The 144,179-nt window shown below is 45.5% G+C and overlaps 6 protein-coding genes across 7 annotated transcripts in view; 3 read left to right on the forward strand and 3 right to left on the reverse strand.

Moving 5' to 3' along the window:
• Nucleotides 1-608: 608 nt before the first annotated feature.
• Nucleotides 609-7,286, forward strand: LOC146189553 (uncharacterized). The gene is made up of 4 exons (XM_084604327.1): nt 609-746; nt 2,922-3,237; nt 5,217-5,336; nt 6,188-7,286. The coding sequence occupies exons 2-4, from the start codon at nt 2,986-2,988 to the stop codon at nt 6,335-6,337; spliced, it is 522 nt and encodes a 173-aa protein (XP_084460453.1). The 5' UTR covers nt 609-746; nt 2,922-2,985; the 3' UTR covers nt 6,338-7,286.
• A 5,575-nt stretch (nt 7,287-12,861) lies between these two features.
• On the forward strand, nt 12,862-24,073 carry LOC146189554 (uncharacterized). The gene is made up of 4 exons (XM_084603290.1): nt 12,862-12,994; nt 14,533-14,846; nt 19,652-19,771; nt 23,869-24,073. Exons 2-4 carry the CDS (start codon nt 14,595-14,597, stop codon nt 24,010-24,012), a joined length of 516 nt encoding a protein of 171 aa, XP_084459416.1. The 5' UTR covers nt 12,862-12,994; nt 14,533-14,594; the 3' UTR covers nt 24,013-24,073.
• Nucleotides 24,074-31,006: 6,933 nt separating this feature from the next.
• LOC146189555 (neprilysin-like) lies at nt 31,007-47,400 on the reverse strand. The gene is made up of 8 exons (XM_084605295.1): nt 47,155-47,400; nt 45,281-45,475; nt 43,809-44,030; nt 43,287-43,475; nt 36,350-36,712; nt 34,222-35,387; nt 33,571-33,816; nt 31,007-31,310 (listed from the first exon to the last, which is right to left on the reverse strand). Exons 1-8 carry the CDS (start codon nt 47,398-47,400, stop codon nt 31,007-31,009), a joined length of 2,931 nt encoding a protein of 976 aa, XP_084461421.1.
• A 19,539-nt stretch (nt 47,401-66,939) lies between these two features.
• Nucleotides 66,940-75,468, reverse strand: LOC146189556 (endothelin-converting enzyme 2-like). The gene is made up of 7 exons (XM_084605296.1): nt 75,406-75,468; nt 74,440-74,634; nt 72,297-72,515; nt 71,675-72,019; nt 69,023-70,200; nt 67,948-68,193; nt 66,940-67,243 (listed from the first exon to the last, which is right to left on the reverse strand). Exons 1-7 carry the CDS (start codon nt 75,466-75,468, stop codon nt 66,940-66,942), a joined length of 2,550 nt encoding a protein of 849 aa, XP_084461422.1.
• Nucleotides 75,469-94,196: 18,728 nt separating this feature from the next.
• On the reverse strand, nt 94,197-113,812 carry LOC146189557 (thioredoxin domain-containing protein 11-like). Of its 2 annotated transcripts, XM_084604328.1 has the most exons (9): nt 113,316-113,812; nt 110,665-111,217; nt 106,335-106,400; nt 105,390-105,509; nt 103,060-103,236; nt 100,489-100,686; nt 99,705-99,817; nt 97,769-97,846; nt 94,197-95,522 (listed from the first exon to the last, which is right to left on the reverse strand). In XM_084604328.1, exons 1-9 carry the CDS (start codon nt 113,618-113,620, stop codon nt 95,246-95,248), a joined length of 1,887 nt encoding a protein of 628 aa, XP_084460454.1. In that variant the 5' UTR covers nt 113,621-113,812; the 3' UTR covers nt 94,197-95,245. The 2 variants fall into 2 exon arrangements, with proteins under 2 accessions (XP_084460454.1, XP_084460455.1); XM_084604329.1 differs by lacking the exons at nt 94,197-95,522; nt 97,769-97,846 and adding an exon at nt 99,237-99,379.
• An 8-nt stretch (nt 113,813-113,820) lies between these two features.
• PIG-Q (phosphatidylinositol glycan anchor biosynthesis class Q) overlaps nt 113,821-144,179 on the forward strand; it is a 38,139-nt gene continuing 7,780 nt past the window's right edge. The window contains exons 1-5 of the mRNA XM_084604330.1: nt 113,821-114,711; nt 120,903-121,025; nt 132,161-132,284; nt 133,372-133,498; nt 134,170-134,504. Of these exons, the coding sequence (XP_084460456.1) occupies nt 114,122-114,711; nt 120,903-121,025; nt 132,161-132,284; nt 133,372-133,498; nt 134,170-134,504 (1,299 nt within the window). The 5' untranslated portion in view covers nt 113,821-114,121. The remainder of the gene's footprint in view (nt 114,712-120,902; nt 121,026-132,160; nt 132,285-133,371; nt 133,499-134,169; nt 134,505-144,179) is intronic.

Raw genomic sequence — 144,179 nt, forward strand, 5'->3', positions numbered from 1 at the left:
CTGTCACTTCCTCGTTTCGAATTCACGCAACTTCGTTCGCGCTGCTTTATTCATGTGACACGTGAACACTCTGACACATCGGCTATCACTGCAGTGTAGCTGTTTGTTATTTTATCTACCATCTTTCTTACTTGAATGCTATAGTTTCCCTAATACGAGATCCTAGAATGAGCCTTGTTCGCAGCCACCTTTTGAGAAATGCCAGCTGTACACTCACAAAAGAATGAAATTTTGTCCTATTCAGTAGCTGTACTCCCACCTTCCGTGACAAAACTATAGCACCTGCAAGCCACAAAAACCGAAATCGCAGACTTATGTGGCTACCTTGGACTGCTCTCACGATTACATCGGATTGCCAACCACGTCTAGATAAGCGGATCGAGTGGGTCTCCCAAACAAGGCGTTATTTAGAGATGAACAGTGTACGTACAGGACAAGAACACTTTGATTCGAGGAATAAGCTTCCGGTCACCGTGCGATAACGTACGGCTTGTTCAGCAGAGGATGCTTTGTTAGTGTATATACTGCCAACGCGAGGAATGCGTATCGATACGAGTGTCTTATCTACTTAGTGGTCGCACTTTATCTAATACCTCACTTAGACGATCGGAGGCCAGTGCCCAAATCCACGTGCCGAGGCTGCGTGGATAACACTATAAATAGAAGCCGCATCTTCACCACCCTGCATTCCTTTCGAAGGCATACCACAAGCTTTACGGCACCAAGACAGCCCTCCGGAAACTTCAGTAAGTGTTTCATTTATGGTGTACAAATTTTACTCTACCTGTGGTGGTTGTTCAACAGCCATGCATTCAGCTTATCGAAGTTTCTCCCGCTATTGTTGCACGCGTTATTACTGATTAGGGAATTCAGCCACAGCTGACGCCTTGGAGCGATGACTATTGCCTAAGGTGACGCCCAGTGGTAGCTGCCTATAAAGGTCACTGAGACAACTTCATCCAACAATAAAAAAAGTCCTTATTTATTAAGATTCCTCACTAGGGCTTCACAATGCTTGCTGGTATTTCGACGTCACGCCCGCCTTGCGTCTCTCATAGCCTGTTTCGCCTTGGAACGTTAAACTCCATAAACCAAACTGTCACGCCCACCTCGTCCAAGCGCAATGGCGAAGGCAGGGGAATGTCAGAATGTCAGAGTTGAGAACGTTCTAAGTTGATAGCTGCTTTCGTAATTAGTGCCCCAGTTATACATCACTTACTTTAATGAACTAGGTATGTCTGCATCGCTACTTGCAAACAATTCAATAGGCTAGGTATGGCGGGGTTTCAAGCCTAACCGATCCAGATCACAGCAAGGAAGACATAAAGGTACACTGTTTTGGATCTGTGTCAAGGTAGTGACGACGAAAGCACAGCTACAGGCTTTACGTGACGACATACAGCCCTTCCATGAGGGGTGCGATTAACCGCGCTGTATTTCAAGATCGCATTCAAGTATAGGACTCTGAGTTTTGTTATACAAAGGCAAGCTGAAGTAAAACGCCGTCAATGCAATGTTATACAGTGTGCTTTTTTTTTTAGGTGTTTACAGGTTATTTTAAGCCCTGTCAAAATTACGTCAAAGTGCGGTCTGCGCATTTAGATTATACAGAAAGGTGGACATTATGGACGTAATAGAGCTCAGTAATTAATCAAATAAAAAAATTTATAAGTAATCTTTTTATTCTTGATTTTAGGGTCTAAAATTATATTGCGAAAATAAAGCCGTCAACAAAAAAGCTAGGTCCAGTTTCTAAATTTTCGTTATCGGCAGGGCAATTCAAAATATTTAATGCCAGAAAGAAGCATTTTTGGTTTTTAACCTTCGCTTCCCGCATTAAACTTATTTTATTTAACTGCGTCGCTGGACGCTGTATAGTCTCAGAAATAGCGCTCGCTGCATCTGCGGCATAAACAAGACAAAGCGACGTCGTTCTTAAAATGGACATTACGGTAACACTGCTTTACGAGCTATAAAACAGGCTCATTTTTGAAGGTAAATATTTGGAACTGCATTGGCGATAACGAAATATTTAAAAACTGGACTCTGCTTCTGTCTTCCTGGCCTTCGTTTCCTTGCTGAAATATTTGCTCCTAAAACAAGAAATAAAGTTGATTAATTCTATCACTCATGTATATCCGCCTTGCTGTACAGTTCATCAGCACAGACTACATCGATGCATTTCTCGCAGGGTCTTAAAAAAAACGATCCGTAAATAGTGTAAATAGTTAAAAAATATGATCTGCAGTCGCCGCGAACACAACCACAGAATCTGTATTAACGTACCCAATTTAAGAAGACTCCTACTTAGACACTGTCATAGCGAAAAGTAGTAAAACACTAATAGAGAGCACTTACACTTTGTCTTAAGGGTATGGCGCGGTAGTGTAGGCTACTACGCCGACATATAAAGTGCCCAGTATACCAATATATGACAATGCCCGCATGGCCTAGGAGTAACGTGGCTGACTTGGCATCCAAGAGCACTGGTGTGTTGATTGTTGTTCCACCTTCCACTTCAAAAATGAGTAAGCAGAGTTGGCAGTTCCTCCCAACATCGGTTCATATCAGGAGTCTTATATGTAGACTTGACGGCCCAGCTTCGCATAACCCCAATTTTTGTTCCTCCGGCATGTCTAGAGCAGAGCACTCTAATTATATCTTTGGGACACTTTGCTCCACAACACTACCGTTTGGCATCAATTAATTTTTACCATAGACTCATAATCGCATGTCCGGTACTTTCCGTGGACCAATGAAATAGTGCACCTCATGGCAGACATTTTTCTTTTTGCATGGGACCGAGAATAGAATCACCGAAGCCTTGAATAGACGCTGAAATGACTCGATTCCTAGGTGTTTACGTTCAAAAGTAGAAATTTCTGCCTCAACGTTTGCACTGGTAATGTTATGTACTGCAGGTCGAAGGTGCACTGATCAGCGGAGGAGCCCAGTTAAAATACCGGAAATCAAAAAAAAAAAATCATGGCATCCGAGGCCGACAACAACTGCCAGGTGAACCTGCACATGACGCCGCTCCAAGCGAGCCGCGGAGCCCAAAAGCTAGCGGAGGCAGGCGTGAAGCTGCCTAGCTGGATCGAACACTGGGCCATCATATTCCTGTGGAAACAGAGCGACTGTGCCCTGCGGGTCGAAGGCATCGAGGAGGAGGGCAAGTGCGAAGTCAAGGTGCGAGATATGACCTATGAAGAGGGCCTTCAGCAACCTGGCACCAAGGTGAGGGCTGACCTGTCGTTCCTCATCGTGTGTACTTTAAATAGGCTTCATCTTGACTGAACAATATTACCGTCGGTGTTTTAATAAGGCGTAACAAAAACATATTGCGATCTTCGTCTGCCCAGAGATTGTCGACCACCTGTACCCGATCTATAAGAGCAGTGTGAGCCGAAGGTAATTCAAAAGGCCGCCTACCCAATATCGATAAATTTCGTCGACAGTAGCAAGTGAGCGCTTTGGACAACGGGCCATCTGTGCTCTTTCGATTTGAGAAGGCCTTGAACTGAAAGAATCGTGGAACAATGTGGGAGAGGAGCAGAAGGGGGAAATGAAGAGACGGTCGTGTCGTATAGTTGGTCTAGTACTGTTCTTGGTGTCAATTCTTTATTGTTCTTATCGTTGCGCTTATCCTCATTGTTACTCTGCAGCCGCGTTTTGCTCCAGCACCTTTCCTGGCCACTGATTAGATCTTTCCTGGGGGCCTGATTGAACACGAGGTTTTCTTATCTAGTTATGGGCGGAGTGATATATATACGTCTGGGGTAGCTAGATGCACATCGTTTAAAGAAAAAAATTGGCCCAAGACCTCTAGTCTGGGACGGGGATCTCCGTTTATCGCCTGCATTCCAGTGACTTGCTAACGCTTTGAACTGGAGTCGCAGTATATGAAATGCATACGCCCTTGACGCGGCAGCAACTATGCAGAGAAGGTACTCGCGTCACTGCTGTTGAAACTTCGGGTGCCGCAGTGATTACGGCGCACGACTACTGTTCCCAAGGATACGGGATCGAATCCCAGTCTCGGCGGCCGCTTTTCGATGGAGGCGAAAAACTAGGCGTCCGTGTGATGTGCGATGTCAGTGCACGTTGAAGAATCCTAGATGGTCGAAATTTCCGGAGTCCTCCACTACGGCGTCTCTCATAGCCTGAGTTGCTTTGGGACGTTAAACCCCACAAACCAAACCAAACCAATCAATTGCATTTACAGAACAACAGATAATTCTCCTTTCTGTACAAGGGTGAAACGTTTAAGAAAGAAAGACTGAATGCAAAAGCACTCTTTTTCTTTCTCGACAGACCACGTTATTGTTATAAAATAGCGTTGGACCGCTTAGTCAAGCAAACCTCTATGTGGTCGTCTGTCAGCAAGCAAGCGAGAAGAGATAAATAAAATTCATACAGCTAGGCTGATCGGCTTAGAGCGTCAATTAACGAAAGCTGTTATAGCTTTGGGTTTGCGCTGCCCTCAGAGTGGAATCGCCGTCTCGTTCCGCATTCATCCAGCCCTAATTCCTACCATGGTGCTCAGGGTCTTCCCGCCGCACCAAATTCAGTTGAGCATTGTCTCTCGCCCTAACCTACGAAGCCAATGTCAGCCGTTGACTACCTCTCTGTCCGCTCGCTCGCACTTACGCTCTTTTTGTTCTCGTAAAGCTGACAAAAGGTTTTCTCTCTCTCCATTTTGCCGCCTGCCCACTGTGGCGAGTAGCAGTTACATTAATTTACTAAATGCTTAATATAACTGACTGTGCTCGACTACTAGTCCAAGGACAAGGGGTCGAATCCGGGCCGCGGTGGCTGCTTTTCGGTGTAAGCGTATAGCAAGAAGTCTGCGATCTACGCCTGCGTCAGTACACGCATGGATCTCAAAGGGCGGTGGAAGATACTTAAACGCTGTAGCTGACAATAAACCTTCGATGTGTTCTCTACAGAAAGCAAAAACGGTGAGTATCGCATACTTTGCAAACAGACAGGGCAGAGTGAACATGTGTCAGCCATTCAAAAAAATGAGGTCTGCAGAAAAATTAACTGTCTGAATTTACAGCTTGGAGAACGAAGTACCGCCGAAACAGGAACCTCTACAGTTCAATTAGTGTTTCTTTTCATCATTCTGAAGCAACTGATCACATTTGCAGAAGCATTCATTCGTCCATTCCTTTCTACAACACACTGCTAATTGTTTTCCCCACTTCTAACAGGTGGAGTGTGGCACCTACCAGTTGACCATTGAGCAAGTTAAAGCAGTGGCGGCCAAGGAAGGCGCCAGCCCTCCCGACTACAACGAGTTGGCGGCAAGCTGCCAGACCACGGCCAAGAAGGTTTGTTATCTACCACACTGCTAAAAGTAAAAAGTGCAGTATTGTTCGCCTTTACAATAGAACCTCTTGAAAGACTCTCTTCTCTTTGCTGCTTCACATGCACTACTGTGTGAGAACACATGTGTACATGAATTAATTATCTGGGTTAATTATCTACACAAAGAATGAAGAACAAAAAATTTATGAACTCTGGCGTAGCATTTTCTAATGATAACAGATGGTCGGTTGCCTTAGCAGTGTTGATTCCAAATGCTGGTAGACGTAGCAGGGGGTGGCAAAAGGTGACCTATGCATAATTTACCGATATTTGGTTGGATACGGTAGGTGTCGCCGTTAGGGGTTCACTAATCGCGTCATGCGAAAACCAAAGATAGCTGTAGAAAGGTAGCCTTCCGCGCTTCGCTAAATTGCTCTGCACGCACGAAGCGCCAGATGCGCCTCTACAGTGGTCTGGTTTTTTTCTTCACTTCACTCCTCGAGACAGGCACCCTTGTCTGTAAAAAACACGCATGTGCAGCTTGCTCCTTGCGGTATCAGCTCACGGATCCCGCGATGCTAAAAGGCACCAATAATGTGCTGCAAACATCGTTCCTCCTGAAGACCATAACGAACTATGCATACTAAGCTGCGACACCACGAAACCTACCAAATGGGTTGCTCCACCACTCGCCTTGATTTCGATATTTTAGTTTTTTTCAGATAGTCTTTCTGCCCTTCTATTTCACCGCCTACAGCGTAGCGTCTGTTTTAATGACTAAGGAGTTAATTCATTTTGTTTCGCATCCTTCACATCCCTATTTTCTCCTGAAGGAATAATTTAGTGATTTCCTGCGCAATCTGTACTCTTTCAGATTCTTGGAGACTTGGGCATCACCATCGGCACGATGGGCGCCTTGGAAACAGCGCTGACCGTGCTGCTGAAGTTTGGAGGAGAAGAGGCTGCGGAAAAGTTGCAGGCTGTGCTCAATGCTCGAGGGAACGCTACCGTAACCGCATCATAAAGAGACAACCAGAAGTGACGACCTCTTCGGCATTGTTATTCGTATTGAGAATACACACAAATTCCGATGCTTCTCACCCTGGTGCCTACAGCTGCAAAAGTGTTCGTGAATGTTTTGAGGGTTTCGTAGCTTTGCATAACGCAAAGCTTTTTATCTACGCTTTTTTTGGCGCTGCCATATTGCTCGAAACGGGGCTCTACGCACTTGGCGCGAATATGGGAGAGTGTGGTGCCATCTTTCTGCACTGAAGCGCAACAGCGTAGGAAATGGGTTTTGACATCTTTGCAGACCTGACTGGAAAGCCTATACCTTCGAATATATTTCTCACGATCCGGGCATGTGTGCAGCCGATTATTTTCGAACGTTTAGTGAAAACATGGTAATTCGGGCTACAAAGATTGAAATGTCTTCTGTTGCGCTTGGATGTTCCGGCTAATCTCATGTAAATACCTAGCAAAGAGAAAAGCAGAGGCATAGCAGATATGCGCTCAACACCTTTAATGCGAATAGCAACTCCCTGAACAAGCGGGAAGGCAAGACGCACGATATTATCTTTATTATTCATTTCTCCAGCAAAGCACCGATTCTTACCTCCAAAGCCACTCGTACCGCCATGAAGTAAACGTTTCGCTTTCGCTGGGAAACTGATTTCAGCAATTTTGTTAACGTCCTATACCTGCTGATGTTGGTACAATTTCGCTGGCCTCCATATTAAGAAATATTTTCGTGGTTGTCTTTCAGAATGTTTCTCCAGCAATTAATGCTTCGTTCTACGTGCTCGTGCAGGATTTCTTTTTAGGAGTATAGAGAAGGTTCTACTGTTTATCTTGCCGCTGCAAATCAGCATTCATATTGTGTAGTACACGAAAGTGGATCAAAGTTTCAAACTCAAGTTTCTGATGTGTATATTAAATGACTTACATATATTAAAACGACTCTTTTTGTTTGACTTTATGTTCGTGTTCATTGTTTTTTTTTTCTTTACGAATAAGGAGATGGTACTATGGACAACAACTTGACATCACAGCCGCTGTGCCTCTCTGCATACAGCAATGGCTATACTGCCAGTCATACACACTATGTTGCAATATTACAGGCGAAGAATAAGTGAGTGTATCGGAAAGCAAGCAATTACAGACAATTGGCTGTGTGCGTGTTAGGGTTAGTCTGGCTACCGTTTGCGTTAGCTTCTGCTACTAGGCAACCAATTTACATGTTTGAATTTTTCATCACCGTATATTTATGGAGCCAGCTAGCTTCTGGAGGTGTGTTGGTGTTTAGAATTCCCTGGCCCTGAAGTCACTGGTATGCGGTCCAGCACATTATCGTGGGAAGGAGGAAAGCACGGTCCATGCGAACACCCGGGGCGTTTCACCAACAGAGCAACGGAAGAAATAAACAGCTTGCCTTGCAGACCTTAAACGAAGCCGAACTGTTCTCTAAACAAGCGCTCTGTTTTAAACTCCAATCTCCAGCGCTAGGCAAGGAAATTTGTGGTCGATTAATTATCATTGCGCGTTCACAATGCGAAATAATTAAGTATTTTAATTAAGACAATGCACAGTCATAATTATGTAAATTGCAGCTTCAATTCTTCCGCCATTTCATCGTTTACTGCATACATACGAATTGCGCTTCCAAGCAAGTTCCCACTGAAGAAGACGCCTGCTAGACTTTCAAACTTGCGCGTACAGTCTCCCGCGTGTCCTTCCTCTTGCACTTACTTGCACGCGGATGGCAATTGAAGAATACTATTCCTAAAGCACGGTGTGTTATCCTGGTGTTATAACACGGGGAATGTTTGGCTGCGGCGATAGAGCAGTCGTATAATGCAGCTGCCAGCGAAGACTATTAACTACATTTGCCGCGATTTCATAAAGCCTACGCATAGTAGCATGTCAGCAAATTCTTAACGCCGGCTAACTTTTCTTTTTCATTAGTCTCTCTCTCACTATCCCCATCTCTCTCTCTCTCTCTCTCTCTCTCTCTCTCTCTTTCTCTCAAGACCGGGAGATATTTATGAATTGTATGATGGTTAAATATGTACCCTTCTCGCTGCAAGAGACGTGATGCAGTGGCGGTGGCAGAGTGTCTTTAGGGCGCTGTTCCGAACTATTTTCAGTGCAGGGCATGTAACGCTATTGACGCCAGGTGCGCCAGCTAGCGGATAACAATATGCGTGGAAACGAGTAATAACGCCATGGGCAGCTCTGGCTCTAATCGTTTCTTTTGTATTGCATTTGGTTAGTACAGATGTGAGCATCTCTGTCTAGAGGGCTCGAACGGGCATCTCGTGGCTGCAGATGCGACGCCTACTCGAACGCCTGGTTTCAGATAGCCTGGATCTGAGAATGCGCCACCACACTGTTTGCTCTGGCTGCTTTTTATCGTCATGGTGTTTCACAGTCGCGATCACTAACGATTGCCGGTGAAGGTGGTGCGGGCCGCGAGAGCAAAGTCGAGGAAACACGACAAGGAAAAGTTCTGCACGCGGGAATATTCAGAATGAGTAGCATTTTGGAAAGCGCACATGGCGCATATATGCATATTTGCCTATTGCAAATGCACAGTACTGCTTATGCGCATTGCAAAGCGAGCATATCATCGCGCCTGGTCTAATCTAATTCTAATCAGCCTGGCGATGCATGCTCAGATGTAGGCTATCTCAAACCAGGCGTTATCGACAGGCGTCGCGCATGCAGCCAAAACGAGCCCGTTCGAGCAGTCTAGACAGCCATAAGTGCTGACGACGGCACACTGCTTTTGAGCGTTTCTGACAGTTATTCAAATTAGGAGGTCCCCCGGACAGTTTATACTTCGGGACCTCCTTCTGTAATACTGATAATCCGTGCACATGTACCTCACAGTGAAAATAAAGATGAAAGATGAAAGATGAAAATACACTCCTACCAACGCTTTCTTTGTAATATTTGTACTGCGCAAGTAATTGTTCATCGCTTCCTGCAGCTGTGTTGACTTGATATCATTCTGAGACGCCTTAAACCCCAAATGCTCGTTAAGTGCATAAACAAGTTTTTGTCTTTTTTTTTCTCATGTAGAAAACAGTTAGGGCTTTTTACCTTTTAGATTCTATTCTGAGATGGTTTAGAGCCATAGTCGCTGTTTAAAACTCTTTTGAGGCGAGCGAGGACATTGGCGCTCTGCACTACAGAAGGTTCGAAAATTTCTTCAGTCTCTCGTCCCCTAAGTACCCCTTTGGGTTACCTGAGACACCCTTTGAAATGAGATGCAGCTCACACCCCTAGAGTAGATATGTGCGGTAATGAGCCCTGCTAACAATCAAAAGTTATGGTGCACAAGTCAATGAGAAATGTTCTCGTGTTTCTGACTATTAAGGGGCACAATAGCTGTCGAGCACTATAAGCTTTATATTAGAATCCTCAAAAGTGTCCTCATCAACACCAATACGCTAAAAAGACAGAGATAAAGAAAAATAGATGTTCTAAATCAAAGGCATTGGGCGAGAATCGCGGCAAAACTACTTACATGTCCCCATGCCTGTCTCCAAACCTTCCTACAATTGTACTTTCTTGGCGTCACCTCCACAGCCGAAATATATCATCGATCATATCTTACCATTATGACCTCTTTCATCCCCACTGTTTCCTCTTCTTTGTTCCAGGTAAAATATCAAATCAGTTTCGTTCGCTTGCCTGATCGTGCATCTGCTCATGTATCTTCACGTTAGCCCCAGGATACTCTAGCGAATAGCTCACACTTAATTTGTCCTGACTTATTTCACGTATTTTTGTTAACCTCCCAGCTTCCCATAAGCATTTCCTAATGGTGCGAATGTTCTAGCATGAAATACACTTAACAGGACATCCAGCCTAACTCCAATAAACTCCTTCACTGCTTTGCACACAGGGCTTAAGATGGTTTCTAGATTTTTGATTTGACGACCTTGTTTCGATAGCGAACACGGCCAATCAATTCAACAGCTTAGAAAGAACTACAAACAAGATAGTATCAATTGTGTGAAGCACACCAAAATGGCGCACTGAGTCAGCTGTGAATGTTGATATCATCTCTAATGCCATAGCAAAATCGCGCGCTCAAAAGTATTGCTTGGCCTAGCAAGTTACCGAGGCATGGATTGACAGCTTGGTTCGATGGGAAGTAGCCAAACAGGTCCTTCCAAACAACTCATCAAATATGGAAGTAATTAAGGCTCCCTTTCCTTTTTTCACAGCTGCTTGCCAGATTTGCATTGTAGCTTGAATGCATATCGAAACGCAAATCAATTGATGAAGTACTCAGCCGCTGAAATGAATAACTAGAGAATGGGTGTCATAAATATGTTAACTGAACTTATTTATAGTATGAAAGAGCCCTGAACAAGGGTACAAGGGGGGGGGGGGGGGAGGCTCATCTGCAAGTCGAGCCAATGTTTAGACAAGTGGTCTTGCCCAGGCGAAGACAAGTTCACTTGTTCGAGACGTTGGCTGAACGTGCGCATTGGGCTTAATCCTTTTTCCATCACACCTTGCCGTTATCATTATTCAGCTAGAGCATATGATCATATGACACACAAGCGCTATTCAGTACTTGTGTGTCTACCTGCCTTCTTCGTGTCTGGTGTATTCCACTGGTATACATCCTGGAACATCAACTAGCCTGCACTCTAGCCTTACCGATGTATTCTTCTTTAATTGCTAAGGGACAGAAAATACTGTATTAAAAAAATATTGCAGAGACTGATTGCCACTTTCAGCTCGCATAATTTATACATAAAAACACATAGCTATGATAGAACTGCCGAATAAAAAAAAAAACGAATGCATGGCAAACCATTTTTTCGAAAGGGGCAAGAAGGATGAGCGAAAGTTAAGGAAGATACATTTACTCACTCCAGCAGCACTAATAACAACGATCACACACAATTCTCAAATAATAGCCATATTATTTTTATTACTACAAGGTAATTGAAAATTTATACTTACACTGCGCTTCGCAGATGGTTTCACAGTTCAATATTAGGTACATTGATCGTCTAAGTGCACTTACTGCTGCCAAGAAATCATTTTTGTTGTGATAAAAGGTGTTCGATGACGCCAACTTGCAACAGTAACATCTGAAAGCAGGAGCATCACTTTACAGTCCCACAAAAATGCATCCGCAATAACTGACATGAGTACGTATTTTGAGCTTAACACGTCCCCTCTGTCTTTCAGAAGGCGCGGTAGGAGAGTCCGCTGGCTTTCGCAAAGGTGACTCATACGTGGGGGTAACTCACCTAGTCGCAAACAGTAAAGAAACCTCTTGTGAAGATCACTGGTGCCTGGAAGCTTATGCCTGCTTTCAAACTAATTTACAAAAGTGCATAACACGCCTTCCTGTATTTCTTGACTTCTACTGCCCTGCGCAGCTTGGTGAACCCGCCCACTACGTCAGAGTCAATGTCACATCAAGAAGCCTCTGCAGTTTCGGGTTCGTTGCTCCGGCTTAACATTTGAGCATTTCTTCTTCAATAAATTCACCTGTTGTTTTTCTTAACGTTTCCCATTGCACAACCATGGAGATGTTTCATAACCCCAAACGAGCCATTAACTTGGAACGGCTGGAAAACCGCTAGAGCTGTCGTTTGAGTACGTTGCTCCACCCTGAAAATTGAAAATATAGAGAAGTTCTCATCATTCCTGTTTGCAGAGTATTACACTCAAAAATAAAGCAAGATCCCCAGTATTCATAGTCGCGGAGGTTTTGTAAGCAGCTGCATATTACTGTAACATTTAGGGTAGAACAGCGTCCAGCTTTCCATCTTTCCTCTATGTATCATTTAGTTGGTGAAACAGAACACTTTCGCGGTGATGTGACAGATGTCATTATGACATGGAGAGGCACTATATTCCCCAGAGACCGCAAGAAGGCATTTGATGAAGTTCAGATATCAGCAGTCATTAGGCCAATCACTGCCAAAATGTAGAAGAGACACAAGTAGAAGTGCTGAAAATTATATATCACCAAGTGCTTGCATGATCGATTATGAACTTCGTTTTTAATAAGAACCGGAGGAATAACAACGAAAACCAGTGGTGAGCGCAATTCATTTAGCTTCACGGTTAAATCTTGCTGATGTGTATGAAAGCTCTATCCGCATTCAGAGATACGTCATCAGTTCGCACAGCACACCAAGAGCGGTGTACCCTGCGACCTTAATGTATTGAACCCATAATATTTAACTTAGACTGAAGTAACTTTAGCGTCGCAGTTAAATTATAGCTTCCCGATTGTAGTCAATGTGATGCGCATTTTTATCTATTACAGCTCCTCAATGCTTACATGCGCAATAAAAATTATTCCTGTCACCCTTAATCCACTGCATGCCCTATATTTATGCGCACTCGAGTGGCGACAGCGAAGAGGTGCATAGAATTGCCTCACTCTGACCTGTTCGCTACGCAAAGGGGAAAGAGGGTTCGACGAAATAGAAAGAGAGAAGGGAAAGAGTGGAGAGACGGAGATCCGCCCCCGCAGGAACATGTAGAGCAGCCGCAAAAACAAAGATGTCTAGGCGGCGCCACCCGAGGAATCAATAAACCTTCGGTCTGGCACACTCGTCCCGTCGGGCTCCTTGCTGAGACGGCAGACGCGTTGCTCCTCTTCGTGGTACAAGTGCGGCGGGACTCCAAAACGGTCTGTAAACAAAGTGCCCCTTTCAGAAGTATTCGCAAATATGTACTCTATTCGCTGTTACCCTGCTTTTTCCGAAACATTGCTAAGTGTAATGAGTTGTCAGCGTTTCTTGTAGCCGTTGTTATGCATGTTTACGAACACCTAGACACACGACATGGGCTATAGGCCTGGAAAATACACTCATGCCTGTGTTCTAGTGTTTACTCGTGTTTGTGTTTCTCCACGAAATCTCTCGTTCTGTTTCTCGGCATAATCATGCATCATAATTCATGCAGCGTAATATATTTATGCACGATCGGCCTCTGTGCAGCAGTCATTCCGCAGCAGCTGCATATCTGTTAGTTTACTAGTTGTCTTGTTTAGATTTAGATTCTTTTTCTAAGCAAAACGAATTCGTTGTCTTGAAATTCATTAATTCAAGACTGCCTCACCTTGCTGTCACCCTGGCCGCGCGTTGTATCATATAGCGTGCAGCTCTTCACTCCTTTGTCATTTCTCTTCATATGCGTCACCTGTCGTTGATTTTCCGACCTCTTAAATATCTGTTAATCGGTATTACTTTTATAACAAGGCTAAAGTTCTATTATCCAACCGAAAAACGAACCAAATGATGTTTTAATGCCCCATGAGAGAGCCGTCTTCACAGTAATACTGTCTCGGAAGAAAATAGCGGGGCCTCTTCTTATTCTTATTGTGGTGGGTGACGCATGTAACGCAAAACATCATTTTTGCGAGTTTTTCACTTCGTCAGTGACGCATTACTCGCCATGGTTACAAAAAAATGCTACTACCTGAGCGGTGAGCGTTTACCTCGAATGTTAGATGACATTTTCATTTTCGTTTCGTATCTTATTGCGCTGCCTAACACGAAACATTTAATTAAAGCGTCTAGACGATATATTTTGGGAATGACACAAACGGAACTCAAGCACTAAAAGATGACGCGATCGTTCCTCACTGTTTCTTGTTAGGTTCATTCAATAATATCTCTACCCACCGCCACAGTCTAAGTGCCCTAGCTAAAGTGGCTGATTTCGTAAGAGTCAATCATTTGTTTCTACAACACACCTTTGGTGTTTACGAAGATTACTGCGTGGTGCTAATACGTGCGACCCGATTGCTTGGTGTTTGTTTCCTTTGTTTCCCTGTACCTTTAGAAATAAGGATTGATTGATTGATTGATTGATTGATTGATTGATTGATTGATTGATTGATTGATTGATTGATTGATTGATTGATTGATTGATTGATTGGTTGATTGGTAGATTGACTGTTTAATTCAATGATTTATATATTCATTTATTTATTTATCACCCGCAGTAACACTGCGATCAAAGCGTGAAGCCATGTAGCAAGAATGACGAATAACTGTGACCGCCTGCAGTCAACGAAAGCATGCTCTGCGGTATTATAGTATACTGGCCGTTGATTGATGTTTTTGTGCCTTTGAAACTAAGGACTGATGGATGGGGAAACAAAATCAGAACAAGACTTCTACGTTTCCCTCAGTGAGCAAGTTTAATTTTTACATATTGCAGGTGAAGGGTCAAGAGATCAGCGAAGTAGTTCGACGAGCGAGTGGGAAACAGGAAGGCACAAAATGGCGTCCGAAGGCGAAGAACTATGCCAGGTGAAGCTGCATATGACACCGCTCCAGGCCAGCCATGGAGCACAGGAGCTGGTAGAGTCCGGCGTGCAGCTACCCAGCTGGATCCAACACTGGGCCATCATATTCCTGTGGGAGCAGAGCGACTGTGCCCTGCGGGTCGAGGGCATCGAAGAAGAGGGCAAGTGCGAGGTCAAGGTGCGAGAGATGACCTACGAAGAGGGCCTCCAGCAACCTGGCACCAAGGTTTCATTTCTCTTCTTTATTCATTTCAGGGTAGTCTTCGTTGTGAATGGCATTGGAACTGGCATTGTAATATGGTATTACCAGACATTCTTGCGATCACCATCAGCGTTCAAACATTGGTGGCTACGTGTACTAGATCTGTAAGAGACATGTGGGGCGAACGAAACTATGTACCGCGTACGTCAACACAATCTGTCGGCATTGGGCAAGGGGTGCTTCTGAGAATACACCATCGGTGCTCACATGATTCAGGAAGGCCTGGAATTCGCTTGACTCACGGGTGCTCAGGGCGAAATGCACATAGTATGGTAGTTATTGGTGACAGTTATTTGCCTCAGTGTAGGTCTTGTTATTTTTGTATTATTTTTGGAGAAGACTTAGGACGCGTGCACTTCACATAACGTGTGTAAATAGTCAACGGTGGGGCATATATCCGCTTTTCCATGCCCCTGACTAGGGTTTTCCAAGAGCCCTGGTTCAACTTGAGCACTTTGTTTCAGGATTACGCAAGCTGCTGGCCACAATGTGATAGTTTATTGTATGAAAATATCAATTATTTGATAACCACAAGCCATTATATTGGGGAAGGGAACATTTTCGCATCGCGTCAACACGTCAGAGATTCCCAAATACATTCAACGGGAGTTACAGCTCGTGCGGTCAGGTATGGAAGGAGAGTAGTTTCCGGACAACAATCCTAGGAATATTCATGTCTGAAATCAGACTTTCGCGCGGCACGAGCTATTTACGAATGCCGAATTTGAATGCATACTGCACTGCCATATTCGCCGCACGATAGTACGCCAGAAGCATGTAAAGGGACGAATTTCGGATGAAGATAGGTTTCCTAGTTCGTTCGTACCAAGTACAAATTCGATAAGCAGAAAATGATTGTTAAAATGTGAAACTGTGGACCCGTTATAATACGGTTTTCTCGCAGACTCCATCTCACCCGATTAACTAGCATTTCAAGACACCGGGCAATAATCTAAGTTTATCTTTTTTATTGTGCCTAGCACACTAGCTCAGTTATTGTGCCACAAGTTATAAATTGTTTGGATAGCCTTCTGTATCACATAGCTAACAAACATTAACCACTTAGATTAGGTTTGGTTTGGTTTGGGGGGTTTAACGTCCCAAAGCGACTCAGGCTATGAGAGACGCCGTAGTGGAGGACTCCGGAAATTTCGACCACCTGGGGTTCTTTAACGTGAACTGACAACGCACAGCACACGGGCGCCTTGCTTTTCGCCTCCACCGAAAAGCGGCCTAGGCGAAAAGAAAGGCCCCCGTCTGCTGTGCCTGTTAGTACCTGTTGTCGTAATACCTCATGTGAAACACTTGCCACGCGATACTTGAGCCCATGTAAGGCCTAAAACTACTTCATAATTTTTCTCATTCTTTATGTGTTAGCGTGACAAGCTTTCTTTTCATGTTTTATTCCCTGGTGGTAGATTGATTTTTTTATATTTATTCATTTTTCATTCGTACTTTTTGCGGCATTCGAATTAAATTACCTGTGCCTCTTCTCCCTCACGCACTGCTCCAAATTTGAAGCTTCTCTGATATCATGAATGACATACAGGGACTGCAGAAGGGACCTTTCAGATGTAAGCAAAATAATTACACGACTACCCGTACTTGGGACCTCCCTTGTCCGACCTGTCATTTTTTGTAGTTAATTTTGTTTGCAATCAAAATTCTAGCAACAAAATCACGCGATTTCTCTTTCGTGTCACTGTCACAGATGCCGGGCTCATGGCGCGAAGTAATAATGCACTGTGGTAGCGCCGACGAACCTCAAACAACATCCCCGCCCCAGGGATCGGAGTGCTCGACTACTGTGCCCAAGGACGCGGGATCTAATTTCGACCGCAAAGGCCACTTTTCGACGGAGGCGAAAAGCAAGACGCCCGTGTGGTGCGCGACGTCAGGGCACGTTTAAGAACCCCAGATGTTCGAGATTTCCGGATCCTTCCACTACGGCGTACCTCATCGCCTGAGTCGCTTTGGGACTTTAAACACCATAAACCAAACCAAACCAAACCTTACGCGAGAGCTCAGCAATCCCTGTCGATTATTTGGTTTCTCGTTCTTCGCACTGTAGTCGGTCATGAACACTAGGAAGAAAGTGCACGATATATATGATTTTGTTACGCGTAGCGTATTGTTACTATCTGGAAATATTTTGATTATAAACAATATGGACAATGAAAACAATATTCTCTTATCTGAAATTCTAAAGGCAGCACATTAATGGCCCTTAAGACTGTTTTCTTGTATCACACACCTTCGCTTCTGGTGAAACCCGCAAAATTTATAACAGCTAAAAGGCATATAAAACCAGTTTGTAACAAATCCCTTTATTCCAAAGCTAATTTGTGGGAAGTTATTTGAGCAGTTTATGCGGAGGAAGGGATATTTATTCCCTGCTGGCTAGTTTTTAAGGAACTGCAAGCATCTCACTGATGTTGCTCCAACCTTCTGATAAAAGTTGGGGCAAACAATGAAATCTGGAACATTAGCGTCTAAAACAGTAGCAAATAACTGAGCCTGAGCAATAAATATCAGTTATCTGGTACACTCCACACTGCTGCATAGGCGCACTCGTAAGCCTAATGTATTCAGTTAGGCGCAAATAGGCCAGCTCAGATTATCTTATACAACAACTGTATTCATATTCTGCCCACACTTGGCAAACTAAAAGCGTGCCTTTGTGGTTCTTATTAACACTTTGCGGGCAGCAATGCGCAGTTGAACGTATTTGCCTCCACGACAGCACTGGGCCGTATCTGCCACGGATTGAGCGGCTTGAAGATAATGCCGCGCGCAGCATGAAACAGCACGAGATAAGAGTTTTGCAACCCTTTAGAGCATTATCATGACATATAAAAGACAGTGGAAAGGGAAGAGTGGTATGCGTGCCTGTTGCAACGACCGATATTGCAAAGCCTGAATCTATGCCTCTTATTCGCAGGGAAAAAAAAAACTGCATGCTGCAAGCAAGGCAGGGCACGCCGGCTTTCATTCTTAGGGTTTTAGCATCGCATTCAGCCTTTCTCAATGCATTGCACCAATACTGAAAAAATGCAGAATGATTCCCTTGTTTAACTCACGATGATAAGGGCTCGCTTTGAGACAATTATGGTTACGTTTAAAATTCACACGCCTCCCACTACACTAAAGGCTTGCCGCCGTAACCTTTACCAGGAGGGCTAAACGTGATAGCGAGGTACTGCTCTCTCGTGCACGGCTTGTCTCAATCATCAAGAATCCAACATTATTTTTTATGAGCTGAAATGAAAAATTGAGGAGAGGGAGGACATTTAAGCTCCGTCTTTAAGGCTACTGAAACAAAATTTTATTTTGGCTTCAATGTGATCGGCGAGTCGCAAAACTAGTCCAGACGAAGTTTCATACTCCGTAGGAAACTATTTTTGGAGTTAAAAATGTTTCACATCTGTGTAGCGGATGACACGCCCACCTGGCGGCATGTCGTAGAGTTGTGCAATTTACCGGATATGACATAGAACCGAGCGCTTGAGAAGCGTCGTCAACTCGGGTCCATTGGGTGTGTACTGTCTGCGTACGGCGTGCAATCAAGAACTTGATGCTGAAGCGTGGATTGGTAGTGGTAGGTTTGTTACAACGCTGAGGTTTTTATAATTTCCGTCGCGATTACCATGCTGCAACAGTGTGCACAGCCAACGCGCGTGGCATACAAGAAACGCGTGCGTCGCGTGCGTTTCAGAAGTACGGAAAACATAAGGCAAAACAAACTGCGGTCCATGTTGATGGTTGGCTTTCGTTCGCAGTGCTCTAAATTTATACGATCGACGCTCACGTTTCATAAAAGCCAACTAAAATCCCCGCCCACTCGCTAAGGTTTCTGCGAGAAGCAACAATCCGCCAGTATGCTACAACTACGTTAAGCAATGCACCTGCGCAGTTCCCCGTCTTCTTAACGTGCCCTTCTCACATAACAAGGCTATTTAAATTCATTCTCTGAAAATAAAACTTGTTGACAGTTTGCGCTCATTGTTCGGTGTCGTCGTTTCTGTATTCGTTTAAGCGCACCCAAATTTAACCCGTTTTACTTATTTTTCATATATTTGAGTACTTGATGACAGGCAGGATCGATGATTGAAGTTGATGGAGACGACGACGTGCAGTTCACAATGAGGTAGTGTGTCGTGCTAATACAACAAGCGGACATACAAGCGTGTGACGATTTCGCTAGGCTGTAAGCCACCGCATTAGTGCTTCTAAAATAAAAAAAAAACTTCCAATGCGGACCAGGCTGTCCGCTTTGAGAACGTTGAACACATAAGGAGTAGGATGCAGTGCACTGTCGGAGGAGCGAAGTCATTTCCACTTCGTTTTCAAACGCGCCGTTTATCGACACCATCGTGAGTCCTGAAAGCGCTGCGGCCACACACTATCGCCTTTCAACTCCTATTGACGATGTGTGCACTTTCTATTATCTCTATTCATCAGCATACCGGCGCCATCATATCGATGGCGGCGGCGAAAGGCAAGGCGCCGCTGTGGTGTGTGATGTCAGTGCTCAGGTTATATAAATTATCCAGCGCCTTCAACTACAGTGCGCCTCATAGTCTGTGTCACTTCGGGGCGTTATGTGCTATTAAACCAAACAGAACCAAACAATTAAGGGATTGGCGAGTGGCAAAGTGCACGCATGCAAACAACGATCCGCAGAAGGAGACGAGAGCCATTAATCTTATCTCGGCATACCTCTAAAAGCTTTGCCTAAGTGGCCACCAATTTTTTTCTCCTCCTCAAAGGTGGAGTGCGGCTCTTACCCGCTCACCATAGATCAAGTGAAAGACGTGGCAGCCAAGGAAGGAGCCTGCCCTCCCGAATACGACGAGTTGACGGCCAGCTGCCAGACCACGGCCCAAAAGGTTTGTTCATTTCGTTATCGACTATGCTATGTTTATCGTGATGGGTCATTCTGAGAAGGCAATTGAAACCAGCATACCTTAACTCTTTATCGCAGTATAATAAAAAAAAACTTTCCGAGAGTGCTACAGATTCTGCATTGCAGAAATGCGCAAGTCTGAGCATTGCTGCTGCACGCGGTATAACGCGCGCCGCTTGTAGATATTTCACACTGAGGAAATTATGATAGCAATCCGACTCGCAATCAGATGGTGCTGGGTTGGAAGGTGCTGGGCTGGGGTGGGAAGGTCCTGTCCCATCTTAATTAACACCATGTTCTTCTCAGCTTACTCTCCTATGGTTGTGACAACATCCCTGAGAAATCGGACGACAATCCGAATATTTCATAATATAATAATAATAATTGGTTCACAGGAAGGGAAAGGCGCAGTATCTGTCACACTTGCTATGTGGACAAACTGATTGATTGATTTATAGGAAGGGAAAGGCGCGGTAACTGTCTCACTTGTTTTCTGTGGACACCTGAAACAGGTGGGAGTGAAAGTGGAAAGAGAGAAAGAGGAGCCGTAGTGGAGGGCTACGGAGTAATTTCGACCACCTGGGGATCTTTAACGTGCGCTGACATTGCACAGCACACGGACACCTTTTCGTTTCGCCTCCATCGAAACGCAGCCGCCGAGCTCGAGTTCGAACCCGGATACTCCGGCACAGTTGTCGGGCGTCTTACCACTGCACCACCCCAGCGGGGCTTGCTATGTGGACACCTGAACTGCGCCGTGAGGTACGAGTTGAAGGCGGGAGTGACAGTGGAAAGAGAGAAGGGGGAGCCATAGTGGAGGGCTACGGAGCAATTTCGACCACCTGTTAAGTGCTCTCCCCTGATGGGGCTGGTACAGGTGGGTCACCGCCGCTTGCGGCGGGAGCTAGCCTGGCACCGAATTTTTATATCTGTACTAGGCCGTCATTGCACACGCCACCGCTGGTGGTGGACGACGGCTGTTGTTGCGGCGCGCGTCTTTCTTTCCCTCTTCCTTTTCTTTCTTCTCTATATTCTCTTCTATCTGCACGAGGCAGCGGAGGTGGGTCAGCTACAAAGCCAGTAGCAGGCCCGTGCATTTTCTTTTCCTTCTTCCTACAGCCACAACAACAGCGCACCTTGTTAACGTGCGCTAACATCGCACAGCACACGGACACCGCCTCGTTTAACCTACGTCAAAACGCAGCCACCAGCGTTCGATCCTTACCAATGTTAACCCGACCGCGGTGGCTGCGTTTCAACGCGAAGAGGCGTCCGTGTGATGTGCGATGTCAGCGCACGTTAAAGATCCACAGGTGATCGAAACTACTCCGTAGCCCTCCACTACGGCTCCTATTTCTCTCTTTCTACTTTAACTTCCACCTTCTTTCTTTCCCTTAAGGCGCGGTTCAGGTGCCCACAGAAACAAGTGTGACAGATACTGCGCCTTTCCCTTCTTGTCAATGAATATTTATTTCATCGGTTCGTTTACAACATCTGCGGGTAATAAGTCGACCATTGTGACCACTGACTGCCTTACCCGCTACGCCGAAACGAAAGCCCTGCCTAATGGTACCGCGGCAGAAGTCGCAAAGTTCGTCGAGGGCACTCTACTGCGAAGTACTCATTGCGGATAGGAAAACATCATTTATGGCAGAGCTCACGCAAGCCATCTTGACCTGCAGCCATACAAGCCACCAACGTACAACAGTGTACCATCTCCACCAATGAACCTACAGGGCGCCTTAACAAAATGATTGCGGACATGATCACTATGTACGTCGACGTCGAACACGACCTGGGACGCCATCTTGCTGCACGTGATCTTCGCGTATAACACGGCCGTCCAGGAGACAACCAGAGCAACCCCGTTGAACCTTGTGTACGGCAGGGAGCCCACGCTAAAGCTCGGCGCGATGCTGCCGCACCTGAAAGAAAACCGACGTGGCCGCCTACCTGCAGCATGCTAAAAAAGCCCGACGACTCGCCCGGCTGCGCATCAAAGACCAGCAACGCACCGATGCCCGACGATACAACTTGCGACGACGCGACGCAGAGTACAAACCAGGCGATCACGTTTATGTTTGGACCCCGACCCGCTGTCACGGACAGTGAAAAGGTTGGTTGGTTGGTTTGTGGGGTTTAACGTCCCAAAGCGACTCAGGCTATGAGAGACGCCGTAGTGGAGGACTCCGGAAATTTCGACCACCTGGGGTTCTTTAACGTGCACTGACATCGCACAGCACACGGGCGCCTTGCTTTTCGCCTCCACCGAAAAGCGGCCGCCGAGGCCGGGATTCGATCCCGCATCCTTGGGAACAGTAGTCGAGCGCCGTAACCACTGCGCCACCCCGGCGGGGCGGACAGTGAAAAGCTCTTGCGGAGATACTTCGGCGTCGTGGAGTCCTTCGAAGACTAAGCTCTTCGAAGGCCTCCACGGCATTGAGGGAGCCATGACGGCCAAATCATGGGACGTCCCTAACGTGAAACGCAGGGACACCCACTATGCTTCAATGTTGAACACATGATTACACTGAAGTACTTGGTCCCCCGTCTCTCGCTCTGGTATGACCTCAGTAGTCACGTGACCGACCACCGCCGCCGCTGGACCGTGGAGCTTAGCTACGACGCGCCGAAGAGCCGACTTGCAACCCCGTCTCGCTCTGGTATGACGTCAGTAGTCACGTGACCTACCTCCGCCGTCGCTCGACCGTGAAGCGTAACTACGGCGCGCTGAGGAGCCGACTTGCTACCCTGTCTCTCGTTCTGGTATGACGTCAGTTGTCACATGACCGACCAGCGACCGTGAAGGGTAGGCTCAGTAGGCTCCGGTACAGAGAAAAAGCGAAACCTAGTGTAGTATTGCTTTCGCAATAAAAGAGCCCTGAATTATTGAAGACTCATCCAAGCATTGCCGTCGCACGGGTCCTCGAATGACTCCACGGCGTTGAGGGTACCATGCTACCAAATCACGGAACGCCCCTAACGTGAAACACGTAGAGGCGCCCAATACGCTTCAGCTTTTAGCACTCCGCGAACAACTCAGGAGACGCTTAACTGTTGAGTGTTTAGAAAAAGTTTATTAGACTACTCCTAAAGAACAGCATACAAGAAATGCTGTCGCACTCGACTAATACCACGGCTAGGCTCTCAATGCCCTGTCCAAAAACCTGCTTATAAGCCAAGGCCGAGGTGATACTTCCTGCGTTCTACCCAAGCAGTATATATTCTTTAACGTGGGCATTTACCTTACCTTGCATTACGTACCTCAATACGCTATAAGCTGTTAACATATATTTTGATTTAAAAGGCGACTTCCGGAAAACTCCCTCGCTTGAGTGATAAAAGTGTGTAAAGAAGAAAAAACAATGAGTAAAAATTGGGACGAACTTTAGCGACTAAATTAGTGGCTAAAGTAGTGAAAGGCGAAAGCCTGAGTGGTGACGGGTGGCTGTTCCTCGCCCTAAGGGGCTGGGACTGGTAAGTCAACACCGCTTGCGGCGGGGGCTAGCCTGCCACCAAATGTTTATCTGCTGTAGGCCGTCATTGCACTCGCCACCGCTTAGGAGGTGGACGACGGCTATTGTGGCGCGCGTATTTCTCTCCCTCTTCTTTTTCTTTCTTCTCTATTTTCTTTTCTGTTGTTGTTGTGGCCGTAGTAAGGAAAAAAATGCACGGGCGTGCTACTGGCTCTGTAGTTGAGCCATCTCCGCTGCCTCGTGCGGACAGAAGAGAAAACAGAGAAGAAAGAAAAAAGAAGAGGGAGAGAAAGACGCACGCCGCAACAACAGCCGTTGTCCACCACCGAAGCAGTGGCGGGTGCAATGACGGCCTACAATAGATAAAATTTGGTGGCAGGCTAGCCCCCGCCGCAATCGGCGGTGACCTACTTGTCCCAGCCCCATCAGGGCTAGGATCAGGCACCCTTCACTCCTCGTTAAAAAAGGCTATCGCGGCAACACTCACAGCTTTCGCTCTATCAGTAGGTTCAAGCCATGCTTAAACCCCCACAATTTCTATCTTTCAAAATCCTCATGCTTTCTCAATAATATTTTTCTTTCTCTTCGTTTTGTACCGCTGCAGGTGCTCGCAGACCTGGGTGTCACCATTGGTACGCAGGGCACTCTGGAAACAGCTTTCAGCGTTCTGCTGAGGTTGGGAGGGGAAGACGCGGCAGAAAAGTTGCAAGCCGTCCTCAAGGACACCGCGCAACCAGCCCCGTCATGAGCGACGAAACGGACGATCTTCTACCAGTACTTGAGCATATGATATATAAAACCTCATTCATGCCACATGTCATAGAGGCGCTCATTACTACTAACGTTTTTGCGAACCATGTGCATGTCTGTACACCTGCTATCACTTTTCAGATAGAGATGCTTCATTCTACATACTTGTAGAGAAATTGTTAACACATGGACGGATACTTTTTGCATATGCCAAGATTAGCAGCCAGCTTCTTACTCTTCTCGTACTTTAAAAGCGTAATAAAACAGAAAATAAAGTCTGAAACTCTTGCAATAAACATCTCATGGGTTTTAGAAAGACTTTTCATGTGGACCTTCAGGGATTTGCTTACCCGCGTGTTCTGAACAAAGCGTGCAAAAAGCTGCAGAACGGTTATATCTGTCACGGCTGCTATTACTCGTAACGACAACAGCTACTATAAGTAGCACTGAAAGGAGTAGCATGTTAGGACAATGGTGAACGAGGTCATAGAGCTTTGAAGGAAAAAAGCCTAGTCTCCGGAAGCAACTGATTCCAATCAAACCTGAATATTTATGCTGGTTGACTCCAAACGCTAAGCATTATTTTAGGTCACCGATGGCTGTTAAGAAGCAATCAATGCGTTTTTTTTACACCAAGATACTTTGAAATGATAGCGTTTAACATGATAACATGAAATCCTGCCCTGGCACTGTCGCTGTTGAGGGCACAAAATATCGGGCATGGCTCTGGAAGGTGGTACCTGACAATGACAGGCACTTATTGGTCGTACGGTTGGGCGAAGTCACGTGACATATCCAATTTGTTAGAAGATTCCTACATGAGCATCTCAACTCAGAGGAGAGGCTGAGAGGAATCTAAACGTCCAGGACCCGTGAACGCCTAGTCAGGTAGGCTATCCCTAGGCTACAGAGGTTGGTTCGTACAGCTCATTTAACGCGACTTGATATACGTAATATGATCGCTTACGTCTATATCCTAGGGGCTATGTGTGAGATAAGAAAGGCACAAATTAATGGAGTGTGAATTAAGCGAGCAGAAAAGTAGATGCACACGAACAAGGATCCACAAGGTGAGCTAACTGACGGGAGCAACCGTTAACGCTGTTCGGTAATGCTCGAAAGAAGTCTAAAACTAAAAAACGAAGTTGTGTACCTTCAAAAGCTCGGAGGTTCAAAGCCGAGTTTAGTTCCTCAAGGCGACAAAAACGCAAGAGGAATGCGGAAATGGAGAGCGCGCAAGAAAGAGTGAGGGAGAGCGTCTACCTGGTGGTGGTAAAAATATTTTAATGAAAAATTTTAGGAGGTTGTAGCGGCGGTTGGAGTCTTCAGACCGGAACCTCATTGGCGTATAGGCGTCTGTCCGCGCTCTTTCGATTAGTTCTTTTTGACCCCTTGTGTCCGAGCTGGTCACATCTGCCTCCCAACCCTCCTGTGTTGGCTGGTTATAAATAGCGACAGTCTGATTTCGCTGGCAGGCCCACACCATATGGTACAGGTCCGCCTTATCCCCGCAGAATTTGCATTGTGAGTCAAATGACTCTGGATCTATTGCGTGTAGTCTTCGTGGGTTCTTAAAAGTTTTGGTCTGTCGCTTGCGGAGGTGTACCTCCTCCCCTTTGTCTAGTGCCTTTGCCGGTGGAGGATAGACCCGGCGAGATAATCTTAAGTGCTCAAGTATTTCAGTGTAGGTTAGCAATGGGGTGGGAGATTCCACGAGATCCGTATTGGGTGCCCGGGGGAGAAATGCTCGGGCTGAGGCGTGTGCGATCTCGTTCCCTGGGATGCCCTGGTGACCAAATACTCATACTAAGTGTTTATGCCTGGGTTGGTAGCCACGGTGTTGATGCCGACATCGGTGAAACTCGAGCTCTGACTGCATTACTGGATGAGGCTGCAATGCAACGTGTCTCGAGTGTCCGACCGTCACCATCGAGATCTTGACAAGGCCAGCACACCTCAGCAGCCTATGGTATGACTATAGTTCAATGTTGGTATGACTGCCGATGGGCGATAAAATACCAGCAAATAAAGCTGTCGGAAGAGATCTAAGTCAAGTAGTGGCCTCTCGCCACTTTGCCAAGGACTCGGGTTCGATCGCGACAGCCGGCGACTGCGTTTTGATGGAGACGAAACGAAGAGGCGTCCGTATGCTGTGAGATTAAAAGTCCCCAGGTGGTCGAAATTATTCCGGAGCCCTTCATTACGGCACCCCTTCTTTCACTTAAACCTTCCTCCCTCCCTTTACGGCGCGGTAAGGTGTCCACGGAATGTGTATGACAAATTCTGCGCCTTTCCTTCCCTGTGAACCAATAATAATATTAATTTTAACGCCTATTGGCGGTAGCTGAAGATTTTGTTGGCGTATCGAGCGGGGAGCACCAGCCACTATGGATCGGCTGCACCGCAGGAGCATCTTCCCGGACGAGTTCTGCGGCAAGACAGACGCAAACATACGAGCTCAGATGTGTTGTGGCGCGCACATCCCGCCATTTAGCTCTTCATTTTCATTCTACTCTATTTTCTCTTCTGTCTGCACGAAGCAGCGGAGGTGGCTTAGCTACAGAGCCAGTAGCAGGCCCGTGCATTTTCTCTTTCTTCTTCCTACAGCCACAACAACAACAACAGCTTCACGCGTATTATTTGTTCGAGTTTCACGCAGGGGGAGAAAGCATGACCTGTTTGAAAACCTTTTAGTACGGCCTTTTTATAGACCTGGTTTTGTGGCAAAAGCAATGTGGCCGCATAAAAAAGTCAGCCCCATCGAAATAATTATGTTCCCACTGATAACACTTGCCTGTGCACTTTTTCAGGGTTTGCTCGACGCCAGTTGTTCGCCCTCGGCAAGCACTCTTTCCTTCACAGGTGGTTAACATGCCACATGTTAGCTTGCCGGGTGTGAACGAACCTTGTCGTATCCTCGTCCTGTTCCTCACAAAATTTTCCCCTGCAGTGTACAGCTTCTCAGCGTGACTTTTCCCGTGGATTATCCATAATAAATGAAGGGGATGGTCAGATGGAGGAGGGATGCGAGGTACCGGAAGGCTGAGCCAAAGATCCAACCAAGGGAGAATTTCCAGATGATGGATTCTGAGTCACTAAAGATGGTGGTGGCACTGGGTAAAAGACATGGCGAGGGCAAACGCCACCTCCTCGGCCTCCAGACAAGTGTATAGGCAAAAGTAGAATGCGGCTGCAACCACCTGCCGGGAAGTGGAGATAGGAAGGAAGGAAAAACCTTATTTAGCCCTATATAATTTTGGCGGCTTTTGGGTCGTCTTCAGTGGTGCCTCCTTGTTGCATCCACACAGGAGTCTTCTCGGTCGAACTCGTCCACTTCTACCCAATGGTCGGTTGCCCTCAGTCCAGGGCTCCGCTAGCCACTGCCTCCTGTCGAGCTCGCTGTACCAGACCTTGCTGGTCTTCGCAGCGGTCGCTGGACAGCACAGTCTCCCACAGCTCCGCATTCGTGTTTCGAATTTGGTGACCGCGTCTATGTTTTGACAGGCCCATGTGATGTGATAGTGTGGGTTCTGCGTCGCACCACGCACATCTGTCCCCGTATATGGTAGGGTGCATTTCGTTTAGTGTGTGTAGGTTTGCGTATGAATCTGTCTGTAATTGTCTCCAAACAACAGCTTCCTTGTTTAGTATGTGTAGGTTTGCGTATGAATATGTCTGTTTTGTCTCCAAATAACAGCTTCCTTGTTTAGTATGTGTAGGTTTGCGTATGAATATGTCTGTAATTGTCTCCAAATAACAGCTTCCTCTCAGAGAACTGTGCGGTGGGAAATATCTGATTCTTCAGCCTCTATAGGTTTCTAGTATGGCCGAGTATACCTTGAGTGCTGGCAAAAGTTCCGTGGACTCGTCGAATTCACATCACCAACCGCTCGTAAAGCTTGCCAAGGCACGACGTGAGCGAAATAGGTCTGAGATTTTTAATTTGGAGCTTTTTTCCAGGTTGAGGGATCATAATTACTTCGGCAGGTTTCCTGTCTTCTGGAACCGTCCCCGCTTCCCAGTGTTTGTTTAGAAAGCTTACGAGCTCTTGTATGAGGTTGTCATCCAGGTTGCGGAACAGGGCGTTGTCGATTCTGTCCGCTCCTGCTGCCGTGTTTCTGGTCGTGTTGCTTACGGCCGCGTAAACGTCTTCCACAGTTATTGGGCGGTTGATCGTCTCTCTTTTCGTCTCCGCAATAGGTTCCTTGGTATCGTGAGGGGTTGGGACCACCGAAACATTTTTTTCGTGCCTTCTCTAAAAGGTCGATGTCCGAACCCTCGAAGGAGTGGATGAATCTGTGGATGCTTTTATTGTTTTTTATTTGATTTTGGTCGGATCGACTAGTGCTCTTAGGAGATTCCAGGTTCTGGCCGTGCCTAAAGTTCGCTTAAACAAGTCGCTGAATTGTTCTCAAGTTTGCCTCGCGAGTTGTGGTGCGTATTCTTCAGCTCTTGCCGTAACTTCTATCTTTAGTTTTAGTTTCCTGATGTGTTTTTGCTTTGAGGATAGTTCTGAGCGGGAACGCTAGGCCAGAGGAGTATGAGGCAGCGTGTACATAGGCGGTCTCTGGCTGGAAGCGGTAGTGTTTGTGGAGAGCTTCCGCATGTGCCTTGCGGCGAGCGACGGGGTGTTCTTGGAGCATAGTCTTAAGTAGCAGATGCACTGTATGAACGCCGTGTATCGCGGGGGGGGGGAGTGTATGTTGTGTAGAGCAGTGACCGGGAGGTACAAGTTGGATTCGAGCAATGGTATTGTGGCCGGTGACGGTGAAGGATAGTCCCTCCAACTCCGTGAGGTCCACCGGAGAGTTATGGAAGCCCATGTGAAGAAGGCATTCATTGAAGGTGAAAGGGAATAACCTGTGAGCGGTCTTGTATGCCTGTCGGATGACGGCATTGACCTTGTCTTTCTCCGCCGGTGAAAGGAAAAGATAGGGGAGAAAAGATACGATAAGGCTCAGGACGAAGACCTGTACCAAGCGTGAAGTCATGCTCGCGCATGCCGCGATGGCGCTTGGTAATTCAGCGAATGAGGTGGATTGTTTGATACACACTTGCAGGAGCTCCGCAACGAATGCGTAGCAAGGAACACCACGCGACAGGAACGGCAGTGTACCATCCATTCTCACACTTGCAAGACTTCTGCAAAGAACGCGCGCCAATGAAAGAAAATTTCCACCGTGAGGCATGCGTCCTGGGGCCATCACCAAAACGCTGTACAAGGGACGCTATAGAGCGCTTTGTGTGCGTGTGACGCAGTGACGTTCAATAAAAGTGAAAAGGTGAAAGCGAAGATAGAGCTTTCGCATTTCAGTCTTAGGGCAAAGCTTAAGTGACATCTAAGTTGGTTTCTGCATCATGAGGAAGGCCGGTCTGGACGAGTCTTCAGCTGGAATGAAGATTGCTGGAAAACGTATCAACAACCTTAGATATGCGGATGATACCACTTTAATGGCAGAAATTGAAGTGGAACTCAAGAGACTTCTGATGCGCGTACAAGAAGAGAGTGAGAATTTTGGGCTTAAACTGAACATTAAAAAGACAAAGATCATGGCGTCTTGCCCTATCAAGTCCTGGAGCATCAAGAGACAAGAAGTGGAAGCTGTGACAGATTTTCTCTTCTTGGGTCCCAAGATTACCCCGAAAGAAGACTGCAGCCATGAAATTAGGAGACACCTGTTTCTGGGAAAGAGAGCCATGGCTAGCCTTGACCGCCTAGTAAAAAGCAGAGACATTAGACTGCCAACCAAGATCAGTATAACTCGTGCTATGGTATTTCCAGTTGTGATGTATGGATGCGAGAGTTGGACTGCGAAGAAGGCTGACCGCCGAAGAATTGACGCGTTTGAATTGTGGTGCTGGAGGAGACTCTTGAGAGTTCCTTGGACTGCCAGAAGATCAAGTCAGTCGATATTGTCGACCATAAACCCTGACTGCTCATTGGAGGGTCAAATTCTAAAGTTAAAGCTCAGCTACTTTGGTCATCTGATGAGAAGAGAGGAGTCGCTGGAGAAAGATTTGATGTTGGGAAAGGTTGAGGGTCGCCGGAGAAGGGGTAGGCAGCGAACGCGATGATTAGATGGCATCCTCGAGGCGCTGCAGATGAAGTTATGTGATCTTACAAAAATAGTGAGAGACCGTAAAGCGTGGCGTGATATGGTCCATAGAGTCACGAAGAGTCGGACACGACTGAGCGACTGAACTGAACTGAAGTTGGTTTCGCGCGTTTCGCTAAAGCCCCCGCTTCTGCACTTCGCCGATGCCTGTCTGTCAAGATCCTCTTACGGGAATACATCTGGCGAATCGCATGGCCTAGCACAGATTGTTGGGTGGTATTTGTGACGTCACGAGACCACACTTCATGTTCGAAGAATCATTAACTGGCAGCACATTTAGAATGGAAACTGAAACAGGAGTTTGAGCTTTTATTACTTTGTATTTAAGCAACAAATCTCATGATACGCACTTGGGTCGTACAATGGAACGACAAATGGATTACTCTGAGGCTAATGTCGAAGCGCGAGAAGTCTGTGCACGAGACAAATTAGCATACCCAAGTTTACGTGTCATACACAAACAATGCTTGTAGGAGTATTGAATTAATGAATCGCTTACTCAAAAGCTAAACCTAATAAATAAAATTAACGTTTCACGTTTTGGCCTCAGATAGTTCGCTAATGCCATTCGAAGAGCTAGGGTCGTAGCGCAGATAATGTTCGAACGTAAAAGCACCTCAGTAAGTTAAAAATCCAAGTTGAACGATGATGTTCCATCACGATCTTTGTCTATGCATGTGAAAGACAGTTCTTAAGGGTGTTTCTTGCGTTCCCTGGATAGGTATCTATGAAATGCCAAGTAAGCATAATCACAAGCTGTCTACGCACTGAGGGATGAAATGTCAGTGATGAACCTTAGAAAAAACAACGCATGAAACGACAACCTTCACATAATATGTTGAACGAAAACACCGAATATCCCGCTTGTTCTGTGCTCTACACAAAAATACAGGTCGGTGTTGAATTTCCTTGCCAAGCGGGACAATTGAACGCGTCGTGAAACTCCGAAGCATTCATGGCCAGGTTGCACATCAATCGCGCACCAAGCTGGCCACAATGATGACTGCAGTAGCTAACATAGAATGTCTGCGTGGCCGTCAGCACTTCGAGAGACTTGAGCCGCAGCGGAACCCGGAGATGGGTTTGCGCCGAACTCGTCCGCATAGCTTCCAGCGCAATGTCCAGGGCGAACAGGTCACCGAGAATCCCACGCTCCATTCCCGATTTGGCACCGTCCAGTCTGCATGTTTGTTTTAGTTGTTAATTGTCGCACTTCCATGAAATGCTGTCATACTATTCTTCATAAAAAGATGCGGAGTTTTGTGGCGTATGGCGCATGCGAAACTGTGGCTGTAATGCGCCAAACACAAGGTTAGATACTCTGTTAAGTTCCTAGATATTATGATACAGGGTAGAACATCAGAAAGAAGATGACCTCGCAGCATGCAAGAGCACTGAACAAAGATTGAGGGGGAGTTGCTGTTCGGAAGCTGAGCCAACGTTTAGACAAGATGACTTGTAGTCTCTTCAAAGACGATGACAAGTTCTCATGTCGAAACCTTGGCTCACCTTGCGAAAAAGAAGCCTGCGCTGCCTCGACTGCGGAGGACAACGCCGACGCGACAACGACGATGCGAAACGCATGGCCTGGCGCCAAAGAGCTGCGCTCTAAACCTGCAGGGAGAGTGTACCAGAGATGGGGAGTGGCTCGTGGGTCTGAGCATTTAATTCATTATATACAAGTTCTGGCATTGTTCTTCGGAATGCAAGAGCAGTGGCTTTGTCGCCCGGGACGTGTTGATTGTTCTGGATGTGCATTTTGTGACTATGGAATAACATATATAGTTTGGCTTGGAACAAATTTTTAAGGCATATATGTAGTTAATGCTGTTGTTCGATCTTATAACAGGTTCATTTGTTTCCACACGAAGACTGGCTATTGTGGGTGTCCTTTAGGCCCTGAATGACAATCATAGACAGATATTATGGAGGGTATCCAGTCGTTTCAGGTAAGGCGCTCTTGGTTAGCCATAACTATGCATCCATAGTCTAAGAGCGAACGTGAGAATGATAGATGTGTAATAGGCATGCACTGTCAGACCCTGAACATTTTTGCGATAGTAGCTTCCGCACATTGAGATCCTGGGAAGCTTTTTTGTTTAAATTGTTTACATGTGGCAAAAATGTTAATTATATATAAAAATGGTGCTCACAATTTTCATTCTTGTGTGAGTGGTTGTGCGATCTAGTTAAGATATAATGTGCGACGGGCCTGTAGGATTCGTCTCGAGAACAGATCGGTTGCTGTTTTCTGAGGAAGAAACGTAAATCCATTTTTACCTCAAAAGAAAACATTTGACAGTAGTCTGTCTGGTTGGGGAATTTAATTTTAATTTTTAAATACAGGTCAATGACTCCAACTAAGTTCTTTAACAGAAAATCACGACGTTTCGGAGCCGACTCGGCTCCATCATGGTGTGAATATCTTGCTAGGAAGAAGTACGAGCGGTGATGCTCGAGTTCGAGGACAGCAATCGGGTACTTTATCATGGTTCTGAGAGTGGGAAGCCCAGTTCTTAGAAAACATCATCCTCGCCTCTCCATTCCTTTATTTACTGATTTAATGTACTTATTCACAGTTCTGGCAGTGCCGTTAATTAGTGGCGTAGCAATAAATATGTTTTCAGTGAGCCTTAATATACGCCACCGTTTAGAGAATAAAATTAAAGTTATAGTAGGAGAAAAAACAGAGAATGGGGATAAAAAGAAAGGAACATACAAAAAGAAAAAGAGAGCGAGAAATTGTCTAGTTTCAACATGGGAGGTTCGTTGACCCTATTTCTAAGTCACTGACGTAAGATCACACACGCAGGCAAGGCAGGCATAAGATTGAAAGTATATTTAAAGACTGCAACGAAATGGCATCGTAGAACTAAAAAAAAAGGAGGCATTATTATTATGTGCCTGAAAATGCCTTAGAAAAGTCGTGCACCCCAAAACGGAGTGAAGCTGTCAGCCAGGCGGCTGTGAGTCTTGAGGGAATATCAATGCTTGGCGAAACAAGGAAAACATTTTCAGGTAGCTCAGGTGCTTATGCGGAGGCGTTGTTGCTTACTCTTTAGGTTCCAATGCTTACGCGCGCTGAATGCAAGTGTTTCGCGCGAACTTCCACTGTCGCTTCCACCAGATCAGTGCACTCCAACGGAGACGAAAAGATAACTTAAGCTTAATAGCGCCAGCTCTTTTTTTTTTTTTTTTTTGAACATGGACAATTTTTGTCGAGAAGCCGGCCCTTCTATTAATGTTAACATTTAATATATTCATGCGGTGTGTAGAGAGCACGGGCGCGAAAAATAAAATCGGAAGAGCAAAGGGAGGGGGACAAGAGGGAATGCAGCACCTCGAAAATTTCGAGATCTGTTCACACTCAAACCCCCTCCTCCCTTTTCCTTCCCGAAGTTTACGTCTCAATACATTCATAGTAGTGTCTGTGAACAAACCTGCACGTCGGCTGTCCCTGACTGCTGGGCAGCCACCAGGTGGCATTGCGGCCCTCCCTGTCCAAGGTGCGCCCTCGCAAGTCCACGGTCCGCACCAACTGGCTGGCCAGCTGGAAACCGAGCCCCGCGTATGTCATGGCTGCCGATCCTCCGCGCAGGTACGACGGCGGAAACAGGACTGCGAGGCCTAACCGCAGCTCGTTCAGCGAGTACAAGTAGAGGGCGTTGCCCGAACGCCAGCGGTACCTGAAAGAAAGTATACCTGTGCACAATTTCGCCTCAAGTACTTCACATTAAGCAGCGTTAAGTCTGCCAATCAGCTGCACGTAAACGAATTTATTCGAGGTAGCACCGACCTCCGAGATTCACTGCTTCTGGAGGCTGTTTACTGGGGAAAGTATGAATTGCAACAGATTTAGAAAAGCGTCCGTTATTGTCACCGCAAGACCAGATCTAGCACCGCGAAACTACATGGATTCCTCAGCCAGTTTTTGCACCGAGTTCTAGAGCACTTATTCGATAGTTTTGTTAACATTATTTTTCTAATAAGCTATGGCCACTACACTGCACAGAACGTGGCCAGCCACCATGGTGGTTAGCTAAGGGCACCGCTCAATGCACGTGGTTATTCAGTTTTACGTAGAGCCTCACCGAGATGTCATGAGGCTGCCGAAGTACGGTTTCGCCATTGTTGTCTTCAGCGCTTTCCTCGACTGGATCCAGGCCTCGAAGAAACTCTTTGCGTCGTCGGAAAAACTACTGTACAGCTCATCGAGAGGACCCGTGTGTAAGTAGGGTATGGGCGGCCATAACCTCTTCGACACCGGGGCGAAGATCTTTCCGTGGGCTTCGATTTTCGTCGACTCTCTTATTCTGGACGAAGAATTAACTCTTCCGAAGAGTGCCGCTGACAGCCAGTATAGTGTAGAGATCACACTGCTCCTTTCGTTTGCGTCGAACGCAGCTTGAAATTTGGGCGCCCCCTGCACAATGCCGAACGATTCCTGGACAGCGAGGAAGCACTGGACGTGCGTCGCAATACGCCCTGCTGCTGGAGAGAGGAAGTTGAAGTCTGAATTCACGATCCAAGCGTAAGCGTACGCGAATGTCCAGCCAATAACATTTAGGAGCCTCTCGTTCGGAAGCGAATCGACAACTTTGCCAATTCGACCAAACTGCTGCTTCGTCATAATGAGAATTTTAGTTGTGTTAGAAACGTTTATAGCGGCGTTTAAGTACTTGTTCAGGAGCGCCTCCCACCGTTCGGAAGTCACAGCGGATCCAAAGACCAAGGCGACATCGCTGACAATTACAAGGTCATCGAACGCTTCCTCAGTATTATACGCGTCATTAGAAAAGAGGGCCCCTCTGAAGGCTGCTTCGTCCTGGTGCAGTTCCTTCACTTCCGCTTCGTTAGGACTGAGTTTGTTGTCACTCAGAAAGAGTGACAATTTCCGAACGACATCACTGTAGGTGGCGTCGTCGAAAGCAGCCAGTTGTTCCATGCGCAACGCGGGTATATCTCCGATGTCTCCTACGATGATGACAGGAGTGCCATTACGCATGGAAACAGTGACGTCAAACCAGAGAGCCACTCTCCAATTTACGGCGAGGTCGAGGAGGACATCGAGCACATCAGTATGACCGGTGTCATTTCCGTAAGTTGATGCGTGAAGTGGCCACGGAATTCCACGCTCCCGCATGAACGCCTTAAAATATTTCACGTCCGCGTCGCCGCCTCGATCCATGTTGCATCTGGAGAAAGCAGCGAATGCCTTGGCTGCCGCGGACGAGCTGTAGGTAAAGGCCAGGAGCCTCTGTGTGGAAGAAACACAAAACACCGTTCAAGGTGCGAGCACTTTCACACAGAATCATAATCATCATCAGCCTGACTATACCCACTGCAGGGCGAAGGCCTCTCCCATATTTCTCCAGTTAACCCGGTCCTGTGCTAGCTGCATCCACTTGAGCCCTGCGGACTTCTTAACCTCATCCGCCCACCTAACTTTCTGCCGCCACCTGCCACGCTTTCTTTCCCTTGGAATCCAGTTTGTTTCCCTAAACGACCATCGGTTATCCTCTCTTCGCATTACATGTCCTGCCCATGCCCAATTCTTCTTCTTGATTTCCACTAGAATGTCAGTAACTTGAGTTATTTTTCTGACCTACTCTGCACGCTTCCTATCTCTTAACGTTACCCCTACCATTTTTCGTTCCATAGCCCTCTGACTTGTCCTCAACTTAAGTAGAACCCTCTTGGTTAGCCTTCACGTTTTAGCCCCATAGGTGAGTACTAAACACAAAATCTAAACAGTACTAAACAGTACTAAACAGGTGAGTACTAAACACAATTGTACTAAATAAAGGTCAGTACTAAACACACTAAACACAGAATACTAAACACAAAATTATCAAGCCCATGTGCTATCAAAAAGTAGGTGCTTGTCTGCACAAAAGGCAAACACAATTGGGGGTGACCTACGAAAGTCCACCTGTACCGTTATACGACCAACGATTGCCGCGTAAGGTAAAAAAAATGCGTGAGTAAGCTGGCCGTGAGTCGGCAGTAACAGGCTCCCTGTCCTAGAAACACCCAACCCCAATAGCCTACACTGAATTAAAACCCTTTATAAAACATTTAGAGATGTTTGACAGATTATGATCACCTCTGTATATATTTCTATTGCATACAACGCATGAAACTCGTCCTTGTGTACCTGGGCTGTCACTAAAAGGCGCAATACACAAGGCCTCCGACGATCGCTATCCCTAAGCATACTGTCACCTGCGGATCCTGGATCATGTTCACGACCTCGCGATTGTAAACATGTGCGAGAGTGTTGCCCCTCGCGGGCTCGACCTCGCTGTGTCCGCAGACGTAGGCGTGGAAGTCGACGCAGGGGTTGGTGGATTGGTTTAGTGTCACCAGGATGAACCTGGCATGCTCCACGCAGTCGTCACTGTCGCAGACGTCGAAGACGGGGGAGTAGACGGAACGGTACACTCGGAGGACGACCAGCACGGACACGGCGACTACTGCCAGAATGAACGCAACCAGGCCGGAGGCGAACAGTAGTCGTGGCAAGGGTCGGTCCTTGAAGCGGTCGTGGTTCGTAGAAGATAGGGGCGATACTGAGGGCCCCTGTTGATAGGAAAGTGAAATAAAAGATGCGTTATATAAATGCGGTGTAGTCAGCTCTTGTAGTCATTTAATTAAAGAGTGGCAGACATCGTAATTAATCTTAATAAGCGATATAAACTGAAGATAGCACGGGATTACGCGCCTACATGCAGCCATGCTGACCAGGCAGTCGAAAACTTCTACGAAGATGTAGAATAGGCAAAGGGGAAAGTGAAAACCTATTATACGGTTTTCCATAGCAGCCTGGAGACCAGGTAGTGGGGAGCTATGGCATTGGTTCTAGAAATACCAGGGGGCACTACTAGTTAGGTTTGCAGAGCCTAATAACTTAGTAATTACGGATACCTTCTTCGGAATATGGAAGAACCGGAAGTGGGCATGAAAAAGCCCTAAAGGGTCGACTAAAAATGAAATTGGCTACATTTTGCGTTCTTACGTTCTAACCCTGGTATTATGTAGGATATAGAGGTAATCGGAAAGGTGCGATGCAGTGACCACAGGATGGCAAGGTATCAAATTTGTCTTGATTTGAAGAGGGAACGAAACATATTACTAAGGAAGAACACCAACGAAATAGCGGTGGGGGGGAAACAGAAAAATTCAGGTTCTCGCTACTGAAGAGATATTAAGCTTTAACCGAGGATGACTACCTTAGTGTAGACGTGATGAGCGATACGTTCAGAGATATATCATTACTGAGTGCGTGCTATAAGTTCTCGTAATTCCTAAGAAAGGAGACGCTAAGGAATTGAAAAAGTATAGGCTAATCGGCTTACTCTCCGTAACGTACAAGATATTTACTAAGGTAATAAGTAACAGAATCAGTACAATTTCCTTAGACTTCAATTAAGCAAAAGATAGAGCAGGTTTAGGAAAGAGTACTCTACTAATGATAATATCATAGAAAAATGCTCAGAATATAACCAGCCCTTATACATAGCATTCATGGATTGCGAAAAAGCATTTCAATCAGTAGAAAAACCTGCAGCCACGCAGGCATTACGATATTATAGCCATGTGTGAAAGTAGTGGAAGAAATCTATAGTGGCTCCATAACAAGCATAGTTCTGCAATAATTAAAGTAAACAAACTCCCATAAAGAAAGGAGTTAGGCGAGAAGACACGATCTCCCCAGTACTATTCGTAGCTTGCTTAAAGGAAGTACTCGGGCTTACAAAGGGATCAGTTAAGGATAAGGGTGGATGGAGAATACCTCAGTAATCTGTAATTCACTGATAACATCGCCTTCCTAAGTAACCGAGGGGAAGATGGGAAAAATGATTGATAATTTAAACAGGAAAAGCAGAAAGACTAAAAATTATTATACAGAAAGAAGACTAGCATAATGCTCAGTAACCTCGGGAACAGCAGTTTGCAAAGGTAGCGAAGCACTGGAAATTGTAAGCCAATATGTCTATTTATGACCGGTAGTAACCACAGATCCAAATCGTGAAAGGGAAATAGCTAGGACAATTACATTGGGATGGAGCGAATTTGATAAGTACTCGCCGATTATAACAAGCAGCTTACCGGCATCGCTCAACAGGAAAGTATACAACAGTTGCATCTGATCTGTTCTCACCTTTGAGACTGAAATATGCAGGCCAAATATAAGGGGTCTGCTTAAGTTTAGGACAACGCAGAGGGCTATGGAACGCAAAATGGTAGGTGTAAATTTAAGGGATAGGAAGCGTGCAGAGTGGATCAGAAAACGAGTTAATTAAATATTAGTGGAAATCAAGAAGCACTGATGGACATGGGCAGGGCGTTCATTTATTTATTTATTTATTTATTTATTTATTTATTTATTTATTTATTTATTTATTTATTTATTTATTTATTTATTTATTTATTTATTTATTTATTTATTTATTTATTTATTTATTTATTTATTACATACTGCATAACGTTGGGTCCAAGCAGGGGGGCATAGATGCATATGAACAAGAGCAAATGACAACAAAAACTGATACAAATTTACACAATATTAGTCGCACTGCATACCATCTGTAAAATATTGCTCCAGTCTGATATTGTCCTTGGGAAAAAGAAAAACTTAAACGTGTCAGTTCGAACATAATAAGGTGTCAGTAAGTCAGGATGGTGATGTTTGTGTGTCGTGTTATTTCAGGAGATATATAAGGGGGCTGGTTTATTGCAGGTTTGTTACTTACCGGGACATAAAGAAATTCAAGCCTCAGCTGTTTACTGTAGGACTCAAGTGTGGGAATAGAATTTTTTATCACTGCTTGAGAGGGTGAGTCAAACCTAGCGAATTTATTAAATATAAACCGAACTGCCTTCCTTTGTAATTTTTCAAGACGGTTGGTACTTGACTTAGTGTGAGGATCCCATGTTATGCATGCATACTCCAGGTTAGGTCTAATAAATGAGAAGTAAGAGAGTAATTTAACGGAAGAAGGGGCAGGGATAATTGTAGAGATATGAGAGCGGCCTTCGCCTTGCAGTGGGTATAGTCCGGCTGATGATGATGATGAGTCAAATTTTGTGACAACAAAAATAGTTGAGGAAAATATTTGGCTACTTAAGGGAGCCAATCAGAGATTCTCATCGCTACCTGCAAACAAACTGAAGGACTATTGCCATGTTATAACCTGCTATTGAAGATTAAATGTGCGGAGTAAGGTACACCTGACACCTATCTCTCATACGCAAATACGATAGCACTGACACTCTTGGTGCGACGATCAACCACAGCTTGTATTTCTCTGGACCCAGCCGGATCCTTAGAAAGAAAAGGTGAACATGGCAAAAGTGCGCCGACCTAAGGTTCCGAACTCACGTAGGCGCGATCGCATTAGTTCGCTGGCCTCTGCTCAAGGAGCACTATGCAAACACCGCAGCCGAACACCACTCATATTACTGCCGTTCTCTCCCACTGTGCCCAGTATGCAGCTGTTTCCGTGATCTTTCATCTGTGAGAAATGGATCCAGAATCCAACGCTATCACATTGGCCTCTTAATTGCGCTAAGCGGTCTCCATTCACCAACTTCGCCTATGTTTCCCCGAAGCCTGATCTTGGAACTATATGATAGAACCGGTAGCAAAATCAAACACAACGTGTTCGTGCCCCTTCTTCGAATTTGACCAATTTAGCTAACATGGCTTCAGTTTCCCAAGAGTACAGCTGTAGTATACAAGTGAACAACGAAGTGGAGGTGGCGTTCAAAGAGGCTCTCCAGGCCAGTGGCGTGAGCTCATTGCTAGGTGTAGTGAAGGAATCGATTATTTTACACTGTTGACGGCAATTAATGACGGCGTTTGATTAACCAAACATGAAAATAACTATGCCCTAGTACTGTGCTTAGAATGCAAAGCGGCGCAATCAGTACCCCTCGAACGTGCGCCATCTCTTAGGGCAGCTCCGTACATAGAACCGCGAGTAGTGACGGTGGCCACTGCATGCCGGCGCAACAATACAACTATATTCCGTGACTGCTTATCTTGGCAGCGCTGACAAAGCTGCAATACCGAAACACATTAACACCCTGCACAGATGAATACAGCCCCCGTGTTAACATTATGCGCCCTAAAACAAACGGAAATCGTAAACCTCGTTATTTTGGCCACATTTGTAGCATGACTCTGTTTAATACAGCGTTGAACGTAACTGCGAAGAGGTTTTCTTTTTTTTTTTTTTTTTTGTTCAAAGTTTTTCTGGATTAAAGTCCGTCTCGGGTTTTCGGGACACCCACCACCAAGAAAATGACGTCTGCTCTTCGCTGTTCACCGTGTACTTCCGAAACCGTACATCTTCTATCGCCAAAGATCATAACGAGATTAAAGAGCCGACGGTTGTCAAAGTAGGCAAATGATATGTTGTTCAGCCTGCTTGTTGGCGTAAGGAGTAGTCAGCCTTAGCTTTCCATGTCATATGTACGCCTCAAGCCAACGAGCTCACCGGAGTGAGTGAGCGTGCCATTTGCCGTTTGCTCTGAAATCTCCAAAGCTCAACAGGGTGAAGTCGTCATCTGAGCTTCTGGTAAAAAAAGGGACTGCGGGAAGACGCTGCTTCAAAGGTACGAAATCCTCATTCTAGCTGATATGAGGCGAAACGTGTTTCAGTATTATATACGTCACGAAGTGCCGACTGCAGCAAAGCTAAAGAACAACGTAATAAATGCTCGGCATAGATCCTAAACGGTACCGAGTTTCAGATCCGGAAGCATAAGCGGAACTCTATGTCTGGAGAGGGGCGACACCATCGAAGTATGGTAATAACAGTACCATCGGAAAATTCGCTAAATGCGAAAGGGGCACAGGCAACCCCATATTTATCACATGTTTTGGTAGATGTCCCTGCATTCATAATAGGAGAATGCAAAGATTGAACAGGAAAGTATTACTGAACTTAGAAGCCATCATCATCGTCATCATCAGCCTGGCTATACCCACTGCAGGACGAAGGCCTCTCCCATATTTCTCCAATTAACCCGGTCCTGTGCTAGCTGCATCCACTTAACCCCTGCAAACGTCTTAACCTCATCCGCCCACCTAACTTTCTGCCACTCCCTGCTACGCTTTCCTTCCCTTGGAACCCAGTTTGTTACCCTAAGCGACCATCGGTTATCCTCTCTTCGCACTACATATCCTGCCCATGCCCATTTCTTCCTCTTAATTACACTTCTAAGTTCCCTACCGTAGTGGCGAACTTAGAAGTGTAAGACATATGATAAAATAGTGCGATAAAAACCGCCCATGTTGTCCTCCCATGTACACTGCGATCCCTTTCATGTTCGACACCTCATACGTCTCGTTGGTAAGGCACCTTAGTGGGAGTTGCATGTGTGAGTCTACGCTTTTTTAGCATCTGTCCTCTGTAGATAGAAGAGAGCGTCAGAACCACATTGGGCTCATTACTTTTTATTTAGCTCTCTTTCAGTAACGACGGCTACAAAGCCCGCGTCAAAGCGACTCAAGCTATGAGTCGAAGTGGAGGGCTCCAGAAATTTTGACCGCCGGGGTTCTTTAACGTGCACTGACATCGCACAGCACACAGGCGCCTTGCTTTTCGCCTCCATCGAAAAGCGGCCGCCGTGGCCGGGATTCGATCCCACCTCTTTGGACAGTATTTGAGCCCCCTAACGACTGCAACACCATAATGGGGACAATTTCAACACACTCGTCGCAACGTGGTGTGATACAACTTTACATTTATGATCTTATATGCACATATACATACCACTTGTTAGTAACCTGTACAATCGTGTCGTCTTTGGCGTAGTTATTAGCATATTTGGCATTCAACATCAGGTCGGTTTCACAGCTTGGTCATCCGAATTTTTTGTATATTTCATTGATTTCAAAGAGAAGTTCTAAGGAACGTTAAAAATATTTTTTCGAGAATAAAGCATATGCAGTGATCTTCTTGACCTGGGTGAATCTTGACCCGGCAAACACACAACAAAAAAGCCTTCTCACTTCTTTTTGGTAATAAGAAAAGTAGCTTTGCATTGAGTTTCAGCGAGTTAGATTAATTTCCAGGGAGTAACAAAGGGACGTTCGCTGTGACTGACGATACAGACTGCATAAATCGGGCTAACAAGGGCGCTAAACAGTGAAGCTCCTCGAAGGAAAGCAGCGGCAAGCGCTTCTTTCTGCTTTCGGTGCTTCAGGGGCAGGGGAATGGAGGAGGGGGGAAGGGGAAAGGGGAAAGGGGGGTATTGGTGGTGTTGTTTCAAGCTGCGAGATCGGCCTATTAGGGTGAAATAGGGATACATTGCGGGAAAGCGATGAAGGACAAATGATTTTTTTTTTTTAATACACAGTGCAACAAATATAGGACAAGCGAGTAGACGGAAACAGCGCTGTCCTATGCTCGCTTGTCCTTTGTTTATTGCGCGGTGTATTTTAGCAAAATGATGCACCAACTAGCTCGACTCTCAGTTCTATTGCAAGGACAAATTAGGTTGCCAACGCGACCGTCGTCTTAATTGCATTAGGCAGTACGTGATGGTCATGTGACACAAATGAGAATGCATATGGTACCGTGCAATTGGAAGAGTTAAGGGGCGCTTGTTTTAACTGCCACGCTTCGGTATCGGCACTGCTATCCCAACGCTTCGATGAAGAAGTTATTCTATTAGTGATTTTCACGTATGTTCAGGCTAGATCATTAACCAATGGAAGTTGTAGAAGTTGAATAAAGATTAATGGACACTGGACGTATAATAAGTAGGGAGAAAAAGAAGACGACCTTAGCTGCTTAGTTGCTTCCGTTTTACCATTGGTATCCCCTGTTTTCCAGTGAGGGTAGAGCCACTGTCACTGCCGCCGATAAGTGGTGTATCAGAAAAACGTGTGAGGGAAATACGAAGAAAAAATCTGCATGACAAAAACAAGGTTCGCCTAAGTGACGACAAGCAACGTTATTATGAGAGGTATTCAGGTGACTTCATGCACTTTATTTTGATTACATGACGTCACCTGTAAGTCGAAAAAGACAACTATAAGCCCAGTAGATACGCCTGTAGTCTCTCGCCGTGCTACATGCAGCACAATATGGCCGCCATTGTGAGGTAAGTGCATACTTCCTAGAGCGGTACAACTCACAGTTTCGTCAGCAGCGCTGGAAATTCTTCGTACGGGAGAACCGGGCGGTGGCGTGGTTGGGATCACCTTCCCCGTCGACAAGCTTCGATCTATCGAGGCCCGGTGACTCATCGGCTCGCGGAGATCCACAACCAAGGATGAGCCCTCAGCTTCGTGAGCCATGTTGTTCGCGGCTCCCACGTCCCCCTTCTGCATCAATCAGAATGGAATCATTGGATTCAGTGTTCATCATTTTGACTAAACGAATCTCCTCCATTTTCGGCGCTGTGTAAAGCAGGTTGAGTAAATTAAGGACACAGATCGTGGTTATCGCTTCGCTGCTTTCTTCATATCCTTTGGGGCGACAAGGTACAACAGCGACATAAACTCGTAGTTATCGTTGGTCACCATGACGCCTTCATCATTGTGTAATCTACCTCACTATACCGCACTATCAGTGAGAACAGTATTCTGGGTTTGACGGCAAAAAAAAAAAAAAACGTGATGGCGCACGCCCTTTGCTTTTTGTGAGGCAGTTCTCACCAGATTGTCCACAAATGGTGCTGGGTTACTTGAGCTACTTCCCGAGTAGCTGTGTAGAGACTTCACTGACGGTGAAGTGGCGATCACAATGCCTTGTGAAATGCACCGGTCTATGGTGGAACGGCAACTCATGGGCTCGCGTGGGTCGGGTTGAGGCTCTGCAGAGTAACTGTCTTGGCCAGCCGCTTCCATCGCTTCCCTCAAGGCTCCAAGGAGGTCTCTCTGCGGAGAAACGGGTAAGCGTGAATTTACCATTCGTTTGTTCGATCCTTCGTTTATTCATTCATGAATTCATTTTCTTTATTTCGTTCTTTATTCCTTTCTTCTTTACTGCTACTAGTATTAATTGGTTCACAGGAAGGGTGCAGTATCTGTAACACATGTTCCGTGGACACCTGGCCCGCGCCGTAAGGGAAGGTAGGAAGGTGGTAGTGAAAGTAGGAGGAAATAAAGAGGTTCATTCATTAATTTATAAGCCAGCTCTGTTTCGAATTTACACTAGTGTTATTCGCTTCTTGGGGGAATATCAATAGATGTCCGGGTGTGGTTACGAGGGCTGCAAATTAGGGCGATGTAATTATGTGTTCGTAAATAACACGAGAGGGCTTCTTTGCTATATGGAAGATAGCGGGCCGTTTATGGAATCATCGTAATAGCTTGCACTATGAGTTGTCTATCAGAGGACATAATAGCCTAGCAGGAGCAGTGCTTCTGCAATTATAAATTATTAGCGCGGAATACCCTAAGCCATTATAGGAAAGCCGACATTTTCCTGGCCGATGTGTCCTTCGCAAATTAAAGGCAACCAACAGTCGCACACCAGCAGGGTAGGCTGTAACGAAGGAACTATGGGATGGCAGTTTTATGAAGGATGTCTTCTACTCAGACAAACTATATACCGTCCATAAGAACATGTCGCCTTGTGCTCTCATGAACACGTTTTCTGTGCCTTTCGAATGGTGTCTGTAAGGAAATTCAGCAGCGGCAACGAAAGTTGATCCAAATTCATTCACTATTTCGTTGCTGTGATAATAACTGTACGAATGAAGCTTATACAAAAAAAAATGGTAATTGTAGACGACGTTTCTAAATTAGGTTGTCAGCGACAAAGAAATTTAATGTAATAAAGTGACTCGGAACATAGGTGGCTATTTATTTAAGGCAACAACAAAAACATATTAAAGGAAATCAAGTTGAGTATGCGATTCAGACATTCTGAAAACACTTACACAGAATATTACGCGTGTCCAATTTTTGTGACGCCTTACCACAGTGATGCATTACGGACTCGACCAGATCTGCATTCCATTGAAGTGAAGTCGATGCGTATGTTCTGCACTGCGTTTTTCTACACTCTTAATCTCGTTCCACATAGGTTCCAGTTATAAATGGAACTTTAAAAAAGTTCCACTTATAACCAGGACGTATGTGGAACCAGATTAAGAGTGTAGACAATTTCCGGCGAAACTCACGCTGCAGTCAGTGGACACCAAAGCGACATTGGCCGAGAAGTAGTCCGGTGGCAGGGTGGGTATCACTTCGCCCAAGGACAGACGTCGGTCAATCCAGGCCCGCCCAAGGAAGGGCTCACGGGGGTCCGTGCGCGGTTCGTCGACATTGTACTTGTCGCCTTCTTTCAAGTCATCGCAAGACGCCGTAGTGTCCTCCTGCAGCGACGAGAGACGTTGCGCGTTAGTTTATTTGCGTAAAACATTGTTCGTGCTTTCTTTTATTCTGACAGTAATTGTAGAAGCTTTCATTTGACTATTCATGCTGAACTGCTTAATCTTCGAACGTCATTGTACTTGTGACGAAAAACAAGCCGCCACTTGAAGACCGGAGAGTTATTAACCGCTCTATCACGATTCTGGCCAACATTCCGGCTTGTCTGTGCAATGCGTATCGAATACAACACAGGCTCAGGTGGTGTATGTTCCTTCTGGACAGCCTTACCTTTAAATATTCGAATACGATCGAAGTACGCAGCGATACATGCTCATCCAAGGAGGCCATAACGCCGTTCGGTTCCTAGAACATTCCTGTTAACCTTCTACCGTAAAATCGCATATAACTGCCAAGTGCCTCCATGGAATGAAATCAACTGCTATCACATAATAATCGTTTGTCACCTCTTCCCAGTGGGCCTCCGTTGAGGGATATTTGCTGTTGCGATCTTGACGTGTATCCTAACCAGGCGCTGGAATCCCGCCACGAGTAACGGTCGATACGAGTACTGTTCGCTTGCTCAAGCACGTCACATGAACAAAAGCTAGGCTCTCTGCAGTTGAAAATGCATAATTCGAACATCAGGGTCACGTCACATGAACAAAAGCTAGGCTCTCTGCAGTTGAAAATGCATAATTCGAACATCAGGGTTGTACGAATCCCTCCTACATCACTTGCAGGAAGAGGAGACCGATGTGTTCTGCATCGAGTAAATTTTAAGTCTCAATAATTATTATTTATCTATACTTAATTGCGGGCCTATATATATACTCCGTCATGCGACACGTGTCGCCTGAGTATGTCGGCAATCTGGACGTAAAAAATGGCAAAAAAAAATAAGTCTGCCAAACGTGGCGACGTGCCAGAGAACACTAGTGTAAGTGCTTACATAGAGAGCCATATCTTATCCCATAATTATCTAACAATAATTAACGCGAAAAAACACCCTGTGCTTTATTTCCTGTCAGTGGCTGCTGCCTCCATTTGTAAGTATCTGAAAATGTGTCCCTTATTCTCCGTATATTCGTCTGCCGATTCTATTAACAGCGCAGGGACTGCTCATATTGCACAAAGGAGTCCCATGATATGCGTGACAAATATCTCTGATCTCCGCGGTAAGCCTTAATGATAAACCTTTTTTTTTTTTTTTTTTACATCGTGCATTAGGCTTATAAATGTGATGAGTGGGTAAGCCTCTGTTTAGCTGCTCGTAGAGCGAAGCACTCATACAGGCGGTACAAGATGGAGCCACCAGACAAAAGTCGAAAGCCTCTTCCTTTTCTGTTCTTTTGAAGCAATCACAGTTAACGAAAGAGACTCCAGAGACTCCAGTATCAATGGTGTCAGCGTAGATGTCAGCACAAGGGAACAGGGTGAGGGAAGAAATAACGAGTATGAACTAAAAGGGGATGGAGCTTATCGTTAAGGCCACGAGAGGCAAGCAGTGAATCTGTGCACCCAAAGAGGCATTCCGGTGAGGTTTAGCTTCATGGCATTGTACAACATTTACCACTGGATCTCAAAAAATACCAAACAGCGCAGACATCAACAAATGTTTGGTTATTTGTGAGCTTCGAGATGTCCGTTTATTAATAAACTAAATATTACAATATGAGCCCACCTGTGGCTGGGACTCTTCGTGTGGTGGCTGAGGTGACGGTTTTGTCTCAACCACGCTGTGCCCAGACACCGTCGCTTCCTCATGCACAGAAGGGCTGCGAGGATGACTGGAGGCGGTGTCTTCGTTGACGGCAGTGCCTTTCCTCGAAGAGTGAGTAGAGTGCTCCGTCAAGGTTTTGGTTCCCGCAGAGTGCGGCAACACGTCTGTTGGGTCGCTTGGTTTCTGGTCAGGGATGTCTTTCTTCATTTTTTTTTTATTCGGACCAGAAAGCGCTCACTTGGTAGCTTATTAAGAAGCAGCAGGAGAGGTGTCTGGCCCTGACGCTACTGAAAAGCAAAGATTATTCGTCAAGAGCCTGTCCTGCCTCATGGCTACCCGGTCGAAAAAAACTACAGAACCATGTCATAATACGACAGAATACTTTGTATTTCTGTCGTAAACGTCAGAGTTTTCTGTAGTTCTGTAGTACTTTTCTGTAGTTCTGTAGTTTTTCTGTAGTAGCTTTCTGTTGTCTGTATTCTGTCGCACTTTTCTGCTGTAACCACAGAAAGCTCTGATGTTACTATAGAAAGTTCTGTTGTGACAACAGGTTTTTTGTCAAAAACCGCACAGAAATTATGTCGTAACAACAGAAATTTTTCTGTAATTTTTTTCGACTGGGTATAGTATAACGATAAGTGTACCAATCTCATTACTGCAAAACTATACGGCGTGGGTCGTAAGGGTAGGATCAAATCGAAGGAACAGTATATGTTATCTGAGTTTCTAATGCTATTATGCCGGCTACATCATGTCCTTGACAAGATGCACAGTGACGAAATCACCACACTGTGCATTTCTATCAGGGAAACCACTCGAATCGCAGCTCAGCCTTTGAGATGTAGGTTCCGGAGTGACGCGGTTACCTTTTGCTGTGCTTTGCGCCAAAGGCCGCACCGGGTGGTTAGGCGGCTGGCCTGGCAGGAGAAGTTGAAGCAGCTCTGGTGCGGTTCTGTCTTCCCTGCCGTCGGGGGCCCTGAGTATGCGTGTCTTGAAATCGTAGCCTAATACGCCGTGACGAATGGAAAGCTCGTGCTTGTTCTTCTTCGTCGTAGCTGCGCGAGGAGAACAGCTTTTTGGCTCTTCTTATTCTTCTTCCTTGGCTCATGGCAAATACCTACGAGGAAGGATTGGCCAGACTTCAATGAGACTTCAGTAATCCATATACTGCATTATACTGCCGCTCGCCGCTGAGAATTTTGTTTTCTAACTTGAAGCTTTTGTGACATGTGAAGTGAATATCTTTTAAATCACACTGACTCAAGAAAATTACAAAACCGAGGTGTGGTATCGTTAATCTCTTTTATGTGATAGTAAAATAGTGCACGAGAAAGGAAAAGAAAAAGGGACAGAGCAAACGATATATTGCAAGTTTTTTCGTTAGAAAACAGGCAGAATATACAAAAAAAAATGTATGGTCGCAACATTGCGAAAGCAAGCACCTAAATACCTATGTGGCTGCTACGCCACCCTATAGGTATATACAATACCTGTCTCTTGTCTTCGCCCCAGGTTCTACTCTTCCTGCCCAGCTTAACTGTGAACAGCTCATTATCAGTTGCATGTTTTTCACCTTGTGATGCAGAATAGATTACGATATATGTTTAACCGAAACTTCGAAATAATTTATAATTGAGTTTCTTATTAGTACTCATACGATGTTAGCTTCATCAACCGAACGAAGGCAGTAACGTGAAAATGCTGTTTATGTCACGTGAGGTGTCCAAAACAAAACTGCAATAGTACCGCTAATACGCCGTTGTTGTCACTCATACCATTGAGGCACCACTGTAACCAAGAAGTGAGGTAAAACTACGTGTCAGTGAGTATATTTCGTGCTTCACATCGCATAAATATTACATACATATCATAACTATCGTTATATTTATAAAATTTAAACGGAAAGCGGACCAAGGAAAACGTCAGCTATCAATTAGTTAGAACTGTACGTGGGCATTGGAGGGAAATCCATGCACACTGTTCTCTAACGCATCAAGTAATTTGAAGAAAGAAGCAAAATTTAGGTGTCTGTGGTCGTTTACTTGTTTTGACTACTGCTCGTTCCGATGCTAACGGGCCTTTTGCACCGATTACAGTAACAAATAATTCGAAGGGAATTGCTTCACACTTTACCTGCCGAAAAGAAAATGCATGGTTCACTGCCCCAAAAATGTTCCCCTCCGCCCCTACTCCCTCTTTTCCTTCCTGACTCCAAAACCGATCACCTTCGTATTAATTGTCATTACATGTCACGCATGTGCCGGGCAGGCGTCGGCTGACAGGAGTTCTTACCCCGTTCGGGACCGGTACACTCACGGGAGCAGCAGTGTGTGGAATATAAAGCGAGGGATATTTTGCTGTGGTAGTTTTTAGACTCACACCCGAAGCCTCAAAGAGTGATACACGGCTTCACTTATTAGATAGAGGCTTGAAACCAAGAACGCCTTGATGACAGGAGCAAAGCGAGCATCAGAGTGCATTTTAAGGCGAAAGCCTTTAATGGCTCATGCTGTCGTGGGCAAAATGTGACCCGCTTTTGCGGCGTTCTGATTGGCCGAGGCGGTATGACGTCATAGAGGTATTGACCAATCACAGAGCATCACCACAGTATGCGCGAATGCGTGTCTTATATGGCCCTGCGTCAATCAATGGTTAATTACTAATAATCAAATAATTAATCATTATCAATTGATTATTAACTGAGTCAATAATTAAATAAGTAATAATTACTTATTTCCTAAGTAATTGGGTAATTACCTACTAATTGTTAATTCGTTTTGTTAGCAGAATGCGGCATTCAGGATTTCGCCTGTCCCTACTTTAGTCGCTCAAGTCCCTCGTTATTTTTTTGTCTGTGTTTTCTAGCGCCTTCAACCGAACACACGTCAACAAGCCGGCCAAAATGTTCTCCCAATATTTTGACTTTACGCTCTCGCGCCCACTATTTCGCCATTGTACTAGCCAATGCACTGACAGAGTGTGCCCGCCGATGGCCGCCGACAGGACCAACTGAGGAGCGGCAAGGTATTTAGACATTCCCTTGGTGTTAACAGGATGCTTGTTTAATTATTTGTTTTCGCATAATCTTCAACGCTGAGCACTGGAAAGAGGATTGGTTTACACGGAGCAAAGTGCAATATAAAGCTTCAAAATTAAATGTCCAGAGAGTACTACAGCCATGTTCTTGCGCCATCCTCGGTCACTGTCACGCCAATAAAGTGACGCCCAAGTGTTTCGCTCAGGATTCAGTGGTGCGTTCATTTGACCTTCGAGTGCGCTTCGAAGTCATGAAAGTTGTCTCTGGAGTGGGACAGTTCATGTCAATAGCACACTTCAATTTTGAATTGAGTTCAGTTGTGTGAACATTTAGTTGTCCAACAATATAGGAGGCCCCCTACTCCCACTCCCGGCACGTAGGCATAGGATGCAGGGCTGGTGCCTGCGCGACTAGAGACAGCGAATACACATTAGGTCTTCGCGGGTGTTGCCGTCAGGCGGATGACTTCCTGCTGATCCGCGAGAAACTCGCTTCGCAGAAGGTTCCCAGGTGGTTTTATTGTCATTATTCTCCCTCGCGTCCGGGGAGTTAGGGCATTGTCATATGATGTGGTCGAGAGTAGCCTTCTCCTCACAGCCCTCACATTTATCTTCTAGCCTGTTCCCGACATGTGTTAGGTACGGCAGACCGAGTTTGGGTAGTTATCAGCTTGTAAGCGCTGCCAAGCGACTGCCTCTTTAGCAACCTCCTGCTCAATCTGCAGTTTTCAACAATTTCTTTATAACACTTATAACACTTTCAACAATAAGTGTCCAACCTCTCGTCCATCATCATGCACTCGGACTGCACCACAGTTAATCGGAAGTCGAGACCTCGTATACTAACTCGTGCGCCGCCTCGTTGCCCGGGGGCGGACTCGTGTGCAGGGGTCCTAATAATATCGGTCTTTCGATTTCGCTTTGTTTTGGCTAGAATTTTGCTTGCCTCAATTGAGACCCTTCCTGTTCCGAAATTCCAGACAGCTGTCTTGCTGCCACTTATGATTAGGCAAGCTTCGGTTCCCACGCAAGCGAGCGCTATTCCTACTTCTTAGGCTGCGTGGTTGTTTCGACTTCCAATGGATGCCGGTGATGACGGTGACGCCTGCTTATGAGAAAGAGAGCCATGGTTAGCTTTGACCGCCTAGTGAAGAGCAGAGACATTAGACTGCCAACCAAGATCCGTATAACTCGTGCTATGGTCTTTCCAGTTGTGATGTATGGATGCGAGAGTTGGACTGTGAAGAAGGCTGACCGCCGAAGAATTGACGCGTTTGAATTGTGGTGCTCTTGAGAGTTCCTTGGACTGCCAGAAGGTCAAATCAGTCGATATTGTCAACGATAAACCCTGACTGCTCATTGGAGGGTCAAATTCTAAAGTTAAAGCTCAGCTACATTGGTCATCTGATGAGAAGAGCCGCTGGAGAAAGATGTGATGTTGGGAAAGGTTGAGGGTCGCCGGAGAAGGGGTAGGCAGCGAACGCGATTGTTAGATGGCATCCTCGAGACACTGCAGATGAAATTATGTGATGTTAGGAAGATAGTGAGAGACCGGAAAGCGTGGCGGGACATGGTCCATAGGGTCACGAAGAGTCGGACACGACTGAACGACTGAACTGAACTGAACTGAACTGAACTGAACTGAACTGATGACTGTGCTCCGCGGCTGCCGCTGCTCCCATCTTTCTACTAGCTGCGTTTGCGTACGCGACCTCCTCGCATTTCACGTTGTCGGCGCATCTCATCGGCGTTTCTGCTTTTTTCTGTCTTCTTTCCTTCTTATATGCGCGGTGCATATTTTGGGAAGGTGTGGTACGACTACGTTTCCGCCAGTTCCTTGAGGAGATACCTTTCTTTTTCCTCTGTCTGTTTGTAGCCTCACCCAGCCCAGAATGTTTGGCTGACTCAACCTTTCTAGCTGTCTCATACGTACAACTTCTACTAGCTCTAGCTCTACCCACTTGTTGCGCACTCCCATATCGGGTAAGTGTTCCGTCGTGGTCAGGGTGTGTAGACCCAGCGCCCTCTTCACGCATCGCGTGATAATACGTGCATCGATTCTGTTAATTTAGACACTTCTAATGTTCAAGTACGGAGTCGCGTAGCATACTCTGCTGATAACTTAGGCTTGCGTCAACTGCAGGAGGCTACTGCCCTAGAGTGCTACTCTCCTGAATAGGCCTATTACCTGTGCGGTGTAGCTGCCCAGTCCTTTTATCTTATTTTCATTGTATTCATCAGTCTATATGAGCAACCCCAGGATTGTTTTGCGTTCGACGTTTGGTACCGTTTGTCCGTCTACCTTGATGCCGATGTCTATTTGCAGTTTGCATCTTGGTTTTTTTTTTTTTTTCGGATTGTAGACGAAGAGCTACATTTTTTGCGGAGAGCATAAGAGGTCTTTCTGCCCCATAGGACACCACGATGTCCCTTATGCTCACGTCGCTTCCATTGTTGATCCAAAGGTTGACGTCATTTGCGTATTAGCTGAATTTCAAGTTTTCCACATCCCTTAATTTATCCGAGAGGTTCCTCGTGGCTATGCTGAATTGTTAATAGTGACTTTGGAGTTGATAAATGTGGTGACTGTTTTGCAGCTGACCTTTGTCATAGCGATAGTCGCCTCCTCCGCTGTCCCCGAGTTTTGTTTTATCGAATCAGCGGGTAATGTTTCACCAGAATCTTTAACGTCCACGACCAGAGAAGAGTTGCCTCCACCGTACTCCGCCACGTCAACAAAAGCAGTGTATTCCGAGCCGTCTAACATGACTTCAAGGGCCTTTTCTCTTGCCCTGCTCATGCTTTCTTGAAAACCAGGGTGCATGTTTCTCTTTTTTTTTTCTAGCAGTTTAATAGTGATTACATTCCTCAGTTCGATCGACATTTTTACTTTTGCATTCCTTTCCGGGACTCAATCACGGAATCTTAAGTTACCCAGAATCTTCCATCTCGTTGATGTGGTGGCCAACCTCCTTATATGTGCGATTATATGCGCCTCGTACAGTTCAGTAATGTCGTTATAGACCCCCAGTTTAAGAAGTGGTCAGCTTTTGAAAATTATTTATATGTGTCATAAATGTGACGCAATCTGCTCGTTGTACAGAACTCCGGCTGATGACATACAGTTTACCGTAGCATATAGCATATATCTGCTTGTGCACTTGAAGGCTGAAGCAATTCTGAAGCAATCGTTCGTCATGCAGCATTACGGGTGATGTTATAGCATTTCTCGTCGCATGTAGCATCGTTGGAGGCTAAGTCATGAAAGGAATTGGACCCGACTATGTAAGTGCCTTCAAATTCATGCCTTACGGACTTTTTATAGGCTGCTAAAGGTAACTGAAAGACACTTGATCAATATCTTCAGATACCTACAGAGTTCTATAGCCAGATAAACTGCTTATATGACTTGTAGTCTGTAGCTTTACAAGCATTTACATCTGTGTAGCGAGATAAAGATGGCGTATTACTGGTCTATAGCATCTGGAGCACCGTTTCTACAGCTTTGTTCATATGACTTGCGGTATGTAGCAATAGATCTAGTTACATCTTTATAGGCTGATAAATGTAAGTGTATATTACTGGTCTATCGCTTCAGGAACATAGTTTTTTACAGCCAGATAAAACGGTATATATAGATTGCAGTCCACAGCGTTAAAAGCAATTACATCTCCATAGGCCGCCAAATATAACTACATGACTACTTATATATAACCTCAGGAACATAGTTTTCTGCAGACAGCTAGAACTGCTCATATGGCTTGAAGTTTGTAGCTTAGACCCAATTAGTCTCTATAGGCACCTGAAGATAACTGTATGACTGCTTGTCAATGGCCTCAGGAAAATTTTCCATAGATAGCTAAGGCGATTTTATATCGTTATGAAGTGGTATAGAATTTTTTATAGATGCCTACTAATATTTACATGCCACTTAAAGCGTGACCATAAAAGTCTATAGGTCATTTTTGTACGGGATATGCCAGGTGATCTGAAGTAGGAGGTCTTGAACGCTGTCGCGTTAAAAACCGGTGTTAAAACCAGGTTGTAGACGTTGGCGCATAGTGAAACATACCGAGCACGTTACTGGCAGGTGGCAGCTGGTAAGTGACACTGAGCACTGATTGGTCGGTGCATTTCGACTTCTCGAGACCACGTGGCAAGTCATGTGCGGCCAACTAGATTCATTCTCTAGAACCAAGGACCATTGAATTTGTAATCTGACATAATGCCTCTAAACCGCACAGGCTTGTTAGTATAGCATGGTTAAAGCAGTGCATATATATCGAGGCCTTTCACACGATATATTATCTTACGACATTACGGCAGTTTCTTGAGTGTGTGACCTAAAACAAGCCCAACTTAAAGGGTTGGCGATTAGGCGAGTAGCCAATGGCATCTATATGTACGGTGATCAGCATGATTAGTGTCGGTTTTAACGCCACAAGGCGACTAAGGACGCGAGTGATGGCGTATTGGATGACTCTCGAAATGTTTTTTTTTCTGCTGGGGTCCTCTAACGTGCACTGACATCGCACTGTACAAAGACGCCTTGCTTTTCGCCTCCGTCGAAGAGTGGCAGCTGTGGCCGTGATTTCAACCCTCTTTCTTGGATTCATTAGTCGAGCGCCCAAACGGTGCACTAGTCCCCATGGCGGGAAAGGGTCCACAAGGGGATCTACAGACGAGAGTCATGAACGCCATCGTGTCATGCCCTGAAAGGCGGGTTATACCATCCCCCACATTTATCTCTGAATGGGCCCTTAAAGCCCCCCGCCGCGGTGGTGCAGTGATTAAGATGACCGACCTCTGTGTCGGAGTATCCGGGTTCGATCCCGACCGTCGGCGGCTGCGTTTTGATGGAGGCGAAGGGAAGAGGCGGCTATCCGTGTGCTGTGTAATATCACTGCACGTTAAAGATCGTCAAGTGGTCGAAATTGCTCCCGAGCCCCCCATAAAGGCACCCCTTTATTTCAGCTTTCACTCCCACCTTGCTCCCTTCCCCTACGGCGCGATTCAGGGGTCACAGTTCACGTGTGAGAGATGCTGCAACTTTCCCTTCCTGTGAACCAATTATTACTATATTCCTTAATGTTATCGCCCTGAAAAGAGTACCTTCACGTAATGCTGCTGGAATATCGTAATTACTTGTCGTTCATTGTTTTGTGAGAACAATTTAATGAATCAGTCACTAATCGTTCATGTGATCAGTGGGTCGCATACCCTCCCGTCATGCGGCCCCCTCGTCCAATTACAGATGATTCATTCATGACCATTGGGCCACGCGATCAAGTTGTGTGCTAGAGCCCCTGTGTTTCTCAGCGCGATGGGCATAGCGGCTGTTCCAGTTGCGGTTACGAGATGGCGCCTTTTACGTGAAAAGCGTACACGATTGCTTCGATGTCCACCACTGATGTAAAATGAGTCCAACAAATGAACAGAAGTTAATATACACGAATACTTTCGCGCTAGAAAACATCAAACTGAAAACACAAGATCATTCGAGAAAATTCCCCTGTATGTAATGCACTGAACTGCAATTATTTCGCTAGACTGCCATGACGGCGCTTTCATTCGTAGGGCCAATGGAGTCGACCTCCGCGTCGACTTCTATATCTGTCGCCGGCCCATCGCCCTCCTTGTTGGGCAGGAGCAGAGACAGCTTCTCCATCTCCACGGCGTCGTCTGTGCCGATGTCAAGCATCTTCGAATCCTGCGATCGAATGACGACCAACGTACTAAGGGCGAGGCAGTAATCGAAATCAATAAGGTAAGCAATTCCTAAATAAGAAAGCGAGTTCCAGAAGCCCGGAAAAATTAAGACGATAACGCAAGCGCTATTTCACAACTATTTTATTACAGAAAATAACGCTTTCACACACCGTGCCAAACAATCAAATAATACAGAGCAAAGATAAAAAGTACAAGATAAAAAAATCTGTAAAATTATAATCAGATCAGCTGGTGAGCTAAGGGCAAAAAGTGGTAGGTTTTTAAGGTTGTCAAATAGAGAAGGAAGTGCTAAAGGTTTCGCGCACAGATGAAAGTAGATGAGTGCGACGATGTGCAATGCACGACTTGAGATTATATTGGAGACTAACAATCGAGGTGATCGACTGCGGGGATAGTAAAATTTATAATACACATTCGTTATAAAGCTTCAAAGTGTGACGAGATATATTATTCGTAGACTTGCGATATCAAAGGACACAGTATTGTTATAAACATACAGAAGGCGCTCAGTGTTGTGAAGGTATGTGATGCTACAGGGGCACTTGTTGCAATGCTGCAAGTATACTTGGAAAAAGCGTCTGACTGTGTCCCTTACAATATTCTTCTTACCCTGCTAGAGCATGTCATGTTGGGAAGATAATTCACAATGGATTGAAAAGGGACTTACAGTGGTTACACAACGCGCCTTATCATGAACAGAAAGGTTGGAAACCGAATTCGGGTCGAACGGTCAGTGCGCCAAGGGTGCCCTCTTTCACCTCTGTTGTTTTACATCTATATTGCACAGTTCTACTTAAGTATCCTATATAACAATTGTATTACAGGATTTAGATTGCATAGGGAAGATGTTCGTGTGCTGGCATACGCGGATGATGTTGCCGTTTTCTACTCAAATTAGCAAAGCATTTCGGAAGTGGTTAGAAAGGTGAAGCTTTCTGTGAAGCAAATGAAAGTGCAGTCAATTGGGGAAAATGCCTAGGATAACGGCCTCGGACCCCGGCTATCTTCGCCAATTTAAGGTACTTAGGTGCTTAGGTGCCTTTTTTTAGTTTATACAGATAGTGAGCCTTATTGGCGATGTAAGGTTGCAGAACTTAGCGAAAAGCCAACAGGCTTTGGTGGATTGAACCTCTCGATGGTTGGACGTGCCACAGTTTGCAACCTTTATTTGTCAACAAGCTGTGGTACGTGATGTAAGTGCTACACTCTTCCTGTCTAAATGTGTAAAAGTTGCATAGGGTGTTTGCGGTGTTTGTGTGGGGTTCCTCTGGGAAAAGGACCAGTCGAGCAAACATTCTTTATAGGGTGCGCGCTGAAGGCTTTAGTTTGTCATTTATTTGTGTGACAGTTAGCCGTTTTATTTTCTTTTGTGATACTAAGGAGCCCTTTTTACGTTTTGTTATTGAGTTGAGACTGGGCAGATTTTTCCCTGAATTTGCCGTTACAACCCGCTGTATTAAAGGAATTATTCGGGGGTATTTAAGGGAAGTTGTTCAAGCTTGTCATTTTCTTTATACACGGTTTTCATCGGATTACCTTAGTCATGTGACACGGAAGAAACTTAGAAGATATATGTGACGCACTGTTTCCTCCTCTATTGTATAGGACCATGTACAGTGCAGGCCCTGGTCAAGATGTCTTTAAAAGAGTTTAAACAATGGACATTACTCCTGCAGCCAAATCTTTCTTTCTTTTTTTACATAGCGGGACATTGCCGGTTAAAGCGTGGTTGCAAGAAAAATAAATTTTTGTCCCATAAGGAGTTCGCTGTTTGTTATGTAAAGAGGATGAAACCATAGAGCATATTTTTTGGACTGCTCGGAATCAGTTTTCTTCTGGGACGACCTCCAAAGGACTCTTAATAAGGATTTTCTTTTCAAATAACGCTTGAGAGATCGTCTTCCTCCCACTTTGAGTTCGTCTGGCTCGCGTCACTTAACGCTCTGCTGCACGTGTGAGCAACTACAGTAACCGCATCAGATTCGCACCAACACTACACGAAATGCAAAGTATCGCTTACCACGTCGTCCGACCTGTAAGACAATGTAAAGTGAACACCGTCAAGCTTTCAAAAAGCGACCGCTGAATTCCGAATTTTTATTACTGATTGTTTTTGCTGATTAGTTTACTTCAGATAGAAGTAATGGTAATCTGAATGATAAAAATATGGTCGTGAAGTTGATATAAATACGACTGCTCCAATCTGGCTCCAAAGAGCTTTTTGGGGTTATTTTGAAACGGTTGATGTGGTACAGCAGTACTAAACACACACAAAAGAGAAAATCTGCAAACCTATAGCCCTTAATGGTTAGTTTTATACTAGGTAACTATATTTAAAACGACACTGGTTAACAGAGCGTGACACATTTCTGTTGCGCCAGTGTTTGCGCAACATTGCGTCAAGCTAGTTTGTCTGCATACAGTAACACCACGCATGACGTCACTGCAACGGGTCAGGCTAAACGGTCCGAGCACAGTGACATCACGAGTGAAGGAAAGGTGAGGTCATGCGTATACCTACAGAAAAGAAAACACTCGACAACACATAGCATCCCATCTGAAACAGGTGCCATCCTAAAGTCGGTTCACTGTCCCCGAATATTGCGTTACATAGGCGCAAGCGTACGTCCTGATGCAAAATACATGATAAGTGGCATGCTACTAGAATCCCTTTGGTGCATGCACCACGTGTGTATGTGGTCCAGTGTAATGCAAGGTAAAAAATAAGCGGTATACTTACGTGTCTGTGGGGGAGAAATAACAATAACGGTCATTATTTATCAAGGACAATGACGTTAACCGACAGAACACGCATGGATGTACGTATAATAATAGTCTTTCGTTTGGATCAAGATGGCGTCACCGTATTCGATATTTATTTCTTCTCCTTGGGATTCGTTTCCCCAGTGTGTGAAATTTATATGTTAACAAATCACCAATTTGTCGTCGAGTACAAATTAAAAAATCTTCAAATTTGGCCGATCCTAATACTCAAATAGTAAACTGTATATGTGTGCCAACGCCGACAACGCCCTACCTTTGGGACATGCATCTTCCAATATCCCTTTGTGCTCTTTTTCAATTGGGATTGGTCAAATCTAAGTTATCTTCATTATGTCGTCGTTACACCTATTCATTAAAGTTCTCCATCTTGAATGACTTCTAACTTTTTTTATTATATTCTCCTCAATAAAACATAATTCATGCTGCAAGTCTCATTTTCACTCCGCAGCTCCACATGTGGCGTCACTACCCCTCGACCAATTCGGATTTTCTCGACATGTCGCTGGGGTCGCCGCTAAGCGGGATATACTCTCGATGCTGTCGCGTCAAAACAAGTGGCGGGTCTCACCATTAAGGGCTGTATCGAACGGCTTCTGTGTATTCGTTGGCGCGCTTGAGCTGGTAGTTTCATGCGCCGCTGCAAGAGTACCGAGGTAACAGACGGGTAATGAGTTACTGACTCAATCAATCAATCAATCAATCAATCAATCAATCAATCAACTGATACTAACCTCTTCCGAGGTAGTTAAAATTAGTTTAGTTTTCATCACAATATTTTTTCTTGCTTACCGTTAAGATTTGCTTGTCTATACAGTCATTATATCTGCCAATCAATAATAACAGATAAGCGAAAGCTCAATAGCCATTTCGGCAATGGCGTAATCATGTACACACTAGTAATTCGCTTTGTTTTGGTCTCGGTTGCAGCGTAACGCAGCGCAAAATCATCGCAGTAAATTCGCTGTGTTTTGCGATGAGCTGTGCATTTTGGAACAAGGTGTCTGAATGTAACGTCAAAGAATATTTTTAGATATGGACACTTGCGCATTTTGATACATATTAGTGTGGTTTCTCGCTAGTTTCTATACCAAGCGTAAACGCTTTAAAAATTATGAAATATACCTTCTCGTTTGCACAGCGACTTATTCCATACACAGTGCGAGTTCAAATGAACACACTTGTGACCGGAAAGCCATGTTGGATCACAATGTATAAACGCAAGGATGCATCAAGAATTGTACAATTAAACATCTATACTCTGTCGCATTCGCTCCCTGCAGCAGTGTGGAAGCCTGAAAAATCCCCATCCATTGAGGAGAGTACGTTAATTACGCTCCGCCTCTGCCTCTACGTAATGTCGTTGGCTCGAGATAGACCTTGCATACGTAACAAACAATAAAGAAGCAATCGGCGGTTTTAGAAAAACATGTACGCATTCATGTGCGCTAAACACAGGCCTTATGGATCGCATTGCATTGTGCGACGCGCATAGTTAAATCAAAGTCTGCAAATGGAAAGAATGACACAATAACTGAGACGCAGCAATATGATGGTCATGATTATGATTAATTCACTATGACTATTCACTTTATAACAGCAGGGCGTATTGATGGTGCCCCAGCCGAAAAAGTAGAAAAAGAAAACGAACGTGGAAAGGAAATTATGACACACTCAGCGCACCAGCGCACGCAAGTGTAACTTTAGCTTAGTAGCGCCATCAGGTTTTTTAGAATGTAAATCATTTTGTCAGTAAACATCACAGAGTGGTAAAGTCATTCTTCTGAACGCATAAAGTGGCAGAGTGGTCACACTCTATAAAATGACTTTAAATGCACAAATCTATTGCCCCAGTACTTTGTTATATAGGCGATGTGAGAGAAAGCCAAATCTTGATATATTTATGGAAAGTGAACACAATCGAAATCTCCCCCCCCCCCCCCTCCCATTTACAGCGATGGATTCACTTCGAAGCGAAGGATGCTGCTCCGAAGTGCGCCTCTATACTGGAAAGAATATTTTATCGCGCACTTAATGAACCCAAAACTCCGTAGGTCAGCATTTATATATAGAGAAACCCCTGACACGGCCCTGACACGGTGATTCAGTGGTTAGGGCGCTCGACAGAAGAATCCCTGGACCCAGGCTCAAACCTCGACCGCTGAGGCTACTTTTCGACGGAGGAGAAAAGGCAAGGTGCCCGTGTGTTGTGCGACTTCAGTCTACGTTAAACAACCCCAGGTGATCGAACTTTCCTTAGCCCTCTACGGCGTCCCTCACAGTCTGAGCCCCTTTCCAACAATAAATATGTTAACAAAACAACCATACCAATAACCCCCGTTACCATAGTGATGGGCTTCATTGTAAGGGCAAAAGTTTATGCGAAAATGAAAACTTTGAAGCCCTGTGTGGTGTCCGAACCTAGGATGCAGCATCTTTTCGCAGTTGCTATGGGGCCAGGTTAATGATACTCGAGAGTAAATGACATAGATAAGCCGCACATATCTTACGTCAGCAGCAAAAGACAGAGACAGCAGGAATTGGGAGTAGAGTTATTTGGACTTCAGCGGTGCGTTATTCGGACTATAGATATATCTCCAGCGATGCGCCCAATTTGTGCTCACAAAAAGGTTTCAATATAAAGAAGAGGTTCTCGATGTGCAGATGAGCCGACTTCTTTAGTTGTGCGAAAAATTCACAGCATAAATGTAATCGAGCTTACGTTAAGGCCCAATTTGAAATGACGTTTAGTACATGCTCAATTTAAAACTCCCTATCCCGTACTCCCTAATGTCCAAATTATACTGGCGCTTCTTTGCCCAATTCCGGAACATTGGCTCTGCACACACCTCAGATTTCATAGCACTGGGAGCAGATTATACGGAGCATGGCAGGACGGCAGTTTGTTCGGTGCTACCTTGACATATGTTCCTAGCGAAAACCCAAATGTTTCAAAATTCCCCTACTTTGTAGTGGTGGAGTAAATAGCAGATGGTTCGTTCTTGAGAATGGTCTACACGAAAAAAAGTATGGAAGACTAAAATGACTCTAGTGGCTTACACAGTCCCATAGCCACGTAGGCAACCAGGACGACCACGAGGAATGCCGTGAGGCAGATGCCCAGGATCGCCTCCAGCGGATACGGCGCGGGAGCTTCCTCCTTCTCGTTGATGCGCTTGCTGCGCAGGGAGCAGAAAAAACGTCAAAAGAACAGGTCCACTCTAGAGGTAATGGAAGCATTTCTGTGTTAGCAAAAATGCTGATCGATGTGGAAGTGTTCCTTCTGTAGCCCTGTTAGGGAATTCCTACCACTTGGATAATCGGTTGCAGGCCGCTGCTGATTAGCAATCTATGCCATGTGTATTAACTTTCTTTCCTTTCACGGTTGTGACATATGGAGGTGGCTATATTATTTTTTTTTCATTTTCTTCACTAAAACGACAGTTGCAATAAAAGCGCTGGCGATGCCTCCCTCTTTTTGCACCCTTCGGGCCTTTTTGTGTCTCACTGTGTCCTATTTTTCACCGTTAAAACTTTACGCACGCGGTTTGAAGCGCAGCACTCGGGGTGGTGGTGGTTGTAGGAAGAAGGAAAAGAAAATGCACGGGGCTGCTACTGGCTCTGTAGCTGAGCCACCTCCGCTGCCTCGTGCGGAAAGAAGAGAAAATAGAGAAGAAAGGAAAGGAAGAGGGAGAAAAAGACGCGCGCCGCAACAACAGCCGTCATCCCTCACCGAAATGGTGGCGGGTGCAATGACGGCCTACAACAGATAAAAATTCGGACAGGCAAGCCCGCGCCGCAAGCGGCGGTGACCTACCTGTCCCAGCCCCATCAGGGGAGACCTCCTAACGGCTACCCATACAGCACTCGGTCCCGAGCCAACAAGGCAGTGTGCTCTGCCAAGTCACATAAGGCACACACAGAACTCAAAGAATAGCAACTGGCGTTAACGCATGTGATAAGTGGACGCGGCACGCTTCACAAGTATGTATACAAACTCATACTCGATTGTTGTACCAGTTGTAAGGCCAAATCACAGCATGCGAACATAAGCCGATAATTCATATTAAACCTTGCTACCATTGTACAAAATGTTGAGAGAGAGTGTTTTGTGGAAGTGTTTCATGAGTGTGTTATAAAAGCGAGCCTGGAAACACATCACTCTGCGCGAAGAAATTTACCGACTGCTTGCACTCAGCTCGAGGGCGTGTTTTGAGTCGGAGCATTATGAGCACAATAAGAATAGCTCTAAGGCTACTGCACGCTGTCTTGAGTGAGCATATATTATGCACGTTAATGCCTCTTAAGGCTTGTTAATGCTTGTGGCGGCTACAAGTTGTGTGTTATGATAAAAAATACCACTGAACAGCCAATACACGTGGCATTTCTCATAGGAGGAGGAGGCGCTGAGTTCGCTGGGGCCAACGGGGTTAACTGTAAATATCTGCTTCCTGAAGAAACAGAGTGTGTTCACGCTGCCTGCTTGGCTGCGAATGAGCTATTTGTAGACGTGATAGCAGAGTGCTACGAGGTCAAACATCAGCCCGCGAACGGTACCGAACTCATGAGCTCGTACTTAGAAACTGCCATCGGGTAGTCATTGAGTGCTTTTGACAAAACCCAACACCGACATTGCACAATGTCATAGCTACGTTGCGTTAAGTATGCCGAAAGTTTGGCAAGTTGGTTAACGTTCATGATGGAAAAAAGTGCGAAAAAAAAACACGTGTTCTTTTTCGCGCTATTTGCCATCATCATTTACGTTACGTTACTATAAATTCAGTTATGTGCAGATAATCAGGAAAAGAACAGGAGTTGACTTGGAACACCAGCTGCACAATGCAGCATTAGTGTTATCTGCAGAGACAACGCACGTGGGACACTTACCGTATGACATCGAGAGAATCCACCCTCGCCGCTCTTGGACGGCCGACAAAAGCGAGCTGGGAACAAGGATTACGCAAAAGGTAAAAATGTTGATGTCAATGTTTCACACACACTGTCTTGACTGCCGATTTCATGAGTCGTTAAGGGCTGCACGGAAGATGTGCATCTGTTCTGAATGCTCAAGCGCCCTAAATAAAGTTTCATTCTGAGCAGATTCATTAACTCTTACTTTAGGATTGAGAGGAAACAGGATCAATATTACGTATCATCTGATAGTGGACAGTTACCAGCGCCTGCTGTCCCCAATGTGATTCTCCCATCTTCGGAGTAGTTAAAATTTTAACCAAAGTTGCAGCGGTGAGCTACTAGATCGAAGTTTGATCATTCCAGTTACCAAACCGGCACGAGCACCACACAGGCACGAGCTGTATGCGCCCTTTTTCGTGTGTAAGCGTACAGAGGCGCAGCGTACAATCAATGCAGTCTGGTACTGACGGCGCTGTGGAACTTCGTTGCCATATCGACACCGCCGAGGTACTGCTACGAAGTAAGATGCAAAAAGGAAATGTGCGCCGCGGCAAATTTAGGAATATCGAAAATCCTCCACGAAGCCGATGTCGGAGCGGTACGTGGTGCATGCAGGCATACGCAGCTGCGCATTCGCAGAATACCCGAATGCGGTCGAGCGCATGCGCAGTGGCTTCTCGAATCGGAGGAGCAAAGTGCTGTCAATATCTCCTTATCACTGTTATCTGCGCGATCAGATATAATTTTCAACGGATGCTCTAGCTCCATACGTGCACCACATGTATGCGTAATTCGCTAGAGCCGCCTACAGTGGTAACAGTATAAACATATGTGCGGTTCACAGTCATGTTGCAGTAGTGTCCGGTGCACTTGTCACCAGCGGATTGTGCGACTATATGTGCTTATGTGTCATGTCACAAATAGCGCTGATGATTTATAGGTAATGATACAAACAGCAGTGCCGCATTAAAAAAGTTGTATGACGTGCGTGGTCTCAGCGAAAGTAAACAGTCCGAGCAGATTGCCTATAAGTCGCGTAGTGACCTCTCGTTGTGTTTCCAGCAATCCAAACTTTTTAGCGTTCAAGTAGCGTTCGCTCTATTTTCCTTTGTCATTCATCTGTTACATATCTTCAGCTGGCTTTTTCCGAAATCTTACAAGGTGCCATGAACCAGTGAACGTGGGACATGAGAGTGACATTCAACTCTCTTGACGACAGTTGTACACGGTACGTTGAACAGAGCTTAAAATAATTAGAATTACGAGCTAGGTTCGTAGCAGGAATGGGGCTGGCTGTTAGCGACACTAATGAAATAATAGAAACGACAGAAGACAATAAACCTAAAGCGCCGCACAGTATCTGAGACGAGCGAACCTCAGCACCAAATATGGAAGCCGTAGCACATTATTTTCTCGCGAGCACCGCTCCCGCCAGGCACGCATGCGCATACCGGGTTCATGCTGAGCAGCGTGGCGAAGAGGCCAGTGGCTGCCGGTGCCCCCTTCTTCTTGCCCCTTTCATCGCCGGCAATCTGGTCCTGCTCGACATCAGGGCTGTAGGTGTCCGACTTGATCAGCTTCTCGCTCACGTCCACAGGTGGCTTCTTCCCGCCTCCCGGCACGTCGCGCTTCAGACTGTCGGCATGCACCAGACAAACGTTGTCATATTCGCCATCGTGAAACTTGCTGATATGACATCTATTTAAAGAAGGCAGCAGCGAATTCCTCATATAGAACGCCCTCTTTTAAAGACCCAACTTGTCATGAAGTTCTAGCGTTGCAGGTGCAAGGCGCCATAGCTTCTAGCGATTGCCATGGGCTCTCGCGCAAGTCTAACTGCCCATCAGATAAACGCGGACGTTATCAGCAGCGAGGTAAGACAATTTGTGCGACGCCAGCTACTACATATTGCATAAGGCATCAAGAATAGATCTTGATCAGGTCACCTGGGAGCCGCCTCAGGTTCACCGCCATCCGGTGGAGGAGAGGCAGCCGCGCTGGGCTGCTGCTGCTGCTGCTGCGGCGCTGCATTGGGCTTCATGATGAGTCGCTGGACACGTGACAAGACCTGGTGGCTGCGACGTCCACTGCTTGGTATTGCGGGTGGTTTGCAAGGTGCCTGTGGCGGACGAAATACGTTGGCGCACGAGCTACCAGGCAGGTGCTCACGTTCTTCTTCTTCTTCTTCTTGACTTTTTGAAACATGGTCCATGCCCACATGGGGGAAATGGCCAAGGTGTAGTGCCATAGCCAAGAATATTTCCACGGACAATTAGGACAAAAATAATAGCGACAAGCGGGAATTTCGAAAAGTGTGGTGATAAAAAACGGCAGAACAGAATCTAAAGTAGAATAACAAACATAACAATTTGGTAAAAAAAGGAGAGCTCGAAAAAATTTAAGAAGATTTAGCCATTGAACCTAACCATAGAGTTAATACAACCAAGACTAGAGCGAAAGCAGCGGTGGCAATCCTATGCAGACCCTCTCCTCTCATTTGCTAATCGAGTTCACAGCCTAGATGGTACTTCGCGCATGGTAGCCAACAATTTCCACGCGACGTTTGTGCCGCATCTAGCGCAAGTTACAGCGTACCAACCTGGTGATTAGCGTTGGCAAAACTGGGAGTAGTAGTAATAACTTTATTAGAACAAAAGCGTTTGGACCATGCATTTACAGCGGAGCTATCTCTTTACTTTGGCCTTGATTGCGCACCCACAGACGATAGCTTTTTTTGTTTGTTTTTGTCGACCAGTTACTCGACAGACAGTTCGCAGACACCTGGCGAGTTCCAAGAATGCGGGTAGTAATTCTTCCGCATTGAAAGCGTACTTCTGTCTTGATGCAAACATTTGGCGAGTTTCATAATTATAATTTCGGAGCCCAATAGTCTGCGAATGAGAAAACAAGCAAGTGCTGAAATTTATTTGTGATAACGAGGACAAAACACGCTCGCCAACACATATTCAACGCTGAAAGTGCGACCATTTGAGTACCTTATAAAGATTTGTTTGATTTACAGCGGTTTCACCAAGGTTCATAGACGATACCAGTCCATTTGTCCCCGTGAGCAAACGAGGTTCCCTTCAGAGTCCTATTTTACATTATTCGGTGTCGTCTCCGTTAGTTAACACCCAGGTCTGCTAAATCACGAATGCTTTATGTACAAGACGAGATGCCAAAGATGATAAAGTCAAATCATACACGCAATGGAAACTTCAGATGGTAACTAAGGAGTCTAATTTGTACAAAGAGAAATACTAAACATCCTGCTTATTTTGTGTTCTATAGAAAAACACACGTTAAAGACGCATTCGACTGTCTAGCACCACATTTGAACGCAGCGTCGAATTTGGAAGCGTTCATGGCCAGGTTGCACATGAGTGGAGCGCCAGGTTGGCCGCAGTAATGACTGCAGTAGCTGACGTAAAATGTCTGCGCTGCCGTCAGCGTTTCGAGTGACTTGAGCCGCAGCGGCCACTGGTCCGGGTCCCGTGCCCAGCTCATCCCCATGGCGAGAAAGGCCACTTCCAGGGCAAGCAGGTCACCGAGTTGCCGGCGCTCACTGCCAGACTTTACACTGTCCAACCTGTGCACAAAAGAAATGTGGTCGTGCGGCCCCAATTTGCGAAGAATGGCAAGTTATGTTACGCGACATTTATTAAAGGGGATCGGAAGGAATCGGTAACAGTGTTTCGAGCTGAGCGTTGTTGGTGATGGGCACTCTTGTCGAGACGAAGACACTGAAATAAGGAGCGTTAGCTTAGGTGGTTGTTATTATATATAGTCACTATCAAACTCGGTCTTGGAAACCATCTATTCAATCTACTTTGAGATTCGTCACTGGTTCTCTTACAAAAGTCCACAGATGCTATAGTAGCAAAAGACAATTACGAAGGAGTGTTGCGTTGTGGTGCGGAGCGACTCTCAATATAGCTGCAGTGAGGTGCCGCAGCTAGTACAGAATGAAGTTATCTAGAGGAGCCTGGGAGAAGCCTCTGCCTCACAGCGGCTGTTATCAGGTTGATGATGGCACTGATAAGGCAAGGCCCTCAAATCTATAACTTATAAGCAGGCGCAAGAACGCTACGACGTAGGGCTTCAGAGTCAGTAGCAGCTGAGCAAAGACAACTTGCGCGGCCCTAAATAAAGTACTCGTCACTGACATTCGAATTACGAATTAACGGCAAAGAACACAAATCATCTGGGTCCATGAGGCTGTGTATTCAATGTGGCTGTAAATGAACTCTGCCTTAAATACCTGATTATCATGTGTGAGCAAATATAGCTTACCTGCAAGCAGTCTGTCCGTGTTCGTTAGGCTGCCACCAGGTGGTGTTGCGACCCATCCTGTCGAGTTGGCGGCCGTGCAGGTCTACGGAGCGCACTAGCTGCCTGGCGAACTGGAAACCGAGCCCTGCGTAGGTCATGGCAGCCGAACCTCTGCGCAGGTATGACGGCGGAAACAGGGCGGACAGGCTCACCCGGACCTCGTTCAGAGCGTATAGATACAGCATGCCGCCCGAACGCCATCGATACCTGTGAAAGAGTATTCGCATAAAGTATTTGTTCTCTGGCCGCCAGTCACTGCTTTATGTCAAAAAGACTGCTTTTTTATTATGGCGAAAGCCTTTATTACCTCATCGTTGTCATCAGCAAAAGTGTCACGCTTATTAATCACGCTAATTAATGTGTCACGCTAATTAATTAATTATTAATTGTTACATTGTGCACTGGGGCATCACAGTCGAGGGTATCGTACAAAAAGGGTGACAGCGCTAGCAGACACAAAAAAGATGCAGAGGTAGATGCAAACAAATTGACACGACAGTAAACTATGACCGGAAAGATAAATGGATATCTAAATCATATTCCTCGCCAAAAGAAGGATAGGTGTGCAGATGAAAAAAAAATATAATGCAATGCATCAATATAACAACTGATACACTCTTTAATTGAAGTTCCTAGGTTCTTCATCAGCAACACTGGAAAAGGGTCGTGAGCAGCTGAAAGGATGCTTTCTAGTATCGTTCCGTGAGGCAACGTGGAGCAGGAAATTGTTCTGCATTGTTTACTTGCACTGAATACACCAGAAGTGATTACATCAGGAGGCACTACACTTTCCAAGAGAGACGTGATGACGTCTGTACACGTTTTAGTCTAAACGCGCTGCTGAAACTTGGCAAGCCAGGTCATCCTCATTTTGTATTGCGACGTGCCAACCCTTTCGACGAATTCTTTTGTGACGTCAATTTAGTAATACGGCGTCTTCCAAGGCGCCAATAAAGCACTGCCGGTGACTGATCATAGTATCGAAGTCATTAGCATAACTTTGTTTTATACTTAAAATCACGTAGTTAGGTCTTACCTGGATGTCAAGACGCTATCGTAGTAAGAGCTTCCTAGCGCAGCCCTCAAAGCATCCCTTGACTGTAGCGAAATCTCCCAGAAGCTCTTCACCTCGTCGGGGAAGTTGGAGTAGAGCGCGTCTAGTAACTCGAAATGTAAGTACGGTTCTGAGGGCCAGAAAGACTTTGATGCTAGTGAGTTGATCTTGCCCTGGGCTACCCTCTTCGTCGATTTTGCTATCCTGGGCGACTCATTTACCATAGTTACCAGGGCTACCGAAGCCCAGTTCAGCGTAGCGGTTACTTTGTTACTCTCGTTGGCGCTGAATGCGTCTTGAAAAATGGGCGACGCATACGCGATGCCGAACGATTCTTGGACTGCGAAGAAGCATTGGACGCGAGTTTGGATGTCTCGCCTTGTCGAATGCGGATCCAAGGAGTCCCAGTTTGCGTTTATGATCCAGGCGTAAGCGTAGGAGAATGTCCAGCCAACGACGTTCCAGAGTCTCAGCTTCGGAAGGTAGCCCATCACGTTCCCGACTCGTTTAAACTGTTGCTCATTCAAAATCAGCACTTTAGTCATTAGGGTAACGTTGATGGCATCCTGTAAATATTTTCCCAATAGTGTTTCCCACTCATCAGGAGACACTACCGATCCGAATACCTTAGCGAACTCTTTCAGCGACACAAGGCTGTCGAATTCTCCCTCGGTAGTAAAAGTGTCTCTGGCAAATATGGCCGTTCGGAAGGACGTTTCATCCTGACGAAGCTCTGCCAACTCCACGTCACTAATTGCGACTTCACCATCACTCAGAAAGTGTGACACGTTCCGGACGACAGTCGCGTAAGTAAAATGGTCGAGTCCTGCGAGTTGTTCCATGCGCATAGCAGGTACGTCCCCGATGTCCCCGATGACGATGATAGGAGCATCACCGTTCGTCGTGTTCAGAGACACCGTGACGTCGAACCAGAGAGCCACTCTCCAGTTGATGGCGAGGTCTAGGAGAGTGTCGAGCACTGCGGTAAGGCTGTCGCTTTTGCCGGACGTTGAGAGGCGGCGAGGCCAAATGATACCGCGGTCCCGCATGAAAGCCACAAAGTTCCCCAAATCTGTGGTGGCGCCCCGATCCAAGCATCTGGCGAAAGCAGCGAATGCCTTCGCCGCGGCTGCGGAGTAGTAGTTAGTGGCCCGAAACACCTGCACCAAATAATAAAAAGTTACATGTCAGTATTAATCGCTTGTTTTCGGAATAGTCCGTGAAGTTCACTTTAGACAAAACCTTCTTATGTCCTACAGTTTTCCTTATCGTGCTCGGAACGCTACTGTTCTATTAACCTCGCTACTTCAAGGCAGCCTCTGCATCCTTCAAAATATTTCGTTTAATGCGCGTGCATAATTAGACTCATGGTACAAAAAGCGTTAATCTGCAGACAGTGTGCGAGAAAATGTCTGTCCACGCCCTCTAAATTGGCACTCAGCTTATCTGCAGTTTGATTTGTCGATATTTACGTCCAAAGCACCTAATTAGATAGCGGGCAACATAATCGTGACTTCCAAATTAAGATTGGTCACCCTCAAAATTTTTCCTCATGAACCTCCAAAATTTGCCTCCCCGGACTTCCAAAATGTGCCTTTTAAGAATTTGACCAAAATTGACATCTAACCTTATTCGAGTATGGCCATGTGGTAACGTCCAAATTTCGGTGGGATTGGGACACCTCTAAAATTCTGGTCCTGGACACCTAAACTATGACCTCGTCAGAACAGGACCAATATCGATATCTAACCTAATTCGAATATGGCCATTTCAATGGTGGCCTCCAAATTTGGGTGGACCATCTATAAAAGATTGGCTTCATTGAACCCTCAATATTTGACTTCCCCTGAAATTGACCAAAATTGCCGTCGAACCTAAATTACTAAAGGACACATTAAGCAGAAGCTCCGGTGTCGGTATCAGCGTTGTGAGCGAAAATTCACGAACATGGCGCTGGCAAGTGGTAGATGGCAGCTGACATGGCTGGGCACTAATCTTGATGCGCTAGTGAGCTGTATTTAACACACAAAAAAAGACATCAAATGATAAGAAGACGCTCTTTCTTGTGGCATGTTCTTTCCTGTTATTTGGTGGAATTTATTGTGTTAAATACAGCACACTAGCACATTAAGATCGAAAGCTAACCAGACACGTTTGTAGCCTTACTGATTCTTTGATGTGTTTTTCGACTTGAAGAACACACGTGACATTAGAACGTTTGAAGAAACTGCAAACTCGGGTTGTTCATTTGAGGCGAGGAGGTGAAATAAAAATCAACCTTCCAGTCATCTTGGATGCTGAGTAAAGGACGCTACACTTAGCCACGCAGGCAATGACATACGAACTAGTTGTAGGGGAACTTTTTATGGTAGAATATGGCGTCACACCCTTAAAGGCGTAGCGTAAGCGTCCTCTACCATTCTTTGCTTTCGATATGCCTGTGTACGAGACTACATGACCAATTACGTGCATCGCGTAATCCCTAAAATTTCTTTTTCTTCGCCCACTTAATTCAATGGATTTGGTATTTGCATGCCCAACAAGCTTTCTCGATATGAAATCCTAGCTGCCGAGGCCACATTGTGCAAACCGCAGAATTTAAATGATGCCTAAACCACGCTAAGGTTGGATCACCTCCACATCTCCGAGCGTGTCCACGACCTCTCGGCTGTAGGTGCGCAAAAGCGTTTCCCTCGCTGTCTCGGCCGCAAGGCGTCGACCACAGACGTGCGCGTGGAGGTCCGTGCAGGGATCGTCGAATTCGTTCAGCATGGCCAGGATGGACCTGGCGTGCAGCAAGCAGTCATCGGTGTCGCAGACGTCTGCAGGAGGCGAGTGGAAGATCCGGCGCACGGGGTGGACGACCAGAGCGGACACTGCCAGTAGTACTAATCCGACCGCCACGATGGCTGCGCTGAGTAGGTATCGGGACAGCGGACCTCGCTTGGAGCGCCGCTCCGTATGTTTGTGAAGCGAAGTCTGCAGTTGAGGCTGAAGGAAGTGTGAGACACGCGATTCATGCGTTCGTTTATTGATTAATTAAACTACGCTTTTCAGGAGGGTGAACTGCAAATAACAAACACGATGGTATTTAAGTAAATAAGAGCAGATTTTCCTTCTTTCTTCCGGAAAAGGGAATGAAAGCAATAACACTGTGCCAACAGCGATCACAGTTACAGAGAAGGCAGAGCTGCGGCCTATCGGCCTATATAACTTTTTCCCCGTTCATTTCTAGGCAAGAAACCGAAGAACTCACCACATTGAGCATCCGCGGTGTTGTAGCTGTTGAGTCGTAGCATGTGCAGGTGTTTAGAGACTTCACGGACGGCGAAGTCGGGATCACTAAAACCTGCGAAACTCGTTGGTCTATGGTGACACGCCTTCTCGTGGGTATGCGGGTTTCTGGACAAGGCCCATCGATGCTCTCTTTCCTCAAAACCTCCAGTGCATCCTTTATAGTGGCTAAGGCAACCCTCTGTAAGACAAAAGCACGTACAGTAATGTGTTACTGATTAGGTATTATATATATATATATATATATATATATATATATATATATATATATATATATATATATATATATATATATATATAATCTACTGCTAATGTCACTCTCTGGTGTCTTCTTTGCTATCATAATATTACAAGTAACGCTCTGCATTTGATGTTGAACGCTGGTTTAACTTGTCGGTTCAAGCACAGGTTTAAGTCCTAAAAGCCTACTACAGCTGCTTCTATTCATATGTATTAAAACAGGTAGTCTGCACGAAGATAGTTGAGAAGGAAAATTTGAGAACTCATGGCCGCTTGTCGTCGGTGCTGCACAAATGTGACGACCGAGTCATTTCCATAGAAAAGTGAAGCTCTTTCTTCATCACTAATCAGGCCATACAAAATAAAGCTCCGGCGGATGGATCACCAACATGCCCCTCCCTTCGATATCAGCGATTAAACGATCCCAGCATTTTTCTTTGCTGTTTTTCCACCCACCTATTATTGCACGTCTCATGAAAGGCATAACGTGTTCCAAGTTTTAAGGCGAAAGCCTAGGCTAATGAGTGTCCGTCCGAGAGAAGTGTCACACTTCGCGAGAATCCGCGGGATACCGCAAGATTGTGACGTCATTACCTGGTGACGTTGCGTCACATTCGGTCACGTATAATAACCGGACGTGTCGTCATGATGACTTCACATCCTGTCATTACGGCACGTTGTGATCATGACTGGAATTAACGGCGTTTCAAACAAAGGCTTTCGCCTCATTGCTCTTTAGTGGTCCAAAGTGCCCGTAGCGATAGCGAAAGAATTTTTCTTTTTGCTCATTATTTCCTCTCAAATGTCACTAGCGCGGTGTATTAAACCGCAGTGAAGGCAACTCGTGGTTCCTTGACGAGGAACGCCGCCATCTGTATTCGCTGTCCTGCAACTCTGTTTTTTTTTTGTTTTTTTTTTTTGCGCCGTCTTGAATTGATATACACCGCCGCAACTACCTCATAAGGACTGACCTTACCAAGTGTCCGTCGATATTGTGTCAGCCCACCCCTACTGAAAAAATTATATAAGGCAATAACCTCACATTTTCTCACATAATCTCACTCAATTCACATAAGAAATCACATACAGGTCGCATATAATTGCACAAGGTCTCATAGCTTCTTGTTCATTATCATAAATTATGTGCGAGATTTTTATGATAATGATGTGAACCGTATGAGAGTCTATGCGATTAGATGAGATTTATGAGATTATTGCCACGTAGAACTTTTGGTTTTTCAGTAGGGACATCATGCTATTTACTTTTTAACGTCACCCCCAGTACTTACCTGTTCATTGCTCACCGTGATTTAAACGGTTTGGTTTCAAGGTTCTGCTCTAGCCTTCAATTTTCGCCGCTTCAGCTGCGTAGTTCAGGAGATATCAGTCGTGCATACTGTACGCATACAAGGTGTTGCATACTCAATGAGTAGTTGCCAAACTCATTCTCGGTCATTCTCATTATCCCGTTACATGTTTATCATAGTCGTTACTGCAGTCACTACTGGAGTTATATTAAATCATCCTTTGCGTGCACATCGAAAGAAAAATCGGTCATAGACCCGACAAGATGGGTTTGTTTCGCTCTACATCCTGTTGGTTGCCGCACTGCGGCCGATAATGAATAGCTATCAGATCAACTGAAATGTATCCTTAATATATGTGTAATACCACTCATTCTAACTCTGATTTGCCTATATTTAATATCTTGTTTGGTAGTGTTTAGCACGTCGGCGTTCTTTAAACGGTCACATAATTTGCCTTGGGGCATAGTTACCTTCTGTTAAGGAAAACAGGCTTCACTACAGCAACCACAAGGATGTTCCTGCAACTACTGTGGGCTCTTCGAATTTCGAGACACGTACACCGCGGTCGCAGGCCTCGCAGGCGGTTATCAGGTGACAACGCGATGCTGGCTTGGTGGGGACAACCTTCCCCGTCGACACGTTACGGTCTATTGATGCTCGGCTGCTGAGGGGCTCACGGGGGTCCAGTGATGGCTCCTCGGAGATCTCTTCCACGGCCGGGGAAGCTTTCTTCACAGCGCCAAGGGTGTCCGTCTGAAAAGAAGTCATGTGCGAGAGATTTGAAACTAGGTTTTAAATTCATTTTTAACCAGGAATTAAGGTTTAGAGTCATGTCAAAATACAAAAAAAAAAATATTGTTTAGCTCTATTGAAACATCAGATGTTTTTGTAGTTTTGTATTCCTTTTTGCAGTTCTATAGTTTTTTTCTGTAGTCTGTAGTCCAGTAGTACTTTTCTGTTGTAAGTACACAGAATTTTGATGCTATACAACAATGATTTTTACCGTCATGACAGGTTCACTGTCAAAAACACAGGAATTTTGTTGTGACGACACAACATTTTGTTTTTGTTTTCGACTAGGTTAAGATAACATTAACTGGTTAAGCTCGAGAGGCCGATTGGACGGGCTTCGGAGCATTAAAAACGCGGTAATTAGGGGCGCAGACGCCTCCAGAGGCGACCATTTGAAGTAGCACAGAACTACGAATCAATGAAGTGCCTCGTCTGTCTACTTAATTCGCCTCAAGTGATCTTAACCCTGGCCTGTAGGTTGCTTGTGAGGAGCAGGCAGTGGGTGAAGCAACAGCCTATTGCAGCTGTGTTATTCAATCAATACGCTGTATATTTGTTTTTAAAGAAAGAATGGAACGAAGAAATGTGATTTTTCACAGCGTTGTTCTTGGGTGGCAGGCCATTTTCAGCCAGGAAAAGATAAATATACGCTAGAAAAATAGACAATGCCAGGTATTTTCCAATTTTTTACCGCTGCATTGTTGCGGCCTGACAGGCTTCGTGAATACTTACGCTGCGATTTTTAACAGCAGAAGGGATGCGGTCCGGAGGCGGTGAACGGACATCTTCACCCATCGATGTCCGTTCAAGAGTCAGATCTCGTCCAAGCAGAGACTCGTAGGTGTTCGTGTACGACTCGTTAGCACTGCACCTGACCGCCCCGGTCGCGTCGATGCTAGAAGTAGTGGCGTTCTTCTGTGCCACGGGGTAGATGCAGAAGATATTCGATCATTTGTTTGCTAATCGTGGAAACAGATCTCATACCTCCAATTGCATAGGCTGTAAGGAACATATTGGCGCAACCAATTAGCGCCGGAGCCCACGAAAACAAGCGGCTGTGCGTCCAGCGCCTCGTGGCAGTTTTGCATATAGTGTGAATTGAAACGACAACACGCAGACGGGAATGCGATGCGAATCGTCATATAAAGTGACGAGCGCTATTGAGCAGCCGACAGGGAAGGAAACCCCAAAGTGTGCAGCCTTGAGCGCACCAAATTACCCAAGCCGAAAGGACGACGACGATGAGACGTCTGATCCCGCAAGAGCCGCGTCCATACAATCGAGTCTCGTACAGTGCTGGGGAAAGCGGGATGGCGGGCATGGAACAAAAGGGATGAGCTTGTGGCTACAGGAGAGTGCGGTATATAGGGCCGCTTGACTGCTATTTCCTTCGGGCCACGGCTAACCTAGAGGTCAAAAACTTTATAGAGGGAGTGTGTTTAGTAATGTCAAAGTTTAAAGGAGGATTGTACGCAGCCACGAACTAATGACGTTGACGTTCGAGGGGATTGGACGTTATCGAAAAGACGGCTGCACATTGAGGGCTTAAAAGCAAGTCCAAGAGACCAGTCCGCCGTCCTGGGCTAGGTTCAGCAATGCCCTGCATCTTCGGCCATGACGTGGAAGGAAGATTTCCTGTTAGCCAATTTCATCTTGTATCTCTGCTGTAACAATGGTATATTGTCTTTGTATGAAGCTTCGGTTTTGGTGACTTTCTGTAGTCAAGTTAAGCCTATATACATACTCTCTCTAAATATATACGCCAGCCTAACGCCTCCACCAGCAGTTTCCATTTTCCCAGTCGGAAACCCTGATCCAGACTTGGATCGCCCATTCTCAAAGGGAGAACTGCAAGCAGCCCTCGGAAGAGGCCGAGCTCGCGCCACACCCGGGCATGACCGAGTTAGTTGGCAGGAGCTTCGCAATCTCGACTCGGCAGCCCAGGATGCCCTTCTCGACATCATTTATTCTTACTGGGAGACCGGAACGGTACCGGATAACCTCAAGCTTTCTCTTATTCTTCCTATCCCTAAACCTGGCAAAAACCCTCGACTTCCTAGTAATTTGCGTCCAATTGCACTGACTTCACATCTCTGTAAACTCATCGAGCGCCTGCTGCATACCCGGATTAGTCACTACATTGAATACGTCAGTCCTGGATTTCATCCAGCTCAAGCCGGCTTCCGCCCTAACCTTGGAACGCATGACTGCCTTTGGCTTTTGTGAAGAGTTCTGAATAGAGCTCATCGTAAAACGCTACCTGACTATCTCCTGGCTGTCGATATACACAAAGCTTTTGACAATGTTCGCCATGAGGTTATCCTGAAGGAACTCGCCAAACGCTTTCCTAGTAATCGTGCCCAAATCTGGATCCGCAATTTTTTGACATTTATACCCATTCAGCTACATGGCAAAGCTCCGGGATGGGTGCCCAAAACCTATTACTTGGATAGGGGTGTACCTCAGGGCTCCATTCTCGGACCCATATTGTTCAACTTAGCCATGACACGCGTCGCCGAGAATCTGGAAATCAGCACAAGCGCAAGATTCGCTATATATGCCGATGATATTACCGTCTGGACTGAGGCAGCGGATTACGTAGACAAATATTCTATGGAGACTGAACTTCAGGCGGCCCTTCTTTGTCTTGAAGATACACTAACCAAAATTGGCCTCGAACTCGCACCACATAAAACAGAATTGATTAGTATCGACGGAAAACATAAAACCAACCCCAGTATGCAGATCCATCTTCACATCGGAGGCAACACCATCACCTCCTCAAATGGGCAAATCCGCATTCTTGGCCTGCCCATATCAAGCTGCAACAGCCCCCAGAAATGGGTTCATCAGTTACAACGCCTTTGGCCAGCACTGCTACATACTATTCGTCGCCTGTCCAACCGGCACGGCGGTGCGCGGCAGCATGCCTGCCGTGCGATGGCCAGAGCAGCGGCGGTCGGAAAAATCCTCTATGGCACACCGGTCCTCCAACTGTCGAAGACTGACTTCGCTAAGGTCGAACGCCTTCATCGCGCAACACTACGCACTATTACCGGTCTACCTAAGCACACTCCTATAGCCGAACTTGAGCGTTTGGCCGCTCTTCCACCGCTCACTACCATCGTTACCGAGTCACAGACGCGTCATCGAATACGTCTAGAGAACACTGTCCAGGGGCGTCGCCTGCTGGCCTGGGATGAACAGCGTAACGACAAAACACCAGCCCTATATGCATCACTTCCCCCTTGGGAGATGCCAGTAGTCACACGCGTCCATCGCCGACCTATAAACCGCGATTTTGTCATTCCCCGGGAGCTCCTAGCTGCCCATCACCGACAAGAGCGAATCCCCGATACGACTGACATATACACCGACGCATCCATTACAAGCGAATTCGCATCTATGGCCTGGGTATGCGATGACAACCCTTCGCTTTCAGGCGCTTATGCCTGCCATCTACCTCAGGGTACCCCTCTTCACGCTGAACTCCTCGCAATTTGGGGAGCCTTGTCAGGAGTGCCTTGCACCGGAACTGGGTCACTACGTATTCTTACTGATTCCTTTGAAGCTTACAAGGAAATCGCTACTCCGGGTTCACAAGATGCAACAGCTACGGCTATACAGCGCCTCCTTAAACGCCAACTCGCGACCAGAACTGTCGCTATTCACTGGACCCCAGGTCACTCGGACGAATCAGGGGGCAATGCGGCGGCACACGCCGCGGCTGCCTTGGCAGGTGGGATGTCCACATTTACTTCCCCACCCCCCTTGCTTCATCCTTATTCGACCTTGGGCGGGCAACTCACCCCTTCTCTTGCCCTTATGCACTATACTCGGACCAGTCTTCGTAGCCTCAGTCAGCATCGCATGCAGGTGGCCACACCAGACCCACCTTTTACGAGAAGAACCCACCTCACCCGAAGTCAAGAAGTCTTTTTGAATAAGCTCATCGCCCATTCGGCGTACACGCCACGTATTATGGCCCGCTGGCGTCAGTATAAGGAGGAAATGATTACGTGCCCCCACTGTACGACTCTAACCTGCGGCGGCATATCTCATTTACTTTGGGAATGCCCTGCTTTTTCTACTGGACGCCCCGAGATCGAACCCTACCGCCTGAACTACCGTTCCCTTCTAGAAACTGATGCAAACACACAGATGATATTTGCCAAGTATGGCTCGCTTAGTGGCCTGGTTAGAGCAATGTGATTCGAGTGACGACCTAAACAATGAAGATTATGTCTACTCCCCTTTATCCCCATCCATGGCCATGAGCCTTCCCATTCAATAAAGGACATTCAATCAATCAATCAATATATATATATATATATATATATATATATATATATATATATATATATATATATATATATATATATATATATATATATATATATATATATAGAGAGAGAGAGAGAGAGAGAGAGAGATGACCTCCGGCGCAAACAGCCTCCGCTGCATCGCATACCATCTCCGAAAGCGCACCCTGGGCGCAGGTTTAAAAGAGCTTACATCCGACCACCACTTAGGTCACAACTATAGTCACATATTGGCCGTACAGAACTCATCAGGGTAATTGAAGCTCCAGGCTATATTTATTCACTACCTGTTATTTAAAGCTACCTTCAATTCATACATGGAGTTCAGTAATGCGGCTAAGAGGGCGATTTGATACATACTCTGCGGATACTGCCAGTTTGCCAGTAACTTGTATCCCTGAAGGGAGAAGCATGTAGCAGTGTATGGCATCAGTACTCGCTTATGGTATACAGGAACTTGGAGGCCAACAAAAAAGGGTTCAGCAATAGGTTCAACCCGGATGTTGGACGACAAAGAAAGAACGAGTTCATAACTCTGAGACCTGGAAGTGAAAACGTAAGCGCTGGACCCTATGTTCTTTTCGAACGTCGGTCAGATTTTTGCGCTGCTGTTATTTGTCTACATAAAGAATAAGCCTGAAATTCTACGGTTCTCAGCCGAAACATAGTGCACCAAAAATAAATTAATTTCTTCCCGAGATATTTGATGTCACTCATCATGTGTCGTCACAAGGTGGCTAATTCACAGCACGTTGTCAATGGTCTCAAAGGCTATAAAGTAATTATTGATAGAACGACACCGCTGATGTCACTTCATTCAGTACCCACCCCTAAGCGTTTTGCATCTATTCTCTTCAGATTTGTATTGCACGTCCTTCTGCTCTTGATTCACGTCATACATCCTCATAAACCCGTCAATGAATACTTGTTTGACCAAGCATGGATAAAGTGGCATTCATCCTGCCAAGTGTTATTTATTCCAACTTTAACAGCCCACCTTGTCTTCTAGATTGGACTCCTCGCACGAAGACTGCTGTGGCTGGTCTGCCGCAGGCCCGACTTGTTCTCTTGACGAGGCCGGATTCTCGCAGGCAAAAGGGTCGCGTAGGAGACTGGCAGGTGTGTCTTTGTTAGCGGACGTTCCCTTTCTTATAGAATCACTGGAGTAGCGTGTTGAGCTCCTGGACCGTGGAAGACGCGACTCGTCTGTGGAGCAACTCTTTTCCTGGTCAGGAATGCTCTTGCTCGTCTCTTTGCTCATGGGGGTAGGCTGGAGCGACAGTAAACGTGTTTGGCAGAGCTCGTATTGTCTCCCTGCGCACGAGAAGTAAACGAAACTGTTAAGACTTCTTATGTGCGATAATTCGAAAAGATGCAAGTGATCGTGGAGGACACAGGTCACTCTTCACATTGCACCTTAAGCACGCCCGTTCCTCATACGCCATAGACTCCATGGGCTGAGCAGGCATGGTTTGAAGCGGCGCGTCTCTCCCTTTCCACAAGCATGCGCTCTATTCGAACTGCTAACGAAGGACCACGGAAGTGGCACGAAGCACAGGTCTTGCTTTAAATGGGCCTGGTAAAGCTTTCGTTTTAAAACAATTGATATCCAAATATAACTATCAGAGATGGGTTACGATGCATAAGTGTTGTTGGCTAGGAGCGAGAACTTTGGAAACAAATACAGCGCCAGAGTAGAACTACAAGAAAGGAAAGGGGAGAAAGGGGCAAGCTGAATTTTGTCTGACTATACTGCTCCTGTGTCAAGAATTGAAGTGAAAAATGTCCAAATTCACATAAATGCCTACCGAGGACCTGTTACAAGCTCCATTATGAAGGAAATTACCACATTTTCATTGACTAAGAAGCCCTCCTTAAACATCCCTTATCTTTATTTTAGGGATTACCGGTGAAGGGAGTGGATATCCATATTTTGGCTCCATTTGACGTCGTCACATCTTGCGGCGTCCGAACAGGATAATGAAGAAGGAAGCTGTTGCCTTTGATTTCTTGCTCTTTTAGTTTTGTGTGAATGCACAGAGGACGTTGTACATAGTGTGGTACGGCGGAATCTGCTTGGGGGAGGCTCAGTGTTTTATATAGCGAGAGGACTCTGGTATACCTCTGAAAATTATTTTTTTTTTCAACGCAGTCGAATGAAGGATTCTGATTATGTCAAAGCATTACACAGCACAAGCGTTTGTGCACATAATACAATATATAATTGGTTCACAGGAAGGGAAAGACGCAGTATATGTCACACTTGCTCTGCGGACACCTGAACCGCGCCGTAAGGGAAGGGAGAACGGTGGGAGTGAAAGTGGAAAGATAGAAAGGCGAGCCGTAGTGGAGGGCTGCGGAGTAATTTCGACCACCTGGGGATCTTCGTGCGCTGACATCGCACAGCACACGGACACCACTTCTTTCCGCCTACATCGAAACGCAGCCGCCGTGGTCGGGTTCGAACCCGGGAGCTCCGGCACAGTAGTCGGGCGTCTTAGCACTGCACCCCCCCCCCCCCCCCCCCCCGGCGGGGCAACACATCACAGTCACAGTTTCCTCGCATATTAGAAAGGGCGGCCTGAGAGTCTCGTTGAGCAATTTGCTTTATTTTAGAAAGGTTAAAAACTTCGCAGACGCACCGTTGCTGCGGGGTGCATGTAGAAAGTGCCTTCATTTCTGCTTGGGCTACTACACTGATACGGAGTGGGCAATAATTTCTGCCCACAATAATTTATTTACATTGCCCGATACTTTCCTACTGTGGCATTAGGAATTGCGGTAAGGATCCTGCAAATCAGTCAAATTGCAAAGCTCGCCAGAATAACTTCCTTTACGAGCAAAGATAACAGATCGATTGTGTTGTGGGGATTGTGCTCCCGGAGAAATATACGACCACTGCTGCTGTTTTGCTAGCTAGGACCCCCTGTGGGCTCCCTGCGAGGAGGGGGACGGCAGTCGCACTGATAGCCTCCTCCGAGGGCAACTCTTCCGAGAACTGCTGTAGATTACCCTCCCTTGTGTTCTGCCCATGTCGGTCTCGCGTCACCATTGGGCTACCTCCCTGTGACTAATTGGTATCTTGTTTTTCGGCGAGGAGACCGGCACGGAATCGGACAGCAGTAAGTGGATTTTAAATAAGCACATCGCGACCTGTCCAATTCTGTGGCCCTGTTCCTCTGATCGCTTGCTATGAATGATCAACATCGTAAACCAATTCGTCCAAACACTGGCGTTATTGACTTAATATTGAGCAGCGGGTAAAAATAAGTTCGATATACGCGGAATTTCGATAAAAACGTCTCTCCCAGATCGTCTCGCCTTGGTTAAATTCAGGCCTGAAAGGAGATGAACGCCCGCGCACGAGGGCCTGATTTGGCAGTCCTCCGTCACCGCCGGCCAGTGCCGGTGGCGACGCGCGCTGAGGAGTCTACATGCGACCTACGTCGTCGAGATGCGCCCTGCGCATCCCTCACCCTTATTCGTGATGTGTCGCGAGCGCTTTGACCCTTCAGTTGTCCGTGCAGCCTGCGAGCGCCCTTAGCTCGGCCGCAGACACCGAGTAGCTTTTTCCTTGCGCGCGCAGCGCCGCGGCCTCGCTTTCGGGTGCTGCGACTGAGTGAGGTTCTACGGTTGTGAAGAGGTCTGGGGGTTAGTTCAGTGTTTGAGTGTTTGTAATGCAGCGTTCTGTGTAATAAACACGTGTGCTTATAACTTGTGCTCTCGCTTCCTTCGGAGCGAAAGAGCTCAGGTGTGATGCATGGTCACTGCGGCCTCTGCTAGCTCTGGCGAGGTATGCGGGTGAGATGCCACCGCGCCACCGATAACTGCGGACACCTTCCAGATTTAATCCACAGAGTATACCTCGAAATTTAGGTATTCTTAGTCTGAAAAAGTTCATTTTCTTTGAAAGGTCTCAGTGCCCCTAGATAGATAAAAATTAATACGAGTAGCGTGAAACGGAGAGCGGAAATCAGAGAGAGAACGCGTATGGGAATAAGACAAAGTTGTAAAGAAGCACGCTGCAGAAGTGAGGTTCGCTTACGGTGCACGTTTCAATATTTTAGAAACCTTAGTGTTTAAAGCCCGATTTTAACCTGGTATATGAGAGATAAAAACACCCGAAAAAGAATTCATGTTAAACACGAACAGTTGCAGGGTGTTGGAACTGAAAGGGTCGCACTATATGCCTGAAGTACTCCTGTCTTTGCGCCAACTATAGTGGACAGGGTCTGTGTCACAGCCGTTAAATTTTCTGCTTGCTTAGCGCTCCTTTTGGAAAAACAACGGCTATATAAGGCAAATAAAAAAATTATGAAGCAAACTTTCTTTAACGCTATCGCATTAGAAACATATTATCCTTAGTTAATGCTACTCACATTATCCAACTTTACAATGCGATTTCGCACTGTGGCCCTCTGATGGCGGTTGTTCTAGTCTGATTTTGTGCCTTCATCTAATTTTAGTTTATCGCAATCCCGCGAAAAGAGAACTTTTGAGGCACCGCCAGGCCTTTCACAGTCCATTATTCTAAGCAAGTGTACACAACAGGAGGAATATGAGGTGGCTCTTGAACTCCTAGAAAGTTTAGTATCCCAGTGTGTCCTCAAGAAGCTGTGTGCTGCACGATACTCAAGCTTTCCTAGCTTATCAGCTCTAAGCACAACTGACCAGCTGCGTCATCATGTTTTCCCTTATCAGCAGATACCTGTGATTAGCCTTCCGCGTAGTGTCGGTATTTCTAGGTCAGTAGGAAACGTTACAGATACCTCGATGCGCTCTGGCCTTTGGCTCCTTGCGACGTGCGCTGGACACCAGTCCTGTTGCCGTTAACTGGATTCTTCTTCTTCTCCTTCTGAGGTGCGAATCGAGGCGTTCGTCTTACTTCTCCATCTCAATAGCCGGGGTGCTGAGTCTTCTTCGTTTATTGCGCGATGGTCACGTGCGTTCACATTTGTAAAGTCTTGAAGATATTGGAAATACAACCTTTTCACAACCCTCGGAGAAACCTGTTTGACATGGGTTTTTCCTTGTGCAACAAGCACAGCGGCAGGTCCCTCAGACCGCTTTTTGAAAAGTTCTATAAGTTTGTGGAATATGAAAGGGAACAAAGCTCGAGCATGAAGCGAATAATTATTTCATATTATATGCGACAAGCATGTGTTTTCCTTTTTTTATAGTATGCAATACTTCAACGTAATTTTAAGCTCTAGCAAACAAAAAATGTAATATTATGCAAACAGGCCCTGCCATTTAATACTGGAGGGACCAGCATACGTATACGACCTCGTCGTGGCTCCTTCTTCACAAAGCCATGTCAGAGGGGCGAAACAAAAGTTGCCTGGAAAGTGCTTGCCTGAGACTACACGACTTTGCTTCCACATAGTTATGCTTGTTTTGGTGCACTGCAGTTAAACGTTTTAACAGAAGTGACGTACTTTATAAATTCCTCATTGTTCTTACTCTGATGTCCCCCACCAGTCGTCGCTGCATCGCATCGTAGGGAAAAAGCAGGCTGGAGACCAGGCAGTAGGTGACTATGGCATTGTTTCTAGGAATCGCAGGGGGGAGTTACTAGTTGAGTTTGCAGAGCGCGATAACTTAATAATCATGAATACCTTCTTCAGCAAACAGAAAAATCGGAAAAGGACATGGAAAAGTCCTAGCGGGGAGACTAAAAATGAAATTGACTACGTACTGTGTTCAACACCCGCCATTATGCAAGATGTCGAGGTAATCGGGGAAGTGCGATGCAGTGACCACAGGATGGTGAGGTCCCGAATTAGCCTAAATCTGAAGAAGGAACGCAACAGATTAGTAAAAAAAGAAGTCCATCAACGAATTAGCGGTGAGCAGGAGGGCAGAAGAGTTCAGGATCTCGCTCCAGAATAGATATTCAGCTCTAACTGAGGATGACGACATTACCCTAGAAGAAATAAACAATAATTTCAGAGATGATATTACTGAGTGCGCTGTAGAAGTAGGCGGTCTGATAGAGAGGATACCGGTAAGCTGTCTAAGGGGACGGAAGATTTGATTAAGAAACGCCAGAGTATGAAAGCTTCCAATCTAACAGACCGGATAGAATTGGCAGAGATATCAAAGCTAATCAATAAGCGCAAAGTGGCCGATATAAGGAAGTATAACATGGAGAAAATCGAGCATGCTGTTAAGAACGGGGGAAGCCTTAAAGCGGTGAAGACGAAATTCGGCATAGGCAAAAATCAGATGTATGCGCTAAGGGGCAAGGTGGGCAACGTCATCACGAATATGGGAAAGATAGTCAAAGTAGCTGAGGAGTTCTATACTGACCTCTACAGTAGCCAAAGTATTCAGTACCGTAATGAGATTGGCGGTAGGGAAAAACAGTTTATACAAGGTTTATATACAAGGTCTACCTAATCGATTTTGTGTTTTTACCTGGGGCGCTATTTTCGACACACATGGCCACCGTTCGGCGCCATGTTGTTTCTCTGATTGGTTGTCAGAAAAGTCACATGTTTCAAATTTGAGGCGCGAAATCGCGGTCTGTCGAAATGGCTTTCTGCGGTGACGTAAAAATGACGTGAACGTGAAAACTGACTTTTAGAAGCGCTATTCATGAAGTCGGATGGTATTTATAAGTAATTGTGGAGGGAAAACAGAGTTATATATGATAGAAAGGGAAGCACTTATGCTTGTATTACGAATGGGCTGAAATGAACTCGCCACTGTCAAGAGCCGCCTCCTGAAATCTGATTGGCTGACATTGTGGGGCGGAAAATACGCCATGCATAAACGTTTAATGATGGCGTCAAAATGACGTTTCATTACGTAAAGGATGTTCTGCCATTGCTGTAAATGACCAAAGTTGGGCGCCGCATTTCGAACCACGAGGCGGCCGAGTAAAAAACATGGCGAATTCGACGTGCAGTGTATGCGGCTGTTAGCTCATCGCAGTTTGGTAGACAGTTTGGTGGGTGGTAAAGTCAGCTGAGACATCTTGTCGTAATTTCAGAAAGCACTGAAACGTCGTCATAAGAGAACTTTTCAGCTGCGTCATCTTTTAGAGGATTAATAATGAAGACGCAAATTTACAGCCGCACTAGGGTTGTAGCTACCCTCCCATTGCAAATATTTTGCTCTCATATAGAAACCATCATTCCGCACCGTCGTTGCCAAGCGCTGCAATGCGGCCCGCTAACTCAAGCGGTTGGTCTGCGTGAGACGAGGAATTTCAGACAGCAACAAAAGGGAATGTTGGGCGAGTTGTACGTTGTTCATAATGGTTTCGTGGGCGCTCTTTAACACAGAGACATAAACAAAAAAAAAAGCAAATAAAGAAAGGCGTCAGTCCCGTGTTTTCTTCTTTGTCTCTTTGTTAAACAGCGGCAACAAAACCATCATGAATTTCAGAGAGCACCGCGATGCTTTCTGATATATATCTGTCTGGTCGGTTCGTGAGTATACAACCTGAGGGGTCATATGGCGCGATGGCTGTGCAGGAACTTAGCGCGACAGGTAGCGAAGGATCACCAAAGACTGTCTTAAACGTTGGCCCTAAACACTGCCTTTATTGCCTAGCACTATGCACTCACTGCAACGTTAATGAATTGAACAGCCTTCCACGATGGGAAAAGCAAGCAAAAATACAACTTCTATTTTAATAAGGGAATGTATGTTCCACGCACATAGCACATGTCTGCTTGCCACATATGTGACATGTCTCATATATAAAGTTTTGTTTTAATATGCATGCAGGTTCACCATTTGCTCATTAGAAAACAAAAGCACTCCAGAGCACGTTATGACGGTACGCTTTAATCATGTGATATATATTTGTGACATTTTGTGTTGGTTGCTTTTTTTTTTAAGAGCCGGAAAAAAATCTCCCAATATTGATTTGCAATTTACCTTTTCAACAGTAAGGAATATACGCGCGCGCGGCGCCTCCCTAGCTTCATAACACGAATTCCTCTGTTTCTTTGTCTTCCTCGGACATCTTTTGCGTTTCGCAAAGCTTTTCGCACGCCAGCGCATGAAAATTTTACCGACTAGGCGTAAGGCCCAGCGAATGCCTTCCACTTCACGCGCACGCGCGCGCGCGTGTTTTTCACGTGTGCGTGTTGGAAGAAACACACACACGCGGAGTGCAGCGCAGAAAGAGATGGAGGGAGAGAATGTGTGTGTCTTCCCCACACACACTCTCTCTCTCGGCGCTGCTTTCCGCGCTCTACACAACTCAAGCCGACACAATATGTTAGAAACTCTGCACAGGGCAACTCTGGAGGTTTTTTGACATTCGAATTTTCTAGTAAAAATTTTACTGTATGTTCCCCTCTCCGTCCTGACGTAGTCTACAAATTTTGGGCGCCGTATGATAATCCGTTCGCGCGCAACACGACTTTAAGATATGCCGTTTGTGGGCAACACCGAGTTTCTGACGTCACAAACAGTATACCGGCGTTACTGTCCACTTCCCTCGTGATTATGAAATTGTGAGGCTTATATTGAACAACCTCAGACATTTTATGCAGTGCGTCATGGTTTCCATACTTAATTTTCACCATCCAACGCACGTACGAGTGTTTTTCTAATACTGAGTGCGACATCACCATTTCGTCATCTGAAATGTCGTTTCTGGCCGTGAAAGCAGTTTCGGTTTCGATTTGCTGTTTTTCCTTTTTAAAAATACTTATAATTGGAATTTCGGAAAACGCTTTTTTGTGTTGCAGTCAGGACATGCCGAGGAATGTAATTCAACCAAAACATAAAATGATGAAAAAACCACCGGAGTTAACCTTTAAGCAGACTTGGTGACCTGACGGTACCTGGTCAGAACGCAGCTTTTCGAAAAAGGTGTGTCGCACAGCCAGTACCTAACAGTAATTGATTCTTTGAGACTGCAAGCGTTGTCCTCAGACATAAACCATGCCGGCTGCGCCGGCGCCTTTTCGTCAGTGCTGGAGCTACTTTGGAAATCTGTCAACTCCTTCTGTTTACGACGAGGTCCTTGAACGTTTTAGTTCCTGCATTTAAAAGCCGCTGATAAGTGAACGTGAGCGGTTATCGGCGGATGTGAGCAGCAATGCAACTTTCCGCGCCCATTCTGCACCAACCCACTGCGCATATTCCATTGCCTTCTTGCCCTGCAGCTAAAACTCGCGCAGCCTCTCCATGCATAGCTGCTGTCGAATGTCCGACAGCAAGTATGTCATGACACACTAATACCGCAACGCCACAACATACTTCACTCACCCTCACTGCAACCCGAGGCTTCCGAATCGTGGAATGCACTGCAGCGGCTCCGTTCCTGCAGGAGCATCGTCATGTTTCATACTTGGCGCCAATATACAGTAGCAGACGACAGCGTGCTTTCCTGCCTGTTGTGTAGTCTCTGTTGCGCTTATATAAGTTTACAAGCATGAACCAACAAGCACCGAAACGCATATTACTGGTACTTCCTGTTACGCAGTGGGTATCACAAGGGGGTGTTTTGCAGCCATTGTTGTTTATGTAAATAATTTAGTAGACGTGGTTGCTAGAGAATAATCTATTGGGCCATTTGCTGATGATCACATCTTACTACAAAACAGTATTCCTGCAATAGAAAGATGGAGTGATCTAGAGAATGGAGCTGAACAGAGAAAACAGTATGTGTACTACTCAGAAAAAGTCGGTTAGTACTTTCACTTATTCACTCTGTAACAGCCACATTTCAGCAGTTGATGAATTTTTATATTTGATCATCCTAACAAGCTCACCTGGTCCGAAGATACATCCAATATTTGTGTAGCTGCCCTAAGAAAACTCTAGTTCTTTAAACCGATTAGTGCCCTCTGCCGAGGTTAGTATCCAATCAGAGCCAGTAGAGCCAGTAGAGCCAGTGGCAAAATGAAGACGCGAATACCTCCCCCTCTTGTAGGGGAGAGCAGGGAGAGACCAGGAGGAGGCTACCATGGAAAGACGAAAGATTCTGATCAATTTGAAAAATGTGTGTGGTGATGCACTTATGTGCAGCCATGAACAGTGCGCGTGGTAATGCATGGTACGCGTGGTACGCAGGCGTGGCAGCCCCAACGAGGTTATGCTGTTGCATAGTCACAGCTAATAAATAGTAATTAGATGTCCTCCAAGTTCTGGGCATGAACTTCACTATCAAGCTCTTAAATAGTAATTTAAAATTCCTCCCAGGTGACGGGAGGGAAGTACAGCTCAGAACGCAATCAGAACACAAACATTAAATCTATATCTGCAAAACAACAAACGAATGCTCTTTTTGTGAAATATTGCTCAGCACTATTTAAATCTTCCGCTGAAAACCGTTGAGCACTTGCGGTGTCGAAATCACAGATGGTAAGTACTTAGCACAGGAAGAATGTCTATAGGTTTAATTATAGCCATGAGGCAGATATAACCTCATTTAGCATTCACGGAACATATAAACATGCCAGCCGAGAAGCAAGGGCTAATTGTATATAAATTCATAAATTTGTTTCTCACAGCTAACTAGATGCCCTCCAAGTTATGCGCTTAACTTTTTCTTAATTGATTTTATGTTTGGGTCTTTACAATGATATTGCACAAGAAAAATGCACATTAAAGTTATTATTCTAGAGAGCTCAGTGTGCTGCAATAACAATAAATCTAGCGATCATTTCACGGAGCTAGCTTTAAAGCGAGACCTCCACGCAGTAGTAGCCATTGTACAAACATTTCAGCTTGTGCAAGATGGTCACAACTGTGACTACTTGCCGAGAGGATCCCTATAATTACAAGGTTGCTCTGCAACGAGGTTTTATAATTATTGAACAGCAGTTAAATCCTTGGTAATTCAAACAAACAGAGCTATCTGGTCTGTGTATGATGAACATGCATCGTTAAGAGCACTGGCAGTGTCTATGTCCCACAGAACTCAGGATAATTAGAGCAAGTTTGCTTTGTTTTCAAAATATTTGTTTACCATGTATTTTTATGGCCACTAATTCAGCTAAAATCCCCACGAGAAATAACCAGAATCAGACTATGCACTTACTTGAGTTCTAAAGCGGCAAAAGATTGCATCAAGGCAAGTTTTTTTTATTAATAACATTTAAATGATCCATATTAAACGAGCCCATAGAACCTCCCTAAATACAAAAGTGAAGGAGACATAGAAAGGTCCTGAAATGATGCCAAAGTATCATGACTAATGCATAGATAACGTCAGTTAAGAATGCACACGCACTCATCCTTAAAAAATAAAACAAAAAGATGGAATATGGACTGCTATATCCAGCCTTTCGTTGAACCTACAGTGCCTAAATGAACCTACAATGCCTGAACCTATAACCTTTCATTAAACCTACCATGCTTGACGAAAACAAACAAATCCACAAAGCATTCTGTTAAAAATTGAACATTGAATACACAACAGCGTATACAAGCAGGTACTTCAGACAAATCTACTGGAAAAACTGAATTGAGACACGAAAAACGTGCATGAGCAGACGAAAACACTGAGCAAACGTAACCATCAGACAATGTATCACAGCATGGACAACATTACATCACCTACATGAAATGTAATCAAAAGGACAATAAAGAAATGACCAAACAAAACTGATAACTGTGGTGGAACTTATACATGCTCACCGGAAAAAGAAGCGTTGTTCAACATGAAACCGTTATCAGCTTACAGTTTAGTAAGAGCACGTAATTACTACAAGAAAAACCTCATTTTCTTTACAAAATAAAAAAAGAAATAAAGTAGTGTGTGGGCTAGTGGTTCACGCTGGCAGTGAAAAACTGTTGCAAAAATGACGGAGGAAGGTGCTTTCCCTTCCGATGATTCCTTTCTTACCCTCTGTTAACGTTAGTTTACCAAGCTTAACAGCTGTCAAACACTGCATGCCTTAAATGATAACTTCGTGTGGTTATAATTACACAAAAAAAAACGAACTACAAAAAAGTAGGTATGCAAATATGAAGCCATCGGAAGATTTCTCCTCCCCAACAATCCCTAACAAAGAAAAAAACTCATATATATCTAAAAGAGTAGTGAGGTAGGAACAGGCGTAAACCAGCATGCCATAGGTAGCGTAAAGCAGAATGTCTGTCATGGAAAACTTGTTCACAAGTGAACTCGTGCTGTTCATTAAGTTCAGGCTCATTCAAGAAGACCTAATGCAGAGCATGCATTGAACACACCCACCAATGTTTGGCACTTCAGTTTCAGTTAGGCCAGACGTGTACTTTAAAACACTTTTACCAAGCAGCTATAAAAATGAACTGCACCATAAACCTAAGACAAAGAAATACCAGTTAAGACCTGGTCTTAACCTCGCATATCCATTTCCTTTTGCCAATAACAGCAATTATTCACATTTTATTTGCTGAAAACAAATTACAGCATGATATTTATTCCATGCTTGCAAATGAAAAGGATGACGTTCCTGAGAAGTTTCCATCAGTAATCTTTCTTCTCGAGTCCTGCCTCTCTATCATGCTCAGGAGGCATTAAAGCGACTAAAAATGCCATGACAAATTTGAAATGATATAACAAATTTCATAAAAAAAAAAAAAAAAAAAAACACAATACAGTAGAACCTCATTCATACGTTCCCGGTTCATACAACTTCTATTTTGGTACGCTCAAAATCGCAGGCAGTAAAAAATCTCCCTTAGAGTTACACTATTTTTCTCCCAGTTAATATGTTCCTGGATAACAATATTTCCTGGTTACTATGTTCGACAGTTCGACAAATTGTGATCGTATAATACGTATTGCTGAGAACCAGACAAGCAAACAAGCGCTCACGACATGAAAAACTTATCAGTGGAGCTCACCCGCCACAGCTGCCTTCTTGCAGTGCCGAGGTGCGAAAGGGCACCGCATCCAAGAAGGCCAATGAGCCAACATGCGAGGCACATGACCGCAGAAACATGACCACGAGCAAAAACAAGGTGGCTTCTTTGCAGTGCCTTGGGAGCATAGGAGTGAACCGTTTGAGAACTCAACTATTTGCTTGCATACGAGCGGGCTAGGGCTGGGGGATGCAGCATGATAAAAAGTGCGAGAACTGTAGGCATTGCGATGGCTTCACCACATGTCAAATGTGTAAGGGGGCAAAGCATCCAGAAGCAACCAAGGAAGCGATCCAGGCTCGTCATTGCCATCTGCGAACCGAATTTGTTACTAAATCTCTTCCGTGCTTATGACAAACGCAAATACTAACTGAATTCTGTGAAAGCCAAAAAAGGAACTGATCATATTTAATGTCTATGCGTTAACCTACACTTTTATGCAGTGAAAGCCTCAATATTCATTCCCTTTGTACGTCACTCCACAGTTAACTTTTAAAAATCAAACAGTTCGGATCATAAGTTTTCTCAGATAATACGTCTTTGTCCCGCATTTTTTTTAAAACATATCAACGAGGTTCTACTGTAGATCATAACTATTAAAGTGTTCTAGTCTAGAAGCAGTGACACAAAGGGTGAGAGACTATCGTACTAGTGGCACACGATAGGTGTCTCAGAAAATTAACGAAACCAGTAACAGCCTCAAGACAGTAACAAATATGATATATCAACATGCTACACCACACTTAATAAAGAAGTGCCTCTTGGTCATCGCTCCAGAAGCAATGGGTCATTGCTGAGAAAGTAGATGACTCCTGGCCTCAAAGTTGAAGTGGCGTAACAAAATGTTTGTGAATACAAACTAACATCAGTAAGTTAGAAAGGGAGCAAAATGCAATGTAAAAAAAAAGAAAGCAAAATGAGTGAGCACCTTAACCACAATTACCAGCATGAAATTTACATGCAACCACAACTGAGTGTGAAGATATCCCTCATACAGGGGCTGAAGTAAACGTGTAAAGAAAAAAAAATATGTGCATTCAATTTCAACACTCATGTGCGCAGAATTTACTTAAGAAAAAGGAACTGCAAACTGCCAAGCTGCAAGGATTTTCAAATATGCTAAGATTACTATACGCAGCATTTCTTTAAAGGGATCTCCAGCACAATTCAATTCAATTTCTCTCTCTCTCTGTTGTGCATGCGTGTGTGTGTGTGTGTGTGTGCATGCGCACATGCATGTGTGGGTTGTGCATGCGCATTGTTCGTATCATTTTCAGAGACTTTGGCTGGCAAAATCAAGTTTTGCCAAGTCACCAGTGGTCAGTGGCACAAAAGAACCACATTTTACTTTTGTACACATGTTGAAGCCAACCACTAACCAACTAAATCGGTAACCTAAAATTGCTCATAAAGAACTAGACTAGTTTATGGATGGGGGTCAAGGTGGTTTTAAGATTTGGGATTCCATGGAGTCGTATAGTGCCGAATGCAGCAAAGTTTCCTGTAGCAAAAGTTCAAGACAGCTGCCCAAAACAAGCAATGCGCGGTTTTGTACATGCACACAGGCAGATAGCACACCTAATTAGTTTCATTGCAAGTCAGGAATATCTTGCACAGGTCGTTGCGCGACTGTGCGCCGACAGCCCCGGCAAGCTGGACAGACAAGGAACGGGAAATATGGTGCGAAAGAGCAACGAACATTTACCCCAGTTGTCTCTTCACAACTGCTGGTCAAGTTCTTCGCTGTGAGACCGAGAAAAACAATAACTGCTGCAATACTCATCCATGAGCTTTCCTCTAAATGTGCAGTTAGTGAACGTGTCACGGTTCAAAATTCATCTAGTACTCCTACCCCGCAAAGCACGTACAACTCAATACATGGTTCAAAAGCAACAATGAGTAAAAAAATATGGCCTCTTAACTCGCTTGTTCCTGACAAGATAATTTACATCTTTCTGAAGACACCTTAAAGGTGACCAACAGGCACATTCTCTCGTGCTGTCATTCATGAAAGGCAAACACAGCTCAAAAGCCTAGCCAGCCATGCAAGCCACCTCGGTCACAGCAGCCCCCTAATGATAAATGGATAGTTAATAAGGAACCACAGGAAAACCTTTGTGCATAGTTGCAGGTCACTGCACCTGTTAAACATCCCTGATGTCTTTCAAGGAAGGAAATAGATCACTGAACTGTGTCATACAAGATATGAATGCAGTCATCCACACAGTTGAGTCCCCAGGATCATTATAAGAAACTATATGGCTGTACAGTTGTACAACTTCCCGTTACAAGTAACACAGAACAAAGCCCATCATCGTAACAGCATGTCAGGATTTGTTCCAGCAATGGAGTAGCCCCCCCCCCCCCCCCCCCCGCCTATCCCCCGCTCGAAAAAAACTTTGTAATGAGAATGGATTGTCAAAATAAACAGACACTACACCCATCATCCAACAAGAATATTGAGAGACTAGGTGTGAGAGAACTGCCCTGCCCAGAATAAGTAACTAAAAAAGTAGTGGTGGTAACAGAAGCACAGAACTTACCGAATAATAAACACATCATTTCATTCTTACTGATCACTCAAAAAGTAGCTGATTCACAATTATACAAGTGGCATTGAAAGTTTTTATGCACAGACTTCTCTCATCTCCTTAATGCCATAAAGAACCATTTCTTATTAAGTTCAATAAAAATTACACCATCAACCAGAGCACGCACTAGGGTTTCCCATTTTCTCATAACATTAGGTAGAATACATGGAAAATCAAGCTTCCATAAAGTCAAATTTCTGGATGTTTTAGTGCATAAATGTGGCCACGCCCACAAAGAAAACATTACATACTCGTCTTAAATATGTCACTACGAATTATGACAATTTTTTCAATATAAATGTCTGATTAGCAAACCAGACAATTCCCGATACAGAAAGTCCAAAATATTGAAATCCGTCACTTTGAATGCAGTTCATCGTAGAGCAGCACAGCAATGACCAGCCATAACTCATCTTCCAACCTATAATCGAAAGGATTAATCTCAGGGTATTATAGACTTGCAATCACATTACAAACGCCTGGGACCAACAATTTTCAATGTTGTGCGCTTCGTATAAAACATAGACAAATGTATACAGCTTAGAGAGAGCATACTTTCTCAGCAGCACTCGGATCTCAAAAGTCTACGCTCACCGGCACTTGCAGCTTCAAAATGGAGAAATCTCTGCACGCATACTGCGGTAACCGAAGTTTCCAAAAATTCGTTGTGTCCAGAATCACCGTTAAGCATCCGGCACGATCACTCCAATCGCGAACAGATGCCTGAACGCACGTAAAGAGTAGATGTACAGCGCACTGCGCCGCTCTGCTACAGCGCTCGCGCAACCTCATAACGGCACTTTCCGTACTCTACTTAGTAAAATACAGGGAACCTCATGACGGCACTTTCCGTAGTCTACTTAGCAGCATCTTCCGTAATGTCCGTTCTCGACGGTGCGCTTCGGCCAGCTTTGTCGTTGGAAAGAGGCTCAACGCTGAAGAGCGCAGGCGCCACGCCTGCAGCTTGCGCAAGTTCCGCAACAGGCAGTGGCGAGAGTCACAGAGCGTTTCCACCAACTGCCACGCCACCTCGTGGCGGAGGTGCTTCAACACAAAGCGCACCAACTGTGCGGTCGTGATGAATCCCGAGTACTGGACGCTGTCTGCTTTTCTGCAAACGAGCCAGACAGGAAGAACAAATTGAGTTCAATTCAGTCTCTAAAGAAACGAATAAGCAGATGTGGCCACAGCTAACAATTATTAGCCTGCCTTACTTGAAATTTACGACATGGCTTGATCAATCTCACAAAGTATGACAATTTGACTTGAATCTGTGTTCATCTTATGTAGCAAAACATTGATAACAAGGACGTGGTGAGAATAAAAATAATTGTTACATCCCCTGAACTGTTTATCAAGCAAAAATGAAAAAGATCTTGTAAGGAGAAGTTTAGAAAATGCCATTACACTGGTGCATTTGCAAAACCGATGAAATTTATTCACGGTCATTCACCATAGCTCCTTGCTTGTGACAAACAGCGTGCAAGCAGGGAGCTGGCACACTTAGCGTGTAATGTGACTGTGAACAGGCACTGTGCGAGCAGCATTTATTGAGGCGGAAAGCCTTTAATGGCTCATACTGTTGGCGTCCATCTGTTCACACTGTAGCTGCCAATCGAATGACATCATGATGTCACCAGAAAAATATAAATCCTGTCTCCACCAGGAATTGAACCTTCATCTCTCGGATCCACTGCCGAACGGTTTAACCAACTGCGCCACGCCTGGCATTAGCAATGATAATGACGGTGCATTTAGTTGATGATAATGAGAACAAACTTGATGCACCCTGTGCAGCAGCAACACTCGGGCTTTCGCAGTTCTGCAGTGCAGACTCAACACTGCTCTCGGAATTTTTGCTGTAAGGTGCAGTCATATCTGATACATTTATAGCATAAGACAGAGCTTAGAACTCTTGAAATTCTACACATTATACGCAATGCACCTCGGCCAAGTAATTTTATGAATCTGTATCATGTCAGAACTCGTATCCCCTGTGACTGTGTCACTGAGTTTCTATTCCGTAACCTGTGCAGTGGTTTTTCTCTCATTTCTGAGATCTAGTAGCGACAATGGTCTGGTCTGGCCTTGGGGTTTAATGTCCCAAAGCAACTCAGGCTATGAGAGACGGCGTAGTGGAGGACTCCGGAAGTTTCGACCACCTGGGGTTCTTTAACGTGCACTGACATGGCACAGCATACGGGTGCCTAGCTTTTCGCCTACATCGAAAAACGGGCACTGAGGCCGGGATTCAATCCCGCGTCCAGTTATTTTATTTTGTCACCCACAATTCTAAACCCAATTATTATCACTGTGCGGCTTTTTGTAACATTCATGTACAGCCCTCCATTTTTTGTTAATATCTCGGCAGCGCTGACCGCCCAGAGTAGTGTTGCCTAAACGAACCAGGCCAGAAGGAAAGCAAGCAGAGTATTGTTATCGGAATGCGGCACATACATGGGAGGCCTGAGCCACAAATAGCACAATCGCCCATAAATTGTCTGCATAAGCTCACAACATAGAGTTACAACAAAACACTGCACACTTGCCCATTCGGCTAGAATTCGAACATGGGAATTCAACCTACATCAGATGCATGCTGCACATCACAGACGTAGCCTCTAATTTCCTTCAGTGGAAAATTTGAAATTCCACGAAATTTCATGTCCATTTGCTTTCCATTCCCTTGCCTGCTCCTCATGAGACCATCACTGCCTTCCCTTGTGGCTGAACTGACTCCCTTTGTTTCATGTTTTCAGCAATTTTTTTCTCACAATGCGGTTCCAAACAGTGTCTTAATGACCTAAGGACATTCACAATTGGCTTTGCTTAGAGTCTTATAAGCCTAGTGGGTGAGATTACTGAGCATATCTTGAAGTGTACGTAAAAACATCAAATGACACTGAGACTTCAGTTCAAAATACAGAAAATATACTTCATGAAGAGCTTTCAAGAAAATGCTCATTATGTTCATGCAAATATGGTAATACTACTTTTCACTATAGGTGCAAGTATTGTTACTCTCCTTACGTAATTATGCAAGCCAGCTGCAGACAGCACTGCAGCACTAGACGTACTAGCTTGCTTGAGCAGAGAGGAGAGGCAAGCGTATCAAGATATCGGTATACCTTTGTATGTCACGAAGTTCGATCTTTCTAGAGAATACTGGCAATCAAATTAATTAAGTTCCCATCATGCCTGCTTATGCCCACATACAGAATGTCGTTTAAAATGTGACTCCTAACACATTTCCTCAAGCAACAAAAAAATCCAGGAATTCTTGTGGAATTGCTGAAAACTAGGTGTCCCAGACATGCTGGCCAGCATGAGCCTGCAATTCCGAAGGGTAAAACTCACTTGCGTGAAAAGAAAATGACAGTGGGATACTGTTGCATGGTGAACTCCCAGGGCAGGTCATTCTTGTATGCATCAATCCTGAAAAATGAGAAAACCAATTCATAAAAGTTCATTAGATTTATCAACAGCAGGATATAACTAAAACACTGACAGCAACTGTGGCCATGGTCATCTGATAACCGAACCGAACTGTACCTACAGCCAAACTGCTGCCCTGTCATGTCAGCATGTGTTACTCAGGTGATCTAAATTACTGAGAAGCCCTCCCGTGTGGCGTGCAATTTGCTTCTTGTACCTGCAATCGCACCACTGTCAATGCATACATTCAACAATGCTGTTTCACAACAATCTTGCTATCTTGCCGTATGAGTCCGCAGGGTTGCAGGTGGCGAACTTGTTCAAGTCAAAAATCCCTGTGAAAACTATTCCCACGTGGCTTAACTCATTTCACTATGCCGATTATGTAGTTGGCTACATATCATGCGTACAGGGCAGACCACTTATAACGATATAGAGAAAATCGGAAAATCTGATCGTTATAACCGATTATCGTATATCTGGATAAGCGAAAGAAAGAAAAAATGAAAAAAAAAAAAAGCACGTCCACAATTTTTCCCTTCCATGTAGGCTTACCTACCTACTACCAGCGATGAGTAGATGGGGTTCAACAATGCTAACCGTCGTAAAGAGCACTAAACACTTTATTACAGGATACATCAATAGCCATAAAATAACTTAAGCATACTTAAAAAAGTCGGCAACTCACGCTCGCTTGAGCAGCAGCTGAAGTTGGACAATCTCTGTGAGCATTGCTTCCAGTAGCGCGTACGCTTGCGGCAGTCCTTTTTGCGATGCACAAAACTAGCAACTGGATGAACTGCAGGACATCCCCAGCCTGAATGATCGTTAAAATCGTAGAGTGCGAATGCCCGTATTTTTTCATGAGACTTCTAACCTTGGAAAACCTGCCAGAAATCCCGATGAATCTGCTGTTTCCGTCTCGAGAGCTATCACGCCGTCGATATGATGGCGCCGACTTCCACGAATGCGATGGCGATGACGATACGGCCGCACCCTTTGCATATCAACAGGCAGCAATTACGACGAAAATAGTGCTCACTTCCAAACCGCACACAATGCTATTTGAGGATTTCTCCACAAAAGTCCGTTTTCGCTGCATATGTCGAGTGTTCACATCATTTTCTTCTTAGTATTTTATTCTTTATCAAACATTCAGATAAATTTTTGTGGTAAACATCTACCGGACGGCGATAAAGCTATCGTATTCGATGTACCGCCAATAATTGATCGTTATATCTGGTTTATTTTTACACTGGGCCAATGAGAAAACTGATAACTCGCAAAAATTTGATCGTTGTAAGCAATATATCATTATATCTGGTATCGTTATAAATGGACTGCACTGTAGTCATGGCCGTAAAATAATGAGGAACATTTCAGTCACACAGGTTTTATCACGCCTTACCTAGTAAAAATTAGGTGGTGCTTAATACACAAGCTGGCAAATGCTGCTGCACTCGTGCACAAATGGAAGAAAGTTTCCTATTTCTTCTGCTCAGCAAAAGGACAAAGGGCAAAGTCAGACATCACCTAAACAGTATAAAATGTCCAGTGTTAAAAGAGTGTACAATTACTTTGTTATGCACGGTAAAAAAGAAAAAGGTCCGGAATCACCTACTAAATCAAAAGCATCTAAACATAAGCTCTATATTCCGCATCGCTGGGTCATTCAAAGCACTGCACCTTCTAGCCCCAAATTACCAACACACCGAATGATCCAAAGCGATCAACACAACTCAATCACCGCTTGACCATTGCACAGCCTGATCATTCCATAGCCATGAGACTGTGCACAACTATATGTGACCAATTCTATTCCAGCAGTGAGCAAACGCTGCATGATAAAAATGCTGACCTGGCAAAAAGAAGGCCCTTGAACCCTTTGAAGAACTTTGCAGCGGCAAAGAAGTGGTGGTAGATGGACTTGCAGAAGCCGCACCAGGACGCATAAAAGAGCACGACGGCATCCTGGAGGAGGCAGCACACAAGAATCAAGGAATCCACAGTTAGTGAATGCAAAAAGGTGCACAAAAAGCTTTTATAATTAACATACATCGTGCAAGTCATGGCATTGAAGCCCCAACCAAGTTTCTCATGTCACAAACACTGCTCAACTGATAAGACCATTTCCTTCACATTCTCACAAGCTTAGCAAGCCACGTTTGGTATGGCGAAATTTGAAGCATTGAGACATGAAATACTACAACTACAAAGCTCCCTCACACACTGCAACTGTGACAGGGCTACCTTGGTTAACCATTTTGTCAAATTATCTGCAGTGCTTATCCTGTGAAGCATGCTACACTTCAGAAATCCATGTTGTACATCTGCTGTCAAAAGATTATGGATTGTGACTAAAAAAAAAAGACTAATTTCTCATTTCTCTGCACTCCCATTGCGTGGCTCAAAGTTTAAGGGTGTTCCCTGCAACTGACATACTCATATTATGTTACACAAGTTTAATCAACTCTGTGCGCAAAGATTCTCGTCAAATCCATATTTTTCTAGCGTGCTACAGCATTCCGTAAACTCCTGGTAGCGGGTGCCACTCAGCCCTAGGAAAAATGCTCACAAAATAGCGAATTGAGACATCTGAGAGCGCTTTAAAATTCGCAAAGCACGGTCTATGCTCTGCTCACGTGTGTAGTGTCCAGCATGAGTTGCCGGAAGGCCCTCCCACTGAGTTCCGCAACGAGGCGATTGCTGCGATCCACCCTGATTGAGTTAGGTCCAACAGAGTTTAAATGGCGGTCCAGGATCCTATCAGTGAAGTCGACAACCAGCTTCTTCAATGTTGGAGCTGTGACTGGTCCTCGAATGAGATACTGAGCCTGGTCCTAGGGTCAAAGAGAAAAAGAGTGAAAAGGAAGCATTCTGGAATCGCTCACTGACATCCCAAAATATTGTGTCCACACAGTTTGTTAGTCTACCTATATCTTTTATTTTTTAATTTTAAAACCTGAAGTGAGAGGGTGGGGTGGGGGTCACTTCAATTGACTCCAAATCTTACACTAGTTTCCTCCAGAAGCTAATATGACAGAGAGAGAAGAAACAGCAATTACATTTGACGATCCATTTTTCGGACTCTCAACAGACCGTGAAAATGTCAGAAAAATTGGGCAGTCCGAAAAAACAACAAATGTACACCAAAAAAGCTCAATTTATTGCCTATTATTGACTTTGAGGCCGGAAAAAGTCATGAATGCTTTTCTGCACCACGCTCCGCTTCCGTGCTAACAGCTCCGCCTGAATTTCGGCGAGCGTTATAGTGTCGCCGTAAGCAGACGCAAGGGTTGCGACCACTTGCATCAGCTCAGCTTGCGTCGGCTGCGCTACTGCAGGTGAGTCATCGTTGTCGTCGCTCTCAGACTCCGCAAGCACTTGGCGAATAACTTCTGCCTCAGTGAGCCCAGTGCACAGTTCCAACTCGTGGTCCACGTCTATGAACTCTGAAAACTAGACGGTCGATGAAATTTCGATACCTGCAGTGCGAAGGTCGTCAATGAGCTGCTCACTGCCTGACAGCTGCTCCACAACGCTCTCCTCATCCAAGGCAGCCGACTCGTCATTCAGCACAAATCCCGCGTGGCGGAAGCAATTGCACAGCGTTGTGGGTGCTTCTACGCATCGGCGAGCGTACTAAGTGCTCCAAGCAAATCGACAGAGTAGGTTTTCCCACTGTCGAGGCGCACCACCCCCACCGACCACTGGATCACAATACCGATTCCATTGAGTGCCTTCTCGCTGCCACATTGCACGCAAAAACGTAACAAAAAGAAAGCTCCTTATAAAATCCAGAAACAGCTTCTTGAAGAACTGAAGCCGATTCAATTAAATGCAAGCCACAGTAGCGACAGAACATAGTTCTTGCATCACCACGACCGCGGCTAGCCCTACTCGCTATGCTCGGCAACGCACGTGAAACGCACGGCAAACACAGAAAAACAGGCAGTCGAAGCGATCAAGCTAAAAGAAAAAAAAAAGCACTCTGGCAGCCAGCAGCGACATTGTTCCGGGAGCGGAAGCTGCTAGGCAAATAATATAGCCTCGATCCAGCATCAGTTTAGCTGAGGAGGCCGCAAGGCCGGCACCGGTTTCGAGGCTATCGAAGGAAAAAGTAAACAAACAAGATGGCAGCAACACTGCTTAAACTGTGTGGCAGTTGGCCCGGCTGATGCTTGGAATGTCCAAAAAATTGAATAGCCCTCCCTAGAGTGTCCGAAATTTTGAGCCACATAACACATTGACTTTATAAGGTATGTCAAGAAAAAATCCGAATAATCAAGCATGTCTGAAAAATTGGGTGTCCGAAAAATCAGTCATCGACTGTATACTGCAGCTTTTCTACGCCTCATGTACTCTCATACCTAACTGTGACATCCCAATTACCACATGACAACTGAAACCACAATTTAAACGGCATGAGAGAACATGGTGCCAAACCAATGAGAGACTCGTCGACAGGCTCACTGGGCTCAATGAATTCTCCCGATGCTGGAGGTGGGAAAACACTCAAAGCCCTCCGCTGCTGACAAGCGCTACACGATATCATGTGTGGGAATTAGAGCAGAAATTCAGCACAGTAGGTGACAGCAAGGCGCAAAAGTGAGCTTTTAAAAATGTCTAGCAAGCCATTGGCTTACTTTTGAGGTCTTGTATGCAGCACGAAGTCACAGTGAACTGTAGTCTACACAATGCAAGCATTTTGTATCCGCCCAAAACCCTATTTCTGAAGCCATTTTACATTTTGCACATTAATCCAAATCAAAAACATAGTACACAAATTTCGTGTCTCTACTCTTTCAAAAGTTCCCAAAACACTGCTCAGATGACCCAAGAATCCTTTATCGTAGGTCATGACACAAGACAACATGTTAGAGTTTTTGATTTCACAGTATTGATAGCATCAACCCAAAGCATGGCAAACAGCAACTACATAATATTTTCACTGATTCGAGTCTTTCGATGATGGAGCAAAATGTCCATAAGTTTGTTTGTTTGTTTGTTTTTCTGCCTACAAAAGCCATTAATTCAACTCACCACATCGCTTTAAGTGAAGCTAAGACCGTTCCAATGATATGAAGAAACAGTGCCTGATTTTCACTGCGAGAGTCACTTCTACGCCCTTCCTTTTATTTTTCTTCAGCAGTAATGTTTCTCTCTCAACATTTCATGGCCCGCCAAACTGGGAACACTTAACAGACACACACCTTCGCTGCATAAATAACTGCAGTAGGGAGTCCGTCAGAGAGAAGCCCGGGCGGTGCAAATTCCGTGTGCCGGCCATCAAGAGCCACGAAATTGACCGTGCTGTTAGTGCGGCAGCCCAGCCCAGAAAAGCGGCCCTTCAGCTCGCATGCCTGGTAATCCTGGGACAGCTGATGCAGCTGCATGAAAGGAAAGACGAAATATAAGTTGAAGTAAGACTCTCAAGGAACATTGAAATAAGCAATAACAGTCAAGCCTGGATGTAACGAAAAGCGAGAAAGGTCTTCAATTTTTCTTCAAATGCAGGTTTTAATTAAAGCCTCTTTTTGAAGACAATGCAGAACAAAAATGAAAATAAGACATAAATGTTGGAGGAATCGCCTCAGACATGTTCACAGTAGTCGCCAGTAAGTCACGGGTGCACGAAAATATTTTGTGATCGCGCAGATGATGCGACTGTGACAGCAGCCGCCGCCACACTGACACAACCAGCACAATGTCATCGCATGTGGGTTAGCAAGAGGCAGGGGATGTGGTAGCAGCTGCAGACAACTACCTCTTCCCTCGACTCTTCTCTGTCTGCCTGGCCACCATTGCTCTAGGAAGTCATTGTACCACTCGTCCCATGCCTTTTGTTTTGTCCTATTGTCACGCACTGTTTCTGAGCATGAACTTGATGTGACGTTACAGAAGTGAAAGCTGCAGAGGTGGCTGCATTTTCCATACACAGGTGAACGAGACATTACAAGAACCGTGTTTGCTCGTTCCCGTCATCAGCCAAATTTCAACTAACTCACCACTCAATATTAGCTAGTCAATAATAGTTTTTACTATATCAAGGTCAATCACTGCGATATATTAATTAGATTATTATATATTTATTAAAGCAATACTGTCATTAGATGGAGTTCGCAAATACACATACTTCAAAGAAGTGGCTCAGCATTGGGGGATTCAGAAACGGCATAATACTGACAAATTCACTATACTATAATAGAACTTTGCTATATCCGCACGAAACTGTAGTTCTTCACAAAAACATGAAGTGCTACATTAAAGACGAAATTTTTTTTCCAAATTTCCGGCACATGATAATCAGACACAGCCCGGCTACAGTAGCATCAGAAGTCTAGGTCATTGCTCATCACAAAGAAACCAAAGCACAATGCACAGAAAAAATGAAGAAAGACCAACCAACATTTGTCACATTCTCTTGTGATCTTTTTAACTTTGTCAAGGGTCATGCTGCATTTTCAATAATGATGAAAAATGCTGTTCTCTCTGGCCCTGTCTATTAAAACTGTAAAGAATCAAATTTTACATATCTAATTTGCAAGCACACCCTTCACTCAGGTTTGCGGCAGTGGCTCTAGTCCCACTCTACAGACAAAAAAAGGCGCTGACATACTTCTAGTGATGTAAGCCACTTCAAGAGCCTGCAACTCTATTCCAAAGTGGGTTATCAACCTTCCACATATTTTAATTTCTGTACCCACGCGCACCATATGCGGCAAGGTTAAAGGAAAAACTATACTAGTAGCACACTTTGGAAGTAAAACGTCACACAGAAGGTTTTCTTGGCAGTGAGGAGGCAATACAGGATTCGATGCCAACAATCACCTACAATCACAAAAAAAGTCAGGCATTGACGTTGGCACATGAACACTTCACCTTCCGGGCACCCTCCAGGCCCAGAACATGCATTTCCAACCTATGAGACTCCACTCGCCGCCAATAAACCACCGATTGTCCTTCCCGTAGGTCTGCACTGACCTAAATTCAATCTACAGAAGGTGCCACCCACCACGCATTCAGACGTCTCCAGAAGCTTCCCAATATTACAAACACACCATGAAAGCAAATTCAAAGACACATATGGGTCTCCTGTAGTAGCTGGAGCTGCCTACAAGAGACACGAAGCGCAGGAAGACTAATCGTAATGCTTCAATGTTACGCCATGGAATGAATCCCACTGACCGTAACTTTTGCCTTAGTTTCCAACATTAGAAATTGGCAGTTTTGTTTGAAATATGTGTAATAATAATCCACTATGCTCAAACTGAAAATTAAAAACTGAGAATGGTGAATATGTTCTGCTGCGTAGAAAGTGTCTGTTTCAATCTTGTAGCTCCCGATCCCCAGCCTTAAAAGTCATCAAAAAGTGAACATAAAAGCGCCGATGTTTGTCCTTGCCAAGTTTCGGATGTGCCGAGCAGGCCAAATCAGCCAGTGTTGCAAAGCATCAACAACTTTTCTGGATATGCACCTTTCACAGTCTATGCTTCTACTGCATCAGGAGCAGTAAAGACAAGTTAATAAAGCAACTTGGTACCTGAAAATATTCTTGGCTTCCGTGCTCTGTGTACAGGATCAGCGCAGACTGGTTCTCGACAAGCCTCGACAAACTCCTGCTTTTCAGGCCGGAGGGAGCGATCCAATGAAGCGTCCGCATCTGCATAAAATTCACGATCACACTGGACTACAGCAATTTAGGGGAAAATTTTAGAGCCCCCCTTCCCTTATATGGTTTCTCTAGACTCAAGTGAGCAGCCCTCCTTAAGCAAAGGAAGCACTGAGGGGAGCATTGAAATTTCAAGCTGCTCTTAGCCGCTCCTTTGGTAATGAGGCCCTCAGAGCTATGAAGAGCCGCTTACACACAACAGGGGCCGACACCATGTGTCTGATAACAGAAAAATATCTGTCTAAATAAAGAAAAACTAGCACACACAGTCAACTTTGTATCTGTTATTCAAACACACACATGCGCATGCACCTAATGCTAGCATAATGTGCACATAACTGAATGCATGTCTATATTTATGTGCCCTTAAAATATGTGCAATAATGCACACTGTCTTAGGGCTCCACAGATGTCTTGGCAGCAAAAAAACAGTTTGTCATGCTCCCATGCCACTGTCAGAGACAAATACACATGCATACCGCGATATGCAAACTCAGCCACAGAAAAACAAGTCTGCCGAACTCGTCGAACCTAGGTGCTGGCTATGGATACAAAGTTTAGTAAGGATGAAGCTGCCCTTTTGAACACAGAGTCATTGTAGCCGCTGGAGTCGTCCTACTGCAGAAGCGCAGAGCACATGGTTGTGAGTGAAGCATACATTCAAGTCAAACAAGGACTGAGGACTTCTTAGTAAGGCATACTAAATAATTTAGTAAAGAAAGGCGAGCCACTCTTAAAACATCCTCACTGAGGTAAGGAGGGTTCAAATATTTGGTCCAAAGTAGCTTAAACTGACTCGTAAACAGAGTGGGATACCTCACGAGCTTTGTTGAACGTCCAATCAAGTGCAGTCTTGTAGTCAACGCCTTTCTCATTGTAGCCCTGTGAAAAAGAAAAAAAGAAGAAAAATACAAAATGGGCCAATCCCATGTTACAAATGGATGACACTGTGTTCACGCTTAATCTCTTTTTACCACTATAACATCACTGCACTGAAACAGACCACTTCTTGGATTCACTCACCAATCAAGTTTCATCTATTCATTTATATTTCCATTGCCTGTAACCAAGAAGCGAATCTGACAGCTTCCACTAAAGCAACATTTGTGATGGCCAAAGTTCAAACATGAACAAATTATGCAAACTCAACAAATCACACAAACTCATGTCGAATTCAAGTGGGAGAGCAGGTGCACTCAAGAGCCCTCCAAAAGTGCTCTCAGACAAGCGGGCGCCCTCCAGTGGGAGAGCAGCAGTAAAATCACTGGCTTCCAATGGTAAAGGAGGAGGGCTTTTCCTCTGCTGAGAACAGTCGAGTGCACTTCCGGCTGCTCTCTCGTCTAAAGCAAGTGTAGAGGAAGTCACATGGGTAGAGGAAGTCACATGACACAAAGCATCATATCCGCGCCGTCTTTCTTTTTTTACTCTTGAGTCGCGACGGCGTTCGGCGAGCTCTTCGGAATCAAGCGAATTTGAGTCAGGAGCGTAAAGCATTGCTCAGGTGCTGTATGCATGTTTGAGAGTTGCTGCTGGCGTCGAAAGGGCCAAAGGAGGCAAATCGCCGTGCTGTGAGAACCAAAGGCATACAAAACAAGCGGTTCTTCATGAGCGTTGGCCTCTCCTCGGGTTGCAACTGCCACCATTGCGGGCAGGTGGAGAATTCTGAGAAGAAAATTGCAGTCATGTGGTAGTGGCTCGCTGCTCTCAACACGCAGAGAGCATTCCCGTGGGAGGACATTTACACCCTCACTCGGCGTGCTCGTGTACCATTCTGCAATGCTCGGCGCCTCTGCTCTCGTCCCCCCAACCGAATTCGCCATCAGACACTTCTTTATGGTTTAGCACTTATCTGTAGAACCACCACATTTGATTATGGTTTTTTTCCCTAATAGAAACGACATGACAGCAACAGCATATGGCAGGCAACAAATCATTGAAAAGAGGTAAGAGAATGTGCCTAATCAGGACAAGCAGTGGCAGCAGATCTACACCACAAAAGGCAAATAACTAGAAGGATCAGATTAGGTCGGCATCTGGCGAGTACTCTGAGATAGTGAATGCCAGCTTACAAGTACCCCTAACGCAAAAAATATATGACAACTGTATCTTACCAGTCCTCACCAATGGGGAAGAAACGTGGAGGCTAACAAAAAGGGTTCTACTTAAACTGAGGACAATGCATAGAGCTATGCAATGGAAAATGGTAGGTGTAACATTAAGAAATAGGAAGCAGGCAGGGTGAGTCAGGAAACAAACGCGAGTTGACAACATTCTATGGGCATGGACGGGAGGTGTAATGTGAAGGTAAGGAACTGATGGCAATTGAGGATAATGACACATTTTACTAGAAGACAGTGTAGCGTGTGGCAGCAATTACACATTGGACCACTAGCGACAACACTAGCGGCACCAAGTTCGACATAAAGAATTGATCACTTGCCTTGCGCATGCGTATGGTGTATAATATGACAAAGTACTGCAGTTTGGTCGCACAGCCCGCATTCCCGAGAGTGCTTAGGCGAAAAGATATGACTGCTCAAAAACATTAATACTGTCCGTGGCGTGACGGCTTTCTTTTAAGACCATGTCGCTACACAGTCTATTCTAGTTCCCTATAGTGACGGCGTGGATCCCAAAAGAAGGCAAACGCAGCAGGGAATAGCATAAAGTCAGGTATTTGGGCAAGATTAGGAAGTGCACAGGTGTGACAATGCCGCACATGGCACAGGACAGGATAGATAAAGAAATAGGAGAAGGCTTTGGCCTGCAGTGCATGCAGTTGGGCTGATGATGATGCCTAATGATAGGTAAGTGGTCAAGGGTCAATGCAAGGTTGTGAATGCAAATGATGATGCATATAAGCTGGGCGTATCAAGTTAACCTCCTCCATACTATTTTGCGTCAGTATTAGAGCATGATGTGCTTTTATGTACACCTCACAGAAGCAAAAAAACGGCATCGCCCCATTACACCCTCGACATATATCATATTGAGCCAAGTACCAAATGATCTGCAGCAGCCCAGTATGGATGCAATTTTATCACCTGAATCACCAATCAAGATGATGACGGCTCATTGAGAGTGCTTCGGCAAGTCTTTTTTGCAATGGTTTTTGAAAATTTGAGTTGGGTCAGACTTGTGGCCTTGGACTTTGGATTCCACTAGTAATATGTGGTTGATTTTTTTCTACTTCCTGATCAATTTCCTTTCAGGCAAAAATGAGCCAATACTAATTTTTCATTGAACAACACCATAAACTAAGGAAGAAAACACATTCCCCCTATTTTTTCTTTGGTTTTGGTGACCGCTGGCTTTAAGTGAATGTTGCAATAGTCCCCCAGTTTCCCAGGAATCCCAAAAAATCGCGACTATAAGCATTTTTCGAGGAATTTGGTTTTAACAGCCCTACACTCACTTTTTGATACCACTGTTGTTAGGAATATTGGTAAGAACGACCGAACGATGAGGAATGACTCATCTTCTTCATTTGCATAATATGACATGATGGTAAAGTCCGAGATTTGAAGAAAATTTTTAGTAAAATATTGTTACGAATAAAATGCAATTTCAAATAGTTCGGGCCAGCATGACCAAGAGCCACATACAAAAAGAGAAAAAGAAACATGCAGACTGCACATTTAAATGCGACATTAGTCCCCGTGGTTAGATTCGCGCAGCAGAAGTACAAATGAAACTAGAAGGCTAGACAGTCGCCACCATGGCTTAAATGACAGAGTGGCATAATTCGCATACAGAGGTCGTTGGCTTGAATTCTACTGGCAGCATGGGGCTATTTTTTCTTATACATTCTAATCAATATTCTCTTTTGTAAAACTTATTAAAATTTTAATTTCCTTATTAACACCGAAAAATTTAAAAATATATAGAAAGAAACACTCCCTTATGCTCTCCTTGGTTTTGGAGACTGCTGGCTTCCTTCTAATGTCCTAAGAGCCCTCTTTGTCCCAAACCTTAGCTGTTCAACTTGATGGTTATTTTAGAAATACGGCTGCTATTACACATTCATCGTTCCATACTTTTTGGCCCAAGTATCCAAAATGTCTGTCTGTCACTTGCTACATAAACTACACTCTATTTGTGGCATTAATTTTGTCAACACTGACATAGGAGATCCCACTGATATCATCAGTTGGCTGCACTACATCCTGCTTGTATACTTTTCCTTGCATCCCTTAGATTACAGCGTGGTGCAAGCATCATTAAAAATGCCCCAACTATTCTGAACTTCACAGCAGTCCTGAAATCAGGCTGAAGGACGGCACTATGTGTGTGCCACCTTCAAGTTATTGACGTTTTAAACTGCGCCAGTTCGTTGAAGTATCCCAAACATGATCTTCGTCAATTTTAGAGACGTGCAAATAGCACTATTTTGAAAATGAATCAAATAGTAAAAGAACAGAACAGAATATGAATCAAATACTTGTATGAATATTGACTACTTGCACATATATTCTCAAAATATGAATAATCATATGAAAAAGTGAATCGCTGGCAGCAGTGCTATAATTCGTAAAATAAAAGCTGTAATCATCGAATGCGTAACCCTGATATTGATAGTGGACACTCAATACAAAGTCAGTATATTAACTCCAGACCATCACGCCGTAAACACAGAAAAAGTACTTTTGCTACTCGTGATGACAGTGAACAAACTAGCATCAAGTATCAGCTGATGAAAGGAACAACAGTTTGAGCCATGGCCTCAGATTCTGTACATGGAGGTGGCATGTGCTAAATACTGTCATGTTCCCAATCCTGAATGGCAAATGTTTGAGCATTACAAATGCCACGGCAAGGATGCACCGTGTTGCAGCCCGCTACAAACCTTCACCCCCAAATTGATTGTGGTAGTATGCTGTGTGGCACTGGATAGGGTCCTACTTCTGAAAAAGTCATTTAAACTCCACTGGGCCATAATGAAAAATATTTCCAATTAAAAACTGTTCAAAAACTTGAGAACAGATAAGATTTGCTTAGAAAAATTTAGAACATGGACTTTTCTATTTGTTCAATGTATTGAATAGAAGCACGTTTGATTCACTGCTTAAAGCAAAGATTTCACAGGCCGAAAACATAAGCAACACCGACCCCTAAGAACAACTGCCACAAGTGAGCACTCACTCACCAATGACACATTCCATGTGAATAGTGTCACAGAGTGCTGGATGCCGATCTCCTCTGCAGCACGGCTGTCCACCACGACGGCGAAAGCGACCTCCCGCCAGGGGTCGCGGCTAAGCGCCTGAATCGCGAACCCGTAGAAGCTCTCATAGCCCTGTCCGCGGGGGTCGCCCACCGCACCTACGACGACCGCTGTGTGTCGCCGCAGCAGCGGCACCAAATCTTTGGTGCCAGTGAGGCGCACGAGAGGCAAGGAGACATGTCGTACAAAGCCCTCGAGCGCGCGAGCAGTCGGTGTGACGTTCATGGGGAAGACGACATCGCCGACACTTCGGACGTGGGCGACGACCACGGGAAAAAACGTGGCCGTGTACTGCTTGCGGCATCGGCCATGCAACCACCAGCAGTTAACAGCACCGAAGGCGACCTGGCCTCTGAACCGGAACGCCAGGTTCTCGAAGACATCGCGGGCCCGTTTGCTTGTAGCGTCCCAGGGTGCGTAGTAAAGGACGAGCGAGATATCGTGCTTGTGGAGTCTGTCAGGGTCCAGGTGTCCCCTGCGCGAAACGGCGTCACTTGAGGACTCAGAGGAACAAACCAACGGATTACAGTTGTCGGTATTGCCAATACGTACACACAGTTGTCAATATGTCCAATGATGCGTTCCGTTCTGCATCGGAATGAATGATTTGTATTTCCAGTGGTTTACTGCTGTGGACTTTGGTCCTCATTCTCCTGACTGTAGACCTGTGCCACTCCCCACCATTGCAATGACTGCTGGCCCTGTCGGTAGTTCAACAAATACACCAAATAAATAAAATTAACTGGAGGTGAAACAATGTCGCACGCGACGCACGTGGGTCTCCACTGGCACTAAATGTGCGAATGACTGAAATCATTCCGGTAGGACCAATCACATCATTTGTGAATATAATCGACGATGATATTTATCCACGTAATGCCAAATTACTACTTTTCCCCTTGGTAAAAGGCATACTACAGGTACTTGAGGACCTTCCACTCAAATGTTATAATTGTGACTGATGCTTCAGTATGTGAAGAAAAGGCGGGTGTGGGCATTTTCTCTCTGTCCCTTGGCTGGTCTTCTTCTCTCCGTCTACCGAATTTCACCCCTATTTATTTAGCGGAGTTACTAGCAGTAGTTCTTGCCCTGTGCATGCTTCCAAATTCTTTTTCAACGGCTTTAATACTTACAGACTCATTATCGTTGTGCACTTCCCTACCCGAGTCTACTGAGTCGAAGTTCGCACATTTAAATTTCTCATCCTTCATCATGTCCAGTCGTTTAGGACAGTTTGGGTTCCTGGCCACAGGGGCCTTCATTTCAATGACTCTGCTAATGCTTTAGCGAAAGCAGCCCCGAGTGGTACGATCTTTGAACTCCTTCCAATCTCTGCGATCGTCACGGCAGCACGTTTTCGTAATTATATTTTAAGGCGAGAATTACACGTTAATGCCCTTACTTCCCTGGATGATTTTCATCACCTTCTATTCCCTCGGAGGAGCAAAACCTGCTGGTATCGCAAACTTGAAGTTTCCTTCACGCGACTTCGTTGTTGTGTTCAACTAAAATTTTACCTTTACAGGCCTGGTCTTGCAACCTCTCCTTTGTACTAATATTGTGATGAGCCAGAAACAACTGAACATTTTTTGCTCTTCTGTCACCGACATACATAGCTAAGCAGGCAGTGTTTAGAAATGCCATTGCAGAAACTTAGCTAGCATTTGTCGTCAGTGGTTGTTCTGTCTCTTGCCGCTTCTATGATGGGACGTGCCGATGGGAATGTATGCTGTGCCATACAAAATTTTATTCTAGAATCAAAACGTTTTCCATTATAACTGGTTGTTATAATTTTTGTCCTTTATTTATGATGTACATTTTTGCTATTCCTAATTATGTATTCTTTAATTATTTATTATTATTATTTTATTAATTTCAATACTTTAAAAGTCCAGCAACCCATGCACCACACTCAACCATCACTGTCAGTGAACCAGATTTTATCAAAATTCTAATCTTAGTTCTGCAGAATGGAATCTCAGAAACTGTAATCACCGCCTGGACGTGACCAATCCCTCTTGTGGGTATGCGCCATTTTTATGAGGTCAGAAACAACGACTGTTGGTCTTTGCTATTTTAATTCAATTGATCTGCAACGTAAGCTACATTAGACTAAAATGCTTTCAGTTGAAAAGCCCGCATCTCCAATGTACTTTTCCAGGCTTCATCGACCGCTCTCTATTTGCGCATCTAGCGTTTATATTTGCCGCAATTTTTCGTTTTTGAAAAACAACGCCCACATTCGAAAAATAGGCCGACGAACAGCGACGATGATACTGCTTTTCCTGGTGTGGCTGCTTTCTTTAGGATGATATACTTTTGCGACGTTAACCATTTAATGCAACACCCCTAGGAAACTGAAACCCCACTCAAGCGCACTGGTGGTCCACTACCCGGCTTTGAAAAGACCACTTTCTGACACAGTAGGACTAGTCACTAAAAACATGGGTAGTTTTTGTCACGAGCGTTATGTAGCCCAATTACGTATGACTTTTCTGCGGATTTTTTTCAGGCAGGCCAAGTTGTCAGCACCTCGCATATGCTGGCGAGTGTGTACCTGGCCAGCTACACACCTGTACGAGTCGTTGACGGGTGAGTGCTTCGAGAAGAAACGTCGCGGCGGTCCGGCCAGCCGCGTCTTCTTGGTCGTCTCGTGCAACGCCGCCCAGCTCGCGAGGAGCAGGAGCGTTAGGAAGAAGAGCTCACGTGCGTACGACGTCATTGTCCTCCGGCGTTGTCTGAGCTTACTGAGACTGTCCTCGTCAACGCGTGTTTCGGACTCGGAGCACTGCTCCTGTGGAGCGACACGTGGATTAGCGTCGTCGGCCGTCGGCTCATCGCTGTCACCGCTGCTAGTGTTTTCGTCGATCCCTTCCATCGTGACGTCATTGCCCTGACGCCTCGCCGAAGCTTCCGCGACGCTCAACGAAACGCGCGGTAAGCTTCAATCCTATGCAGCCACTGCTAGCACATAGATGGCGAGGTCTGTGGTACTCCAAGGGCGTGATGTTCGAAGGAAGATCGCCGAACTTTGCAATCGGTTTCGATATCTGCCGATCAGGCGCCGCCATCTTGGCTAGGCGCGACGTGGCTTGTCTTGTTGCTATTTGACGTAAGCCAGTCTTCGTTGACTGATAGTTATAGAAATATTTAGCTACAAAAATACTGTATTAATTTTGATGGGACAATGCTACACTAGACACTTTAGTTTATATTTAGTTTATCGAATATTTATTTTTAATGAGAGAAAGTTTTACGACGTTAGCACAGTTAGCAGCATTCAAGAAAAGCAGCTGGCAACGCAAAGCAACATTCAAAATGGCGACAAGGTGAAATCGAAACTGCGCGTGAAACGCCTCTTTTCCAAGATATATCCAAGATGACGAGTAGCTACGCGAATATTTTCTTACCTGTGCAGCTGTGCCAAGGCACAGGAATTCTAGTGGGATGTGCGAACGACGCGGCGACCAATATTGCATGCGTCGCATCGCTGTTGCTGCCTGAATCCAAAGCCACGGATGCCGCGATCGACGTATTCAGGGATACTCTGACGCGATCATTGGCTCAGAAGTCGTCCTCCTTCGTGGGACTCCTGACAAGAGGCGATGGTCACGTTGTGCTAGTCGCTCATGCCAAGGAAACGCTAGACTTCTGCATCCAAGTGAATGATTACGGACACGTAGTGCAGTCTTTCGTTAGACAGCCTTCGACTAAGACGATGGTTGTGCTGTACGACGCCGACGCGCTTCAACTCACTCCTAGTTTCCACGAGCCCGGTGTCAATGCTCTCGTTGGCTGGTTACTCGAGTGTCAACGGTTTCGTCTTCCTGAAAACGTGGGGTGCTCCGCACACGTTGTGTATGCCAGCTCTATGAATGAAGAGATATCGTTCTTTTGGCAACCTGCGATATGTGCTGGATCGCTGGTTCAAGCTGCAAAGGCCACAATGACGCGCAGACTTCCTTCCCGGTGAGTGATGGTTAATGTTCGACAACCACTAGCTACATTTGTTTCCGTGGATATGATGCTCGGAGTTCCCGCATTGTTATGGATGGTTTGAAAAGTTCGCCGCAATTTTTACTAGTTGGTTTTTCCAAGATAAATGTTAATGTGAAACCTGTTGAAACAGTGGCCGCAGGTGCTACCAATTTGCAGTATAATAGCTTTCATTGCTTTTGGTTTTGAGGAAGGTCGGAGGAAAGAGAGGGGGAGAGAGAAAGAATAAGCATTATTGGGTTTCTGGAATTGCGCGGATGACCGGTCGTCCTTATGGTTTAGGATCCCAGTGGCTTGGGCAGGCTTGGGTGACCCTTGGGCTCTGTTGAGCAGCTTGATATGCTAAAGTATGGTGCTCTAGAATATGAGCACTGTAGCTAAGGGAGACCCTAATGGATCAGCTTCGCCTCCACCCAGTGCTTGTGAGCAACGTTACTATAGTAGCGTTGCTTGTTGGGACCAGTCCCTTAAGGGTTGATCCAATCAAACCTCATGTACACTCATTTAGAGCTATTAAATGTATTTCTCCTCCTCCTCCCACTCCGTCTGACTGAGTGATGTCGAATACTCGACCGCGTACAGTGCATCCATGTGTTCTCTATTTTTCGGGCCATATTTTATGGAAGTTTCTTGGGTTTGGGAAGTTCATAGTATTTATATTTCTCCACGTTGCTGCTTCTTCATATACATTCTTCTTCACCGTTCAGTGCAACCTAGAGAAAGGACCGTCATTACCAACTGTATGTTCCCAGTTTTGGACAGAGCAAAAGAAAGTGCGGGACAGTAAGCATGCAGCCAGTTCGAATTTGGCGCCGTAGTTAGAGCAACACGTCATGAGCGGACGTCGCATTTCCGCCGGGCATCCTGCGCGTCTGATGCGCTCAGGGGCGCTCAGGTTAGGTTTAGTACACTGTAGTTTAGTGTTGAAAAAAAACTTCTCTATTTCTTCGCACTGCAGACGTTCAGAAGACTAGTTTTTCATTTCATAACTTGGTGCTACATTGTCTTGCCCACGGCTCGTCTCACCATTGCCACTAACCATCGAACTGGGGTAAATCAAAAGTTGATTAGTGAATTTTAGTTCATTAGCTATGTAGTTATAAGAGCTTTTACATTAAATTACGTTCACCGCGGCGCGTTTTTTGTTTTGTTTTCTACCTCTAACTCCTAATCTTTCCCTATCTTTGAGAGTGTCTTGTAATTACATATACGTAACAAATGCATTAATTTGCTGTTGAATTACCCCACCTTGGTCGTTAACGTCAATTGAGACTTCGAGTCATGATAATACGCTTTAGGGAAAACATTTTTTTTTAGAGGGGGGGGGGGGGGGGTTCGTAGGTAAGGCGCGGTATCTGTTTCAGTTCTCGGTGGACACCTGAAACGCACCGTGAGAGAAGGGAGGAAGGTAGAGTGAAAAAAAGTAAGGGCAAAGGGTGCCGTAGTGGTAGGCTGGGAAAAAATTGGCTGTGGTTTAGCTCTGCCTCTGGTTAAACCTGGTAGAGTAGCGAGAGCTAGATAACCATGGCTTCGCTTAGGTTTCTCTTGGAAGTAAGACACACGGTTTACGTAACGGCTTGAACTTTTTTGTTTGTACCAATGAAGACGCTCCGGTGGTCAGTAAAGTTATGAGACTTTACTACTTTACTTTTCTTTAGTGAGTCTGACGTCACTCCGCGCATGCGCGCAGCTGGCGCAACGGTGGTGCCACGGCTCGGCGCGCAACAACGCTGACCAGAAGAGAAGCGCGCTCTCCCTCTAGACCGGCCGTGTTTGACCTCGCGAAGCGGCTGGCGTTGTGTAGCTCTCGCTACAATAATTTTGGCAGGCGCATTTTGCTTTTCACCATCACAACGCGCCCGCCACAGTGGGGTGCGGATTCCTGTATCAGTTCCCAAAACGAAGGCTCATTTTGTAATGAATGAATTAAGAACATTTATTTACAGTTCTATATAGGGAGGGCACCGCCACTTACGATGACTAGGTAGGTTCCTTACGGAAGCCCTTTGGAGTCGGCCGTGGCCTTTGGGCAAAGACAAGCGGCACTTTTTTCCCGCACGAAACCGCAATTTAGCGCACTGGACGCGCACTCGTCGTTGTGGTGGTTATGAAAGCTTTTATGGGATGAATGAGTTTGGGAGCAGCAGAGTGGTCCTGATACATAGTCACCGTCCTTAGATCGGGTCACACCCCATAACGAGGCCCTAGTCTCGCGCCCGTTTCACCGGAGCCCGTTGAGCTCCAGCGAGGAGCAGTTGAGGACGGCAGCAGCTTCCCATGCATCTCAAAAAGGGATAGGGGAGGGGGAGATAGGGATTTTGATTACATGCCCGCACGCATATGTTTGACGCATGGTTTAAGATGCCCGACTGCTGTGCCGAAGTACCTGTTGTTGCGACTGAAGGAAGAAGGAAAAGAAAATGCACGGGCCGGCTGTGGCTCTGCAGTTGAGCCACCTCAGCTGCCTCGTGCTGAGCCACCGTCAGCTGCGTTTCGATGGAGGTGAAATGGAGAGCTGTCCGTGTGCTGTGCGTTGTCAGTGCACGTTAAAAATGATCTGCAGTGGTCGAAATTACTCCGCAGCCCTCCACTACGGCACCCTTCTTTCCACTGACTCCACTTTCCTCTCGTTTCATACGGCGCGGTTAAGGTATCCACAGAACAAGTGTGACAGATGCTGCGCCTCAACTTCCTTGAACAAGTTTATGAATTATTATTTATTTTTATTTATTAGAACCTCAAGGGCCCCCAGATGGGACATTACATGAGGGGTGGTCACTTGAACGGCGGTTAACAATGGTTTTTGTGAAGTAATTACGAAGATGATGAGGCTTCTTCGATGGCATTTTTTAGTAATTATTTTTTAGTAAAGGCGAAAGATTAGTATGTACGTCTACATGATGTGGAAAGACCTAAGACCTCTTTCTCTTTGCTTTCACTCCCACCTTCCTTCCCTTGCAGCGCGGTTCAGGAGCCCACAGAAAAATTTCTTATGCTGTGCATGCTTTTCCTTTCTTTTAAACCCATTTATTTGTTTGTTGTATTATTATTGTTTTGTTCATTAGACTTCTATGAACGCCGGGAGTCGGCGAAAATGCAGTTGGAGCGCCCGCTCATTATGCGTTGCGCAGTGACTACGGCGCCATATTCCCACTGCCTGCTCTGCTTTGCATAATCCTGCACTTAATATTGCCCCGTTGCTCTCAAATACGATGGCCACACAGTTGACTGTGACTATCATTTTCGTTGCACCAACCAGCAAAAGAATGCTTGACAGCTGCCGCCATCTATCGCTTGCTCCTGACGTTAACCGAACTCACTTTCGGGAAATAATTTCGACCACCTTGAGACCCATAACGTGGGTCTCGCAGCGCGCAGTGAACGGGTGCCTTGTGTATGTCCTCCATCGAAATGCGGCCGGTATTTAACCTATTTTCCTCCGTCTCGGGTACTCCGGCTCAGTATCCTAGCCCAGTGGTTATATGAGCCACCTTGGCGGGTCCCGGCAGAAAGTAACTTAACATCTCACATTCTTAGCAGGGACGGAGAAGTCTGTGAAAAGGAAAAGCGTGGTGTGTCAACCGGGACGAAAACGAAAAGATGAGCGGATATAAAGGGGTTAGAGTTAGAAAAAAATCTTAAAATTGTTCTATTACTTCTTCAGTGGTTACGGCGCTCGCCTACTGTGCCCGAAGATGCGGGATCGAATCCCGGCCTCAACGGCCGCTTTCCGATGGCGGCGAAAAGCTAGGCGCCCGTGTGCTGTCGATGTCAGTGCACTTTAAAGAACCCCAGGTGGTCGAAATTTCCGGAGTCCTCCACTATACGGAGTCTCTCTTAGCCTGAGTCGTTTTGGAACGTTAAACCCCACAAATCAAACCAAACCATCTTGCATTGGCGAAAGAAGTGCTAGTATAATAAATAAACTTCACTTTCATGGTCGCCCATCCCTTTGTGCCGAGAGTACCTGACTGGTTCGTCTGCGCTGTCTCTCTAGCTGTATAATGAGCACTTGCTAAGGATGTACCGACCGCGCGCCTGGTAGCAGAGAGAGAGAGAGAGAGCATCGCGCGATCCTTTAAAGCACTTATAACATCGAAAAGTAGGGAAAACTTTGGAGTCTGCATGCTAAGGCAGCGTAAACTAAAGCAATTGTTTCTCAGGCACAACTGTATGTTACGCATTATCTCCAGTGATGAGCGGTCATCTCGTTAATACGTGTTACAGGGGTCTCCCATTTCTAAACGATTAACCCTATCCTCTGTCGCTTTCGTCCACCACCTGATCTTCGCACGTTTCCTAACTTCGTCCGCCCGCCTGACCCCTGCAGGCCTCACCATGCTGCGTTTGCCGTATCGTGGAATCCGTTTGGTTGCATCTAACCACCATCGTTTTTCTTGCCGTCCTATGCACGTTTCATCTTCGTGATTTAGCTTAGGCAGTTAGCTACGCTGAAATTTTTAGATCCCTTGCTATTTAGTATATAACGTTGAGGATGTTCATGCAGCGTACGTAAAAGTAATACACAGAACTGGGAACCGGCGGCCGCGTTCTGATATACACAGGGTGCCCGTGAGCTGTGCGATGTGAATGTCCCCAGACGGTTGACATTATTCGTACAGTACACCGCCTCTCTCCCCCTTCCTTCGTTCATTCCCTCCTCCATTCTTTATTCCATATGGCATGGTTGTGGTGTCAACCGAGAAACGAGACAGTTGCTGCGTTTTTCCTTCCCTCGAAATCTGTTTGCATTCTTTTTTTAGAGCGCAAGCACTGCTAATTCAGAGGTACAAACTCGGAAGTCGGCTGCCGATTCTGCTTTGACCTTTAAGCTTGGTAGAGGTCTAATCGGACTCTGTAGCTGTCGGCTAAGCCAAGTTTGTTGTATGTCTAGATCACGCACAAGTATAGTCTTTGTCAAAATTATAGCGCCCGGGGCCTCCTTCTGAGCTACTTCGCGAGGCTTGTAATGCGTTTAGTGTTCCGGATCTCTTGATGGTAAGAATTTTTGACCTACTCTCTCCAGTGGGAAGGACATCCACCAATGCTAAGTCAGCGCCACTGCACGGCTCAGAAGCAGACCCCCTGAGCTCTGCACTTTTGACAAAGGCTGTACATAAGATAGTTACTTGTTAGTGACAAGGTAATTAATGTTTAAGCATAATTAAGCGTGTAACATATGGTAGTGAACTATGAGATATATCTTTGATAGCTACAATGACGAGGTCAAGTACAATCTGATTGTGATTGATTATAACTAATTAAACATTGCGAACAGTTGTATCGTGTAAAATGTATAGTGTAGTATATCATTGGATAGCTACTGGCGTGAGCAAGTGTAATCTAATAAATTAGTTAATTAGTTATTTTAATTAGTGCAATTGGGATTTAAATGGTGCATATTGTGTAGTATTTCGCTGGATAGCTACTGACGAACACATTATAGCTAACTAGTACTTCAGTCATTGAAAAACCATGCGAAAGAGATCGAGCTTACGTTCTATAAACTAAGTTCGACCCTGTTGGACCCCATTATTTTTTCTTTTTCTTAATATGTGAATGCCAAGTTAAAGGGCACATAATCGAAGACTATCTAGAGCCAGTCGGATCGACCAGTTTCAGAAGTTTTGCGGAAGCGAGTTCCCTGCTTGCGCTGGACGGGGATGATTGGAGGATTGCTAACTGACGATAAAGCCTCTTCACCTCTTCGATAATCTGCTCATATGCGCTCTAAGGTTCCTGAATCGTTATAAGTCTGAACACCGAACATGAGTGACCATGAGACTGGCATTCTGGAAATACCTGTTAACTAGATGGTCCGTTTTTGTCTGCATACCTCAAATGCGATGATTCACGACTGCGTGGCGGCAGCTGAATTGTCTTTGCGGTTGCGTCATTACGGGTGAAATGCTCTTGCGATTGCATCAGTTATTAGAGTGCAAGAGTAAATTTCTCGTGATTTTATTGCGATTTTGCCAACAGAAGGCGCCTAGTTTAAGCCGTGCCCATTTGGACATGCTCACATAGTGGACACTTACAGACACGATGAGGATATTGAGACCCATGATGAGTCACAAATTACGGTAAAGATGGCTGCAGGCGCTGCAAAGTACGTTACCGGCTTTGTGTAGTTCTTTTGTAAGCTAACTCGACATTATCTGCAGGGTGATGGGCATCTTGTCCACGTGTGCCCAGGCGACGTCCACGGGTGCGCTCATCTGCAAGCGGCTTGAAGACTTCGCTGCCGTGGCCGACAGCGTGCGGACAAGCGGACGCATATCTCTCCGGTATACCATGGTGATTTCGGCAGTTGCATATACTCTGAGTGACAAAAGTCTCTGCGAAGTGCAAAAGGAGACATGCTTGTGTGCCATATATATATATATCTGCCAACGATCGGCTGATTTCACTTTAACACGAATTACAACACGTGAAGGACGGTGGGGATACCGTGCTAGAAAAACTGATGACCCTGTATACGAAGTGCCTGGTACCGTCTACGGTACCGAAACCATGAAAGAACGCTAACATTATCTTAATTCATAAGAAAGGGGATGCAAATGACTCGCAAAATCACAGACCAATCAGCTTACTATCCGTTACGTGCAATATATTTACTAAGGTAATCGCTAGCACAATCGGGACAATCTTAGACTTCAATCAAGCAAAGGATCAAGCAGGTTTTCGGAAAGGGTACTGTACTACTACAGATTATATCCATACTATCAACCAGAAATGCTCGGAATATAACTAGCCGCTATACATAACATTACTGATTACGAAAAAGCATTTGACTCAGTCGAAACTCGGAGTCATGCAGGTAGTGGAAAATCGGTGTATGTATAGATGAGCCATATATGTAAACGTACTGGAAGGTATCATAGTGGCTGCACTGCATCCGTAGTTCTCCAAAAAGAAAGGTGTTAGGCAAGGAGCCACGATCTCCCCAGGGCTATTCACAGCTTGGTTAGAGGATGTGTTCAGATGTTTGGATGTGTTCAGCAGTTAGGATTCGCTGATGACATCGCATTGCTAAATAACTCAGGGGACGAATTGCAAATTATGATTGATGATGGTGACCTAGACAGGAAAAGCAGAAAGTTAGGTTTCAAAATTAATGCGCAGAATGCTAAGGTAATGTTCAAAAGCCTCTGAGAAGAACAGCAGTTTACAATAGGTAGCGAAGCACTGGAAGTGATAGGCGAGTATGTCTATTGGGATAGGTAATGACCGCAAACCCAGGCCATGAAAGGGAATAACTATAAGATAATAGGACTGGGATGGAGTGCATTTGGCAAGTTCTTGCAGATTATGACTACCGGTATCGCTCAAGAGGAAAGTACACAACAGTTGCATCTTACCGGTATGGGGCTGAAACGCGGAGGCTAACGAAAAGGGTTCTACTTTAGTTGAGGACAACGCAGAGAGCTATGGAACGAAAAATGGTAGGTGCAATGTTAAGAGACAGAAAGCCTGCAGAATGGGTCAGAGAAATAACTCGAGCTAATGACATTCTCGCCTAGATCAGTAAGAAGAAATGGGCATGGGCAGGTCATAGTGTGAAGAGAGGATAACTGATGGTCGCTAAGGGTAACAAATTGGATTCCAAGAGAATGTAAGCATAGCGGGGGTGCCAGAAAGTTAGGGGGGCGGATGACGTTAAGAAGTTTGCAAGGGGTCTTTTATGAAGTATGGTAGCATATGCGACTACATGGAAATGAGCATGTATAGACCTTTGCAATGAGGGCCACCTGGGCGTCGCCATATTGCTCGCTGGGCTGTTGTGTGCGCCTGAAGTCAACACGGTGGAGGCGGCGGCGGAACCGGTTTGCAACAGTCCAGAGAGGAGGCGTTTCGACAACCTCCTCGCCCGATGCAAAGGTCTATAGGTTAGTATAGGCGACAAATTAAAGGGTTATTCATCAAGCTAGTACCAAAGTGCTTGTACGCGACGAGGATGATCAAAGGGAGTCGTGGACGTGAGCCGTTAACGCTGTCACGTCTTACGTATTATAAAGGCAGGGATTGTGTCCCCCCACTTTTCTGCATTTGGGTTTCGTTTTTTTTTTACTTACGTATTCATGCTCTTAACCCTTACTGAGGGCCACGACAGGGAGGAAATCAACAGTTCTTACAGAATCAATAGCACATACTAAAATTTAAAATGTGTAGAGAGTACAGTAACGGACATTTTGAGTTGGACAACAATTTCAAGAAAGCTGCTTTGCTGGAACAAATAGTTCAGGAAGCAAAAGAAGCACATACAAAGTAATAGGACGCGACGCAAAGGCAACAACACGGTAGCATTCATTAAAGTATGGGTCGACACTTATCTGAAATGCCGTATTACTGGCACTGTATATAACATGAGTAGGCAGTTTATTCCAAAGCTTGATTACGTCGGGATAAAAAGAGCGAAATACGTCAATGTGAGCGAAGTGCGGCCGTATGGTTACTTTGATATTTTTATGAATATTTTGGGCTCAGTTCTTCGGGCGCTGGACTACTGAGCCGTGCGCCTCAGGCTCGAACCCTGCCGCGGCGGCCGCGTTCCGATGGAGGCCAAAGGCAAGGCTCGCCCGCGTACTCTGCGATATCACTGCTCGTCAGAGAGCCCCAGGTTGTTGGAATTATCCGAATCCCTCTACTACGGCGTCCCAAAAGAAGTCGAATCGCTTTGGGACGTTATACATCTCGAAACAAAGCTAAACCAAACCACTAGGTTGCGGTGCTCTTTCGGTACAGGTCAACTAGGATTCGTCATCAGTGTCCCTTTAATGCAAAAAAAAAAAAATACGAGGGACTTTAGCGACTAATGTAGTTAAAGGCGAAAGCCCGATTGCCGCATTCTGCTGCGCAGCTGACACTAATGAGTAATTAGCTAGTTAGTTAATCATTGATTAGGTAATTCAATAACCTAATTAGTCGCCAATTGGTAATTGATTAATAATTGATCATTGACATATGGCCATATAAGGCACGCATTCGCGCATACTGTGGTGGTGCTCTGTGATTGGTCGACACCTCTATGACGTCATCCCCCCTCGGCCAATCAGAACGCCTCAAAAGCGGAACACATTTTGTCCACGACAGCATGAGCCATTAAAGGCTCTCGCCTTAAAAAAAAAAATGAGATGAAGTGCTCAGCAGTGAAGCGCTGTTATCAACTGGCTGCGGGCTCACCCTCCGAGGGTGATTTTTTTTCGTGAGATGCTTATCCGGCGGGGCGGACATAATCCGACAGAGAAAAAATACGAAGCCATCTGTGAGGCTGCTTCGTTCGTGCCTTTTCTGCGGGGAAATATTATATCGAGACGGAAAACGACACGGGAACAAGTAGGCCTTGTCAGTGCGTAACTGTAGCACTTGGTAACTTGGTTTATTCTCCGCAAAGACACGCGGATATGCTATACGACAACGCACCTGCGCACGCAGCGCAGTGGCTTTGATGACGTCATGCATGTAATTTAAGAAAAAATTTATGTTTAAAAAATTTTCAACGAGCAACTGCGTTCCACATGCGTGTAAACTTCAGATGAGATGCCAGATGACAGCTGTCGTTACTATCACCTTCTGACGTGCGCCGCTATGCACCTGTGTGCCATTTAAAACAGAACTTTTGATTCAGTTCTGCATTAAATGGCACACAGGTGCGTAACGATACGTGCTGGAAGAGACAGATAGTGACAACAGCGGCCATCTGTCGCCATTCGGCAGCTCGTGACTCTTGGCACGGACCTCGGCACTCAACTCGAAGCGGATGACACCGGCGGCCAAGATGCGCGTCACTACAGCTCCTGCGCGCGCGGATTTTGAACGCACGGCAGTTTTTAAGCTACACGAGTTTCAAATACAATGCACACACTCGAAGAGGTCTTATATTTACTAAAGTGGTGAGGAGGAGCTTGACCCAACCAGCAGCCCAAACAACATCAGGGTTGTCTTGCGGCCAGGCTGCGAATATAGCCCGAGTCTGCTCGGTGCACAGTGATAGTTTCTGAAGAATTTACTTAGCAAATTGGGCCGAAACATGCGGATGTTGGGTATAGGCCTCATGCCACCGAAATCGCGAAAAAGGAATGCGGCTTCTGGTGTAATCGGGGAGGCTGTGCGCATTTTCTTATATGATGTATCAAGTTTTTCACGAACGCTTTCAAAAATTCCCAGAAAGTTCGAAATAGAAAAAAAAATTCAGGAGCAAACTCACAGCCTTGGCGGACACAATTTTATTTATTTATTTATTTATTTATTTATTTATTTATTTATTTATTTATTTATTTATTTATTTATTTATTTATTTATTTATTTATTTATTTATTTATTCAGGTTACCCCTAAAGGCCCTCCAAAGAAGAGTATTACATGGGGGGGGGGGGGGTACAATTGTAAAAAACACGATGCAATTATCAACAATTACAATAAGAACCATTAAATATAACATCAAAAGAGGAAAGAAAAACAACACCAAAATATTCTACACATTTCCGTCACAGCGAAGTAGCTCTTGGAATTTTTTTGTGTTAGTTTCTGTAGCGATGTGCGATAGCAAGTTATTCCATTCAATGATAGTGCGAGGTATGAATTAATTAATTAATTAATTAATTAATTAATTAATTGATTGATTAATGAAGATGATAAATGACACTTTACGCGTTTAACTTAACTAGGGGGGAGAAATGCCGTTTTTGCCGTTTCATAAAGTTGCAAGTTTGGAGACCTGCTCCGTCCGCACTAAGATATTGTCATCAATTATTTTACGCACTAATTATATGCAATATTTCATTTTATAAGAATTATTAGAAGCCCGTTTTATTGCTGCAGTTGATGTAATAAAAAATCGCAAACTTTGCTTCAGGATCGACGCGCTGCAAAAGTGCTCATTTTCAACCTTACATACTGGCGTGATACCGTAAATATTCTACACTAAAACCTTTTCCCTTTATTATGCGAGTTACGTTCTTGATTTCACACAAAATTCGGAGCTCTAGATTTCTAGGTGTGTTCTCCACAAGGCATCAAAATCGCCCAAAAATTTGAAACCAGCAAAAAAAGGGGGCATCTTTAACGTACGCTGACATCACACAGCACACGGACGCCTCTTCGTTTCGCCTCGACTTTGATTGGCAGTTAAAAAGAAAATCATCATCTTTGATTTTTATTAGTATTTCTCTCGAGAATCCTCAGTACCTCAGAAATATTAGAAGCTAAAAAAGTGTTGCATTATATTGTTTAAAATTATAGGAATAAATATAAAACTTAGGGTTTGTCCTTGAAGTTGCCAATCTTCGACATGCCCTACATTCTGGCACGATACAACATAGTGTTGCCGCTGAAACATTTCGTCTATATTATACTGCCCTTAATTGTTCTTTATCACTGAAAAAATTTAAAGCCCTAGAGTTGTTCCTTATCTCTCCAATTGATGAATATCAAAAAATGGACAAATTTTATTCGAATAAATAAAACTACCTCAATTTCTATTTTTATCGAAATCTTGTAAAAACAATCCTAAGTACTTTATAATTATCAGGCAGAAAGTATTGCATTATGTAAAATAATATATAAATATAAAAAGGAACACATGCTTTTAATCTATAGAAGTGCTTATGGCTTCCCCTTAAGGAGTATGCGTCGAAATTTTGATTTATGTTTTGCTGGATTTAGCTACATTTTGTCTTATGCAATATCCCAACCTTCTCAATGCTTATAAAGTATTTTTAAAAAATGCTCGTTGGCAGGGTTGAAGATAGCTTAAAATGGAATTAATTCGCTATTTCTGGCAATTTTATGGGAGAACGCAAGGGACGGTTGAACTTTTTCTCTATCCTGCGATCTCTTTTTTTGTGGGGTGCAGTGCTATTCAATCCAGTTCTTAACCGCTAACCGCATGAAGCGACAAATCGCGGCGACATGCCGCGCGACACCGTCGCGCGATGGGCGGCCGGGGGCCGCCAAAGCATTGCCGCCTGTCGCGTGTCGCCCGGAACCAGTTCGCGAGGCAGCCAATCGCAGAAGACCTTGGGATACTCAACAATTTCTGTTATGGTTTTTATTTTTTGTTGCGAGTGAAGCTTGTTCTTCTAGTCGGGTTTGTGCGAAGAACCTGCAGACGCCCTGATCCGTGCATATATGAGCGCATTGAACAATTCAGTAAAATCTTGGTAGGGTAGTTAAGGGAAAAAAAAGTCTAGTGTGGCTAGATATTGTTAATTTTCGAAAGGAGCAGGAGAAAGTCACTGCATACTTGCAATGCACAGTTTCCATCACAGTGTATAGCAGCACCGCTGCCCGGTGACCTTTTTTTTAAAACCCGATGCGTTACAAAAAACGTCATCATTGTTATCGTATTTCACGCTGTTTAGTTTTAGAAACGGGATATAGCGTAACTATACCCCCCCCCCCCCCCCCCCCTGATCTAACGACGAGGCGGCGATAACAAAACAACGCTGAAAACGCGCCTCTCTGTCGCTTAGCCCCGTCGCACCGTGCGGTGTGCACCAGCGGCAACGACAGGCGGCGGCGTCGTGCGACGGATCGCCTGGGATTGTCGCCTCATGCGGTTACAGCTTTAATACTATTTAATTTTTTAGTTATGAAAAAAAAATTAACAAAACTCTATTTTTGAAGACAAGTTTTCTAATGTGAACAAAAGTATACAGTCATAAGCAAAGCGCTTACAGCATGATAGTTTTGGTGGATTTTTATATTTCTTTATGGTAGCAGCACGAGTGACCCAAAATGATGAGTATTCTTATTGATAGAGCTGCAGAGAAAACGCTGGTCTCCCCTGATGGGGCTGGTACAGGTGGTTCGTCGCCGCTTGCGGCGGGCTTTGCTTGTCACCGAATGTTTATCTGTTGTAGGCCGTCATTGCACCCGCCACCGCTTCGGTGGTGGACGACGGCTGTTGTTGCGGCGCGCGTCTTTCTCTCCCTCTTCCTTTTCTTTCTTCTCTATCTTCTCTTCTGTCTGCACGAGGCAGCGGAGGTGGCTCAGCTACAGAGCCAGTAGCAGGCCCGTGCATCTTCTTTTCCTTCTTCCTACAGCCACAACAACGCGAGCCAACACGAAGCGAACCCGCCCTCCATCTAAACTGCAGGTTACGCTTTACAGGTTGGGTGGACGGTGGGTTCGCTCCGTGCTGGCTCGCCTTTTTTTCTGGGCTAGATAGATCCGTCGACAAGAATACTCGTCACCTCGGCTCATTCGTGCTTCTTCCATAAATCAGTATTTAATTCTAGCAAAACTATCCTGCTGCCAAGCTTTTTACTTATGATTGTTCTTAGGTGCACATTAGAAATACCGTCTTTAAAAAAGTAGTATTGTTAATTTTTGTCATAACCGAGAAATATAATAGTATTATTAAGAACTGGATTGAGTAGCACGACACCCGCAAAATAAAGAGACTGCAGGATAGAGAAAAAGTTCTAATGTCACTTGCGTTCTCCCATGAAATGGCAAGAAAACGCGAGTTTATTCAATTTTAAGCTATCAACAGCCCTGTAAACAAGCAGAAAATTATTTTAGAAACATTGGGATGGCTTTGGATATTGCATTAGATAAAATGTAGCTAAATTCTGCGAATATGTACTCTATAGTTTGCCGCCTACTCCTTAAGAGAAAACCATAAAATGTTCTAAAAAAGTGCGTTGTTATAAATTTGTTTTTATATATTTTAGTTTACATAATGGAATACTTTTAGTGCCTGATATTTGTAATGTGCGTAGGACTGTCTTTAGTTGATTTCGACAAAAATCTAAGTCGCAGTAGTCTTTTTTTTTTTTTTTGTAATTCGAATCAGAGTTGTCCATCTTTTGATATTCTTAAACTTTGAACGATTTCAAAATACTCTGGAGGAAGAGGAGACACCTCTAGAACTTTAAATATTTCCAGAAAAAAAAAAAGAGCAAGGGCTGGATAATATAGACATAAAGTTTCAATGGCAACACTTTATTGAGTCGTGCCAGAATGTGGGGCTGAATATTGACAACTTTCAGGACAAGCCCTCAGTTTTATTTTTATTTTATAATTTTAAAGAAATAATACAGCACTGTTTTAGTACGTAATATTTCTGAGGTACTTAGGATTCTTGAGAGGGATAAAAATAAAAAATCGAAGATTATTTTTGTTTTGTTGTTTTTTGTTTTTGTTTTTTTTTTTAATTGGAATCGAAGTTGCCCTTCTTTTGCTGTTTTCGAATTTCGGACGAATTTTACGCCTTGTAGAGAATGCACCTAGAAATGTAGAGCTCCAAATTTTATGTGAAATTAAGAACTTAACTCGCATAATAAATAGAAAAACGTTTAGTGCAAGCAACTTAACGCATCATTCCAGTATGTAAGGTTGAAAATGAACATTTTTGCAGCGCGTCGCTCCTGAAGCAAAGTTTGCGATTTTTTGCTAAATCAACTGCAACAATAAAATGACTTCCTAAGAGGTTTTATAAATGTAAAAGCTGCATAGAATCAGTGAGTAAAAAAAAATAGATGACAATAATATCTTAATGCGGAAGCAGCAGGTCACCAAACTTGCAACTTTTTGAAATGGCAAAAAACGGCGTTTTTTTCCCCTCTAATGAATACGATTTTTTTTTCCCCCAGAAAACTACGCCGTATCTATTAAAACTAAGGTTCATTCCTTTGTGTGGAGACATTTGCCCAGCACATATAAAAATTTAATCGAAAACAAAAAATGGTTATGTCACCTGAATTGCCGTTCTGCTCTGAACATACACGTAAATATATATATATATACCGGGTGTCCCAGCTAACTTGAACCAAGGGTTACAAAATAATATATTTGAGGTAGGTCAGTGAAACCAGTTGCATACAACTACCAGCCTGCTTGCGCGCTACAGGTAATTTTTTGTTTGGCAATTAGTTAATTGGCTAATTATGTTAATTTTTCTAATTTAATAAATATTCACCTTAGACCAAAAATGTGAATTGGAAAGTTGTAGAGCACCATCAGAAACCCCCATTCCATTAATTGCGATAAAGAAAGTCTCACGTGTATCTTTTTTTCCGGGCTCAAAAGAAAGCCCGCGAAATACAAATAATACCACGTGACTAGCGCATTTGAGCGCAGCGATCGTGGTGCTCTCAGTCGTGGTTTGAGCGAACGAAATCAGATGCGGCCGTGACTGGATGGTCCCGTTGCAGCGGCAGGCAGAAATGTTGGCGATGGTTGGAGCGAGCTCGAGTCGTCACCGCGATCTTGGCCAGGCCTGTGCACCGCAGCAGCCTACATCACGACAGGCGGATGACGATAAAGAACCGGCAAATGAAGGTGCAGCGCTAATTTTAGTCGAGTCACATGTCATCTCGCCCCTTTACCCAAGCCTGCATGCGCAGGATTCAGTGGCTGATAGCTTATCGCTCATCCGTTTGCCGTAAAGTTCGCTGATGGGAGAGAAGGAGGGTTTGTTAGAATCCCGGTGGTGTCGGCTCGCCGCTCTCGGTGCTACTTGCACCTTGCACCATCACGTGGGCCGGCTGTCGGACGCGGGCGAAGAAGCCATCGCAGCTATATCGGCCTGCCGCTTTAACGGGGCAAAGGAGACACGGCCGCAGCTAATTTCGTTCGCTCAAACCCCGACTGAGAGCACCACAATCGCAGCGCACAAATGCACTAGTCACGTGGTATTATTTGTATTTCGCGGGCTTTCTTTTGAGCCCAGAAAAAAAGATACACGTGAGACTTTCCTTATCGCAATTAATGGAATGGGGGTTTCTGAAGGTGCTCTACAAGTTTCCAATTCACATGTTTTGTCTAAAGTCAATATTTAATCAATTAGAAAAATTAACATAATTAGCTAATTAAGTAATTGCAAAACAAAAAATCACCTGTAGTGCGCAAGGAGGCTGGCAGTTGAATGCAATTGGTTTCACTGACCTACCTCAAATGTATTATTTTGTATCCCTTGGTTCCAGTTAGTTGGGACACCCGGTATATATATATATATATATATATATATATATATATATATATATATATATATATATATATATATATATATATATATATATATATATATATTGTCACGCACTTCCCGCGGTTGTATTTGCTCACCCGATTGTAGTGGGTGAGCCAGTCATCCACGTCTTCCCCGGGCTTGCCATAGAAGTGCCGGGGTTCCCGATAAGGCTGTGCGGTGGTCGGATGAGCTGCTGGCGTGTGCTGCGTTGAACCATCTGCTTGCGCCATCTCCGTCCGAAGGGGGGGTAGCCCAGCAATTCTTCTGCTCCGGCGAAGTAGGAGAGGTTCCGTGGTGATCTGTACCCAGCAAACTCCACCACACTTGTTACGACGTTTATTTACACAGATGGTAGGATACGCTGGAGATTAGCGGACAGATCCAGCTTCCTCGTCCTCTTCTCCTTATTCCGCCAAACCTCATCTTCCTTCAATAAGGACCGCGGGAAGTGCGTGACAATATATATATATATATATATATATATATATATATATATATATATATATATATATATATATATATATATAGTTTATTGTGCTGTAACTCTTCTACTTCCTAGCGTGTTGCTGTGATGGTGGTGCCTATGTGTAGGCACGGTTATCCCCTACAGCGTCACTTATGGAATGACAAATTTCTCTGCCGCTTTCCTTGTAACCAAGGAACTGTGAAAACTACAAGAGCGTTGGGGATACACCCGAGTTCCGGAGATGCATGATATGAACAACGCTTTTCAGGTTGCGGAGGATGTTTCACGTTCGCCGTAAACAATTACCCCCAAATGGAGCCTGTCGCGTGCGACAATGCGACCGCGCATATAGCGGCTTCCCATAGACACCCATAGGCACCTATAGTTTGATGCTCCCGTAGAGGGTGCGTTGGTTGATGGTTCGACTCCCGACCAATAGCTGACGGAAGTTGTGACTAGCAGTTCTGTGCCATATATCACGCATACTCGGTCTCAGTCGAGTGCGACAATTTGGGGGCCCACAATGTTGGGCCCATAGAAACCGCCGAACTGGGAAGGTACCACATCTGTTTTTCTCTCCGCCGCCCCCCAGGTCGCGCCTCGGACTGGTTCTCCGCGGTCACGTGGTCACGCGGTGCCAGAAATGCACTTGAGCAAAATGATTGGCGTCATGCGCACACAACAGCGGGATAACGCGCAGAATAGAGGCGGCGCAACCGCAGCCCTGTGCTTCCAAAATAAAGTGCTACCTGTTGTATTTAAGAAAGCAGCCAATTAAGCATTTGATTGTTCTTTAACTGCCGGGTTTGTGTGAGAGCTGTATAGCGTTTCTGTGTAGCCGCATGGCGGCGCTCGGGTGAGTGGCAAAGAGTAACTACAACTACTCCCCAATTACTAATCGACTCCAGGTTGGATGATCGCTTAAAGCATTTGACCAATTGGCGGTTCAACTCGGGCATTCTTTTCCTATGTGTGCCGCAGCTGCAGGAACCGGATGTGCAGCGTCCTACTGGACTGTATTCTCGGCGCCTGCCTCGCCTGGGCCGTGCACTGGGACAACGGCTTCTCGGAGGAGGTGCCATGGGCCTCCCTCGAGTGGACTGAGGTCGGTGCGGACCACTCCTCTGAAGGGACGCTGAGGGACGATTTAAAGTTGTAGTCTATATACGCACGTATAGACTACAACTACCTTAATTGAGACTACCTTAATTGAAAACGAACTTCTGTATAGGCTGCAAGAGGTCATGGAATGAAGTGAAAGTGTCGCCGCCGCCGGACATGTTTGCAGGAAAGATGTGATCACGTCAACGCCTATTTTATAAACGCGCATCTCTTAGGCCAGTGGTTCTCAGGTTGGGTTCCGCGGGCTGCTTTCCCGAGTTCCGCGAGCTAGCACTGTACTTTTCAAATTCCCGCTGGAGCTAAGCCAAGAAAGCAAAGCGTCCGCATGTCATTGAATTTAGAAGTGGGCGTTTAATAAATAACTGGCTACCAAACTCCAGAAAAACTTTCCTGACAAAATAACTAAAAGAGAAACCAGGAGCGGTATATGCACAAGCAGAATCGACTGATTGTGACCGCTTGGTAGGGAAGGGGCAGGGGGGTTCCTTGGCATATATTGGTGGCTGTTGGGAATGCTTGAGGCAAAAAAAACTTTGAGGCCTCCTGTCTTAGGCTTACACGCTACACCGTCGTTCACTTCCAAGCTGTGAGCAGAGCACGGATCCACTTTTGTCCTTGACTTTGCAAGTTTCAATCAGGGGACGAGAAAAGCGCTTTTCTCGGCAGTGAATGCGCGTTTTGTCTGCGAACGAGTTCTTCATATCATGATAGAAGCCGAACGCTGCTTTGCTGATGGCACACAAATATTAATGGCAATTGAAACGGGGTGTCGACGCGGGTGTTGAAAAGAAATTAGTTTCGCTTTACGCTTTCGCAATTTATGCTTTCACTTTGAGAATTTTGCGCAGTTGTTTCTCGATAGTTATGGCCAGTGAATTCGTTGTGACCAGTGAAAGTATCTATCGGTGTCTGCGACGGATCGCGTGAACACTGGTCACATGATTGCGGACGCTGCTTCCCGACTACGGCAAAATTTGATGGAGCTGGCCTCACTGTAGTGCACACTTAACTAGGAGACATCAATCGGGGGTCGTCGCTGACGCCGGGAACACACCCTGATTGCTGTGCAGACTGTGGTGCAGCACCTGCAGGCGCTCGTCCAGTGGCTGATGGGCGCTCCCGCCGGGCTCAAGCTGAACGCTGCGCTGAACAACGCGCTGGGCCGATTCTTCCTCTACCACATCAGCCTCTGGAAGAGTGAGTTCGCCTCCTTCCCTTTCGCCGTCGTTACGCAACATCGCGACAGAAAACCGCCACGTTTTCCTCTCTGCAACGTTGTATTCGTAGTGATGTATGCTTATGAATGTTTAAGTCATTGTCGAAAATGTTGATTAAGCGCTGTACCTTCGTAATCAGCGTATGGAGGCCTTCGTCTTTACCGTTCGATTAGAATAAACTGAGATTCGCCTGGCATTTGTGCAGTTGATTTGCGGCCGAATTGATTTGATGCCGAACATGTTGGCAGTATAAGAAGCTTTTTGTTGGATTGTCATCAGCTGTACAGTAATTTAATTAATATTGTCAGTGTACAAGCACTCTCAAGCACACAGTCGGTAACAAGTGCGCGTTTATATGAAAGGTCAGTTCGCTCCTACAGGGGGAAATGCTTGGGAAAGGGTGTCTTCGCCCCTTGTTTTAACCATTTATCGCGTTAGCACATGAGACCAGTCTAGTGTGACAAGTGTTTATAGCGTTACATTTCTTCGTAATGAGCTCGCACAAACAGCGAGTCAGGGCGCATGTCTCTTCTCGTCCACATTTGTGCGTGTTAATTTGTTCGTAGTCTGTAGAGACAGTATAGTGTTCAGTTTAACCGTGGCTCTATTCGAGCCCTCGTGGTCACTGCAACGGCCAATCGTCATCGGCAGCGTACGTGGGCGTGGTGGACCCGTGGGTGGGCGCCCTGTTCACCCTGTGGCCCGGCAGCCTGACGCTGCACCTGGCGCTCGCCTCGGACCTGCTGGCGCTGGCCACGGTGCACATGTACTGCTTCTACGGCTACGCCTGCCGCCTGTACCAGGGATGGGCGCGCGCCCTGGCCGCCCTGTGGCGCCTCTTCCGGGGCCGCAAGTGGAATCCGCTGCGGAGGCGCGTCGATTCACACCGCTACGACGTGGACCAGATGTTCGTGGGAACGCTGCTCTTCGGCGTCCTCTTCTTCCTCTTCCCCACCGTGGCCGTCTACTACGCCGTCTTCCTCACCGTGAGCTGCCCCACTCTATCTCTTCTCAGTGTCATGTGCAGGCTGAACCAGAGCGGCGTAAGTGGCTGGTACGTCTTCGAAGCGGCAGTACATGAGAGCGCGCGACGCTGTTGTTGACAAACACTCTGGTAACAAAAGTGCCATATGCCATGCTCGTGCACTTCTCATTCTAGGGGAAGGTCGGCAGACTGTTGCCGCGTTGCACGAAGTTATTGCCTGTTTGCCGTTCTTTCCGGCAATCGAGCCGTAATGAAAGACCACGTGCGCAGTGCCACGTGGGAAAGCTTTACAAAGGTTGCTCCCTGTGGACCATTCGTGGTGCTAAAAACATGGGAACGGTGCCCGCCTGGTCGGTGTAATGAGTTCGCGAGCCGCAACTGCGCGTGGCGTGACCTCATCGCTCCGGTATATTCAGTCCCTTTTTGGCTCGCACCTGTGCATGCTATACTATATACCAGCGAAGTTAAGACTTATCTCTCCGCAGCCCATGGTATCGGTGGCCTGCAGCGTCAACCGTATCCATTAGCGGCTAGGGGATCTTATTGTAGAAAACATGGTTGCCTGTGATTGATCTCGAAGCGTCCAAAAGGACACTGAGAGAAGGTCCGCCCAATAGTTACCGGTGGCAAAAACTGATTCTGTGGCTCTCTCTACCTGCGCTGACGCCTTTCTTACAGCAAAAGACGCATTTTTCGCCTTAAAATCTTCCCTCCAGTCTTTACCGAGGAGGGCGAGTTGCCACCGTTTTGAGGTCACTTACCGTCCTCTCCACGCAAAAAAAAACATGGGGTGTGCGCTCACATGTGCAGCGCCACCAGAGTGTGCTACGCTATTTTGCGTGCAAAATTGCATGCCCCGATGCCGCGGATGTTGTGTGCTAGAGGTACTTTTCGGCTAGCTACATTTAAAACGGTTCGCATATATGGCGACGTAATGAGGCTGAATGCGATGCGGGCGCCACCTTCGTGTGTAAGCGCTACTGTTGCGTCACGAACAGCGGTTATGGAGAAGCCAACGGTGAGAGAAATTGGTCGATCTCGCCGATCCCGTTGCGTACGCGTGCTCTTTGTGCGACGGATGCATGATGCCTGTCGCCCTCTTCACGCCGACCTTACATGAGACAAGCGCCACTGCTGGTCTAAAGTGGGACGCGAGAAGCCGTGACTTTAGCAATGAAAAATTTATAGACTGCGCCCGTTCTTTCAGAAAATTCAAGTTTCTGCTGTAGCTTCGAATTTTTTTTTTTTTTTTTTTTCACGCATGGAACGCATCTAACAACGATAATTTTCCTTTCGCATCCGCCCTATTGAGTGTGCGCAGAAGCTTGTGCGTTCATCCAATCTGTATAGTCAGTTATTAATAGCTCACTGCGTTGAATTGTAAGCACGCTACTCAGCGGCAGCGAAATAGAAGCCAAGTTCATATCACAACCTCCCTTCGGTTGAAAGTTAATATATTTTACATAATGAATTTGCTGTCGCAAATGTACCGCGGTCGGTTGTCATAGCAGTCGCCGCTGTCGTATCGCATTTTCAAGCGAAATTGGTTTGGTTGGTTTGGTTTGTGGTGTTTAACGTCCCAAAGCGACTCAGGCTATGAGAGACGCCGTAGTGGATGACTCCGTAAATTTCGACCACCTGGGGTTCTTTAACGTGCACTGACATCGCACAGCACACGGGCGTCTTGCTTTTCGCCTCCATTGAAAAGCTGCCGCCGAGGCCGGGATTCGATCCCGCAACCTTGGGAACAGTAGTCGAGCGCCGTAACCACTGCGCCACTGAGAAATTGAACACTCACTGATAACAACTGCAACAACCATAATTTTTCGCGATGACGCTGGCGTGATAAAATTCGTGATGTGTACAGTCTTTGTGAACAGCCCCGGGGGGGGGGGGGGGGGGGGAAGGGGGTACTTTTTTTAAGCCTTTGCACTGTCACGCATTTAGCATTCATGGAAGTCCTTCCTGTTCGAAAGGAATAACAAAAAAAAAGAAAGAAATCTTGCCCTCAGGAGATCTGGAACATTGATAATGTGTTACGAGCCACACGGCGTGATCCCCGAAACAAAGCCCCTGGATTCTAAACTTTTGACAAAGACTGTAATACCCGTACACGTTATTCGAGACGGTCTACGCCAGCGGATTCAGCTCGATGTGCATTATACGCAGGCGCCTGGAAGGGGCTATGTCATTTCCGTTGGATATATAGTTTCAGGGGATCGATTGCGTTCTTTGTTTTCCTGCCTTCTGATGCGTGATTACATCTTCGCGAACGGCTTCATCCGAAAGGGCGCTCTATACGTGGCTTCGAAGACACATTCTGCCAACCTAGCTGTGATAGGCATTGCTTTCGTTTGCTCTGTATCGGCGGATCTTCCTAATTGTTTCTTTCTGGTCGCGCTGTTATCAGAGACACGACGTATACGATTGCTGCTGCGGGCTAATAACACGAAGACGAGTTTACGCTTCGCAGTCTGGGTCTATTTCCGTGACGACGGTAGGGATGCATATTCGGCACCAGACATTCTCTCTCGCACTGATTGGCGGGGTCGAAAGTGAGGACAACACGTGTTACCCATCCGTGATGACCGTCGAGACGTGGCTGGCTTTGCGAGCCGCCAGACGTGCTTATCCGATGCCGAATGCAGGCACGTATAGAGAACTAAGTATACACACTGCATGTGAGCACTTGCAAACAAGTAAACAGTTATCACAAGATGTGTACTGTTACACGCCGCGGTGCAGCAAGCTTGGCTCTATCGAGTCGGTCCGTGCGTGCTAGCTGTCCCCGAGAAAGCCTGTTGCTGGGCAAAGGACACTAGGGCTTGGAAAAGGCTGGTTAATAGCTCAGCACAACGGACGCGCCGAGTTCGGATTGCAAGCCGGTGACTGTGGTGCACCTGCAGGAACAGCTCCACCCGTGGCTTATCCGCGGACTCACTGGAGAGCTCATCGCTGTGGGCGAACGACGCGTGTTTTTTCCCACCACTTTCGAGAACATTCTTTTTCTTTTTTCTTTTTTTTTTCTTTGGCAGTGCAGTGCCATTCCTCCGCTTGCCCTCCCCTTGTCGGAGTCTTATACCGCACTTTTAGACACGCATGTTTAGGCTACGGCCGGCTCGCTTTTCCATTTCACGGTGACGGATACGAAAGTGGTCTGGAAACCCCATACATATACGTACATATCTGGTTGAAAAATTGAATACCTTTGCTGGTGATTGTGTAGTGAGGAACTCTTAAAACAGAGAACAGAACGAACGACCTAATGATTCCGTTTGTATAGTCTGATTCTCGGCGGCGGTCTCCGTTCAGCCGGTGTTACAGCTTTGACTTGTAAGTGCCTCAGTGTTTTCTTGTTTCGTGTTGTTTCCTTTTTTTTGCGTTTTTTTTTTTTTGCAGAGTAAACGTCGACTAGCTTGCCCATTTTTTACGGCCTTTTTACTCAAGTGTAGATGTTACGTAGAAACGGCCCCCATATTTATTACCATGGAACTGCTGGAGGAAGTAGAGAGATCCTCCTCTTAGATGCACTCTGCGCGACATGTAGGCTTGCGAAAACTCAACCGGCTCAGTATCCTTCAGGCGCTCCTTGACGCTTAGAAGGACGCCTTGAGGCCCTGTGGTGTGTTGTTCTCCCGTGGGAACCAAGGCCACACAACAGGCGCCAAGACCCGACTGTCTCGGTGTCGAATTTGAAACCGCAGCCGCGATAGCGAACGACGCTGGCCGCCGGGAGTGGCTTGATCGCCATGGTTGACAGCACGACGTTTGAAATCGTATTTTTCTGCGCGTCGTTCTGCTCCCGATGTTGTTTGTCTGTGGAAAGGGTTCTCATATACGCAGTAGTTCTCCCATCCACAGGCTACTAGTACACACATATTCTGTGGTGAGGCAGACAAAAGTAAAGAAAAACAGTTGGAGTAAGGTGTCCATGGCGATTTGATGTGAGAGTCGTGTTTTCTTTGCCAGACAAAAGCTCACCAAGCTTTGCACAATGAGCGCCACAGGGATGACTCGGCATCTGAAATGTGGGAAAGGCTCATAGACGAGGGCTTCTGATGATCACGTAGGATGCGTAGAAGTTCCCCCGAGTTACGAAAAGAAGTACAGCCGGCCAAATCTTTAGCTATAGCGTGCTCGACGGCTGTCTTTTCTGCGATCCTGCGCGGTATAAGGTGCTAACCTGCGAAAGGATCAAGTCTAAGCAAAGGCTGCCCCGCCGCGGTGGCTCTGTGGTTAGGGTGCAGGACATGCTTTACCCATAGATGCGGGATCGCATCCAGGCCGCGGCGGCCGCTTTTCGATGGAGGCGAAAAGCAAGGCGCCCGTGTGCTGTGCGATGTCAGTGCACGTTAAGGAACCCTAGATGGTCACAATTTCCGGAGCCCTCCACTGCGGCGTCTCTCATAGCATGAATCGCTTTGGGACGCTAAACACCATGAGCCAGCCTAAGCAAAGGCTGGCCAAGTTCTTCCCTAAAGCGTGGCCGTTCCGCAAGTTTCACTCGCCCTATAAGGTGCTGGGGAGCATAAAACACGGCCCTCGCGCAAGCTAGTTAAAGATTTGGACGTCTGTACGTCGGCCAAACTAGCCGATAGCTTTCGCTACTCCAAGTGGCCAGGCGCTTCGCGGCGTTTGCACACTCTGGCGAATGATCAGCCTTGTTAGCTTGCTGGTTTGTTGTGAGTGTGTTTCCATTCACTCGGTCGAGTCACGAAATGCTCCCACAGATTGGACGCGTCATTTTGAGGGAAGGTAATGCGCCACCTCAAAACTGTGCCGATGCGTGTAGCGATTTGCCCTACTTCGATATTTGCAGACTCGCGCAGGAAGTGGCGAAATTATTGAAAAAAAAAAAAGCAGAACCAAAGATTGCAACCACCTGTGGTTGCGGGGCCTTCCTATTTGCGGCCATTAACAACATGGCACTGACATTTTTAAGGCTTGGTTGTTGTTGTTTTTTTACGGTGGAAGATTCTACAAACAGGCACTATATTGCCTTGTTTTTTTTTTTTTTTTTTAGTAGCATTTCAGATCATTTTACAGCGAACATCGAAGCTAAGCCGCGATGGGCTTCAGTAGACCGCTAAAGCGCCATATCGCAGCACTCCCGCTAATCATGCTTGTAGAGTTGCATCCTTCCCAACCGGGCAGCCCTAATCCTGCGGTGCCATTTTGTTAATGGGCGCAAATAGGAAGGCCCCGCAACCACAGGTGATTGCAACCTTCGGTTCTGCGTTTTTCCCCCCAATAATTTCGCCACTTCCTTCGTGAGTCGGCAAAGATCGAAGTAGGGCAAATCGCTGCACGCATCGGCACAGTTTTAAGGTGGCGCAGTGGAGAAATATGGGAGAGGCCTTCGCCCTGCAGTGGGTATAGTCAGGCTGATGATGATGATTACTTTCCCTCGGATGCGTTGCTTCGTGGCCGCAGTAACCCAGGTTCGAATCATGGTCATGGCTGTATTTTAAGCCGAAATCATTTATAGGCTCATCACTGTCCGTCCGTCCGCCCGTGTGTCCGCGAGAAGTCTCACGCTTCTTCGCGGCATTCCGCGGGGTTCTGTTTAACTTTAAAGCTGTCACTGAAGAATTTTAGTCAGTGGTAGATAGTGACCGGTAATGATAGTGGTGGTTAGTGACAGTGATGATGAGGTTGATGATCGGCCATGACCGGACGTGACGTCATGACCGGATGTGACGCCATCGTGACGTCACATCCGGTGGTCGTCACATCCGGCGATGTCTATCTTTTTTAAACGCAATAGTTTTAAATGCCCCGTTCTTCAGAAAACTGTGCGTCTATCGACGTGACCTTTGTCGCCGTTGCGTGCGAATAACCGCGAAGTGTTTAGTTGTTTAGTTGGCTGAGGACATGGCAGAGCACTGGTTGCTCGGCAGAATTGTGTGACTGCCGGCCACGAGACCACGTGACATGGTTGAGTTGGCAGCGCTTGCCAACTAAGTTTTTATTTTCCTTTGAATAAAACTTCAGGGTGAAATCTGAATGAAGCCTATCCCGGACCCTTGAAGGCCGAATCAGACGGGCTACCCCTTGTCCACGCAGGCACATTCCCACGGCTTGGTTAGAGGGGGGTTTATATGTAGTCTTTGATGTAATGTGGTGTAGCTTACGACTGTTTACAAATAAGTATGTGTGAGAGAATAGAGGCACAAATTGGGAGATTTGTGATTAAGTGGATTAATGCGGCCGCGTGGTATACTAAAAGGCGGAGCTTAAATCGGCGCCGAAAGGGTGTTCACCGAGACACATAAAGGCAGTGGTACTTTGTGCCGAAGGGTATGGCCCGTAGTTCACTTCGCCCGTTTCGTGAACGAGAGCTGCCCTTGGCGGTAGCGATGAAACCCAGTCAGCGTCGATGAAATAAACAAAAGCGTCTTTATGCACTATTTAAAGGGCGAGTGCAAGATCGGCACGGGTGCCGGAAGGCTACAGCGAGACTACAATGCGTCCCCTCCTTGCGAGCGGCACTGCACTGGGGGGACACGGGTCTTGCGGACCAAAAAATCGCGAAAAAATAACTTTTTAGAAAATGTGATTTGCGAAATCAGCAGCTCTTTATCTACCTATCTGCTAAGTTTTTCATCTTTAGGGTTGGTATTTTAGTCGCAATGCCAATTTATATAATCGATGTCGCCCAAATTTGGGCCGAAAACGACCCCCGAAACAACCATTTTCCGCGAGGCGTAGCTTTCATTTTGTGCGCGGCACCGTAGCCATCTTGGTCTCATTCGAAAGAGCCGCCTTTCGTCTTCAAATTGCCGCCTCTGCTGTTTACATTCGCCCATTGGTCGCATAAAAAATAGCAAAAAAGAAAACGTGGCATTTGCAATCCCATTGGCTTTCGGGGTGCACGTGACGATAAGGCGTCCCCGCATTGGTGGAGCTGGCTGACGGCGTCTGCTCAGCGCGCCCGAGCCGCGGGGAGACGGCGGAGACGTGACGCCGGCCGCGCTTGGTTCCGAACCGCGAGGTGCGTTCATGGCAAGAATTTGTGAAAAAAGTGAAAAAAATTGTTGGATAATCATCTCAAGTGATGCCCTGCCCCGGCTGTGCGCGCTCAGGCCGACGGAAATCGTGCGCCGAATGATCGTGTGTACGAGCCTGAAGTAGGCCTAGCGTGTTCCCCAGCACGGTGGACTGCTACTGCCAGCGGTTGCACCCGCCGCGACAGTGATAACGCAGGCCGCAGATGAGCAGAAAGATAAGCTCAAAACAGGAAAAGCTTGAACTCGCGCCAACTCCAGCAACGAAGCGGTAGACGGATTGTGTTCGTAACGATGACGGCAGCGCGGAGGACAGTCCGCTTGGCGATGCAGAGTTCACGATCGTCAGATCTAAACAGTTTGCCGAGATTGGCGAAGCGTAAAACATACGGCGGCGATATTGGCATTTAAAAAAGTGAACGGGGATAAGGAATCGCCGTCAAACTTATTCTCCAATGCGTAAACTGCGGGACACGTCGTCTTCGTAGAGCTCGCCGCGCGTTTGCGCCGATCGGACCTCGTTCATAGTCCTTAGGGAATTCACTTGCTTCCAGTGCAATGCAGAGCACTGGGAAGCAGCAAACAGCTCCAAATTACATTTATTTTCCGCAATAAACGTTCCTCACCGCGGTCTTGATGCGAGGACGTAGCAAAACGACGTACGTTATAGAGAAAAAAAAAACACGAAAAAAAAAACGAAAAAGTGACAACTGAATGTGCTGCAACTGCAAATCAAAATGAAAGGGGCGACACTTGGACGTTGGAAAGCAAAGAGACTACATTCCTGGAGGTTTATAGCCATTTTAAATTGTAAACGTGTGCATTGCACCAGTGAATGTCTGAGAGCAGAGAGGAAGCGTGCTTCCTCTGCAGCTTTTCAGACTGCAGCAAAACGAAAGCAGAAGGGCAAACCCAATGCAGATTACTGTCCAGGAGCCTTCTAGGCCACAGTGGCCTGCATTTCTACAGTTTTTGTTTGATTAAATTAGTGTTTGACATTGCAATTCGTTTTTTTCCATTTTTCTCAAAATGAAAATTTTGCCTACCCTTCTATTTTGCGGGTGGCACTGTGGCTCTCCTACACGTTAGATTGTAATGATTTTTTTTTACTGGCTCGTGAGTGTTAAAGGAACACAATAAAGCTATTATACAAGGTCTCAACTGCATGAAAAATTTTTAAACATAAGAAGATGTAGAAAGGGGGTGGTTGCACTTGTGAAGCTGAAACTTAAAACTTTTATAACTTTGGCTTGTAGTAAGGCAGGAGCACAAAACTTGTTTTATTGTGTTCCTTAGACATTCAGGAACAGATCCATGTGCATTTTAGCAATTTCCCTTCAGTAGATATCTTTACAAGCTTCCCGCAAGTCTGGAACAGCAAAGTTGCTGTAACTACTCAGCAAATTTACGTAGAAGAAAACTAACAACATATTTGAAACCAGCACAAGAATTTACATAAACCCTGCAAATTTCATACTGACAGGACAAATATTAAGAAAATTATGCTGAGCAAAATTTTCTTAATATTTGTCCTGTCAGTATGAAATTTGCAGGGTTTATGTAAATTCTTGTGCTGGTTTCAAATATGTTGTTAGTTTTCTTCTACGTAAATTTGCTGAGTAGTTACAGCAACTTTGCGGGCTCCAGTGGCACGCCGCTGGAGCCCGAGAACTTTAAGGGGGGACATGGGTCGACCCATGTCCCCCCTTAAAGTTCTCGGGCTCCAGCGGCGTGCCACTCAAATTGCCCAATCCGGAGACAGCACGTGACGGCGGGCCGAGGGGTCCAATCAGTGAGCGTGATTCAAGTCTGCCGCGACGCGAATTTGATAGTCACTAGGGGTACCGGCGCCAGCCAGGTTGTCTGGGATTTTGCGGGCGTTTTACCACGATGTTCGCCGATGCTTCCTTGCAATGCGCCGCTGGCTTGCGGGTGAGCACCGTGACTTGAAAAGAGGCCGTTAGCAGGAGAAGCTTGACGTTCAGCTGAGCGGAATCCGGGTGGCTTGCGTGGGCACAGCAGTACTAAGATATACGTCGTTGCCTATCCTCCCGAAAAAATAAAAATAATCGGTCGAGTTTACGTAGCTCCAGAGATATCAGCAGTTCATAAAACAGCATCCATGCTTTCTCTCTCAAATAATGTAGCGGGCCGGGTGAGAAAAACATGAAGAGAATGGATCAGCACCTTATTCCACCCATGAATGCATGGCCATGTCAATTCGGCCCAGTCGAGAACTTTTTTTTTTCTCGTTCTCCTTTACTTCGGGGCACGGATTGTGCCACGATCGAAGTAAAGTAAATCTTTGCGAAGTAAATGTTTGCCTGATACGATTCGCATGGAAAAAAAAAAAAGACGTCTCCATTCCGCCGAAGATTGCTACGACGGAAGAGGAGCAGAAGGTATTCCCATGCCTGTATACACTTTTCGCTGACCCGGTGCTTCGCCTAATCGCATATGAATAATCAGTTGCAAACCCGCATCCCGCACATTTTTTTCTCCGCGTCTATAGTCTCCGCGGGGCAACGTTATCTCATATAATCTCGGCATGTATAGGTTCAGTACGGTCGCTAGCGTGCAAGTGGGAAGCACCCAGCCTAGCTCTCCTCTTCAGCCGTAGCCAGACTTGACTTGGCTCGCCTTCCCCTAAACTGTTCCTTTTTAGTAGT

The sequence above is a fragment of the Amblyomma maculatum genome, chromosome 5, assembly GCF_055883805.1.
Source record: "Amblyomma maculatum isolate TAMU_Amacu chromosome 5, ASM5588380v1, whole genome shotgun sequence".
Classification (NCBI taxonomy): domain Eukaryota; kingdom Metazoa; phylum Arthropoda; class Arachnida; order Ixodida; family Ixodidae; genus Amblyomma; species Amblyomma maculatum.

Bases quoted from the DNA above. Each gene is read 5' to 3' on its own strand.
- LOC146189553 (XM_084604327.1), top strand. From the start codon at position 2,986: ATGGCATCCGAGGCCGACAACAACTGCCAGGTGAACCTGCACATGACG. The intron at 3,238-5,216 runs GTGAGGGCTGAC...CACTTCTAACAG, and splicing joins TTCAGCAACCTGGCACCAAG to GTGGAGTGTGGCACCTACCA. The intron at 5,337-6,187 runs GTTTGTTATCTA...GTACTCTTTCAG, and splicing joins GCCAGACCACGGCCAAGAAG to ATTCTTGGAGACTTGGGCAT.
- LOC146189554 (XM_084603290.1), top strand. From the start codon at position 14,595: ATGGCGTCCGAAGGCGAAGAACTATGCCAGGTGAAGCTGCATATGACA. The intron at 14,847-19,651 runs GTTTCATTTCTC...TCCTCCTCAAAG, and splicing joins TCCAGCAACCTGGCACCAAG to GTGGAGTGCGGCTCTTACCC. The intron at 19,772-23,868 runs GTTTGTTCATTT...GTACCGCTGCAG, and splicing joins GCCAGACCACGGCCCAAAAG to GTGCTCGCAGACCTGGGTGT.
- LOC146189555 (XM_084605295.1), bottom strand. From the start codon at position 47,400: ATGAAGAAAGACATCCCTGACCAGAAACCAAGCGACCCAACAGACGTG. The intron at 44,031-45,280 runs GTGAGTTTCGCC...GTTTCTCCGCAG, and splicing joins TGGTGTCCACTGACTGCAGC to AGAGACCTCCTTGGAGCCTT. The intron at 43,476-43,808 runs GTGAGAACTGCC...TGATTGATGCAG, and splicing joins CACCATTTGTGGACAATCTG to AAGGGGGACGTGGGAGCCGC.
- LOC146189556 (XM_084605296.1), bottom strand. From the start codon at position 75,468: ATGGGTGAAGATGTCCGTTCACCGCCTCCGGACCGCATCCCTTCTGCT. The intron at 70,201-71,674 runs GTGATCCAACCT...TATTTGGTGCAG, and splicing joins ACACGCTCGGAGATGTGGAG to GTGTTTCGGGCCACTAACTA. The intron at 67,244-67,947 runs GTAAGCTATATT...TTTTGTGCACAG, and splicing joins CACGGACAGACTGCTTGCAG to GTTGGACAGTGTAAAGTCTG.
- LOC146189557 (XM_084604328.1), bottom strand. From the start codon at position 113,620: ATGGAAGGGATCGACGAAAACACTAGCAGCGGTGACAGCGATGAGCCG. The intron at 100,687-103,059 runs GTGTGTGTCTGT...CTTTGACCCTAG, and splicing joins CAGTTATTTATGCAGCGAAG to GACCAGGCTCAGTATCTCAT. The intron at 95,523-97,768 runs GTGAGTTTTACC...GCTCGTTTGCAG, and splicing joins GTCATTTTCTTTTCACGCAA to AAAAGCAGACAGCGTCCAGT.